Source organism: Pagrus pagrus (assembly GCF_965226575.1).
Source record: "Pagrus pagrus genome assembly, chromosome: 12".
NCBI classification, from domain to species: domain Eukaryota; kingdom Metazoa; phylum Chordata; class Actinopteri; order Spariformes; family Sparidae; genus Pagrus; species Pagrus pagrus.
In genome coordinates, this window is record NC_140196.1 from 20,435,116 (window position 1) to 20,579,294 (window position 144,179).

The 144,179-nt window shown below is 43.2% G+C and overlaps 6 protein-coding genes across 9 annotated transcripts; 2 read left to right on the forward strand and 4 right to left on the reverse strand.

Annotated features, from left to right (window-relative positions):
• Positions 1-37,731: 37,731 nt before the first annotated feature.
• LOC311266978 (protocadherin-8-like) lies at positions 37,732-41,913 on the forward strand. The gene is made up of 3 exons (XM_084369729.1): positions 37,732-40,638; positions 40,750-40,975; positions 41,071-41,913. Exons 1-3 carry the CDS (start codon positions 38,182-38,184, stop codon positions 41,421-41,423), a joined length of 3,036 nt encoding a protein of 1,011 aa, XP_084225855.1. The 5' UTR covers positions 37,732-38,181; the 3' UTR covers positions 41,424-41,913.
• A 1,320-nt stretch (positions 41,914-43,233) lies between these two features.
• Positions 43,234-51,641, forward strand: LOC311266391 (leukocyte cell-derived chemotaxin 1-like). Its single transcript, XM_084368741.1, has 7 exons — positions 43,234-43,330; positions 43,585-43,725; positions 44,967-45,107; positions 45,661-45,774; positions 49,066-49,216; positions 49,628-49,737; positions 50,418-51,641. The coding sequence occupies exons 1-7, from the start codon at positions 43,259-43,261 to the stop codon at positions 50,640-50,642; spliced, it is 954 nt and encodes a 317-aa protein (XP_084224867.1). The 5' UTR covers positions 43,234-43,258; the 3' UTR covers positions 50,643-51,641.
• A 958-nt stretch (positions 51,642-52,599) lies between these two features.
• On the reverse strand, positions 52,600-74,686 carry sugt1 (SGT1 homolog, MIS12 kinetochore complex assembly cochaperone). Of its 3 annotated transcripts, none has more exons than XM_084368332.1 (13): positions 74,548-74,686; positions 74,403-74,451; positions 73,591-73,681; positions 73,309-73,378; positions 73,021-73,091; positions 69,710-69,763; positions 68,421-68,449; positions 68,172-68,194; positions 67,841-67,937; positions 65,936-66,043; positions 56,454-56,544; positions 55,326-55,498; positions 52,600-53,429 (listed from the first exon to the last, which is right to left on the reverse strand). In XM_084368332.1, exons 1-13 carry the CDS (start codon positions 74,559-74,561, stop codon positions 53,328-53,330), a joined length of 972 nt encoding a protein of 323 aa, XP_084224458.1. In that variant the 5' UTR covers positions 74,562-74,686; the 3' UTR covers positions 52,600-53,327. The 3 variants fall into 3 exon arrangements, with proteins under 3 accessions (XP_084224458.1, XP_084224457.1, XP_084224459.1); XM_084368331.1 differs by having other exon boundaries at positions 68,172-68,197; XM_084368333.1 differs by having other exon boundaries at positions 68,172-68,197; positions 74,403-74,448; positions 74,548-74,684.
• Positions 74,687-75,973: 1,287 nt separating this feature from the next.
• Positions 75,974-84,248, reverse strand: LOC311266849 (ETS-related transcription factor Elf-1-like). Of its 2 annotated transcripts, XM_084369445.1 has the most exons (7): positions 84,065-84,248; positions 83,806-83,932; positions 80,799-80,906; positions 80,449-80,604; positions 80,274-80,348; positions 78,630-78,825; positions 75,974-78,081 (listed from the first exon to the last, which is right to left on the reverse strand). In XM_084369445.1, the coding sequence occupies exons 1-7, from the start codon at positions 84,122-84,124 to the stop codon at positions 77,472-77,474; spliced, it is 1,332 nt and encodes a 443-aa protein (XP_084225571.1). In that variant the 5' UTR covers positions 84,125-84,248; the 3' UTR covers positions 75,974-77,471. The 2 variants fall into 2 exon arrangements, with proteins under 2 accessions (XP_084225571.1, XP_084225572.1); XM_084369446.1 differs by lacking the exons at positions 83,806-83,932; positions 84,065-84,248 and adding an exon at positions 83,424-83,571.
• An 11,220-nt stretch (positions 84,249-95,468) lies between these two features.
• ednrba (endothelin receptor Ba) lies at positions 95,469-102,765 on the reverse strand. The gene is made up of 8 exons (XM_084369813.1): positions 102,526-102,765; positions 101,231-101,694; positions 100,168-100,280; positions 98,286-98,490; positions 97,513-97,662; positions 97,107-97,240; positions 96,882-96,990; positions 95,469-96,464 (listed from the first exon to the last, which is right to left on the reverse strand). Exons 2-8 carry the CDS (start codon positions 101,639-101,641, stop codon positions 96,330-96,332), a joined length of 1,257 nt encoding a protein of 418 aa, XP_084225939.1. The 5' UTR covers positions 101,642-101,694; positions 102,526-102,765; the 3' UTR covers positions 95,469-96,329.
• A 23,230-nt stretch (positions 102,766-125,995) lies between these two features.
• On the reverse strand, positions 125,996-132,196 carry LOC311267020 (kidney mitochondrial carrier protein 1). The gene is made up of 9 exons (XM_084369808.1): positions 131,983-132,196; positions 131,716-131,863; positions 131,260-131,354; positions 130,893-130,978; positions 129,926-130,021; positions 129,716-129,840; positions 129,353-129,476; positions 127,779-127,859; positions 125,996-127,241 (listed from the first exon to the last, which is right to left on the reverse strand). The coding sequence occupies exons 1-9, from the start codon at positions 132,044-132,046 to the stop codon at positions 127,200-127,202; spliced, it is 861 nt and encodes a 286-aa protein (XP_084225934.1). The 5' UTR covers positions 132,047-132,196; the 3' UTR covers positions 125,996-127,199.
• Positions 132,197-144,179: the final 11,983 nt, after the last annotated feature.

Consider the following 144,179-nt stretch of genomic DNA (forward strand, 5'->3'; position numbering starts at 1 on the left):
ACAAAGCTGTTGGATAGCCATTAAACTTTGAAATGACTCATCACAGAGAGCTTTTTGTTCACATTATGTTTAAATGAATCTGATTGAATAGAACAACAGTGAAGGTAATTAGCCACGCCAGCAGCAGACCCTGAGGGAGGGCACTGCCGGTCTGAAAAACAACTTTGGTCCAGACTGGAATGCAGTGCCCTCCAGAATTATTGGCACCCTTTAGTAGAAAATGAACAAAACGAGATCACAGTGTCTTTATTGTCTATCCCTTCATGATCTTTCATTTAAAATATTCACACAAGTCTCACCTTTTAATTGGAGTGACATAGATAATGCGTGATGAGGTTTGTGAACGTAAGGCATGCAATATGAACCATTCCTCCACACAGAATCTCTCCAGATTCAATCAAAACGATGCTAGAGGACTCTACTCTTCAGCTCATCCCACAGGGGATGGTATAGGTCGAGGGGCTATGATGGGCCCGGCTAAACCTTTTTTTTTTTTTGTGATTGATGAACCTGAAGCTTGATTTTGTGTAGAGTTTGAGGTGTACTTCAGATCCTAGTTCAACCACGCCACACTTTCAGCTTCCTGATATCATGTATCCTAAAAAGACTTTGAGGACCTTCGGAAGAAAAACAGCACTGCAACATCAAAGATCCACCACCTACTGACAGTTGGTTGCTTTTCTGTTTGGCCATCTTTCTGTCTGGACCAAAGTCACCTTTGATGCATGTTGCCAAAAAGATCTATTTTGGTCTCATCTGACCATAAGAGACCCAGTAATATAAATGTGATTTAAATAAGGTGACCGAGCTGTTCTGGCATTCAGGGAAGGTGCATTTGGGGGATAGTTAGCAAACTGTAGTGTGTTTAGTGTATTAACTAGAACTCAAGCAGGAGAATCTGATGCTAATGCGCTCTAGTGTTTATAACGTTATGGTAAATGGACTTGCATTTCTAGAGCGCTTTTCCAGGATACTGACAACACTTCACCCTACTACACATTCACCCATTCATACTTTCATATACTGATGGCAGAGGCTGCCATGTGAGGCGCCAACTGCTCATCAGGAGCAATTTGGGGCTCAGTATCTTGCTCAAGGACACTTCGACATGCAGGCGGGGGAGCCATACAGTGGCATGCAGTGTGTGTGTGAGCCATGATTTCACGCCTGCTTAAAAAAATCCTCAAAGGTGCAATATGTAAAAATTGTAGTTATAAACTAAAATAACCAATATAATGTGAATAAATAGCAGTGTTGACATTTTGAGGCGTGAAGTTAGCATGCTAATGTTAGCAGGCCCTTCCCGGTCCAAAGCTCCATGCTGCAGTATGAAGCACCGACGCTCCCCTAGTGCCCGAGCCAAGCCCCCAGGAAGAGCGCCAGGCTTTAAAGCCATCACTGTGTCTAGGATTTAGTGTTACATCCTTGGCCCAAGCTCCCAGTCCGAACTGCTAGCTGCACAGCTAACTAGGCTAACTAGCTAAGAGCAGCGACAGTTGGCAGCAGTTAGCAGTTATATGGTGATATGCTGCCCCCTATTTGTTTTGAGTATGAATTTGATAGGTGGCCAATTCTTACATATTGCAGCTTTAAATAAAGGAATAAAGTACGACGGTTTTAGGCCACATGACTGTATTACATCGTTTACAGTAGTTTCCTTTACACAGACTTAAAGTGGTGAAGAGACCTGCAGTGGAGGGTTGTAGTGTGTTAATATGTATGAACACAGATTGATGGGCGATGTCCTTGCCCGAATATTTGCAGCTGTGATTAAGTACAATTTTAGTCTTTTTAAATACATTTTTATATTATTTTCTGTCACACTATATCCTGCTATTAAACTATGTAGACTGTGCATTATATCTGATCCAATACAGAATAATGCAGTTTATTCTTTTTGTTCAGGGAGGGAAGAGACGAAGAAGACAAACAACCAGACTTAAAATACTCATAGCATTTGTTTGCCTGTGTTCTTTGATCGACTGTGCCTCTGCCCAGTGCATTCTGGGAAACGCTCTGGCCCCAGTGACCCTGACTTGGAATAATGATGGAATGATGAGAGAAAGGTAAATAGAGTATGTCACCGTCTTCTCTTTGTGACCGATTTCACCGCTGCGCAGGATAACAGGCGTAGAAAACGCAGCCGAAACAGGCAGGAGCAGTCACAGGAAGCCCAATTAAAACATTACATTACAATTATGAAAATGAAAAGACATTTGTGTTGTATCAAATAATTTCATCTTTACATGAAAATTTAATTAGTCTTTTAGGATGCACAGAGAAAAACAAATATCCCTCTATCTTTGTAATTGGATCTCTATGGATTTGGCGATAGTTAAAGTAGATTAGACGCCCTGGAGTATGTGAGTGTGTGTGCATAAATGAGCCGTGCTCAGCAGTCAGTCGAGGGGACACAACAATATTAATGTGGCTGTGTGCTCGCAGGTATGTATGGGTGCGAGCGTGTGTATAAATACATATATGCATTTGTGTGCATGTGATGGAGTGTGCGTATGTATGTGTGTGTGTGTGTGTGTGTGCGTGTGAGAGAGTGCCCACAATCCCAGCAGGGTGTTTCTTTTAAGCAGAGCAGATCAAAGAGACATTAGTATTCTGAAATAAATCACATGCTCAGGCCTCACTGTGTGGGTCCCCAAACACATACACAGGAGACACACACTCTCTCACACTGTGTCTCATTCTCTCCATCTCCTCCTTTCTCTTTCCCCTACCATCTCTCTCTTCAAAAGACACCACCAGCCCGCACCACCACCACCCCATCCCTCCACCCTTCCCCCTCCTCTCCCCGGCCCCTAGCGGCCTTCAGAGCTATCTGCTTACTGGCTCTGAATCCTTTGTTACATCCTTTCAGTTTCTCACGTTCCAACTTGAGCCCCGTCTCCTCCCTCCGTCTGCAAATAAGCAGGAAAATGCTTTGTCAGAGAAAACTGTTGTTCATCGCTGAAAAAGTCAGAAACGCAAAGTAGGGGGTTTTGACGAGTATATCCTTAGGGAGACACCTCCGTCTCCCTCCATCCTCTCTCCATCGCCCTCTCTTTCACACCTCCCGTTCACTCGGCCTCCCTTTTCTCCAACTCTCGCCTCGGCACAATGATCACTGGTGATGGTGATTTTTTTTTTTTATGTCTTTGGTGCATGAATATCTTTTTGGAGCGGCGTGAGAACTTCTAAGACTTCTGACAATGTTGCGACTCACTCACAAGTCCCGAAGTAATGAGAGCTGTTCTGCTGTGGGCGGCCAACATCAGCCGGACTTCGCTTTGCTCCGAAAGATGGTCTCTGCTTTCGCCAGCGGGGGAAAGAGGGGAAAAGAGGGAGAGAGGTGAACGGACAGGGAGAAAAATGATTGACATGGTGGTGCAAGAAGCGGAAGAAGCGCATATTATAGCCACAGAATTAGAATGAGTGGAACATAAATGCCCCCTGTGGCTCTCTGACAGTTGCAATATCCGTGAGATTCAGGGTTTTCTTTGTGCTTTGTTGTCTGTGTGTGTGTGTGTGTGTGTGTGTGCACACATTTGATTGTATGTGCGCATGTGGGCACGTGTGTGGGATGGACAAGTTTGGGCCAATGTGTACATGCATGTACTTATTTATGTGAGTGCATGTATCTGTGCGTGTCTACTTGTGTGTGTGTCACTTTGATAGCCACCCACATGAATATGCAGATCAGTTTTAGAGAGCGTATGTGCTCAGCATTAAAGCCCACTCTCCACTGCTGACCCAATTTCACACACTGCAGTGTGTGTGGATGTGTGTGTGTGTGTGTGTGTGGATGCACTTGCTTATCAATGCATTTTGCCAAGCTTGGAAGAACTGTGCGGTTAAGACGGAGGTGTGTGAGTAGGTGTGTGTGTGTGACTTGGCCTGTGAGTGTTTATAGTGTTTATGAGGCAGAAAAACACATGCGATAAGTCTCATCCAACACAAACACATTCACAGTTGGCTGTGAATAAAAACACATGCTGACCAAACCGCATGCCTCTACAAACTGAATCACATCCTTGCTCAGCCTTCGTATCTCTTTATTCTTCCTACACAGCGGTTTCTGTAGCGTTAGGGCCTGCTTTCCTTTGGTCCAACACTTTTAACCTCGATATATGATACTTAAAGCACCATAAAAGAAAATAAGGATTAAAGGAGCTCTATGTTGCAATTTATAGCCATTTCCATGTATTAATAATCACTTTTTTATTGGCCATATGTGAGTGGATTTATAAGAGACCTTCCCAGCTCTCTTGGTCGCCTATACAAGCCTGCGGACATTGGTTTTAGTCGTTTAATGCTGCTGGACAGTGGATTTCTTTGTGAAGGACTCAGGTCGGATTTTCCGTGATGGTCCAAAGGATGTGCCGTTTTGCCTCATCTCTGTGCCTCTCTCCACTCCGCTAACAGAGATCAACATCAGCTCACGGTAGTTTAGGAATAGAGTCCTCTGACATAAACTAATGAACGGCTTCCACCACAACACAGGAGTTCCCCAGAGTGCTTTTACAGGAATAATTTGATGAGAAGATTGACACCACTCTTATATCTGTATGCTAAATATTAACTACAGCCAGTGGCGGGTTAGCTTAGCATAAAGACTGAAAACAGGAAACAGCTAGCCTCGCTCTGTCCAAAGGTACTTATCTGATGTTATATCTTGTTTATTTGATGAGTACAAACAGTGTAAAAGCAGAGAGTTGTGGTTTATGTGCTTGACCATTTCCTGGCTGAGCGCACTGACTCCCCCCTGCTTCCAGTGTTTATGCTACGCTAAGCTAACCATCTCCTGGCTGTGGCTCCATAATTAAAGTAGCAATTTGTAAGATGTGACCATAATTTAAGTTTTAAACATTCAACACCTAACGTTATCAACATAATGTAAATAAAAGAACAACAGTGTTGACGTGATGTCAAAGATGGCATGCTAATCAGCTAGCCCTGGCCCGTCGAAAGCCTGATAACCCTTCGTAGTTTCATCCTGCTCCACAGCTAATTGAGCTACTTGCTAACAGCAGCTAGCCAAAGATAGCTACAGCAAAGAGAATACCGAGCAGCAGTAAGCGGTTATGCTGCCTCCTATTGTTTCCGAGCTACCTTTGAATTCTGACAATGGACGTTTAATTATATCTGGACAGCCGTGGAGATGGAGCCCTGTTCATTCCTATGAAAGCTGCTCAGCGGCGCATGAAGCCAAAATAGCTCGATAAAATATCCGGATCTTCCGTGTTGTGAGGCTAACTATGGTTTAGCTCCCGGCTAACTTGAATGGGGATAAAATAATTTAATTGTGCGGCTGTTTTAGACTTTGCTAATTGTATTGGCCCTAATGGCTCAACAGTCAAACGAGTCATTTCTCTGGGGTTGTGACACATCCACCGTTTTTACAGACGTTTATGTTAGCTTATGGAAAAAAGTATTTTAGGGCCCCAGTGCATCCACTATGAAAACTGGCATCAAAGCCTGGTGCTGTCCTGGGGGCTCGAATCTGGCCAATTCTTACAAATTAGACTTTGAGAGGAATGTTCTGGCATCTTGGTAGGGCCTATCTGCTTTCTTGTCGAGAGCTACAAGAGAAGTTTGATAATGTACCACTTTCATGTTCAATGCCACTATGAACTGCCAGCCGCCGGTTAGCTTAGCATACACACTGGAAGCAAGGGGATGCAGATAGTCTGGCTCTGTGCAAAAGCAAATTTGACCTCCCGGGAACAATTAAGCTAATGACAAACATGGTGTATCTCATTTATTTAAATTTACAAAATCCAAAGTGAGATGAGTTTTAAGGGGTGAACTAAGTGCAGTGACTTCCCCCTGCGTCCAGTCTCCATGCTAAGAGAGGGGTATCAATCTTACACATGGCAAGTAAGCCACGACATGCATTTTGAAAAAAGGATAACATTCAGATTCAGGACTAATAATTCTTCCAGCATCTGTGGATTAGGTGACCCGTGTATGACCCAGCAACTGCTCTGATTCTCCAGAAAAATGTGTTTACACAGGCTAAATATTTTGGCAAGTTTCATTAAATTCAGGTGTTTGTCGAGTTACAACAGACGTTATATTAACAGACCTCCATGTTGTCAACTCAGCAGTGCCAGTCAGCAGAACCGTCCAGGACGAGGCGGCAGTTCATGGAGCCACCGGTAGATGGAGACGTTGAGAGGAGGGAGGCCGAGTGGCAGAGCTGAGGTAATGGTTCTCTGCTCTATTGTTCCCTGAATTCATCCTCACCCTCCACCCTCTCCTTCTGCCTCCAGTCTAACTCCCCCCTCGTGGACTTCAAAGGAAAGGAAGGAACTAGAAAATAAGGTGAATTCATTTGCCCCCCTATCCCACGCCTACATGTTGCCTCGGATGTGCTTTTTAATTGCTTGTGCTAAATACATAACCTATTTTTGTATCCTTTACGAGAGCCTAAATGATGATCTGGGTAGAATATATGCAAATGCCAGAAGCTCTCATAAAACATTAACAATAGCTCATATAAGCAAAGCACCTTGAAAAACAAGTTGCAAGAAAAAAGGACACTGTAAAGCACGACTCGGCCAGAGTACGGCTTAATAAGATCTGGCACCCAGTGCTGCAAACTCTGACAGACATTCCTCGGCATCTTTAACCCTCAACCCAGAAGCCTCGGCGCAGACTGAACTCTGTGAAGTAGATCAATGGGAGGATTATCGCAGGACCAAGATGCCAGTTATAGAGCAGCTCTGTGCTGCCTCAGTGAGGGGAGAAGATTGAGAGGCTTTCCTTTGATCTTGTGCTGGCGCATCTGAGAGGGCCCGCTGCTGATGATAATGATGCTGAGGCCCATCGCAGAGAGCCAGGCTGGGGCTCGGCCCTGCTCATGCCCCCATTCCTATACTGCTGATATAAAAGGCTGGCCTGTGGAGGGTTGAACGGGACAAACGGATTTAGCCCGACGGATTGTGGATTGGTGTGAATTTATCCCAACAAATGTTTTTTTTTTCTTCCTGGAAAGAAATGTTATTGATGCAACAGTGTTGTGTGTTTGTGTGCCGAGTGTGTATATGCTCCAGTTGTTTCCTCCGTCACATTAGATCCAGCTGAACACCTCTGTCCTCTTTCAAGGACACCCCTCCCTCCCGCACGTCTCCGTCCCTCAGCCTCTGTCTCCATCTCTCTTTCTCTCTCTCTCACTCACTTACACACACACACACACACACACACACTTCACATATACACACACTCGCACTTCCTCTCTCTCACTCTGTGACAGGCCGCGGTGCTGGAGATGGCTGCTGACATTCTGGACAGTAAAAGGCTTAAGGTGGAATGTGTGCCTGAGTGTGTGTGTGTGTGTTTGTGTGTGTGTGTGTGTGTCAAAGGATGATAGAGGAACCTCACAATGCTTCCTTCACTGTATCTCTGCATCTTATCTGAGTGAGCGCCGTTGTCACACACAGAATCTCGAACAGTACACCGGCGCTGCTTCTGTTTTATTGACTCCTTTCTGTTTCAGTTTGACCATTTGTCAAAGCTCAATGATTATGATAATAGGATGTGAGGTCAATAATCTCTTAATTAGTGCTAAGTGGGAATTAGATTAGGCTTTTGTTCATTTCAGAAACAGCTCTAGTTAACCAGATTAGCGCAGTGTGGATTAGGCCCGGGATGAGGACGGAGCAGAGGAGGTTAGAGAGGGAAAGGTTGACACGGTCGGCCTCAGGTCACAGCCATGCTGACCAGGATATCTGATTGGCTGTCAGTCAGGTTCAGGGAAAGGTGTCAGGACGGCCAATTGGCCACTGAGCGTGGATAACAGTGACCAGGGGCAAGACGGTTCGACGATGCAGGGTGATACAAGACTAAATCTAAGTCACCTCACCAAGTCCACAGCAGCAGAGTCTATCTAAGTCCTCTCACACACAGCCATGCTCTCCTCTCTCCTCCACAGTTCTGTTATTTCTTTTCTCTCCTCTCTCCCTCATACTTTTGCTTCTAAAGAGCTTTTCTCTTCTACTGACCTCCTATCCACTTCATTTGATGGTCCCCCGCTAAGAGGACTCCATCCCCTCTCCCTTTTTCTCCCGCTCCCTCCTCTTCCTCCCTCTTTTCTCACCGTCTTTGCTCTCCCTCATCATCATCCTCCCCGCCTTCCTTCCCTCACTACCCCCGTCTATTCTGTGGCCCAGCGTGGGTGGCTGAGTTTAATGAATTCTCTTTTCTCTCTGTAGCCAGGCACTGATTTCTGATTGTGAAGAGGTGTGTGCGTGCGTTGTGAGTGTGTGTGTGTGTGTGTGTGTGCGCGTGTGTGCGTGCGTGAGTGAGTGACGCACACACCGATACATATTTTACCTACTCACTTTCACTGTGATCATTTTATCAGTCTAAATAAATCTCGGCCTTTATCCCGATCAAGGCTTCAGGTTGCGACTTCCTCCTTAAATAAAGAGGAAGTCGCTGACTGTCAGCTCTAAAATAGATTTGCCCCGGGATGTGTCTGTTGTTGTTGTGAACATTACCTGCTGTCTCCTGCAGCCAGAAACATGAGTCAAGAGTCTGTTTTGTCCTCTGCTTGTGATGTCTTATTAATGCACAGGGAAACAGAAAAACAGTCAATGACTGCAGAAAGGGTCTCAGATGAGACTTCAGGTGATGTTCAGCTGACCAGAGTCGGAGACAGAACTACGTGTAGAGGTGTTTTGGTTGACAGGATTTCATACAGACATCTTACATGTGCACAAAGTCAGTGTAAGCTGCCACTTTGTACCATTGAGGCATCCATAGCAGGCTTCATGTCAGTTTGAGTGTGATGGTGAAGTCTTTACAGACAATGGAGGATTTAGCGATGTTTGACCAGCCATACTTGTATTTACAACTATCTGTACTGCACTGGACGCACCTCATCTGTCTGCAGCAGGGCTTGATGCCAGTTTGGAGATGTTGATCTCCAGTGTGGATGTTAAAGGTGCAATATGTAGGAATTTTAGTTGAGAACATTCAACATGCATCTCATCCCCTTTCCTGTTTTCTCTCAAGCTGTCCTATCAAATAAAGCCATAAACATGCCAACTTAAGTAGAATTTAAGTAAAAATGAGTAGCCAGATAGAGACCATGTTGGGTTTAACTGCCCATGGTTAAATGATCTAACTGCTAGCAATTTTAAGCCATGCGGAAGGGCGCTGTCCGTCTGTTGGCCGGTCGGCCACTTTTGTTCAGGCTGAAATATCTCAACAACTACTGGATGGATTGGCATTAAGGTTTGTTAAGACTTTTTGGATATTTGGTAGACTAGTTCAGTGCCGTTCAAAACATGCTGTTTAAAAGGGGCAGATTGGTTGGTCTGTGATATTGCTGCTTGCAGCTTTCCGAAAAGCTCAATCAACCAAAATTGTACCTGACAGTAGTGTACTCCCTGAATACTGAGCAATACACCTGCCACACCTGACATGACTTCACATTAACAGGGCTTGAAGTTAAGGCCTCATGTAATGTTTATGGATAAGCCCTAGATTTTCCATTATGTCACCTCCACCAGGTGTGGCCATAAAACCAAAGCACAGCCTACTATTTGCATAGTATCATCAGGAAAAGAAGAAATGTGAATTGTCAACAATCAACACAAACTTTCTCCTCCTGAATCAGAGTCCTTGATCAGTAAAAGCACAGTTGGGCACAGATGATCTGGTAATGTGAGGGGTCTACAGATACAGTCTTAAGCCACCTGAACTGCTCACAGACTCATCAGTGCCACCCACATAATATCAAACATGTTTGATATTTGTCAAATTTATTTAAAATCTGATTGATTACTTGAGTACTTGCCCAGCTGGACCACAACAACCAATGAGAGAGGTGTCCCAGAGCAGCTGACAGTGCTGCCAAGCAACGCTAAACATTGTAGCCATTGAGGCTAACGTTAGCTAGCATGCTACTGTTGACAGAAGGTTAAAATCTAGAAAAGAAAACCTGTGTTGACCAGCAAGTTGTTGCACCACGCTTATCTCCATTTTGTTTATTTCTGCTTCCCCATGAGATCACATGAATGGGATCTATCGAACTGGAAACTTAATTGGTAGTGTGTGATGTGGCATTATTTTAAGCCCAGCATCAGCCTGCAGACCCATGAAGCCAGAGCAGAGTTCACTGTTTATTCAAAATGTTTTAATGTTGAATGTGTCACAAGTCCCATTTGTACCAAATTCGACACTGTACAGCAGTTCTGCCAAACCTGCCAAGTGTGAAGTAGATCGGATGGACGGTTCTTGAGATATGCGAAGGACATATAGACAGACAGGCAGAGATTCCTCGCATCAGAGTTAGCTCTGACTTTGGTTGGTTGACATTTTTGGCTTTTAGCAAAATGTCTCAACTATTTTGATGGATTGCCGTGAAATTTGGCACAGATATCCAGGGTGCTCAGAGCATGAATTGTATTGACTTTGGTGATCCTCTGACTCTACCTCCGCCATGAGGTTGACATTTTCAGTGAAATGTCTGAACAACATTCATGTTCCCCTCAGGATGTTTTGGTGTTCCACTGGATTTTCATCGAGCAGTGACAAACTAATTGAGATCTCTCCTGACCCCCTCCCACTTAATCTCCAGAGTCTTGCAACAGAAGAAGAAGATGAGGAAGATGAGGTTAAACATGCAAAAGGGTGATTGCATATCATTCAGATTATGGTTAATTTGGTCCCTATGTCCGTGATGAACCAAACCCAAATACGATAGGTCAGTGTGATGCTCAAGTTTTTATGTGATTTATTACCATGTTTTTATGTTCACCTTTATATGACTGCATATGAAAAAATTTTAAAATCATACAGCACCATCATCAGGTCAAAATTTCGATATGTCCAGTACTTTGGTTCATTCGGTTGGGATTTGTGATTAGTGTTAATAAGCAAATGTTAGCATGCTTACATGCTAAATCAAGATGGTGAACATGGTAAACACTACGCCTGCTTAGCATCACAATGTTAGCATTGTCAATGTGAGCATGTTAGCGTAGTAATGTTAGCATTTAGCTGAAAGCATCACTGTGCGTTCACGTGCTGTCAGAATTATTGGAATAACGTTTTTCCGATGGGGAAAATTCACATGAATGCCCTCTCAAGTCGGAACAACAACTCGGAAAGTTGGAGAAAACAAACAAGTTGACGTTGTGTGACGCTGAAACATGCCGGACAAAAAGTAGGTTGTTGAAGCGCTCTGAGCGATAACATTTCTTTTTGGTGTCCATGTTGCTCCAACATTCCGACATGAACACACCGAAGTTGGAAGAACGACTTCCCAACTCGCGAAATGGGACCTTCTGAGGAGCATGTGAATGCAGCACGAGTACACCCCCACAGAGCTGCTAGTTTGGCTTTAGACTCTTATTTAGACTCAAAAGTCTGACAGTTGGCCATATAGACAAAGGGTTGCTGATTCAATTCGCCGCCCTGGCCAAACAAATGTGGCTTGGGAAGCTTGAAAAAAAACTGTCCATCTTTTTGGCAACAGCAGGCAAAATACTCGAGTGACCCTCACTGTGGTTTCACTGCAGCACCAAAAAGTGAATCTACTTTATGAAAATAAGGCAGAAGTTTGTTTGGAAAGTGAGTGAAGCTCGATCAACTTTACAAATAAATGTGAAAAGTAGAATTTGTAAACTGGGTTGCATTCCCCTTTTCATGCCAGAACGCTGAGACTTCAAAAGGATGAAACAATCCTCCCACAAATCTGAGCAGCGACTGTGAAAGTGGTTCATCTCCACATCTCCACATCTGTCGGAGGTCACCGCAGGGGAGCAGGTGTTGCTGCCTCCGTCCTGCCTGCTGATTGGACGGATGGATTAGCTGCTTAACAAGGGGAATTTGTTTAATCTGATAATTGTTGCGGCGATGAAAACATATTCGGTAATTCTCTGTGGCCTCTGTTTTTCTGTCCTCCTGATTAAAGACACTTTCATTCTGGCACACACACACACACACAAATAATGGAACAGTTGTTGTTATGACCAGAAGACAATGCTCTGAGGTGCACTGGCACACACATGCACACACGGAAAAGTCCCCTGTGTGTAGCCCCCCTGTGGTATGGTAATGAGCTGCTAATCTCTCTGGTTTACACAGCCAGAATGTGTGTGTATGTGTGTGTGTGTGTGTGTGTGTGTCTGTGTGTGCGCATTAAGGTGCAGTGTGGAAAAGCCTGAGGAATTCTCTTAGGCCGTCAACCTTCTGCTCTCACTTGGGCGCAGGCTGTCAACACATTAAATAGTGGAATCTACTGTATGTGTGTGTGTGTGTGTGTGTGTGTGTGTGTGTGAGACAGAGGGAGAGAAATAGAAAGTGAAAACTCGACAATAAAACCCTGTTAAGGCGAAAAAGAGAGAAAAGGAAGAAATTAGGGTCGAGACAGAGCAGCAACAGTGTGGAACAGGCAGCATCAGCGCATTTGTTTACTTCCCTTGTAAATGTACGCTTTCTTCATCCGATCTGTAAATCCTGACTCTCCTCTAACTCGCTCCGCTCTGTTCTTTTTTTTGTGTTTTGATGCTGCATTGCTGTGTATGTGTGTGTGTGTGTGTGTGTGTGTGTGTGTGTGTGTTTGTGTGTTTATTTATTATGCCGAAGTCACATCACTAATTAGTCCCTGGGAGAAGCCCGAGGCCATTTGCAAAATCCCACTGATTAAAAACAAGTCCAAATCCAACCTTGTGTCGCACACACTCACGCACGCGCTCGGTCACACCGAGGCACATATAGAATTAGCACTCGCACACAGCCATGTATGTATGCTGAGGAAAGCTACTTACTGTCAAAGCTGGAACACGTGTGGGCGAGTGTTTTTTTGCGAATCGGAGCTCGCGCATGCATGTTGAACGGCTGTTGAACGGGTGTTAGAGAGCTGTCAGTCGTTGAGGCCAGTTTTAATATTTAAACTCGCCGTCTAAAGTTATCAGACCCCAGGGTGGCTCCTGTCACACGGGAAACACAAGAGCGCGCCGGCACACACCCTCGGACGCACACACGCTCGAAGCCTTCAGGAGCTTCAGCTTGTCACAAATCACACTCAAGATGTCAAGGGCATCGTGCATTAGCGAGTGTGACAGACACAGGCAGAGAGAGGGTGAGACACAGACACATACAAGACAGAGAGAGAGTCCTCACAATATTTTTTATCTTGTATTTGAATATTTACATTTTGCACCTCGTGCAACCTGCTTGAGCCAAAAACATTTAAGTCCTACCGATTAATCCTATTTGAATTTTAATTCAAGCGAGGAGAGGGAGAGAGCGGATGGATGTGATGGATGGAGACAGAGGAGTGAGACTGGAGGGAGGAGAAGAGAAGGAGGAGATAGTGACAGCATGGGGAGAAAGGGAGGAGGGAGTGAGGGATGATGGGAGACGTAGAGGGGGAGGAGGAGGAGGAGGAGGGAGATAGTGATAAATTGCTTTGAACTTTAATGGACGTCTCAGATGCTCCTCTAGTGATGTGTTCGGACAATACACAACATTACTGGCACACGTGAGGGCTGATTGTAGCTGACAGCCAAAGAGGCCTGTCCCCATCGACCTACAACGCACACACACACACACACACACACACACACACACATGCTGCACTATAGCTTTCCAAAAGTCAGCTAAAGGAAGACGGCGGGGAGGCAACTTTCTTCGCGGAAAGTGCAGACGAAAGGGGGCGAACAGATGAACTGTGGGTGAAGGAGAAGGAGGGAAGACGGAGAGAGGGAGGAGAAGAAGTGCAAAGTCCACAGGGAGAAGCGGAGAAGGAGGAGAGCTGGGAGGGAAGTGGAGGCGAGGAAGAAGAGCGAGCTGGGGAAGGTGTAGCCATATGGTCAGGGTTGGGTTCAGACAAATAAAATGTTGCCTTCTCTCCACAATGGTTAACTACACACAAATGAATCACTAATGGAGCTCTCATTCACAGTGACATGCACACACTCATGCGTGCATAAACACACTGACACACACACACTCACACATACACACACAATGGCAGACATGTGAATGAAACTCAGAGACATTCACACAGAAGGAGCAATAAATGTCGACAGAGGTGGGCGGGCTGGCTGGGAAGTATGGAGGGTTGTTTGTGAGGTTCGAGCTGTGTGTGTGTGCGTATGCGTGTTTGTGTGTGCGCAGCAGTGTATCGTTGGAACCGCCCCGCTTCCCTTCCACCCGGCTGCCTCTCTGTGAGTGTGTTGGTGTGTGTGTGCAGGCCTGTCTTTGTGTGTGCTTGAATGGGGGGTTTGTCCCTCAATCTGTGCCCCTCTACTTTGCCAGATTTCTAATGATTTTCCAATGATGATTTAGCTTGTGTGTGTGTGTGTGTGTTTGTGAGTGTGAGTGTGAGTGTGTGTCCAAGGGTTCACTCAACCTCTCTCCCTCGCTTTCCGCTCTCCGCCTAGCTTTTCTTCACGGTGCTGCTTTTGTGTTTCCTTTCTAAGAGTGTCTCTCTCTCTACAACACTGATACTAGTGTCATGTGACTTAGCAACAATGGATTCTATCTATCTATCTATCTATCTATCTATCTATCTATCTATCTATCTATCTATCTATCTATCCATCCATCCATCCATCCATCCATCCATCCATCCATCCATCCATCCATCCATCCATCCATCCATCCATCCATCCATCCATCCATCCATCCATCCATCCATCCATCCATCTATCTGTCTGAATAAAGCAAAATATTTCTCCGTTGTCACCCGTCTTGATAGATGGAAATCACGATTACATCTTAAATGCTAAAGCCCACTAACCACAAATTTGTGTGTCCAGCACTTTGTATTCCTGATGATCATTTCCCAAAGTTTACTGTAAGATTTGAGTTTAATTTCCTACCTTCCCGACAGCTGTTGTTTTCCCTCCGTTTCAAATGGAACTCAGCTTGCATTGGCTTACCAGCTTGAATTAGGTAAGTTAGCGCAGAGAACATTTTGTCACCCTTACTTTTTTGGGTAGTTTTGAAAACTTTCCTCAGCGGCTCTCTCAAGGTTGCGCCATCTTCTGACTCTTCTGACTCCTGACACCTGGCCTTGGACAGGTGAACCTGAGCCACTCTTGGATTAAAAAGTAGATAACAGTTATTGTAAAAGTTTTTCAGTGTTTAGGGTCTGTGGCATTGTTGGGCAGTCAGTCCACCAGACTTAAATGACTCAACATCTGCCAGATAGATCCCCATGTAATTTGATAAAAAAAAAAAAAAGAAAGATTCGTGGTCACCAGAGGATCGACCCTCGTGACTCTGGTGGCATTCTGACTTTCACTCTAAGGCCACCAGCACGTCAAACTTTCATGGTCTCCAGAGGATTTATTTATGGACTTCGGTGATTCCTCTAGCGTCCATGAGGTTGAAATTTGCAGCTTTGAGAGAAATATTGGATGTATTGTCACAAACATTTGTTACAGATATTCATATCCCCCCACAGCTGATGGATCATCATGTAACTTGATACAGATTCATAGTCCCCAGAGGATCATTCCTTGTGATTCTGGTGACCGTCTGACTTTTACTCGAAGGCCCCTAGCAGGTCAAAGTTTTATTTATTCTGTGAAATATGTCAACATCTACAACATCCACAGTTATACAGACTTTCATGGTTCCCAGAGGATGTATCTTATTGACTTTGGTGATCCCCCTAATTTGCAGTTTTGAGTGATACATTCCTTTACTCTTCATCATGCCCCATCATCAGGATTAAAGTTGACTTTGCTGTGCTTTGTGCTAAGTAGAAAATGTTAGCCTGCTAATGTTAAAATAAGATGGTGAAGAGGGTAAGCCTGCTATAAAGATTGTAACAAGCATTTTGCATTCACATTTAGCAAACATATAGCAGCTGATGAAGAGTGGTGAGGATTATGAATGTGTTTTATTGTATTTGTGCAGTATAACACATTGATGTGAGGGTCTCGTCCCCCCTTGTCCTCCCCTTGGATTTACCTATGCTAGTGGCCAATGCTTTGCGATGTTACAGTAACTTTCACAAAAGGTGAGAGAGAGAAATTTTTAATAGCAATGGATTATCTATGTCAGGGAAGTCTTAAAAATCAATCTGAAAAGCTCCATTTGGAAAATGGTCAGCAGTAATGAAATGTCTATGCCATAACAGACCAGAATAAAAGATGCAGAATCACTGGCACAGCCCATTATTGGAATGCATGAATTGACAGAGGACAACTCTGCGGCTCTGTAAAGTAGGTCAAAACTTTGAGGGTTTTTAACAGCAGAGAGTTTGGGAGTCAGCATGGGGGCAGAGGTGGCAGACCGGCCCCCTGCCACAAAGCGAATGTTTGGTCCATGAGAACATGTGCGCAGAGAGCGTGTATCAGTCTGAACAAGAGGCTGAATATTTCATAGAAAGACAATGGGGATATATCTGCGTTAATGTTTCATAACTGCACATTTATCAAGGCGTGAAGGCCCCCAAGTGTGTTTGTGTGCGCGCGTGCATGCAGGTGTGTGCACGCCCGCCCCAGTTTTAATGTTTGATGAAGGTTTGAGGAGGGAGGTGTTGTGTGGTTGTTTATGCCTCGATGCGTCCTCTTTGGGTTTATTCACAGGAGGATGACCTGTGAGCTCCAAAGTGTGGCAGGCATCTGTGTGTTTGTATGTGAGTGTGTCTTAAAGTGTGTGTGTGCAGGGGGGGGGGGGGGGGGGGGGGCTTTTGGGGGAGGGGGTCAGGGGAGCCATAAAAGATTTAGCTCCTCCGGCAGTATTGTTGTGGAGATAACAAATGTTTCCATTTAGTGATCATGCATGAGTTATAACTCACAGGACATAACTTATGCTGTTTGGGTGTGCGCTGGATTTGTGTGTCCTCACGCTTCCACAGCCTCCTTATAGCTAACGAGTGGTCCGACCCCGGTGAAATGAACAGCACAGTCAGAGCATTGTGTAGTCCGAGGACAAAAGAGCCCTGTGCGCCGTGATGAGCTTTTTTTTTTTATGCCTCAGGTGCGCACAAAGACAAATTTCTGCCAGGCGTATCAGAGAGTTCTGTCTGATTCTTCAAATTCAGCTCTATTCTTCATACACAGATGGACAGACACAAGCAGGCAGATAAAACACAGATGCACACATATCCACACACGCACACACACACACACACACACACATGGCTCTATTATGCAGTAGACCTCTCCATCCAATTGATCACAGGCATGAATTTCAGAACAAAAGGGAAATATTCCACCTCAAAGAGCAGAGAATTTCTAACAGAATGCATAAACGTGGCACACTGTCCTCACCGTATACTTCTAAAGCCTTTGTAACACTGAATGAGTTATAAAGACAGTGTGAAACAATGTGTGTGCATGCATGTGTGTGTGTGTGTGAGTGTGTGCACATCCACAAGGGTAAGCCTGTGAGCACTTCAAACCAAGGGCCTAATCAGCACCCCATAGCCCACCCACACAACCTCTCTCTGCATCGCTCTCTCTCCTGCTCATCTTATTTTCAGTCCCTCTCCCCCTCCCACGGACTTGCCTCTGCATTCTTCCACTCTCCCCTCCTTCTAGCCCTCGTCTTCTCCCATTCCCCTCTTCCTGCTCCTCCCTCGAGATGGCAGCGGCGGCGGTGGTGGTGGGGTTGACGGGAGAGTGTGGGACGGGGGGGGAGGCGAAGGACTGGGGTGGGGGGGACTCCTGGGAATGCTGGGCACAGCGCGAGCTCAGCTTCGAGGTCAGCTGAGTGCTTTCCCCCACCGTCCTGGTGGTGATGTTGGAGGGTGAGGACAAGCCGGGCTGATCTAGGATCTGCGTCCCTGGGGAGCAGGCGGTGACAAGGCCACTGGCGGATGCTATGACGCTGCTGAAATATTAAAGCTAATGGGATCGTGGCGCTGCGTGCCTGCATACCAGGGTGTGTGTGCGTGTGTGTGTGAGCGTGTGTTGCTCATAAGTTGTAGCTACTTGAAGTGAAGTGGAGTGAACAAAGTGGAATGGAGATGGATAATGCATTACACTAAACAATGGCATGGAAGAGGGAGTTTGTGCTGTAATAGGACAAAACCTACTTCTGAGTGTAAAAAATGAAGGAGGAGAAGAGGTATGGAGAGAGGTGAGGACAGGGGAGGAGAGGAGTTACTGTAGGAAGAGTGGAGAGGAGATAGGAAGAGAGGTGGGGAGATAGGAAAAGAGGAGAGGACGTAGGAAGAGGGGAGAGGAGGGGAGAAGAGAGTCAAGAGGAAGAGAGTGGAGGAGATAGTGAAAGGAGGAGAAAGGAGGTGAGGAACGGAGAGGAGACAAAAAGAGTCAGAAAGAGGGTAAAGGAGAGAGGGAGATAGAAGTTGGGGGGAAGTAGAGGTGAGGAGCGGAAACGAGAAGAGAGAAAATAGGAAGAGTAGCATATAAAATTTAGAAAAAATGAGAGGCTGTAAAGATCCCTCAGCTGCCAATAAGTAGGCACACGCGCGCACACACACTCGCTTTAACACGCGAACACACACACACACACGCAGCGGCTTCAAGCTATCATACACATCGCCTGGAGCACAATACAGCTCGTTAGTGGATACATGCTCAAAATGAGTCCTTCTCTCTCTCCCAGCCCCTCCATCTCTCAAGCAGTTGTCAATGTTATTATTTCCAAATGAATACACACAAATGCACGACATTGTCTGACAGAATATGCTATAAATACACTCTGTGTGCCGTATGACAAACACACAGAGTGAGAGAAAGGGAGAGAGCCATGCTGCAAAACACTGAACTCTGTGGTGCTTTATGTTTGGGGGAGGGAGAACATGAACAACAATTAAAAATACAGTAGGAGGCTGAGTGTGTGTGTGTGTGTGTGTGTGTGTGTGTGTGTGTGTGTGTGTGTGTGTGTGTGTGTGTGTGTGTGTGTGCGTTGTTCATGTGAGACCTAAGAGAAGCGTGTTGAAATCAGTGTTGCTCTGTGCAGCTTGTGGGCATTCGGTTAAATTATGGATTTCAGCTCACTGCCTCTGTCACTCCCTCACACACACTCACACAGAAGGCGGATGTGGGATCTCGTTGCTGTGAGATATAGACAGAGCGCTGCTTTATCACAACCACTGTGATGTTAATTAAAATCAGACAGACGTTCGCAAAGAAATAAGTTGAGCTCATTTCCATTCAGTGTGAGAGCAGGAAAAGTAGGCCACGCTTTGGAGGCGCGCCACCTTCGCTGTCCTACGGATGAGAAATGACTGACAAGCCGAGAGAGGAGAGGCAAGGAGAGGACGGGAGAGGAGAAGGAGACGGCCCCCCCACCCTTGTTTGTTATCCCCCTGACAATCCACACAAACAGCAGACTGCCATGCCAATGTGTCACACACTCTGCTTGTCACCTATCGAGTCTCCAAAGGCCAGAAGTGGGCCACAGACTTGACTGTTGCTAATTCTCCCCCCGTGCACCTCATCCTCAGGCGGAGCAGGCCCCTCTGTGTCGACTCACATAAGGCCCATTGACTTGTCTAATGGCTATGAACACTGCTGCTCAGCCCCGATGGCGCTCCGTGCCTTGTTGGTCTCGGCTGAAACACTGGTAGAGCTGCACATTAAAACTGCGTGAGGCGGCGCCGTCGTCCCTCCAGTTGGTCACACGAGCTCATTTACATAAGCTGCCTTTTATTTGAACGACACGCACACATGTAACCACCTACAGGAAGCACGCACGCACACACGCAAGCCTCCCATCAGCCCCCGGGGAGATATACACACAGACACACACACATACACCTAATTTCCCAAAACCCACCGCTACGTGCCCGCTGAGATGCAAGGATTTAAGGGAATTTGCCTGCCAAAGGGAATCGTGCTGGATTTCATCATTCAAATATGTTATTCCTGCGCCTTAGGACAATTTGCCGTGTATTAGTGAGCGCTCACTACTCGTTTCCATCGCCAGAAACAAGATAGAAAAGTTTTCCGCTCCCGTGCATCTGTGAATTCTCACTGAAAACAGGAATAAAGGTCACTCCGGCAATATGAAAGAGGATTTTTCTGCAGATAGCAGTGTATTTTCTGGTTCACAAGTGATAGATGATTTAAATTTCATTCAGATGAAAAGATATTCCATTATTCTGCCAAGGTAGTATCTCCTGTGCTTTATCAAGGAAGTGGCTCCAGGAGGTTTGCTGGTCTGTTATTTTGCACTTCCTGCACCTTCCTTTAGTGTCTGGATTTGGCAGAGAGCTTTTCATATTTACACAGTATTGATTGGAGCTGAAGGCCAGTGTGAATCTGGGATTTAGGTGAAATGTTCCTATTTGAGATGGATTTTATAAAAAGAACTGGTGGAAGAAAGTTTCTCTTTATTTACTGGGCTTAAAGGTCCAGTATGTAGGATTTAAGCGGATGTTTTGGCAGACATGGAACATAATATTCGTAATTATGTGTATAATCACCTGAAACTAAAAATCTTTTTTTTTTGTTACCTTGTAATGATTCCTTTATGTCTACAGATGAAGCGGGTCCTCTTCCACGCTGTCCGCCATGTTGCACCGCCATGTTTCCACAGTGGACCATACTAGCATAGGGGAGGACTATTCAGTTGGTTGCAATGTGCAACCTCACTGCTAGATGCCACTAATTCCTACACACTCGACCTTTAAGTACACGTTTAAAGAGGTCATTTTCTGCTTTTTGGGTTTTTGCCTTTCCTTTGTTGTGTTATATCTCATTTTGCAGCATGTAAAAGGTCTGCAAAGTGAAAAAGCCCAAAGTCCACGCCAAAGGGAGTTCCTCTCTCCCACAGAAAACAGTGCTCCTGCACTGCCTGAAACCCCTGGTTTGGACTCGAGCCTTTACTTCCGTAACTTACGTGCGTCACTCTGTAACAGGCGTTATATAAATATATATTTTTAAATATTTATTATAAATTATATACACTCCAGTCAGTCAGCAGACATACAGTTGCTACAGCTGTAGCAGCGTTATTTTAGATCTCACTACCTTGCTTGCATAACCCGCTCTACTTTGCCTCTGATTGTCTACATCCTGCCTGTTAAGTAATGCGCATGTGCAACTCTCAAGATTGAACAGAGGCGACCTGTCTCACTCTGTAGCTAAAACGGAGCGTTCAAGACACAGTGTGAAAAGGGACGCTGCAGCAACGTTACGTTATTACTTCCATTTCATGACACTTTATACTTCTACTGCCATTCAAAGGGAAATATTGCCCTTTTGACTCCACTACATTTATCTGACAGCTGTAGTTATTTGACAGATAAAGATGTTGCATACAAAACATATGATTAGCCTTGTAAATACAATGCATTACTGTAATTAAAGAACATTGAATATCCAAAGGATTGATGCTATATTTTGGAGAATATCTTTATTTCCTTTCTTGCAGAGAGTTCCGTGAGAAGACTGATACCAATCTTCATGAAGTATGAAGCTAAAGTAATGTCTGTAAAAATGTAAAAATAACTATTTGTACACGGGCTGTGTGCCTGACTGCTTCTTGGTTGGTCACTGGCAGTTGCCTGACAGATGGTCCTCGCCAAGTGATACCCCAGCACAGACGCGAGTAGTTAATTTTAAACTTAGGCATATAGTACAATGTGATAATCAGTCAGCTTAAGAGGTGAGAGAAGATTCTGTTACCTTTACACAGAACCATGCTAGATGTTTCCTAGTCTTTATGCTGAGATAACCTAACCAGCTTCATAGTTACTGTAGCCGACTGGTAATGGGATCTATCATTCTCCTCATTTAAACGAATAAATGAATTTTCCAAATTGTCTCAGCCTCCAGCAGTGATACACAGCAACGCATCAAAAATGGTAATCTGATGGTGGGTTACATCACTCACAGGGGGCCATTTAACAGCACTGAATACTTTTGATTCTGTGATTTTTTCAAATAATTTCTTGCATATTTTTACTCGAGTAACATTTTCAATATGAGACTTTTACTTGGGAATATTTTTGCAGTGTAGTATTGTAACTTTTACTGAAGGAAGTGTAGTAAATACTTCCTCCAACGATGACTGCAACATAATATGGGGTTGAGAGGGACTCTGTCATCCATCCTGCATACAAACAGAGATACTCTTCAGTTGGATTTTCAGTTAAAGATCTGCAGATGTCCCTTCGCTCAGAAATAATATGCATAGTATATCTGTGCATGGAGCTGCAGGCCACTGTTGGCGAGTAAAGCCTATTTCCATCACTTGTTAATGACATGACCACATCTTCTTTTTGCATCAGCTGTTTCTATATATATGACTTCATATTGGTATATGGTTATAATCGGGAAATAAGTAACTGTGACTCATACTCATGACTTGTGAATCTCATCAGATGTATATGTTCCCTGGATGGATCCCCACGTTGATCTCATGCAGACCATGCGTCTCACTCCGGCCAGAAGTCGACGATTCATCTGTCTCGTTAGAGTCTAAACTCAGAAGCCTTGGCTGGTTGGCCCGCTGCAGTCTGCGGGGGTCTGCGGCTACAATATAACTCCCGCTGCTCGGACCCATTCTGCACCGTTTAGCGAGGAAAACTCTCTGATGGCTTTTGTCTCGTTTGGACTAATGGTAGAAAGTCTCAGCACGACGCTCCTTTGATGCTTTTGATGCGCCTCATTAACAGTTTAAATTTACACCTGCCTCACGCATTCCTGCGGGATCCCTCCTCACATGTGAATGGGAATGTTTGTTCTGTATAACGAGCCTCGTGAACACTTCAAGCCTCTGATGTCTTAATGAAGTCGCAGTTTTATTGGATTTGAACCGTTTTGCATACATATACAGTGTATGTGTGGATCCTGGCTGTCCACTGTGTGCGCACACAGTTTAATATCCCCGCGGCGGCTGCGGGATGTGCGCACTTTCTGTTATATCACTTTCATACATGAGATGCTGAGAGTTTATTGGCGTTAATCAGACTTGATTGATCCGGATATAGACTGGCATGTGGCTTAAACGAGCCTAAGGTCATTTCAAACAGGCCTACACTTAAGAATTCAACCCAAAGGCAGGGCAGGCTGCGGGCTCGCTGCTGGGAGCTATTATTCTTGGTTAATAAATGCAAACATTTGTTCCTGATGGCTCACTTAACCTCTTAATTTATGTATGACCACCAGAGCCCCATTCAGGCGAGAGCCATCGGTCAAACAGGCCTCCACAGAAAGGCACCGCATGGCCTCTTTCCCTCTTTCATCTCCGCTGTAATCACCGCGTGTTTCACGCAGCAACGAGCGCCGCCGCGCAGCCGGAGCCGGCGCTCCAACGCGCCCAATTGTCCCCGCGCATTGACGAGTCGGTTCCGGCGTATTACCGATTTTCCACTGCTTCGTGACGGAGCTCTGCCTGGGTTTGGGGACATCTGTGGGGGGTCAGGGGTGAGGGCAGCCCCGGAGCTGCGTCCATCTGCCCAACAAATACCCACGTCTTCAGACACAAGCCTGCTAAACACCTCTAATAGGCTGTATTACATTTGCATTATCAGCCCCTAATGAGCCAGCCGACGTGAATAGAGAGTAAGCCTATTACGTTATCAATGAAAACCCGCCTATAATAAATGATTGCTACAGAGTGAGATGAAAATAATGACACAGAAAGCAAATTTCTCTCCATTATCTTGGCCCAGAGCGCCGCAGCCTGTGTTTCTTTGTGCAAATAAAGGATATCAAGCTGAATCTAGGACACAGACATGAAACAGCAACTTCGAGATGGTTCCCTAATCCTCTAATCTTTTTTAGGAGGACAACTCTGAGATGTGTCCTTAAACTCAGTCAGTGGATTTTAATTTTAAATATTCAGCGCCGCTGACTTATGGTATTAGTGCCACTCTTAAAAATATAAATGCATGAGAAGTAAACACGCTGGCTGCACTCTATATACACCATCTAAACCCAACTAATCACATTGTTACAGCTCTGAGCTGATACCAGTGACCTCGCAGACGTGATTTCAAAAGGATGAAAATAATTCAAATTCAAGTCATGATAACAGTGTGCTGTGTGGGGGGATGGCGTGTGGTTTATTTCTGTAAGTTGGAGTATAGCTGCAGCATCATGGAGCTTTTAAAGGGCGTTGACCTTTGGAAATAAAGAACATCACATATAATCCCAGATGACAGCCTACGGTGGCCTGTATGTGACAAAAACAGTATATCAGGTTCTCATCATCAAAACAAAAGTGTTCTGATGAATCGGAGCGGAGGTCTGACGGCAAACATTGAAAGCAGATGTTTTGTTGTTAGTGTTGCCGGAACAGCCGTGAGCTGTCGACAGGTGCCGGCACAGTGCAAGTGTTTTCCCACAGCACCGCACAGAGAGGTAAAGTTTAGTTAAACGTCAGGACATGTTGGAGGTGTGATCGTCAGACGCGTTGGCAATGTAAGTGTGAAATTGACTTTTAAGTTGCTCCAGGAATAATTTACAGGAAGATAGAAACAGACATGCAGCTATGAACCAAAACTGCTAAAGCTAAACTAAAGTATGTACATACAAGCAGGTCAAAATTACGGAAGCCCAGAAGGGTCATGATGGGACAAACATATTGTTTCCCATTATAGTTTAGTCGAGATCACAAGTTATTTATGTGTAATCAGGGAATAACAAACGATGTTTTCCCAACATAACAAGATAAATGAACCTGTTATCATGAGAAAATAAAGCTTGCCCCCTCTCAATAGTTTGTTTGACTCATGACTGTGTAGGGCTTCCGTAGAAAATGACCAACAACACGTTATGTCGACATACAAGTCAACTGTTTCTGCAATGTGTCCTCTCTGCTCACTGCGACTGTTTATACTAATCCTCCCTGCAGTATTTAAAACTGATACTGCTGACCGAATAGCACGGCATATGTCCACATCTGGTTGATTAGACTTGTTCTGAAAGAAAAATGCTGACAAACACTTTGTATTTCCTGTAACTTCTTCACAATGACTCAGAGCGTTGGTAGTGAAAACAGCTGCCTGCTGCTGCTGACAGCATGACAGTGAACCAAAACAGTAAAGTTGAGCTGAAAGACACTCTGAGAGGAACTTCAGAGTCATGTAATAATCTCAGTGTCAGTGCGTCAGTACGAGTAATGTCTGTCTGTCATGTGATCCGATGTTAATGAAAACAATATTGATTTTAGCAGCTTTAAAGGAAAATTCCGGTTTATTACTGTTCATTAATTTGACCATTAGTTGTCAGTCAGACGAGGCAAGAAGCGCACATGACTAACTCAGATGCCTAATTTATCTGAATGAAGGCAAACGTTGAACTGTCCTTTATAAACACAGCTGAGTCACCAGAATAGAAAAAGTTGATGTTGACCTTGATGTGCTGTAATTACTGTAGTTGTGGGTGCTCACAGTTTTCTTGTCCAGTGAGGATTGTAATCATAACTTTTAGATGTGTTTTACCTCTAAGTAATGAGGCGCAGGCTATCCGGCTGAACCATAAACTGCTTGTCGACAGCATGTCTCGCCATATGACGCCTTGCACTTTGGACTAACGCTGCTGTATTCCCAGATCTCAGCAAATAATTGAGTTCTATATTATCATGACCGACAGAAACGACAGCCAAGGCACCAAAAATACCCAAATTGAATAAACTGAAATTACATTTTGAGATATCACCGTGACAAATCTTGTGCTGGCAGTGAGTTGTGTGAAAATCGCAGCGCTTGACAAAGATGTCATTCAGTCACTGTTTTTGACTCCAGCTGAAGTATAATGGTTCCTCTGTGCACCAGTGTGGGAGACTGATACACCTGAAGTGCTTTTCCCTTCACGGCAGATATCAATCTGGGTCTCTGCAGTGATGTAACCAGCTGGATTAAATCATTTAAGGACAAGCTGTGGAACTTCAAATCCTACAGGGTTTCTTATGTAGTCCATTTCATACTAATATAGTCTGCTCAGCTGTGGTGAAATCCAGGTTTTGAAGGGCCCGCCTGGCCCCTGTAGCCCAGCCAACCCCACCCACCAAACACAAACAAAAGGGCTCTTGCTCTGGCGGAACGAACCGAGTTTGGCCCACTCATTGCGTTTGTTAGCCCCACAGAGACCCTGAATATAGAACAGCTATTCTATCTAATGAGGCAGAACTTCATGGCTGCCTCTATAAAACTTTGTCAGCCTTCTGTTCTCTGGCAACAAAGCCTGAATTTTTTAAAGTTTCACCCATTTTTTTCCCCAGTGACACACAAACTGTTAAGATGAATCGAACGCGGGCTTTTTTTCCTCTCGGTGACTCGAGACAAGTGTTGCAAACAAAGATGACTATGTGGAGAAATAGGGCGCTTAGACGGGAGGAGCGATCAAGAATAACGCCTCCGCAGGGAGCGCTTTGATGACACAGGGTTGTAGTTTTATGAAATAGCCTACATTTGGCTTTGTGTCGAAGGTCTGTGAGGAATTGTGAGTGAGGATGTTTTCCTCCACTTTTTATATTCTAATCTATGAAGATACTTCCGAGACCCAATACTAATTTGACTATTTCTCATTTATTGTGAGCAAAGATAATTGGGTGTTGCCTGCTGTGTGCCTGCAAGGATCTCCGTGTTTACATAGCTTGTTTTTTCTCTTTGATGGCAATGGAGATGCAAAATGTAGCGGGCTAACAGTGTATCATGACTTTATTACTTGAATTTATAGTCCTGCAACCATAACACTGTTTATTTCAGGACATCAAAAAACCAGTGTGAAGTCAAAAGGTTGTTTCGGGGTGAAGTGCAGATCTGGGTTTAAGGATTTAAAATCACATTTAGGGGCTGTTGTTAAAAATGTTTCTGATATAAATTCTGGTAGATAAATGTAAATAAATAAGTGTCAACTGATGCTGTGACACTGGTCAGTGTCAATAACTTTGAAAATGACTAAAAATCTTGGGGGGTGGAGTTAGAAAGATGTGAGCTACCAGATGTCTTACATAGCCTCTAGCAGACATGAGGCGCTCCTGATGTCTGCTAGAGGCTACATTAGCCGCTACTAGCATAACAAACCCGAAACTGTCTGCAGTTGAGTTGCATTGTGGGTAATGTATCACCTGACACACCGGATGTTTGGTTGCACAGAATCATGATGAAAATGTTTGGAAAAGAGGAGGCACTTTCAAAAAAAGACTTGGCATGTGATTGGACGAACTATCTGTCTGTCACCTTCTATCAACCTCATCCAAACAGATCAACAGAAGGGGAGCAGTTTGTTAGCAGCTGCTTTAGCGACAAGTAAAGTTATCTGTCCAGAGTTTCTCAAGGCAGTGTATCATCTTTTTATACATCCATGTTAGCATCAGAAAATAAAGGAAGTTCTTACTGGATGATGAATGAACGTACGCCCCTGAGTGCAGGATGAGTCATCAACATTTTTAATGACTTTCCAGGTAGTTACAAACTCCAAAATAGCATTAAAATACCTTTTTAGCCAAGCCAAGCTAACATTTTAAATGTACTTTGAAGCCATATGTTAACATTTGTATCTGTAACTGTGTGCCACCAGTGTGGACATTAATAAAATGCTGATACAGTGACAGAACTGTTCTCGTCTTCTCTACAAGTTAGAGATGTCTGATGGGATGTAACTATTTATATAATTTAATAAAGGACGGCAGAAATAAAAGAAACATCTAGAACTAGACAAAAACAAACGACCCTCAGCCCTTTTTTGTCTTTACCCCTCATCATTTTTGCACAGCCACTCAGCAACTATGGTTTGAGCATTTTGTCTGTACATATTCATCGCAACATTCAAAAATCTATTTGTGGTGAGCTAAACTTTGATTAAAAACCTCATAACTCCAGGCTGCCGATCTGGTGTCAATCCAATCAAGAGGCATTTAGTTGCCTGGCACGTTTCCCACATAAAGTGCGATTCAAAGTGCGCTGACAACAAACAGCATATGAAGCGTGGAGGGCTTTGACACAGCAGATCAGAGGGAACCACATCTGTGCTCTCCCAGACAGATATGCCTACTCATAAGCTGTCATCCAGCGAAAGGTCTCCAGTGGTTCACTTCAGTAGCCTCTTGTCCTGGGCCAAGCACGACTGATGCCGGGGATCTGAAAGATAATTTTGTCCTCTAGTAGATAGCCTACTTTGGTGAGCACATTGTCTTTGCAGCTTCGCCTCATTAGCCCTCTCATGGCCTGCATGAACAATCAAGGCTGGGCTGCTGAAATATTGATTAGCTCTATAGTGAGCGCAGAGATATTTCAGGGTTTTTTTTTGGTGTGGGGCGTTTTGGTGCATATAGACGATTTCTTGAATATAGTTATTTGTCTTCGGTGGCTGTTTACTCCCAAGGGATAACAATGCCTCCCCTTCAAAGTCTCTCTGGCAAATACAGAGAGGACACGCTGATCGCATAATGCTGTGGTTGTGTGTGCTGTAGCCTACCTTCTGTGTGTGTGTGTGTGTGTGTGTGTGTGTGTGTGTGTGTGTGTGGCTGTGCATGGTGTCCCCTCACTTTTCGCATGGTTTTATATGAGGCATGTGCTGTAACGTTCAAAGAGAATTATATAGTATTGTTTATGGAGGGTGACTCCATAAACAGGGGAGCTTTAATGCTCTGCGCGAGAGGAACCGCACCGCTGAGTTTACTGCCAGCTGGACCTGTGTTACCTGTACAATCCTCTTTAGTCACATTAATATAGCCCTGTGCCATGCTCTAAATAGCGCTGCGGGGACTTGAAACAGCAAGAAGAAGTCGAGAGATAGAGAGAGAAATAGGAAAAGGTAAGATGGAAGAGGAGTGGGAGAGGAGATAAGAGAGAGGAATTACAAAGTAAGTGAGAGTGGGAGTTCTGTTGCCTATCAAATAGGCAAGTTTAAGAAGCGTTTCCACCTTGGCTGCTAATGCACTCCGTGATTGTCTTGTGTGACTCATAGAGTCCATAAAGTAGGTTAGTGGGTTATTGCTTAAAGTTAAAGAGCTAATAAGCCTCAAAATGTTTTTATTCATGATGGGAATCATTCTGCAGCAAGAGGAGTCAGTCCCAAAGTTTATCTATGATAATGAACTGTATCATTAAAGATAAAATGCTTGAAGCCCACACATAAAAAAAAAAAAAGTTGTTTGTTAGGCTGCAGATGGAAATCTTTGATCTCATCAGGAGCGTTTTATGTCTCTGATCAGAATGAAGAAGACAGTTGAGCCAAGCAGTGCCTTGTATTTTAACAAATGTAGCAGTTCACAGCCTTTAAAATTAAGGATCAGACACAAGACCAGCGAGCTGTTCAGTAAGGAGTGAACATAAAACATGCAACATGTAACTCAAGTCAGACCACACTTCATGTGATGAATGAGGACAGTCAGAAGTGTTTGAGACACCCATCATTTAAACTGACTTTTGTTATGCTGTTGCCAAGGGTCAATAATACATTTTAAGGTGCAATTTTAGTTGAAAACATTCAAAAATTAACCAAAATTATTAACAGAACATGTTTGTAATCTGTGTAAGGTGTTGCAGAGATATCAATTGAGGCTAGCATGTTAACCAGCTAGCGCCAGACCATCCTGGTCCAAAGCTCCTGTGCTAGCTGTGTAAACAGCAACACTTCCCCCATGCGCCTCACTCCCAGTCTGGACAGCTGCACGGCTAACTGAGCTAGCTAGCTAATGGCAGTTACTCTAGTGACATACTGCCCCCTCTATGTTTTATATACAAATTTAACATTTTGACAATTCCTACATGCTGCACCTTTAATAAGCTCAAACACATGCTGTTTATTGAGAGAACTACAGTAATCACCCAACAAGACTGAGTCTAAGCCAAGCTAGCTGCTCTCAGAAGCTCCACTTTGGCGCAACTGTGCTGAGAGCTAAATGCTAACTTCAGCATGCCAACATGCGGATAATGAAAATGCTAACACGCTGATGCTAAATTGGTTTTATGTTTACTATGTGCGCTATCTTAGAGCAGCTCGTTAGCATGCTAACATTTGATAATTGGCACAAAACACAATGTTCAGCTGAGGCTGATGGGAATGCCAGTAGTTTCACTGATACTTACATATAAAAAGTTTGATTTGATGGTGCTAAATGAACATGTAGGGGGATTACCAACTGAAAGGGACATGAACATCATACCAAACTTCCTTCCTGACTCTCTGACATATCATCGGGTGTTCCCCCTGAAGTTATGGCAACAGCCAACCAAATGAAACGTAGGCTACCTTTACCCTGAGTAAAATCATGGATTCCTCTGGGTTTGAATATTGTTGGAACATGTAGAATGATGTAAGTACACAACTAAGCATGTTATATAGCGACGGTGTGTGTGCTTATAGACATTTTCAGGTGGAAATCTTACATATTGTATCTTTAACCACAAATATCAGTCTTGTGGTGGCACTGGAGGAAAAGTAAGAGGAAATATCCAGATATGCCTAAATCCCTAATGATTCATCCTTTGGGTAACATCTGTAGTTGTGGAGATATTTCATTGCAAAGGACCGAAGTGGTGAATGAGAGACTCACATCGCTGTCGTAGAGCGATGCTGCTAGAATGGATTTTAAATTAAAAAAAAAACAGCTACCAAAACTTCTTCAGAGTTCATTTTTCAGCGACTTTGTCACACTTGTCAACTCTAAATAACTACGTGTGATAGAGCTGATGTGTCTCTGGAGCAGCTGTTAAAAAGTCTAAAAGTCTTACTTTTTTAATGCTCTTTGATTGAATACCCACAATTAAGCTGCATATGAATCCTCCATGCAGTGATGCAGTGTGTTCTGCCTCTGTTACCGCTGTGACTTCAGCATTACTAATTCCTCATCTCATCTCAAACCAGTAAAAGTCTTCCCTGTAGATTCCTATAAGGGTCAGATTGTCAGTCCTATTGATTGATGAATTAACACCACCGACCTGTTTTTGGCTTCATCAACATCACACATAAAGAGCTCATCTGCCTGGTTTTTTATGCGCATGGATCATGCAGGGGGGGAGAAGAAGGGGAGACATAACTTCACATGAGTGATATGCAGACGTCTGCCATTCCCTCCCTCCATGCTTCTCTTAACTCATCCACCCCCATCTGTTCATCCGAAGCACGGCGCAATCTGGCGCGCTGCAACCATCAGGTGTGCGCGCACACACGGCCCCGCAGCCTTTCATCACCTCACGCGCGATAACTTTTTAGTTCCGGTTTGCCTTTGAAAACGAGGAAACGAGGCATTTGGATGAAACTTGTATTCGCACAGCATCAGACCCGACACAAGCCTCCAACTCTTTTACCAACCGATTCTCCCACTGCTAGACTGAGGCAAGGGGCCAAAAGTGGGCCCCGTGTGACTCCCTCCATATATCGTCCCTTTATTCAGGCCTGATGTGTGAATCTTTATGTGCGCTCCTCGTGACCTCCCCTGAATCCAGAATGCCAGTGATGGAAACAGCTCCGGACAAAGGCGAATGAGATGCAGAAGTGGTGAAAGGAAGAATGAGAGGGGAGGTGGGAGGAGTTCGGAGGGAAAAACGGGTCTGCGAGCCTTTAAATCATCATTGGAAAGTCATTAGAAAGCTGGCTGGGCCGGGCGGAGCCGGCCGCACAGATTGCGCGCTCCCGAGCACAATGCTGGTAATGAAGTGGAAGCTCGGAGGGAGTGTCCCAGGACAGATTTCTTTGCACTAGTTACTCCACTGGCCCTAAAGTTTCCCCACAATCTGTGTATGGGGTGTAAAAAGCTGCATTCATGAGGTGTTAACCGCTTTGTTTGTCGGGAGGAATTTATTCAAAGTGTTGCAGCTATCAGCGACAGATGGGATGGAAGGTGACGGATCGGAGCAGAAGTTAACTAAAAGAAAAGGCGATGGAGAAAAAGAGAATAAAGGTTTAATGTAACTGGACGTTATCAATCTGGTGGCATTCTGGTGCCAGTCCATGCCTGCTGCTTCATTCAGGGCTGGACCACTGAGGTCCACATGTAGACTGTCAGACTAGTACATGTAGACTGTCAGGCAAAATAGTGTACCAACATCTTCATCATCTGGTCCACCATTGTCAATTGTGTTGTTTTCCTTAAAGGGGCACTATGTAGTTTTTTAAGAAGAAATTCTAACTATTTACAATATTAATGAGGTAATAATACAAACTCAGAAATATTTATTTTTCACATAACTGAGTAAACAAACTGTTCTCAGAGGAAAATAAGGTCCCCAGAACACTGTTTGAAGCTGGAAAGGTGGCAGGGTCCGCCACATATAAACAAAGTAAAACAGTATTAAGTTGTGTTGTCCTTTAAGGTCAGTTTGTTTATTCAGTCATGAAAACAAACAGTTTGTTTATTTAGTTTGTTTGTAAAAAAAAAAATCAATCAATCAATCAATTGTCCGACAGTTAAAGCATTATAACAGTTTTGAATTGTTACAAACTTGTTTTTCAGTGTACCCCGATCTAAACCTTAAAGGAAAAGTTCACCCAAAAATGACAAATCAGTCTTTAACTACTCCACCTCATGCCGGTGGAAAGTTTTGCGTAGTCTGCAAAAAATCTCTGGAGCTTCACAGCGAAAACATTCTCCTAAATATCTGAAGTAGATGGGGACTTGTTTTAAATGTCAAAAAACAAACAAACAAAAACATAAAATGGCTCCAATGAGCTTGTACAACGTAATCCAAAATGGAACCCCAAGATCTCAAATTCATTGGAAGAAACAATATCTAAATCAATTTTAAAGCCAACATCTTGAACCCGTCTGGTGCACAAGGTCGACTGCACGTTGAAGGTGTTCATAGCATCTTTTCAAATCAGTTTGGGATCTCAGGGTTTCCAGAGACTTGGAGAGACAAGACCCCATCTGCTGCAGTTGTTTAGGAGAATGCTGCAACACTTGAAGAATGTTTTGTTTTGTTATGAAACTTCACTTGACCTTCCATCAGCATGAGGAATAATGACTGAATTTTCTTCTTTGGGTGAACATATCCTTTGATATCTTCATTTAAATTTGGATAAGAGAGAAATAAGACTCCCCTGCTCTCCTTGACCTCACACCTTGTGTAAAACTTTCTTAAAATGTCTACCCAGAGCAATTTTTCTGTCAAGTATCGTCCCAATTCATTGATTTGTCATATAAAATATCAGTAAATATTGAACAATGGACTTTGTGAGCAAGGTTATGTCTCCAAATGCTATGTTTAGTCACGTTTACCAACAGAACAAACATGTATAATTCACCGTCATCTAAGAAAAGCATCACACTGGAGAAACTAAAACCTGTAAATATTTGGCTTTTTGCTTGGACTGGATCAATCAATTAATGTTTCATACCTAGAAATGATAAACCCACCTTAATAACGCAGCCCCCTGAAGAAACTCTTACACCAGTCATTACTTTAAGCCTAAAAGAAATAACACTTTCTGCACCAAACAATTCATTTCCTCCACTGTGGAAGGTTGTGACCTCAACACAAGTGCCAGACGCAGAGTCTCAGCCCCAACCTCTGTTTTTTTTTTTTAATTTTACCTCGGGGTCAGACAAAAGGGCCTAATTAACCTGCACACCACTTTACCATGTATTCAATTTTCGATAAGAGCTGAGGAATAATACGGGCTGAATGGGCGCGTCAGGCCTGTAAGTGAAGAGCTGCTCCTCTCTTAAAGACCTCTGAACACGGGCCGTGACACCAGTTTCTCAAGTGTTGCACTCTGGCGCTGATGGGCGCATTCACTCCTAATCATTTCCATCAATAGTGTCGGAGGATGAGGCCATTACCCAGACGAGCCCTGGAGTGCGGTTCTCCGGTGGAGAGGCGATAATTGGATAATTAGTGCTGGGAACCAATTAGGACTCTGTGCTTGTGATGGCACGCGAGTTAAGCAAAGGTTAGCGAGAGAGGGTGGGGGTGGAGGTGGAGGTGGAGGGGGGGGGATGAGCGAGCTGATCGATTATCTCAGACACCCCGCACACACACTCACGCACACTCACGCACACAACGACAACCGTCCTTTCTCACCCTCCTGCTCCCTCTCCTCACTTTCTCCTTCCACCGCTTATCTGGCGGACAAAAGAGACCAAATCGCCTATTTCCATCTCAATGAGTTAAGCCCCAACAAGAGGCAGGGATCGGGCGACCGGCTTCAGACCCCGAATACCCGGCGATCAGCAGAGCAAATGGGACCACAATGCAGAAGAAAGGAAGAAAGGAGGGGAGGGAGGTGGAGGAGGGGGGGTTTGCACTAAAGATATATTTATATATGTTAAAGAAAATGCTAATATGTCCCGTGAAGAATAGAGGGGATTTTAGAGACTCTCTCTAATTCTGCTATTGTTGAACTCGCGTGCAGACGGGCGAGATTGACACGGTGATCACGTGAGAGAATGATTTTATTTTATTCTGGGGGGGTGTGTGTCCCCTCAGATGACAGCTTTACGTTGGGGGGGTGCAACAAAAAAAAACGGTCAAACATTGTAAGAAAGTCTCTCTGTCTTTCTAATGCACGCGCACACGCACGTGCAGGGAGTTTAATCCGCGAGGCGAGTCTGGTGTAATTTGCTTTTGATTGCTCTGTTTCTGTGTGTGTGTGTGTGTGTGTGTGTGTGTGTGTGTGTGTGTGTGTGAGAGAGAGAGAGAGAGAGAGAGAGAGAGAGCGCTGAATACCGTCGGAGGAGAGCTGTGTACTCCAAACACATAAAGAAATGAGAATAAACAGGAGGATTCTCACGCGGCCACACAGCGAGCACATTATCACCGAGCTTCAACAACGGGCTCGTCACAATGCTTTACAATCAGAGACAGAGCTGCTGCAACAAATCATTCATCCCAGTTCTCCTCATGCTATCAGTGATCTCAGCACACTCTGCGCCCTTTATGAAGCATTAGTATTTGGTTATGATCGTTAATATGAACACATTTGCTGGGTTGGTTGGTCAGGCTGGGGGGGAAAAAAGCCTTTGGCTGGTGTTTATCCTTTTTTTGGATTTGGTAATAAAGCAGTTATGAAGGCTGGCAATGCACTAACAAAAGCTTAATAAGCTGTTAATGAATAAATGTTTCTCCAGATGGTCTACAAAACAAAAAGCCTGTGAACAACTTATTGAGGGACTGTACAAAAATTATTAGGGTGTTTAAAGGGGGACTGTAGTTTTGGGGGAGAAATTCAAAATTAAAATTTGAATATTTTCAATATCAGTGAGGTAGTAATACAAACTCAGAAATATCTGTTTTTTCCATAACTCTTCTCAGAGGAAAATAAGGTCCTCAGAACACTGTTTGAAGCTAGAAAGGTGGCAGGGTCCGCCACATATAAACAAAGTAAAACAATATGAAACTCCTTAAAGGTCAGTTTGTTTATTCAGTTTTGGCATAAAAGAATCAGTCAATGAACATCTTTCTCCTCTGAATACATTTTCTGCCCCAAAAACTACATAGTGCACCTTTAAATTTGTAAAAACAAAATTGAAATAAAAAAAGTCGTGTAATGATGTACCGCATTCTATAACCTTAAAGGATAAGTTCACCCAAAAATGAAAATTCCATCATTACCTCCTCAGCCCCATGCAGATGAAGGGACGGGTAAAGTTTCGTAATCCACATAACATTTCTGGAGCTTCACAGCAGGACAGCGTTCTCCTTACCAACTGAAGTGGATGGGGACTTGTTTTAAAACATTAAAAAATAACCAAAAAATAAAACTATAAAATGGCTCCATACAGTCCATATGTTGTAAATCAAGTCTCTGGAAGCCCTCAGATCCCAAATCGATTTGAAAAGGCATTTTTTTCACCCTTGTTGCACGGTTCAGCCTGTGCACCTATTTCAGACGGAGTGGGCGCTAACACCTTTTAGCTTAGCCACCACAGTGAAGATTTTAGCTTTGAACTTTTCAACCGCATGTGGCCGAGAAGATAATGACGAAATTTTCAGTTTCAAGTGAACTTTTCCTTTAATATCTCAATTAACTTCTTAGGTTCGACACAAATTAACACATCAATAAAACCTGATACAGATTTATGCAACTATTGTAAAGGAGGCGATATGAAATGTAAACTTGGGACGAAAAGAAAATACAGACCAAAAATATACTTCTTCTCCCCCATAAACCCTCCCTAGGTCATACTGTCCTATAGTCAAAGGGATTTCCTACAACCTGGCAACCCAAAAGTTGTTCTCATTAAAGGATCATAACTGATCTATAATGCTGTGGCAGATGGTTTATGAATCATTAATAACTCAATTATAACTTATAAAGTCTTTATCAAGGAGCCGGGCTGTGAAGTGGCATCAATATTTCTATAAGGGGCAGGTAGTTTGGCTGTGGTGTCCTTAATTAACGGCAGGGTGATGTCTCCTTATCGTTTGGGACAGGCCTGACTGTGTCTAACTATGCAAGCTGCTTGACTAGATGTTGTCCATTCAGGTGTCTCCTATTTGACTTTCTGTGGCAGATGGGTTCTTTATAGAACATGCCAACTGATATTAGCTTCTACTGCAAGGCAAGAGTTGGAAAAAAGCTGTGTGTGCGTGTGTGTGTGTGTGTGTGTGTGTGTGTGAGTGGGGTGAAGAGGGAAAGAGAGGGAAAGAGAAAAAGAGACTGAGCCCAATGGGAAGAATGAGAAAATCTCTTAAAGAGCCGTGACGGGGCCCCGGCTGCTCTCTAAATGTATTTTAATAGGAGGGACCCTGATGTCCGGGCCAATTCATCTCCCATCTCCCTGTAATGAAAGGAGTCGTGGCCGGGACCCGGGCAGGTCTGGAGCAGGGTGGGGGGGAGTGAGGACTGAGGGATGGTACAAAGGCTGCATGTGGCTCTGCCTCATTATGCTGCAGTTAGGCGGAGGGCTGCGTGGAGGCAGCGGGGGTGAGGGTCCCCACAGACCAGCTCAGGGGCCACAATACCGGCGTGGACGGCTGCAGAGGGAGACCCTGCCATGCCATTATCCCGCCGCTACTAACGAGGGCTTCATACGCCTTTGATATAATCTCACTATTGAAATCCTGATAAATCCCCCCTGCGTTTACAGCCAAATCCCATTTGTAACGGGTTCATAGAAGGCTGTGTGAGTGCGTGCGTGACCGCCTGTGTGTGTGTGTGTGTGTAGTCTTCACCTGCGCCTCTCTGTTCTGGCAGGCGAGGCCACGGAGAGTCGCATGTTAAACCGGGCCGTTACACTGGCTTTAATTAAAAAATCCCCTCTCTCGCGCACAAGACATCTCGTGAGCCGATCTGATCTGAGACCGAATTAGAATAAAATCAATGTTTAAGTGGATATAGTCCTTTTTCCAGTCTCAGATATGATCTGATAGGCAAACAATTACTGGATTACGACACACTGGGGGGATGAATAATAGAAGACAGAGCAAATTTATGGAATTTATTAATGAGAATAAAAACGAGCAGTAAAATGATGCCATTACCACCAGTTACACCACATTCTTCTGGATGCTATTATTCAGCACGTTAAGCTGTCTCAGCATTATGGGTCTATCACAAGTCCATTATGTGAAATCTTATCTGTCTGGGTGAGTGGATCAGGGCGCTCTGAGGTTGGAGGAGAAGGACAGATCACGTCATATTCTTGCGTGCGTAAAGTTATTCTCCTATCGGAGGTGGAGAGGTCACTGGGACAGCTCCTCCTGCCATTGACTGCTTCTTGCTCCGGCGGGCTGCACGGGACACGCGCGTGGGGATCCAACCTGGCGGTGTTTTAAGCATAAATCTGTTCACAGTGAAAGTGCGCCCACAGAGCATCCTGAACAGATACTCCTATTCAAATGCTTTGTCCTCTAGCTCAGGGACACTGCGCATCTCTGTGCTTCCCCCCCATGTGCCGGTGCGCAGACTCATTTAACAGCCCGAGGAACATAAACAAGCAACGGAAACTATGGCTGTATTAAATCAAGCCTCGCGTTTAGCCCACATATTGGGTGCCAAGTTTCTCCGCACAGTCCAGGAATCTCTAAACAGGGTTTAGAGGTCTTTCAGAAGTCCCCCTTTTTTTCCCCTCTCAAAGCTCGGATTGGTCACAGTGCGGCTCATTTGCATGCCTCGCCGTATAAACCCTCCTGCAGACACTGCAGCCCTCTTGCGCTGAGAGAGCAGCACACCTCCAGTAGAGAGAGAGAGAGAGAGGGAGAGAGAGGAAGAGCGGAGCGCATCCAGTGCGCATTGAAAGACATATGGAATATTTATGAAAGGCTTTATACATTAAGATAAACAGACCCGGAGAGTCGACAAGAGCGGGGAAGGAACAGTTTTCTGGGCGTTTTGTTGAAACTTTAAATCGGACAGTTCGCTGAATCTCAGATTATTCTGGAGTGAAGGTGTCAAGATGGGAGGAATAGGGTGGAACGGGCTGTCGGTGCTACTGTGCGTCTCTCTGGCGAGCCTGGCTGCTGTCACACAAGGAAAGACTGTGAAATATCAGACATTCGAGGAAGACGCACCGGGGACAGTGATTGGAAACTTGGCCAAGGACATCTCCTCCAGCGCCTCTTCGTCGGGGGGCTCCAGGACCAATTTCAGGATGATGAAACAGTTCAACTCCTCTTTCATCCGTCTGAGGGAGAGCGACGGGCAGCTGACCATAGGAGAGAGGATAGACAGGGAGCGGATCTGCAAACACACCCTGCACTGCCTCATCGCTTTCGACGTGGTCAGCTTCTCCAAAGAGCAGTTCAAACTCATCCACGTCGAGGTGGAGGTCAAGGACATCAACGACAACTCCCCCGAGTTCCCCCGGAAAGAGTCGAGTCTGGAGATCTCCGAGAACACAGCGGTGGGCACGCGGATCCCGCTGGACTTTGCGGTGGATGATGATGTTGGGGTGAACTACATCCAAAGCTACCAGATCTCCGTGAACAGCCACTTTTCGATTGACGTGCTCAGCAGGGCCGACGGGGTTAAATATGCGGAGCTGGTGCTCATGAAGGAGCTGGACCGGGAGACGCAGGCGACTTACGCGCTGGAGCTGGTCGCCATGGACGGTGGCAACCCGTCCCGCACCGGAACAACGCGCATCAACGTCAAGGTGAAAGACTACAACGACAACAGTCCGGTGTTCGACAGGAACAGCTTCTCCGTGGACCTGCCCGAGGACGCGCCGGTGGGCTCCCTCCTGCTGGACCTGAACGCGGAGGACCCGGACGAGGGGCTGAACGGCGAGGTGGTGTACGGGTTCGGCAACCAGGTGCCCAATGAAATACGACAACTCTTCAGAGTGGACAGGAAGACCGGGCGGCTCACCTTGGAGAGCCCGATCGACTTTGAAAGTAAGACCACGTACGAGTTTGACGTCCAGGCCACCGACCTGGGTCCGAACCCGAGCCCGGCCATCTGCAAAATCGTAGTGCAGGTGCAGGACGTTAACGACAACGCGCCGGAGATCTCCATCACCCCCATGACATCCATCACGGCGGGGATAGCGTACATCACCGAGGCGGCGGCCAGGGAGAGTTTCGTGGCTCTGGTCAGCACCTCGGACAGAGACTCCGGCGCTAACGGACAGGTGCACTGCACTCTGTACGGACACGACCACTTCAGACTGCAGCAGGCGTACGAGGACAGCTTCATGATCGTGAGCACCAGCCCGTTAGACCGCGAGAAAATCCCCGAATATAACCTGACAGTGGTGGCGGAGGATCTGGGCTCCCCCCCCTTCAGGACCATCACTCAGTACACCATCAGACTGACGGACGAGAACGACAACGCTCCGGTGTTCAGTAAGCCGGTGTACGAGGTGGCCGTGGTGGAGAACAACGCACCTGGCGCGTACATCACCACGGTGGTGGCGCGGGACATGGACATGGGGTCAAACGGGAAGGTCAGCTACAAACTGGCGGACACGTACTTCATGGGCTCCCCCATCTCCACCTTCGTGTCTCTGGACCCCGCCAGCGGGTCGCTTTACGCGCTCCGCAGCTTCAACTATGAGGTGACGAAACAGCTGGAGCTCCGCATCACGGCCAGCGACGGCGGCTCCCCGCCCCTGTCCGGCAGCGCGAACGTCTACGTGAGGATCGTGGACCAGAACGACAACACGCCGGTCATCACTCAGCCGCCTCTCAACAACGGCTCCGCTGAAGTCCTCCTGCCCCGGGACGCGCCGAGCGGCTACGTCATCACCCGGGTGGAGGCGCGGGATGCGGATGAGGGCGTGAACGCAGAGCTGTCCTACGGGCTGGCCACCGGCGAGCCCTCCGTGTTCTCCGTGAACAAAGCCACCGGGGAGATCTACCTCAACCAGGTGCTCAGCCACGACGTGGACGAAACCCTGAGCGTGACCGTGACGGTGAGTGACAACGGGAGGCCCGCGCTCACCTCCACCGCCACGCTCCACTTCCTCATCATCGCGGGCGCCCCGCCGAGCGACAGGACCGTGTACCAGCCGGGCGGCGGGGACGAGGTGCACGCGCAGTGGGACCTGTCGGTGGTGATTATTGTTGTGCTCGCGGGGAGCTGCACGCTCCTGCTGCTCGCCATCATCCTCATCGCCACCACCTGCAACCGGCGCAAGCGGGACAAGAGCGGAGAAGACAGCGACTCGTACGGGGAGAAGGGCACGCTGGAGAGGGGCAGGAGCCACGTGGCGGACAACCCGCTCCTGCCTCTGCACGGGGCCGGGGGAGAAGCGGGCTTTGAGGGACACTCGTACAGCAGCCAGCCCGGCGGCTTCACCTCGGCTCACCCCGGGGGCAGCGACATGTGCTCGGCCTCAGAGGACGGCAGCGAGGTGCCCTGCGTGTACGACTCGGACAGCAACAGCAAGCTCCGAGGGACCAAACACGAGGTGAGACGCCCCTTTGGGACAGGTGGAGCAGGTGTGGGGCGGCGCAAAGCTATGAGAGCAATCTGCAGGCTGTACACTCAGCAGACACTAACCTTTGTTCTCTCCCCGCAGGGCTACTCCACTCTGCCCGGCTATGGGAACGGCAAAGAGGCGGTGAGGCCCATCACTATCTGGAAGGGGAACTCTTACACCACCATCTCTGCCAGGGACCCCGCCTTCAGTGGCAAAGACAGTGGCAAGGGAGACAGTGACTTCAATGACAGTGACAGCGATGTCAGTGGAGACACCGGCCTGAAGAAGGACGGGGCGGTGGTTCCTCCCATGGGCGGACAAAATGGTAAGAAGAAAGGCTGGATTCATGAAATGATCTCAACTGAGTGTTGTGTTTTGGTTCTGCATCTAACCCCACTCTCCTCCCTCCCTCTCTTCTAGCTCTGTGGGCGTGCACAAGCGAATGTAAGGTCCTGGGTCACTCAGACCGCTGCTGGAGCCCCTCGGCAGTGAGAGCCAACGCAGCGCCCTCCCCGGCCCCGACCCTCTCCTCCTTCAGCAGCCTCCCCAAGACAGCCTCCCTGCCCCGGGACCCCAACCGCAGGGACAACTACTACCAGGCCCACATCCCCAAAACAGTGGGGCTGCAGAGCGTGTACGAGAAGGTGCTGCACAAAGAGTACGACTACGTCCTGGTCACCCCACCCAGGCCCGTGAGGGTGCAGGAGATCAGCGACATCACCCTCCCCGTTTACACCCCCACCCCCACACACTGCCCCAACAATGACGTCTGAATCAGACATTGCACACACACAGAGCTCCCACTCAAAGAAATGTAAAGTGTATTCAGAAGTTTTAATTTATGATTCCTTGACAATGAGAATAATGTTTTGCAGATATCTGTTGCTGTGAATATCTAAGTTTATATCTTCATGTTTGTGTTTCCTTGTAAGAGCCACATTTGATGCCCACTCAATCACCTTTTGTTGGACATGAAGTGTATCATATGCAAGTTTTGTACATACAGAGATTTTTATTTTTATAAAAGTAATAATTAAGCAAAGAGATGTACATATGAATTGTAATTATTGATCTTTACGCACGCTGACTATTTAAAAATGGCCCCGGAAACTGTGCAGTTTGAGGGCCGGTGACCCACAATGTATCAAGTTGATAACGATGTATAAAATCATTTGAATGCAATAAGTGACTGTACAGATTTCTTTTTTTTAATCGTCACGATATTCTGAGAGGAAAAATAAACTTTGAAATACTGTTCTGAGACTGCGAGTGCCTCGTTCCTTCGCAGCGGGTGACGTGGAGGTGAGCGGGGTGTTTGTGCGTGCCTCGCAGGAGCATCAGTCACGACTGGAAGCCGACAGGCGTCGCTGTTATTGCAGCAGTGAGCCTCTGTCCTTGCAGCCCACCGAAGAAGGTCAGTTTAGTTTTTTCTTCTGTGAATTTGCTGGTGAGATGCCAGAACAGACGCCAAGGTTTTTTTTTTCTTCTTCTTCTCCTTCCAGCAAATCACTCTGTCGCCTCGCGCATATCAAGAGCGCTCATAGTTACTCTCTGGGCTTAATAACCTGCACGTGAACAGATTTACATCACATATAAATCATTACCACCTAATGACGCGCGCACAGGAGAGACATGATGAGATTGACTGTGCGTAAAGGCGCGCGTGCTTTGCGTCTGAAAACAAAAAAAAAAGGGCACGTGGGGAGAGGAAGTCTGAGGATAAGTTTGATACGCATCCAGGTGATTTTTGTCTAAGAACATGAAGTCCTTGTGAGCAAATCCTCCTGCAATCCTGTCAGGATGTTTTTTTTGTCTATCTGCCAAATGCGCACGCTGCGCCCCCTTACGTAATCCCCCCCACCCCCCACCCCCATTATTATTCATGGGTTCAGGGCATTTTTCATAACAGAAACGCAGCGCTGGACTCGCATATAGAAGATGTAAGGGGAGTAAGATGTGAGTCTATCCAGCAAAGTGCCTTTTTTGTGTAAATATACTGTGTCCAAGGTGGAGAAAACATGCGACATTCCACCGGAGTCACCTCTGACCTGCAACCGTCTGTGGAGGCATTGAGAGGGGGAGAGACGGGGGAGAGGGAGGGAGGGGTGTGTGTGTGTGTGTGTGTGTGTGTGTGTGTGCGCGCGCGCAAAGGTGATCTGAGGAGACAGCCTCACCCTTCCTTCATCCTTCATCATCTGCCTTAATTGCTGAATAGGTCTTCCCACCGAGGTTGTCATACAGCTTAATGATATGAAATCCTGAGGATCATAGCAGGAATCAGAGTCATGTAAGTTACATGAGCCGCCTATATGATCTTCAAAGAGAAAAAAAGATTAAGGCTCTTCTCAAATTCTCAAAGAAAGCAAGAAAGAAAAAAAGGAAAAAAAACTTTTGGCTTAAATTAGTGGTTGCTCACAATTACCACCGACTGGAGGTGGCTGTGTTTTACCTTTTTATTTGAAGAAGTTACAAAACTTTGGGGAGAGGCTGAGAGAGAGGGGGGGAGGGGGAGAGAGAGAGAGGGAGAGAGAGAGAGAGAGAGAGAGAGAGAGAGAGAGAGAGAGAGTAGTCAGTGGACTGGGCTCTCCTCAGGTGTTTGGCTCCAGTCATGGCCGGGAACTCAGAGAAAGTACCGATCGCCTCGGCGGGACCAGAGGACCTGCAGCAGTTCATGCCTCCGGTGAGTTTGACTTTGATATTCCAGACAGGCCGGCAGAGCTCAGTGTGTTCGGGATAAGCAGATCTATATGTTAGAAAAGTGTTTGGACGTGTGTGGGGGGCCAGTCAGAGTCCAAGGTGTTCGGTTATTGACCTCTCATATGCTGAAACCTGCTCTGAATCTCTCCAGTGTTTAGGCTGCTTGTTCTAAACACACGGTCATGATGTTATATATATATGAACATTTTTTTTCTCGGTCCTTGTGTTTTGCCGCAGGCCTACTCCGCCGTGGCCGTGAAGCCCGCCGCCACCGGCCGCCTCCTGAAGGCCGGGATCGCGGTGCTCATCGCAGGGGCCCTCCTGCTGCTACTGGGGGCTGTCGGTGCTTTCTACTTCTGGAACAACAATGAAAAACACGTAAGAGTCATATTTTATTTATCCTCTTACTTGCACGGCAAAGAATTTGTTTTTTTAAAAAGGGACTGTATGAAAATTATAAGGAGGGGTGGGGGTGGGGATTTTAATTGTCCTTCTGAAGTTACAGTAGTCTGGGGACTTTCACTTCTATTTTTTATGAATGTGCTCACTGGTGTAGCACATAGGAAGTTCCATGACCATATTAGGTATGCAAGTGGTGCCAATTTAAGACATTATTTGGGCGTTTTGTGGGGAGGGTGTTGCAGTTGTCAGTCAAGAGGAAGTTCAAAGAAAACATTAATAACCCTGGGAAAAGGGTTTTCTTTCCTACAAAGAGAAACATGAAGTTCGGCCGCCATCGCCATCCCAATCGCTTCTGTACAGTCCCTAAGGACTTTTAATCAAAAGTCAAATCAAATGCAGTCTGATCTGCTAGATTATTCCCTTTGTTCCATTGTAGTTTCTCTCCTCTTTCAAAAAGTTTTTCTAAAATAAGTGGAACTACCATCGACAAAAAAAAACCACAGCCCTCATACTCACACCCTATAAAAAATAATGCCGCTTGATTGAAGGAATTCTTGAAATGAGCTGCCTTTAATTGGAAACAAGTGAGATTAAGTCGTCAGAGGTCAAATTTGTAACTACTTTGAATTAGAAGGAGACTGAGAGGAAAGTCTTTTTTTTTTCTTTTTTCCACAAGATGGACTTTTTTGCAGCGTAGGCAAACAGTAAAATGTAAATGAAACACTCCAGTTCCACGGTGCAGTCTGCTGGGTGAATGGAGGCGTTGTGTGTGCTGGAGGATCCTGGCTGTGTGGAGAGGGGTGGGGTGGGGTGGGGTGTGGGGGGGCCTCTTTTTGGGTCCGGCTGATGCTCCAGGGGCAAGAGGTGGAAGAGATGAGGAGGAAAATGTAGCTTTCTGAGTGTTTTTTTTTTCCATTATGGAGTTAGAAAAAGGTATGAAGACATGATGAAAAGGCTCGGTAGAAGGGTCATCATCACCCACAGCTGCACAGATTGTATTCTCCTGACCGAGTCTGAAAGAAATTGTCGCCTGAAAGAGAAATCCAGAAAAGAGACGTGTGAGGAGAAGTCGCGGGGTAAGATTGGAGAAAGAGGGTGAGGAGGAGTGTTGAAAGAGAGAGGGCTGGGGGTGGGGTGACTCTCAGGGCTCTCATACCTTACATGCCAGTCTGAAACCTTGTGTGTGTGTGTGTGTGTGTGTGTGTGTGTGTGTGCAGGTCTACAATGTCCACTACAGCATGAGCATCAATGGCAAAGTGGAGGAGGGTACAATGGAGATCGACACGGCCAACAACATGGAGAGATTCAGCACCGGCAGCGGGGCGGACGAGGCCGTCGAGGTCCACGACTTTGAGATTGTGAGTTGGATCTCGAAATAATCCCAAAAAATCAGATAAAAAGCAGAGAACCAGACTCATCAACACGCTCATCACTGCTCTCCGGGCAATTTGGATCATCAGAGAAGAAGTCGATCAGATTTGCTGAAACTTTAATGACCCTTGTGAGATACTGGCTCAGCGTAGCAGCGGAGAAATTAAGAACAAGTAGACATGTTATCTCCCTTTGGGCACATCAGTGTCAAGAAGCATCGTCTCTCCAATTTTCATTAAATTCGGACTGGTGGTTTTTGACCTTTAATTAAAGTGCCCCAATCAGGCCAATCAGAGAAGTGAAGCAGCAGTTTTGGCCTTTTAACTATTTAAATTTTGACCTTTAAGCACAGTGTCCCCCGTGAGTGTGATTTCCTAATCTAGGACATACCGCCACACCGCAGCATCGCCCCGAAATGTGATCAAAATCGGTGATTACGTCTGATGTACAGATCTATAGTCCCTGCAGAGTGCAACACAACCACTGTAGAGGTAATGAGTTCTTACTTCCAGCGTTTTGTTTGTTCTCTGACCTCTCCAGGGCATCACAGGGATCCGGTTTTCAGGAGGAGAGAAGTGCTACATCAAGACCCAAGTGAAGGCTCGTCTGCCTGATGTGGAGGCGCTCAACAAGGAATCGATGACGTTCGATCTGGTGGGTTGGTCCCGTCTGTCCTTTATGTCCCGAGAAGACGTGTTTTCGTCACGCTGTAATGTGCTTTGTAGTCAGTAACCCCTTTCTACTGCAGGAACTCAACAAACTCTAACCCTAGGCGTCCTATTGCCGGAGCTTTTAAAGGAGTAGTTTGATATTTTGGGGGCTACTCTTGGTTGCTCTGTTGCTGAGCATCAGATGAGAAAATCGATGCCATTCAAGGTATGAAGGTATGGCAGCAGCCAGTTAGCTTAGCTTAGCATAAAGACTGAATATGGGGAAAACCGCTAGCTTGGTGCTTTTCAAAGGTAAAAAAATCCACCTATCAACACCTCTAAAGCTCTAAAAATGGCTATTTGTGGTATTACAGGGAGTAAATTTAACGGACACTGAGAGTTTATCAGCCCCTCATTCAACATGTATTAACATTAGCCACTGACCTTATGAATCTGGATGGATCTTGTGGGGCTGAAAAGTGAAGCCAGAGCAGAAGTGTCTTAAACCTGCATTCTTTCTAATAGCCAGGAGGGGGCAACTCCATTGGTTTCAAAAGGAAAATGATAAAGCTTGTGACTGGCAGGTCACTAACACTGCCATGTCCTTGGGCTCTCAGTCAGATCCAATCAGGATATCATCCCCAGGTCCAACCTCTAGTCCAAATATGGTCACTTCTGGCTCCAAAAAACAAGATGATGACGGCCATAGTGCCAAATTTCAAGGCCTAAACAGTAGCCCACAAACCAATGGGTGACGTAACTGTGGGTTTACCTTGTCAGGCTTTGGTACTAAGCTCTTCCTTGTGTTTCCAGTTTATTTTACAAACACTGACGTTGGCAGCCAGTACATAAGTCTTATCAGGGTAAACAGGCCAGTGTAACCATGGTAACAGCTGCATGGCAAAACAAACTCAGTGCTTAAGCTTACATTAAAGCTGCTGTAAGTGTTATCGTCGTTTTAGGAAACTTCCTGTCCCCTCACTCCTCTCTACGTCACCACATGAACGAGCAGCGCTAATCACCAGATATAGCAGCAAACAGGAGGATCCTGCTCTCTGTGCATTGACAGAAAGCCCCGTCGCTTTATGGAGTTCTCTGTCCTGATTGGATAAAGTGGGCAGGGATACCAGAAAGTGTATTTTCTCTGCATTTTACTGCATGAGCAGGAGGAGGAGAGACATGGGTTACTCACCAAACACCCGATAACAATGATAACTGTTGGAATACAGAGCAACACTTACAACAACTATAGAAATATATCACTCACTCGGACTTAAGTCGGGTTTGGAAGTAAAAACCAAGTGAGGCTCAGATACTTCTCTGGACTCGGTCGTGATTGGGCAGAAAAATGCGGCCTGACTTCATGCACGCTCTCACGTGCCTCTTCTCATACGAAACGTTGTTTAGCTCTTCAAATGCAACTTTTAACATTTACAGCTTCAGATACGATGGATTGTTTGAACCAGAGAAACTTTCATTAAGGGCTAACATTTGTGAGTGCAGTACTGACATTACAATACCGTAATGTCTTCTAACTCATCACCCTTTCCCTTACTTGCTAATGAGCCATGAAATCTGAAGGTACAGATGTCAGGCGGTCGCTGATAAAGGACCATTAGTTCGTCACGTTCTAATAACAAGACGGCTAAAAAGACAGTACAAGTTATAGAGGACCTGGTTAAACCTGGTCACCTGCTTAACATGACTTTTTAATGATTTATGGGGCAATTTTAAATATTTAATCAGCCCATTTATAAAGCCAGCGCTTACAAATGATAAACCCTTTGTAAAGTATTCTTTAGTCATACCAAAAGTTGCATTTTACTGCCGCTTACTGTGTTGTGTATGCTTTGCTGAGCTGTAGAGATATACTCACTGCTGATATGAAGCTATTAGCATGAATCACCAGAGCCGATGATCTACCAGGAACACATGGTTGATTTTATGTGTGGGTTCCCATCACTTAACAGCTTGGTGGACTCTATTAAGATCAATAAACACAACAGAGGACTACACAAAAATGTACCGTGTGTGTGTGCGTGTGTGTGTGTGTGTGTAATGCTATCACAACACACCAACACCACAGCCTGTGACTGTTCAATTGAGGCTGTCTGATAATTAAAATCATTTAGCTCTGCATAAGCCTCACATCCACATAAATCCACATCACCAGAATTGCCTTCACACGTGCCCATAAGCATGCACGCACACACACACACACACACACACACACACGAGGGCACACAATTAATTATCACGCAGGGCTGCTCTTATTGCCTCTCTCTGCCTCATAAAAGATCATTTATTTCACGTTTTGTGCTTTTGTGTGTGTTTGTGTTATTGCCTCTCTTTGCCTCATAAATGATCGTTTGGTTCACGTTTGTGGGTTTCGCCTGTGTGTGTGTGTGTGTGTGTGTGTGTGTGTGAGTGTGAGAGTGTGTGTGGAGACAGGGAGATGTTGTTATAATGGTTGCTGCAGGCTGGTCATTTGCTATAATTTAGAGTGATGGCAAATATGGGTTAGATAAGCGCGCACACAGACACACACAGACACACACAGACACACACACACACACACACACAGACACACACACAGACACACACACAGACACACACACACACACACACACACACGTGCGACGCCATCCGGAGAGAGTGGGTCAGATAAACTCTTATCAGTCGAGCAGCGGAGAAGGACCCCCGCTTTTATTTGTCCCTCCAGCAAATCATTTGAGCTGGAGAGAGAGAAAAAAAAAAACATTTCTGAGAGGTTGGAGGATAACATTCCCTAAACATGTCTGTGGCTAGTGCAGTGCAGCCCGCAGGAACAGATGCCTGTGGGCAAACTCATCCCCTCAGAATTCCTCTTTTACCTGCAGGCTGTGGATACAGAGTCAGTATGTTTACACAGTATCTCCTCTGAAAACCTCATTAGTTTATCTGCAGAAACCTGCAAATTTAGGCCATCCAATCTCTCCCTCCCCTCAGATCTTGATGAGTCCTGACACTGTGTATGCAGCTAAATGTTAGCACAGAGGGAATCTGTATACTAAAGCCTCCAGGGCTGCCTTTTTACTACTTGATTTTATGTTGTTATGAGGAGCATTAACAGCACAGCATTAAAGCAGATTAGACTCGGACAGGACGCAAAGACTGTGGGCTATTTAAAGGGGACAGCTAGTAACAAGATCCATAAACAAGTGTGATTTTACGCCTTCAGCAGCCAGAGACATCTCGAGATGCTTTGTTGTGATGTTTGTCTCACTTCTCCTCACCCTCTCCCCCCACCCTGAAGGAGGACGAGGTGATGCCAGCCAAATTTGAGGATGATCTGATCTGGGTGGCAGCTGACACTCCCCTCTCGGACTCTGCCTTCCTCAGCAACAAGATAAAGGACTTGTGCGGAGACCTGCCAATCTTCTGGCTCCGTCCCACCTACTCCACCAGTAAGCAATCGAGATAGCTCGTGGGTAAAGCTGTGATAAATGTAAATCCGAGGACGACTGAAAGCCAATTTTTCAAGGCTGTGTGAGTTTTGTCACAAAACAAAGAGGATCTGGGTCAAACGGTCTCCATAATATCCATTTAACACCGCGGCTGTTAAAGCCACAGAAAGAAAAAAACAGGCTAAAAAAGAAAAGCAGAAGTCCTTTTGAAGTTTCCCAGCTCCCGAGTGTACAATTTTCAGCATGCTGGGAGGTCAAAAGTTCCCAAAACACAATTTTATTCTACTTCATCTGAGGGCTTCAAAAATACTGCCAGAGAAACGGCTGCGCAATCAGGAGCTGAGCCACATTAGTGCCACTCCGCTCCTAAATTTGGTCTGCTGTCAGATACTGAGACTGTAATGTGTGCAGGCGGACAGAGGAAGAGGAGGGCCGCCCCCCGCCAGCGCCGCCAGGCAGCCGGGGCCGGGGAGGAGGAAGAGGACGTGGAGGCAGAGTTCAACCCGGAGAACCCCTACCAGGTGAGTCATGCAAACAAACTCACACGTTCCTCTTCCTCTGTCGTGTTTACGTCCCGCCGCGGCGTCTGCGACTGTCCGTTCACATCTGCGGGCTACCTGAGAAGGCTTTTGCCGAGGAGGGTTTCTCACAGCTGTGCGAGCGGGAGCAGATGCCGGGGTCACGGCGGAGGGGCCCGGATTGTCACTGCAGATCTGAGTGTATGCGTGGGTGTGTTTTCTGTGCATGCGTTCTCTATGCGAGGCTGTCTCAGCCTGTCCAAAGCTTTCCTTTCAGCGTTGAGGCTGTATGAATAATTCCACGACACCACCCCCTCCTCCGCCGTGGCCCCTTTGCCCTGCTGAGCACACACAGACTCCCATACATACACCCCCCCCCATGCCCTCCATCCTCACCCCTTCTGTTGGGCCCCACTTTTTCCTAAGCCCTCTGCAAGCATCCCCCAACCCCTGCTACGCACTCCTGACAGCCACAGACGGGGGGTAAACAGCAAGCACTGCGCTGAAGAAGAAAATATTTGACAACAAAAACCCACATCTGACAACACCCCCTCCTCCCCATCCCGCCTGTCGGAAATCCATTTTTAATTGGTTAGAAACGAGCACTATCCGCCGCCACTGAAGACGTACAGTATCACACTTTGCACACTCTGATGCCCGCTGTCCTGTCTGTCTCCTCTCAGAGAGGCCTCGAGGGCGAGCAGGGCACCATGAACATCGACCCCATGCTGGACCACCAGGGCGTGTGCTGCACCGAGTGCCGCCGCAGCTACACCCACTGCCAGAGGATCTGCGAGCCGCTGGGAGGGTACCACCCGTGGCCGTACCACTACCGAGGTTGCAGGGTGGTCTGCAGAGTCATCATGCCCTGCAACTGGTGGGTGGCACGCATCTTGGGTCTGGTGTAGACCAACGATTAATACCATTGTCGAGTTGATTATTTTCTCTTTTAATCAATTTGTTGTTTGGTTGTTTAAAATGTCAGAAAAGTCCAAGATGACATCTTGTTTTTTGTCCACAACTCAAAGATATTCAGTTAATTGTCACAGAGGGGTAAAGAAACCAGAAAACATTCACATTTAACAATCTGGAATCAGAATTTCTCAATTCGATTAATCGATAAGCAAAATAGTTGGCGGTCACTGTTGAATAACTGATTAACCGTTGCAGTGGTAGTGTAGAAACCCCCGCCAACGTAGGATGGTAGAGTAGAGGAGGGGAGAAACTAAAGGGTGGATGAAGAGGAAAGTTTAGGGAGGTGGTGGTTTCTTGTCGTCATCTACTGTAGTTACCTGATTCGTAGGAAATGATCAGCATCGGTCTCCGTGTTCACACATTATAAATCCACGGTACGGAATCTAGGACAGACATGTAAAGAAACGCAGCAGCTGCACTCTGCACAGCTTGTCTTATTAAATAAACATACCTGCTATCGATTCAGATCCTTCTGGACTACAGCACAACACGCTGTCAGGAGATAACACGAGTTGTGATACGAAACATCCAACAGACCTGTCATCAATTATTGATAAGAAAAAGCATCGACGCCTGCATTGATTTGAAATATGTTTAACGGCACCCATTTATGTAGAGGAAAAGCAGGCGAGCTTGTGTTTATAGAGCTGGTAATCACAACTTTGCTTTCATTCTTTTTGCTTTTTGATGTAAATAAATGTATAGGGTGCAAAGCATTTCAGCAGCAGTCAGCTGGCTTCAACAGCAGCGGATGTTTGTTGAGAAATCTTTTTGACTCCTGTGTTTTTAACTCTTTCCTCTTCCTGTTTCGTCTTCATGAGTAGCTCTCATTAAAACAAAGAACTGTACTCGCAAACTTTCATCCGCATGTGTTTTCATCTGCATTGAAGAAGCTCTACCAAAAGTGCAATATCACTGAATAAACTTTTTTAAGTAAACTCTGACGTGTCGCCGCTTATTTTTCCGTTATTGACCGAATGACTCAATATCCCATTTGTAAATACATATGGCTTCTAACTTGTGGTGAGGCTGATTTGGGAACACCCTCTCCCCCTCTCGTGCACACTCAAAGACACTTCACAGTTTGGAGACGTGTCACATCTGGTAGCTGCTCCAAAGGGATGAGCAGAAAGAAGTTTCCAGAGTTCTTTAATGTTGAGAGTTGCAGCTCTAGAACTCTTTAATGAGACTAAAGACTCTGTAGCCGTCACGCTCCCAGATCTTACCCACGATGCAAAGCGCTTAGCTCCTTTTGATGTCACAGAGCTGCCTCAGGCAGGGGTAGGGGGTAAGGATGGGGGCGGTGTGTTTGTGTGTGTGTGTCAGGGATAGTGTAGGAGTGTGTGTGTGAGAGTGTGTTATGAAGCTAAGAGTTCCAACCAGAGCCACAAACGGGCGTTTGATCGTCACGAGAGATGAAACGATGTGTGATGAATTTAACACTTAACTCAGTGTGAGAGGCTTGATGATGCGGTTAGGAGGCTGATCCATATTAATGCTCTCTTGCCGCGGCAGGACGCCTCCTCACAGTTACAGCTGCCGCATATATGTGGTTGGAGAGCAGGGGAGGTGCCCACTCTCCCGCATCTCCCACTGTAAATCAGCACTTCACCTCGGGGCTGAGTCCTCGCCTGCTGGCCAAACGACTCCGGGCTCTTGATACCGATCGAACCGCCATACGTAAAAACCACATCCTCGAGCCGTCAACCATATCTGAGGCGCCTGCGCTGCTATCAGTGATGCCACATTTCATTCCTCCCAGCACATAATCACACAGCATGGCTCACTGTCATAATATATTGCTGCTTTTGCATCTGATGAATCCCTTCAGAGAGGTTTCAAACCTGTCCAAAACGGTTTCCAGGGACAAACGCACCATAAAACACGAGATAAAGTTTGTGAGCCAAACAACAAATCTTTTATTTACACCGAAGCTTGAATCACACTGAGGGAGCGACATGGTGCTACGCCACTGGCTCACATGTCACACAGATTCCAGAGTATTGCTGTTGACTTTTAACCGGGTGTACAGAAAAACTGCATGAAACAAGAAAATGCAATCATAGGTGTTTAGTTGTTATTTAAACATCAACTCAATCGGTTCTTATCTTTAACAACTTTACATTTTTATACAAGTGTTGATAACAGGAAGTCACAAAAGGCTCCCAAATAGAAAGGCTGCAGGCGTTTTGAGAAAAACCAGGAGAGGCAGAGGAGAGAAAAGAAGTTTCTTAAAACCAGATCTGAAAGTTAAATTGGAGGATTTCAGGTCCATCAGTCACATCTGAATCCCTTTTGAATCCACGAGCCTTTAAAAATCAGATTCTCAATCCGTTCAACAGATTATTCAAATTAATTGACCCCATCTGGTCCTAAGTTATTGCAGAGAGTAGGCCATGAGTGGGAACGCCGAGGCTCCCTGCACTTAGTGAGAAAACCAGAGCAACAGCACAACTGAGGGGTCGGGAGGAGGAGGAGGACGAGGACGGCTGCTGAGACTGCAGAGAGACGAGGACTCCTGCTGGAGTTCAGATGGACAAATGTGAAGACAGATGATGTCAAACAGAAAGCGAGAGCGAGAGAGGGAGAGAGAGAGGGAGAGGGAGAGAGGGAGGTGCTCAGAACTTCTTGAACTCTACGTCTTCCGGTGGGCTCATCTCCACTTTTCTCTTGCCCACATCTTTCCAGTTGGTGCTCAGGACTGTACCACCTGACTCCATCTGCACAGGGAGGAGAGACAGAGGAGAAATCACTTCAGTGGAATGATCCCTCATTTCATTAGTGCTGGAGTTATGCAACACCTTCTCTCTGCTTCAGAATGCTTAGGGCTTAGATAAGTCCACTGCAGCATCATTGAGTTCACAAGTGCTGATGAACGAGGTGGATTTTTTAAACCAGCAACTCCCTTTTTTAATTTTAATTTTCTTCTGATTTCATAACAAGCTAAAAAGTCAAATAATTCAAAATGCTGATTTCCATATAAGCTGACCTTTACTCTCCTAAAGGTCTTCTGCTCCAAATGCATAAGTGAAGAAGTGGGTACTCCACATGAATATTAAAACACCATCAGCTTTAGGTTGCATGTTAGAACTGACGAGGAAATCACTGCTTCAGAGTCATGGCATCATACTGTTCACAACACAGAATGCTGATTCATCCCAATCACCAATCAACAGTTATCTCCAATCACACACACATCCTTCTGCATACATAACTGCACCCTTACGGATGCTCGTTAACTAGACAATCTGCTATTGCTGCATCAGTCAACAGTGTGTGTGTTGTTCTGCTCTCACTTACAATTATGTTCGTGCAAGTAAAAACTTTTTGGCTTGTTTACATTATTAGTTTTTAATGAAATTCAGAGAAACTAAGAGCGGTGTCTGGTTATCCAGTGGACTGTAATGAGTTATTTTGATGGTAGGCTGTATGTATTTGAACGCGAGAACACATTAACAAGGAAGAGAAACGACAAAAAATGGAGGCAGAAAGGAGGAAAGATGACCATAACACTAGCAGCTCGTGGCAGCATGGCTGTATGTCAGTGGCGCAGGATGATGTCTACTGACTTTGGTGATTTCCTGACTTTTCCTCTAGCGCCACCATGAGATTGGTAATTTTAAGTTTGGTGCGAAATGTAGCAATTGGATGGATTGCCATGAAATATGGTTCACCAATCATGATCCCACTCAGGATGAACTCAGGTCAAGATATACTGTACTTTGTTTAGTGCTAATTAGCAAATGTAAGCATGCTAAGATGCTGAGCTAACATGTTTGCACTCAAAGACACTGTGTTTTGCTGTGGCTTCCTGAATCTCTATAATGGAGGGGGAGGGGCGTAACCCAGTCAGAGCGTCCACAATTATGAAATTCCTTTAAGAATTAATTTCATTCACCTAAAGGACACGCTGTTGCACTGAAAGTCATAACAGTACCTGACAATTAATCTCACGAGTCTTTGTGTACAGTATATCATTAACTACTATGGCACTGATGTTTAAGCAACTACTAGCAAAAAGACCCATGTCACTTAAAGCAGCTACAAAGAATTTTCCTTTTGTGTTGATTCTGGACGCCCCCGTGGACAAAAGTAGAACGAGCACCAGCATACTGTACTACCCTAACGCTAGCTAGCTAGTGTTAGCAACGTTAACGTTTTCTAGCTAGAGTTAGCAATGCTAACACATTTAGTGGCTGAATGTAATCAATAACACCTTTAAGTTAAAGATTAAGATATCAAGTCAATGTAATATCTTCATAATAATAATAAGCCAACAGTAAGATCTATCTCAGTAGCAAGTTCAGTATTAAATGTTACGTTAAAAGCCAGTTGTTCTGCAGCAATCTGGCAGTACAGAAGTTTCAGCTCCCGTACCACCAGATTACTACAGAGCAGCTTCTTCCTCAGGCTGAGAGACGATTCATCGTCAGCACTCGACCGCCATTTTTTTTTTAAAAACCTGGTGATAATATAATAACTACATAAAATTAGCATATATTTAAGCTGATGGCCTTGTTTGCTTATGTAAGTCATACAAAGGCGTCAGTGCTAAACTGAGACCGTTTCCTAGTCAGTTTCAGGTTCCTTGTAGTACGTTTAAGTATAATACTTACAAAAGACTTGTTCATGGCTCGCTTGACTTCGTCCGAGCCATCGCAGTAGATCTGCTGGAAGAGCTTGTTGAGCGCTGCATCTCCCTCCAGATTCTCACTTTTCTCCTCCTCGCTGATGTCCACCACCATCTTGTCCCATTTGCGGTTGAATTGGGACGATGTCGGGTAATCATCTGATGGTGAAGGGAAACAGTGTTAAAAATGTTCATATAGTTTCAGTTAGTCAGTGAGATTTTAAAGCATCCGAGAGGCGTCTGATAAGATGGCAGAGAGAGCTCTGTAGCTAGAACATGCAGCTTACTGGTTTTGTGAAACAGTGCAAATGTTTTTCATTGACATTTTAGCTGAATGCAGTTGACTGAATGCAGTTGACGTTTATCATCTCATCACACCGAGATGTATGAACTGAAATCATTTTGCTTTGCAACCGAATCATCCTACTCAGACGCTGAAGGATCACATTGTGATTTGATTTCTATATCTCCTGGATGAAATACGCCCACTGTAATCCTAACAAGAGACGGAGAAGGAGAGCGGGAAATGTAATCCAGACACAGATTTACATAAATACAACGCCAGACGCACAGTAGACATATTCAGGCCAAGTGTGGACATTCGGCAATGTGATCCCATAAAATCAGATGTCAAATATCATGTTTAAATGGAACAGCAGTCCGAGTTATAAGCAGGCACTTATAAACAGGGCGTCCTGGAGGCTGAGCTGGTTGCATGGAAAAGATGGTTTTGGCTGCCCACTTAACTTTTACTCCCCCTTACACACACACACACACACACACACTTACATAAGTAATTAATCCTGTCAGTAATAGGAATGTGTGGGCTAAAATACTGAGTCATATTTTGCTGTCATACCTTTCCCTCTCCCTGCCTACTTTCACCGTCAGACTAATGAAAGACTCTAGCAGGGCTTGACTGCCCACTCTCATTTTAGTGCAGAACAGACAAACACAGAAGCTTATATTGATCTTTGCAGAGAGAGAGGGAGAGAGAGAGAGAGAGAGAGGAATAAGAAGAGGGTAAGGGAGAAAGGGAGAGATGGACAGATGAGAGCAGAGACAGGAGGACGGCTGGGTGAAAAGAGTGTAAATGCAGAAGCTGTGGACTGACTTGGATTGAAGTGTTTGATGTTGGACTCCTGTCCCTCTCCCTCCAGCTTCTCCCATCTGATGGCATCTGTCTTCTTCATCTTGAACTCCACCTGACAGAAGAGAGGGGCGATAAGGAGAGACGGGGGAGAAGAAGAGGGAACGCGGGAGAGAACAATGTTTAGCAAAATGCTCTTCTTTGTCGCGCGGGGCAAAAAGTAACGCTGCCATTAGAGTGACATCTTAAAAGTACAGGACATCAGATCATTATTGAGGCCAGAGAGAATGTCTGTTCTGAGCTGTCGTCAAATCAGCCTGCAAGTGTGTGTTTGTGTGTGTGTGTGTGCGTGTGAGAGAGACATCAGGGATATGCGGGGGCACAGCTCAATCTCGAACCTCACTGACAGACATACTGCACTAACGAGATGCCTGTCAGCCACAGGGCCAGTGTGAGAGACGGAGCGAGCGGGAGGGAGAGGGGGAGAGTGGGGGAGAGATCCTAATTCCACACAGCAGCATCTGATCCAAATCATTACACCAGGAGAACATGGGAGAAAACAGTGAGGGGAGAGAGGACATGGACACATGCTTTTAACACTGAGCTGCATTGACAGGGCACATACCAGCGAGACACGCGAGCTGCAGTGCTAACCCCCCCCTCCCCGGCACACACCCCCTACCAGCCATTAACGGTGCATGTGTTTGATATGTGTGCACGTGAAAGACAGCGCCGGTTATGTCGGTGCAATTAAGGAACATTTCTGCTCTGCTGGGCGATGTGATGATTCATTTATGAGGGTGCCAGAGGAGGAGAGCGAACCAAGAGGTAGACAAGGTTAGCGATGAGGAGGCAGAGCGGCTGACTTGCACTGAGTGAAGCGTGAGTGAGGAGAGCAGATTGAGGGAAATGAGACCGTATGATCGCTGCTACCTTCTCCGCCGAGGAGACGAGCTAGTGCGAGTAGCAGCGCGCTGATAGATCGCTTTGGTGTGTGTCAGCACTTTCGGACCCACAGAGCGCCTCGTGCACGGGGAGGCATCTGTTCAGTGTCCGAAATTAACTTTTCAGCTCACCTGCAAAGGGCCGAGAGACTAAAAAAAGAAAAGACGTCTGCTGAGAATGCAGGCTACTTCCCAAATAATTCAAAAGAATACGTCACCCTTTTTTGCAGGTTTGCACGTACAAACGTACATTGTTATGAGACTATAAATAATCCTAGATATTATTATATTGTTATATCACAATATGACAAAAGTGTTGTCTATTCCTGGTTTGACTGGCTGCATTACTGTAAAGTGATGTCATGCCACAATCTTCTACTTATTCTCATACTTGCCTTTACCCACCTAGTCATTATATTCATATTGCTGATGATTATTAATCAAAAATCACATTGTGATAATATTTTGTGAAAGTACCAATAGTTGTCCCTATAATAAAATATTGTGATATTTGAGTTTTGTCCCCACCTACTTTTAAGCAGATTTCAATACAGAGATGTATATTGTGTACGGTGATATAGCCCAAAATATCACCTAGCTCTAGTGTAGAATCAGCTTTCTGGCATTAGATTTGGGTCTGTGTCCCAAAATTCATGCCTGAACCCAGAAATAAAAAAATGCACTACCCCAAACTGAACTGGAGCCATCTATGATTTCAAAGCTTGGCGCCAAGAAATACCGACCCGTACCCGACTGGGAGACACAGACACGATCGAAACCGATTTCACAGCTGATTGCTATTACAAGTTCACGTGAAATTACAAGTTGTCAAAACAAAACTTTGTGCCCTCCCTAATGCAACGTTAGTGCCTTCTCCCCTGATGCGTATAGTCCATCCTCCTTGCCAGGTCTTCTGTGACTTATCCATGAGTTATTTCAGCTTAAAAGTCCGCTTGCTGTCATGTTGATGGGTGACAAACGCGACCTGTTTAGAATCAGCCTTGCTGTTTTGGCGCATATTGCATAATAAAGATAACCTCGACGGGTTGCCCTGTTGAACCATAATAACGACTGCTCGTTTGTTGCCACCGCTGCTGACACTAGCACTCGCTAATTTTTTATCATCTGTGCTCTCCGAGACGAGTCTGCTGTTTGAACCTCCACCTCCTGATCATGGCTGGCACTTCTTACATCCACCAGGGCTATTAAACATACTGTTAAACCCGGGACCGGACCTGGACAAGACTGACTGTATAAAACATGGATCCAAACCTGAACGGGACCCAAGTCAGGTCCCAGGTTCCCCACGATGACCCGTAGTCTGTGCCAGAGAATTTCTGTTACTCTCCGGAAACAGCAATTCACACTCACTTGACATGATCAGCCCGGTGTGAAGAGTTGAGAAAGAGTTCAGCAGTACAAATGCTTTCCAGGAGGGACGGCCTGAAAATGTGTGTTGTTATATGCAATTCAGCCCGCCTTCAAATATAGCCATTTGGAGAAGTTCTAAAGGCAAAAGCTCTCTGATGAACATGCACGACCTAATTTTTCCAGCATAACCCAGCTGTCACAATAAGCACACTGTACATAGAGGGAGGAAAACGATGTACCATCTGTATCAGCTGCAACAATTAGCCAATCAACAAAACATTAATCTGCAACTAGTTTAATTAGCAATTAATCGGTTCTGTTACCATTCATGGAAAAAATGCTAAACATCCTCTTGTTTCAGCATAAAACGAGCATCGGACTACATCATCTCGGACTGTTAGGTATTATAACGGACATTAGATAGAGAAAACCCATAATCGAAAAAACCACCATGTTAAATCACAGTATGACAGATCACACCTGACAATCTCAGCCCTGATGTTCAACATATTTATACTTTTCAAACCATAGAGGCCTGTGTTTTAACTCTAGTGTAGGAAGTTAAAAAAATATGAAGCCCATAACAAACTTGAAGTTAGTTGTTAAGTTGTTTAATTATTCAGGATGCATCAGAGTTTCTAAGTTGATTTATTCATCCGTGTTCGTCAGTTGTGACCGTTTGTGTTTGATAAACGGATTTCAATCGATTTTTGAGACAGCTCCTCGTGGTATATTAAATAATTTTTGTTTTTTTTGACAGATGCACCTGCAATCTGAGCTTTGAGCTCTGTGAGGGGTCTCATGGTGCTTTGAAGACTTCAGTACGAATCAAAATGCTGATTTCCCAGACCAACTCTAATGGCTGACAAATACCGCTAACTGGCGTTCAAACGAATATGGCCTTTGTAGCAGCGCTTGCAATTCTGAATAGTTACTGTGGAGCTTTTAGATCTTATGTGTTTTTTATTATCGTTCAGATTTAGTGTTTTTACCCATGTGGGTGAACAGATGCATATTCTGATATTAAGTCCACAATAAATCTAGTCCAGTTATCTACACGGTTGAGTTTTCAGTTTCAACAAGGCAGAAACTCATCAGCATTTCTGACTGTTATGTTTTAAACAAACTGCTTATGATTATGAAAGTCTAAAGTCTAAGAACAGATAAAGGACCAAAGATTATAAACCAATCAAATTAAATGTTATTTAAACTTTAAATTACCAGCAACAGTTTGCAGGTGCCATTAATTGTCTTAAATGTGTGTGTAGCGTGAAGTGCAGCAGAACTCGAGCCGACGCTGTGTGTGTGTCAAAGTTTGTGTGCTTCTCTGCGTGCTCTTGGGCCATACAACATTAATCTGCTGCCACATCTGTGTTTCCTGGCTTTTAAGGGATATGGCAGGCCAGGCGCCGTGTGTGTGTCTCTCTGTGTGCGTTTCTGTGTGTGTGACAGGCGAAGCAATGGCTCGTAAAGGGATGTGACAGCAGAGCCACATACAGGGGCCACCACCCACGGGACCCCAGGGGCCGGACTATACAATCCTGCACTACACACATACAGACACACATGTGGGCACACACACATGCTATTTACAGAGGGGCACTGGGGTCCCGTGTCGCTTGTCACATGTGTTTGTAACCATCGCCCCCCGCCTCCTCCCTGCCACAACGCCTCACCCAGCATCTTCTCCCTCTTTCTCCAGATCCCAGCGGATTTCAAAACAAACTCGGCTAGAAAGATGCATAAATGAAATAAATATAAACATTCTTAGACGTTGACAGGCATGCAAATTAAAGAGCGGAGACGCCACTTTAGCTATTTTCCAAAAAGAGATGAGTTTGGAGCTGAATGAAGGGGCGCGTGTGGATTCGAAACTGCACCGAGTGTGTTTGCGCGCATGCCTCTGAGTGCGTGTGCGTCAACCGTCTGTTCTGATCAAACACACTGGTGTGTAATTGGCTCCCCGTTGTCGCGGTGAACCCTGCGGTTGGAATGTCTGTCGTGGTGGAGGACAGGAGGAGGTCGCACTGACGATAATGTGCTACAGAAGACACGCGCACACACACACTGCAAATACTTTGTGTAAATGGCACAAGTGTGCTGAAAGATTACTGTTCGGCCTCTGTATTTGTGTGTGTGTGTGTGCGTGCTTGCACACTCACGCCCAGCTTAGCCTCCCCCTGCTAAGTTGTCTTTAAAGACAGCGAGGAGATGAAGCGTAAACATTGTGGAGCGCCGGGTGCAGGGCAGCCTATTACAGAGACAGACAGACCGACATTGGTTTGGAATCAACAGCTCCGAGGGCAATGCAGTCTTTTTTTTTAAACGCTCATTAGGGATGCATGCCAATCTGGAGAAACTTGATTTGCTGATGCTGTTGTTCATTTGAATGTTTTTTCCCCCCAGTGGCTCCTTGGCTTCAGAAAAATGAAACAGCTCCAAAATATTTAAATGAGACGGCGTTGAGAAAGCTGCTCAGTTTGTCGGGGTCTCTTAAACTGTCGTGCACAAACACATTTCACCTGTAGAGTTTTAGAAGAGTTAGGTGCTTTTATGCTGCCTTGACCTACGGATACCAATGAGGGCTTATGAGCTTGGTGGGCTGTGTGTGTGTGTGTGTGTGTGTGTTTGTGTAGGTGCCATGTGTACCGGAGGAGCCTACTGGACCAGGGAACAGTCGGGGCTTTGTGGGAGAGGAGGAGGGCTTGCACACTCTCTCTCGTTATCCTAGATGTAGGTGTGTGTGTTTTTATGAGCGTTAGACAGAAAGAAAGACATCGGTATGTGTGTGTGCTTGTGTGTGTGTGTGTGTCATGTAGAGATGGACAACACAAAGACAAACAAAGTAAACGAGGTAGAAAGAGGAAAAAGGATAAACTGTAGAGCGATAAGAGAGAGTTGAAGACCATCTTCAGCTGTGGTCTCTCTAAGACTGAGCCCTTGTTTAAGCTGCAACCCACGTGCACCTCTGGTATGCAGTGTCTGCTGTTGCCATGGAAAAGTGAGAAAGTGAGTGCTTTTTTGAGAGGGGGCAGTTTCTGTGCAGGTCAGCCTCTACTCGGCACTGTGTAGCCAGTGGATATACTGCAACACAATATAGATGTCAGGTTATATAACGCTACTAATCAAATTTCCCAACATGGTTTTGCTGCTGTGGCACCACACAGAGTGTAATTCCAGCACCTGTGATCGTACACTGCCCTTTCATTCCCCCTGTGGCATTGCTGTGAAATAAACTAAGAATAAATATCATCATTGCTTTCAGAGGCTCTGTGGCTTAGCTTCTTTGGGGATTTTCAATGTTAATACTGTAGCACGTCTATTTAGACACTTGGTGTTAACCTTTTGGTTGTTGTTTATACGTATTTTTTAAAGCTACACAGATATAGGTCTAATAGAAACACATATAAGGCTGGGGATTGTTTGTGGAAAATGTCAAGTCCAGAGTTTTACCCATCCAAAAATGTTTTTTTTAATATAACACACAAATACAAAGATTTGTTTTTTTTAACAAAAACATTTTTTTCATTTCACAAAAGAAGCCAAACAGTTGGTATGATCAATATCCTTAACCACTGTACACTACCTGCTCAGTAGACAGACACAGTTTGCGACTAACTGCTGAACACGGTGGAGAATTTAGCAGGTTAAGAGCCAGAAATTTATCTCTGTGTTGGTGGAGACCAAAAACAGAGCTCAAAGAAAGTGAATATTGGTCTTATATTGGACAGAAAAACAACTCCAAATTAATGTAAATGTTGCCCCGATATCGCTTAATATTTAAAAAAAGGAACCGTTTGCTAACAAGGTCTCCATACAGACTTGGCATAGATGTGGATTTGAGTCAATATGACTTGGACTACATGTGACTCTCGTCACTGGTTTGATGATTGCAACGTGACTCAACAAAACAAAACAAAAAGACTTGACTCAGACTTGGAAGTTAAAGACTTGTGACTTGACTGTGGTCATTTTTTGTTTTCAGTTAAGTAGCCTGGCTGTCAGAGTTTCACTCTTTAAAACCGATGGGAGGGAATTACGAAAGATTTTATGAAGTTGTTTTTTGTTTGATTACATTTATTTCACTGAATCTTAATAAGCAAATTCAATTTGTTGTCATACTTTTCAAACAGGTTGGATGTTAGCCTATGTGGGATTTATTTTTTGTGGCTGCTTAAAATCACTACAGGCTGCACTGTTCTGTCTTTTCATAAGACATTTATATTATAAGGCTTTTATTATATAAAGCATTTGACAGCATTTACCTCAGTATCCTATTGAAACATCAGCTTTATTAATATCATCTTCTCTCCATAATTGCGTAGGTAGCTTGTGTATATTTTGTATGTCTTATTCAACTCTTTTTCATTTCCCATAAAGGTCGTCTGTCTTGTAATGGCTTATTAAGAGACAAGACTATACTTTATAATTTTATGAGTAATAAACTTTTCTTCTCTCGTGAAGTTTAACTTTGGTCAAAGTAAATGTTGTGGAGTCAAGATCAGCACATTAATATTCATTTTCTAGACTTGGTGCTCTCCAGATGGCTGAACTGCATCTGGAGGGCATTCCTAAGATCAGGCCAGGAACAGAATGCGTAATGAGCTGCTGCTTCAGTAAATAAGGAGTTAAATATGCAGATGCAACAACTAATCCAATGAAAACTGCAGTCCACATTTGTACTTGCTGAGTAAAACATGGACTGATATTGCTAGAAAGAATCTGATCAAAAAACGAGTAAACCTGATTACCTCATGACATTCAATATTCCCGGGTTGGTACCAAAAAGTGCTGAGGTTCAAATGCAGCCATAAAAAGTGTATTAGTTATATGTGGACCACCTGTGTGGAGGGACAATAAGTAGTTAACATGACAATTTTCCTTTTACTAACCAGAAATTACAATGTAAGAGTTTTTGTTTAGTACTTTTAATAGGACACAGCCAAGTGTAAACCCACCATGATGTCACCCATAGGTTTGTGGACTGTGGTTTTGAAGGCGGATATCCTGATTGGATCTGACTGAGATCCCCGAGCACACATTGTGGTAGCAACTTGTCCATCACAAGGTAGCCACGCCCTAAAGCACACCCTGCTTTATTGTCTATTTTATTCTAAATGGGACAATTATTTATAAAATGAACACCATGCTGTGTTGAAGTAGACTTGAAGCTTATGATTAAGACCATAAACTGCTCACTGAGGTAATAAATTATAAAAGTGAGAAGTAGCGTAATTTCTCATAGGCTTATACAAGCAGACTTCTTTTTGCAAGCAGTGGAGTCACCCCCCTTTTTCTGGCCATGAGAAAGAATGCAGGTTTAAGGCAATTTTGCTTCAACTTCACTTTTCAGACCCAGAAGCCCTGTCCATCTCTTATATAATCAATGGACACAACTAAAGCTGCTTTGGAAAGATGACGTGTCCAAACACTGTGGAGATCCATCCACCATACACAAGATCCCAAGAGAAACAGCAGAGCTTTACGTTATACTCTATTGGCAAGACCGGATTGATCAATGTCCTAAATAAAACAAATTCCTCCCTCCTTAACGATTAAAAAAAAAACCAATCAAATCAACTCACACAAAAACCTGCCTTTTGATCCTCAGGCTACAACCTGACAGTGGTTTAAAGCCTGAATCAGCACACACTCAGCCAGCTCGCTCATTAGCCCACATCCTCTAGAATACACACTAATTAGTCTATAGTAAAAAGTGCCCTTCCTACTCATTAGGCCCATAATCACCTTAAACAGTGCTGAGGAACTCACCGCAAGTAGTGTGTAGGAGTGAGGATTTGTGCATATGCGTGAATCTCCTGTTAGCTGCTCAGATGAACTAATGTCTCCACGAGAGCCGCACTGTATACAGCGAGAGTGGATTTTCTCATTTCAACTCGAGCCACAGTGAGCTTTACCAGCTTTAAGGAATTATAGGTAGTGACATCCTACTTTATACTGCTTTAAATTATTGAGGAGATTATGATGTTAATCTCAGAGTGGTAACCCCCAGTATTAATGATCAGTCACAATTTCAGAGAGCTGCTCAAACTCACATCGGCATGATTTTTTTCTTCTTCTTCTTTTTTTTTTTTACTGTTACTTGAATTCCTTCACATTTTTAAAAAAGACACAAAAATGATCAATGATCAGCTATTAAGACAATAAAAGCCTGAACACAGAGAAAACATTTGATCTGATTCTTTCTAGCTAAAGTACACTTCAGAGATTTGAAGCACAGGCGGAGGAGTGCCTGCATTTCTCCAGCGTGTGACGTTACTGCATCATATTTCCTTTACAGCGACATAAAAGATGTTCCCTGACATGTTTAATAGCCTGCTCCTTTATTGTTGAGAGTAACTGCTCGGGCGGCAAGGCTACACACAGGGTTCCCACTGATTCTGAGTGAAATTCAATGACTTTTCACTGACTTTCAAAAACTTAGCTGGAGTGTTTCCGTGACCTAAAAATTCTTCCTTGTTTGTTTATGTTTTTCAGCTCAGAAAAGTGGTAAAGTGGTAAACAGTTTTATTTTCCACCACTGCTGAGCCCGCTGTGGAGAAAAACATCTGAAAAACACCACCAAACACTACTGTATGTGAGAAAACAGGTTCATACAGTGAAGACTGTAAAATAAACCATTTGTGAAATTCCTTGTTATTTCATGATTCCCAACAGAGGCGGTATTTTGTTTCCCGACTTTCCCTTGACCTGGCTGCACCTCTGAGAGCTCACAGATCAGATCAGAAACATCACAACCACTTAGAATCACAACCATGACCAACTGTATCCTGGCAGCTACGACATCTGCTTAGTTCGATGCCATTTTATCACCTCAGATTATTGAGCGCCCATCAGTCGTGGTCATTGTGACCCTAGGAGGGACAAAAGCTGTACGTTTTTTGTCCTCTGTGCTCCGACATCAGAGAATGCACAATGCTTTGATGTGCCTTTTAGTGCGTAATGGACCATTTAACACAACTGGTGTTAAAAGCATGCAGTTTGTTTCAGCTTCATGAGCATGTCATCTGTCAACAGTAAAGTGTCTGTTAAACCTGTCAAAAACATGTCAAATCATCATAAATGTATGCAAGAATGTAAAGCATACATTTTGGTGTTGGACTCCCTGTTCATTTGGAAGCTTTAACCACACACTAGCAGCACTAGCTGAACAATGACTGACTGTGATACCTTGGTGCTGAGGATCTTGAAGTTGCTCTGTTGGGGGACGATGGGGTGCAGCAGGTCGAGGTGGAGGTTGAAGTTGTCCCCTGATGCCAGCTGTATTGTCGCAGAGAGCTGCAGACACACAGACACCATCAGATTGTGTAACTCCACATTGGCTGCCTTTAATTTTAGCAGTCGGCCACTAAGAAAACAAATGCAGCTTTTGGCTGACACGCCCAAAGAGGAATAATGGATCAGCATCATGTTATAACGTGAAAGGTTTATTGTTATAACAAGATGTTTTTCAAGTTACAACAAGATATTCTCAAATACTACAAGATACAGAAACTTTTCTTAAATAGATTAAAATAAATAAAAAATAAATATAATTAATCTGGGTCTGTATGTGAAACCTTAGATGTTATAACATGATTACTTATTGTTACAGCATTAAACATTTCATGTCGTAACAATAATCACATTACAATGTGAAATGATTCATGTTACATGACATGTAACAATGTAAAGAGTATATTTTTATACCCACGGAAGTTTCTTTTTATAACGTGATGTTTGTATTTCATAATAACGTGAAAGTGTCTGGTTGTACAATAAACTTTTCACATTGTAACATGTAACTGATCCATTTTCTGGCGTGGCAGCAAAACATGTGTGTAAAAATGTAAAATTCCTGTGTTAAACTGTGGTATCACTAATTTCAATCTTATTAACTGCAGTCTGTAGAAAACACACAACCAAAAAGAAAGATTAAGAGTGAGGGGGATGAGGGTGTCAAGCTTGTCCACGAGAATAATCATCTGATGTGGCTGGTGTGACGGCCAGGAGTATCCTCGCCCTGTCCCCTTCAGCCACTGAGTGACCAGTGTTGAGGGGGGGTCAGACAGCTCCTAACAGCCTGTCACTCTCTGGGTGGGTGGCTTGTTGGTTTAGAGGGACATGGCCTCGGCTGTGGCCCAAATCCTCACACTCCTTACGGACTCACCACTTGGCAAATGCTCCCCTCGTATAGAAAAGCACTAAAATCTGCCCACTCGTGGACTAACTCGCCTGTACAGTGCATCACTTCAACTTGTAATTCACCACCTACCACTTCTCTAAAAGTGGACTTTTCTGATTTGGGACCAAATGTATGTTAGAAGTAGTTCATCGGGGATAAAAGCTTAGAAAGTTAGCTAAAGTAGCTTTTGGGCAATTCGACAAAACTATCAAAGCCTTAATATTCATTTCCAGTTGGAGTCCTACGCTGTCTGTAGGTATACAGCTGCTGCACACAGTCACCAGGGAAAATAACTGGAACCACTGCCTTTCATCTTTAATTTCTTTTGTATATACTGACCTAGTAAAAAATATATGAACTTATCTGTGCTTCGCACCACAGAGGGAGCTTAACAAGTGACTGTGATTCGGAGCGAGTGAACTATTTCTTTTGAAATGGGGTAAACTCAGTTTGTTATTCTATTAGGAAAGACAAAGCCGTTCCCTGGGGTGCCCTGCAGTTACCCCTCTGAGAGGAGGGAAGAGGGGTGGAAAGAGACAAAGGAAAAGAGAAAAAGAGAAAGAAAGAGGATCGTCCCTTGAGGGCTCTGCTGCTGATCCTAGATCAGTTAGGCCTTCTATCTACAGACAATTAGGAGGTTGGAGAAGCTGGGGAGGGTAAATTGTTCTTAGATCTGTACTTTGGGAGCAATGTTAACAAGGCACCACTGGAGGCATAGTTGGGTCCGTGGGGAGAGTGTGTGAGTGTGTCAGAGTGTATGTGTCTATGAGACCCATCTAATGGGCCCCCCTGAGGAAACACCCGAGAGCTAACCCATCTTTGCTCCACACACACACACACACACACGCCCAAATACAGAGAAAACACAGAGTCTCTTCCCTTCAAGACTGCATTTAAGTGTGTGCTTATACCTCTTTTTCCATGAAGTTGGCACACACACCATCTTTGGGTACATTTTTTGCCATGACTGTGACAATGACTTGAGATTCTGTTTGGTACCAGTCATGCCTGCAAGAAAGAAGAAGAATAAACTTCATTAAACCAGAACTTCAAATGATAGAAGCAGCTCATCATTAACATATATTGTCTATGTACACTGTTTTCACCCAGTTATAGAGAATGGGGCTGCTTTGAAGCAGTAAGGCTTGTTCAATTATTATACAATAAAAAAATAAATAAAAATCAACATTAAAAACACTAAGCAGATGCCTAGATGAGACATATTTACATTAATGCACTTACTTCACAGGCGGAGCTGCCGGTGTCTGCTGGGTCATTCAGCCCCCGAGATGGGACGACAATTACAGAGGAGGATGTGGTGATGAGGCAGAGGGATGAAACAAAAGGGACAAAAATGAGAAAAACACAACAATAACAAAAGAAGCTTGGTAAGGCTTCCTTCTTTGAAGCAGGAACATACACACATCTTGCTGCTGCTCTCCTAATGGTGAGAGCAACAGTGCCCCCAGGTGGCCGTTCAGAGAGACTCACCCTGTTGCTGCTGCCGATCTCTGTCTGCTCTGCAAAGAGAGAGAGAGGAAAAATGTAGGTGTGTGGCAGCAGGAAACATTTGAAACACCCTTTAAGCTACATCCAACTCTAAAATTTGATGATGAGGCTCTAAGAACACAACTTTTAAGCTAACGCACACTTGTCCTGAGATAGCAGACAGATAGATATACCCCCCACATAGACAGACACAGACACACACTGACGCTCCCATCCGTGCCACCAGTTTGTTTACTGGTCCATCCACGCCCATTAAAAGCCCTGTGAGCTCAAGCAAAGCTGATCACCGTTTACCAGCATGCTATCATACATTATTCACTGACTTCATTACAGAGAGAGGGAGAGAGAGTGAGCACAGAGAGGGAAGAGAGACATGAGATGATAGGAGGCGTGGTAATGTTGTCTTAATGAGGTCGCGTTTGAAATGAGGAGGGGGACTGTTTGGGGAAAAAGACTGAGTATGTGTGTATGTGTGTGTGGTTGTGTGTGTGTGTGTGTGTGTGGTTTTTTAAACAAGCAGGGTGCCACATAAGATGGAATAACCAGGTGTCATGTGGGTGTTGGTTGGTGGTAAACACACTGTCACCAGAAGACACAGCGACTGCTCCTGGTGTGAACGCGAGCAAGCGCAACTAGGGTACTTTCAAGTTTCAGGGTGGTGGGGGGGGGTGATGTACACCCTGGTGTGCATTTGTTTGTGTGTGTGCACACACTGTCTGTGAGCAGGCCTATGAAGGGGCTGGGTCTCATCGGGGGCTTTCAAACATCAGTAGCGTTAACTCCGATGAATCATACTGCTCCTGGGAGTATGTGTGCATGCGGGTGTGAAGCGTGTTTGTCAAAACTCGTGCTCTTGTTTACTTGAGATGATCCAGAGGGCCCAGTCATCACCAGAAAACAGAAACACACCACTCAGACATGGCATGCATCTTTTATTGGATTAAGCAGCTCTGCCTGTGCACTCCACCACTGCGAACACACTGTACTGTGGATTCACGGATGTGTGCGGGCTCATTTGTTTGATCAAATGAGCTGATGAGCTCCCTCACTGTGCCATTTAGCTTAGTGTTTGATAGCACAGGCTATATAGTATAAAGAAGTTGGAGTGCAACTGGGATTTTGAAGTGTTAAAAACAACTACTGGCATTATTGTGTACTAATGTTTGATACCTTTGAGAAATTTGCTAATAAACATAAAATTAAAGATCATTATGAGCTCTAATAATGCTCTAACCTTACACAAAAAATGACGTCTCAGTTCAGCTACTTACCTCCCATCACCTCCTCACACCGCTTTATCCAGATCTCAAATGATTGGTCAGTAACTGTGGAAGCCACAAAAAAAAAAAGATTAGAAATTAACTGTCGTGCTCTGCTTCAAGGTAATATATTTATGCTGATTAAAATAACTCAATTTGAGAATTTAATGAAAACATTTGAGGGCATCGGTGAGGTGTTAATGACGTCTAAAGTGGTTTGACTAAGTGCTGGAGAAGGCTAAATGCATTTATTTCATAAAGGAAGAATTTGGAAGAAAATGGGCACACATATTGTTTAATACGTTATGGTGGGTTAATCAGCAGTGCAGAGGAGAGACACATTTTAACAGCTATTTTTTATTTAACTCTAACAATGGATTCACCAAACAGCAATGGTCACGACCGCATTCATGCATGTGTGACTGTACCCCAACAGTTTGTTCTATAATGATGTGTCTAGAAAAATACACCCATTAAAAAGGGATTCATGCTGTAGTCCTTGTCCACATGTATACAGGTATTTTTGTAAAAAGAGTATCTCTGTCCAGATGAGCGTTTTTAGCACTGTATCAGAAATCCTCTTCATCCATACTAACGCATGCGAAAACGCATATCCCACTTTGCTTTGCCGTGCCTTGTGAACAGGAAGCAGATTGTATACTCTTGCCGGTTTTGTCGCTCTTTTCTAACAACGTATAACTAATGCCCATTTGTGTCTTTCTAAATATGACGTTAAACATTATAACTAACATCCATTTTGTCACCGTACAAACTCAAGTACTCAAATATCATACTCCCAAGTTCACATTTGCTAATGATACCACATACACTGGTAATCGTGTGTCATCGTTTCCAAAACATTTCTGTTTCTGCCCGTCCAGACATTTAAACTGAAATGGTGTTCATGAATATCTTCATCTAGAAGGAGTTTTCTGACCTTAAACACTGCTTACGTCTGTACCAAAGGCCAAACGTATAGAAAAAGCTTTGTTTTGAGAAATACCTGTGTACGTGTGGACAGGGCCTTAATGCCAGCGATTCTGTTTTTGCCACCGCTTTTGCATTTTTTTTGTTCACCCTCTGCTGGCCAGCTTCAGCTGCCTTTTTAAATGAAAAGCTGCTTAAATTATCACAAATGTAGTGCAAGTTTCTAGGTCAGGGATAAATAGAAAATAAAGTTCAAACCCAACCCAGATTCTAAAAAAGTAGTGAGGCTGTAAAACATAAAGAAAACAGTATGTGATAATTGCTGCTGAACTGAAAACAGTTTCAAAGACAAAGTATAATTTTCTTTTTTATCTAAACAGCTTAATTGATTGTTGTAAATATGTACTTATTTTGAGTTTGATGCCAGCAACATGTTTCAACACGTTGGACCAGATAAAGGCCGGGAAAGTTTGGAACGCTCCAAAAACAGCTGTTTGGAACATTTCACAGCTAAACAGGTACGTTGGTAACAGGAAATATCATCATGATCGGGTATGAGAGGGACATCCTTGAAAGGCTCAGTCGTTCACAAGCAAGGATGGAGCGAGGTTCAACACTTTGTGATTGTATGAAGGATGTTACTACATGGGCTCAGGAACACTTTGTAAAAATGTTCTCAGCAAATGGGTGCATCCAAACTTCCTGAAATGACGGTTGTATAATGAAGCGGGAATCCATGTGTGACCTTCAGTTTGACAAACAGAGTTAGAGACACTCTGGGCTCTACAGTAGAGACTGGTTTAAGATTTTGGTCACCACAGTATGTACAGATGGGTGACAAACTAAAGGAAAAACCAACATAAAGCATCTTTGTAAGGCGTTGGACCCACTTGTGCAGCAAGAACAGCAACAATGCACCTTGTTATTGATTCTACAAGTCACTGAACTCTACTGGAGGGATGAACACCATCCGCCAAAAAAATATTGTCTCACATGGTGTTTTGATGATGGTGGGGGAGAGCACTGTCCAACACATGAGTCCAAAATCCACTCGTGTTTATGTGGGTTTAGTTCTGGTTCTGTTTAAGGCCATAGCATATGATTCATATCAATTTCATACTCAAACCTTTACTGACCCCTTCATCATAATACAAATGTTTTATCAAAGGATAAAGTTGATCACTTAGACCAACGAACCCTAACCCTTCGACAAGTGAATACAAACTATGTTAGCAAAAAGCCCCCCACAGCATAACAGAGCCACTGTTTGCCAAGTTTCTCCACTCACTGATTTGGATTTTTCCTTTGAAGTTTATATAATTAAAATGGTGACCAGAGTGTCTTGGTGCCAGTGGCTATTTTGAACAATGTGGACAGACACTGTCTCCACTAGTTTGTGTGATCTCTTACACTCTATTGATTTAAAATCTTTCAGTCCTTATCCAACATCTTGAACAGATTTCTTCTGTCAAACCCAATTATGGCTATTTTTGATCTTAAAGCTAAAAATAAAAAACTGCTCTTTTGTTGAATTATTAACATGTGAACTGATATTGACAAAAAAAGCCATCAAACTGTTAACCCCCAATGAAGGATCAGGCGCAATGGAAAAAAGGAAACAGACAAAAAAGCAACCTTTAATAGCTTTTCAACGAGAACTTATCCTAGAAGACATCTGCAATCAAATTATTTTCTTACAGTCTCACTTGTCCATATATTGTTATCATGCTTTTATAAAAAGTTGTGTACATTTTTACAAAACCTCAATAAACAACTCCAAAATGTATAATTTAAATCCAAAGTTTTTATTGATTAGTTGATCAACATAAACTAATCTGCAACCAATTTGGAAATTAACTGATCAAATTACTTAAAATTAAATAAAAGGAATTATTCAATCCAAAATGCCAAATATTCTCTAAAATGCTCTCTGTCGTAACGGTAAGCTGAACACCTTTTGGTTTTGGACTGTGTTCAGATAAACAAGGGTTTGAAGATGTCTCACATGTTGGGCTTTATAGAGGGGGGCATGTTTCACCATTCAACATGATTTAACATTTAAAAAAAACTCTTTCATGTTCATAACTGCCTTTACTTGAAACTGCACTTTTTGCCTTTTATCTATGCTTTTAGACCTTCTAATTTGTCTTCTTATTTCTCTTATTTGTGTCTTTATAAACTTAATGACGTAGAGCACCTTGACTTGTTTCTCTGTACTAAACGTGTGATATAAATAAAGTTGCCTTGTCTGCTTTGTCCCAAAAGTTATAGGACACAGGGTTAGCTCTTTGCATTCAATGAGGGGACTGAAGCAGACAGGGTCCTGCTGCGAACGGTGGTTGGTAGAGTGGGATGGTGGAAAGTGTGTACTGGAGGCCAAAATAAGCTGTACTCACCATCCAGTTGATGTCCCTGAGCGAACGCAGCATGTGCTGACTCATAGTGGTTAAGGTGGTACTCTGCTATTCTGCAATTTGGAGAGAAAAACATGCCACATACACTTAGATCGGATAATCTTGGAGAACTTAAAGTGGCCTATCTTGACACAAAGTTTTGATCCGTGCCTTGTTAAATAAGTCAAATGACTAAAGCAATTCTAGTACATTAGGAGCTGAACTTCTCATACAAAGTCTAAGTTGAAAGGTATCAGTTAGTAGGTCATAAACTCATATTATAGTACACACCCTGTTCGCATGAAAGCAAGGGGAAGGCTGGGTTGGAGCTGCAGTGCTTTTTTGGCATCATCAACAGCACCTGCAGACAGAAGGCATCACTATATTTATCATACATATACATTCATCCAGGCTGTTTCAATCAGAAAACAGATATTAATGACACCACACTGGTACCACATGATTAATTAGTTTGAGTCACTACACCAAATTACACTCATATCCAAGCAAGTCTTTAAAACAAAAAAAAGTGTGATGATCAACATGTCTGTCAATACATATATGTGGACTTACAGCTGTAGTTTGTAAGAAGTGTGTGGGCATAGGCACGCTGGCAAAACCACTCAGCGTTGTCAGAGTCTCCTTGCAAGGCCTCATTTAGTGCCTACAAAGAAAAGAGAGAGAGCTTACAGTACTGCGCAGGGCCAGAAATAGTTGAGATAAAGAAGGAAAAGTCACACTAAACAGCTCACTTGTACGTCTCATCTGATTGCTACACTGTCACCACCAACCATTTTTGAAGGCAATTTATAATTCTGGGGTCTATTTGGCAACTACAGTTGTTGAAGGTCTGTCTCTCAGCTCTGTAATGGTAGCTGTGATAGTTTTCACAGAGCCTAAAAGTCTAAAATTGACACAAAGGAAGAACAAATAACGGTGTGTTTAAATGCTGCTGGTCAATAGACTAGTTAAGAAGCAGTCGTTACTGTCTTCTACTTGAATCAGTTGCAGATGACACGTTGTGCTCGTCATGCTGACAGCCTGACATGTCTTAAACATGGCTGTTTATCACAACGTCACCCAGAAACAACTATTAATGACTGACCTTGTCGTAATTTATAGAGGTTAAAGTACATTAAAAGGGAAATGTTACTGTTACTTAAAGTTATAATGACGCCCTGCTCTTCATGCAAAGTGATGCTAACAGGAAGCGTTAGTTAGCGAAACTGGCTAGCAAGTTACAGTGTCATAATCACTGCTAAGTGCTAACAACAAGAACATTATCACCACCAACAACAAACTCAATTTCCTTTATGAAACAGCAACTTAAAGTTAATGTGATAACCCGTGCCGTGTGTTTATGGCCAGCTAACGCTAATTTTTACCTCCAGAGCTTTCTGTGGATCTTCGTCAATGAAGCTATCGGGGAAGCTGCTAAAGAGACAGGAGAGACCAATGGTTAACCAGCTGCGTAGAAGAAAATGTATGAAAATATAATAAAAGTTAATTCATATGTTAAGTTTCACTTGCCGTTCGGTTGCCATTGGGGGTTGTTGTGGATGTGGGCAGTGTTTCCAGAGTGACAGGAAAGTTCTAGCAAGATGAGGAGACTACTGAAACGTGATAGCAGCAGCAGCCACAGCTCGAGCCCAGCAACAGGCCTGTCAACATCCGCCCGCACAGCGCTCACACTGCCGCTCCTCCACCTGCCGGCCGGGAGGACTCATGACATGCAGGCTGCAGAGCATTTCTTAACCCTGGCAGGAAAATACTGTCACAGAGGGAGTGCCATTCCTCTCTCTTATTTAATTATATCACTATTAACACTAATAATATAATATTATATCATTACATATACAGTATGAGCTCTCTACTATTGTCTAAACATCATTTTAATGTAGCTTTGATAAGAGAATGCTAATTCAACCTACTTTGTATCCAACATCTATTACAAAACGTCATATTTTAAAGGCTGAATGTTGATCATGTATGTGCGAAGTTTGACACTAGAAGGCTGTTCTCATATTAATTGCTGGATGTGTACATTTTCTTTGTGCTCAGTGAAAATCTGATTTTAAGAGGCGGGCCTACGAGCATGATTTGTGACATCACAAATAGGATGGAAGCCAATCCTGGTCAATATTCAGCAAACGAGTGTGATGTGGAAACTTAAAGCTTCCAGTGTTCACACATTGAGAAAGGACTTCTTATGCAGCTAATATTGTAAAATCAAAAAATATTTGAATAGTCACATATACTGGAATTTACTCTTAAATACATGTGTGAAGGGGATCCTTAAGTAAGAGTACAAATGTATTAGAATCAAAATAAACTTAAAGTACCAAAAGTAACTTCCTCATTTTGCAAATGAATCATTTCAGAATATATATTATACTGTATAATTGTAATTTAATTATGAATACATTAAAGGTGCCGTATGCAACTTTTGTTCAGGCCTATCAACAGAGACGTAGCTCTTGATTCAAGGAGTAGCTGTTTGCATGAGCTAACATGGGTGCTAGATTAATTTTAAGCCATGTTTATATTCTGTGTACGCATATAGGACTATATAACACAAAATGTGTTCCAAAAGTTACATAATGCAACTTTAATCAATCACTTTTATGTTGCAGCTGGTAAAGTTGACACTAATTTCAATTAATTAGTATACTGCTGGGTAACATGTAGACTTCCTACAGGGAACAATAGTCTTTTTATAGTTAATCTGAAGCTGCAAAGTAACTAAAGCTATAAAAAATAAATGTAATTCAGTAAAAAGTACAACATTTTCATCTGATTTGTAGTGGAGTAGAAGTATTAAGTAGTGCAAAATGGAAATAGTCAGTACTCAACAACTACCTTAAATTTTTTTACTGAAGTACAGAATGTACATTTATTTTAAACCTCTGGTGCTGGTGAACTAAATGTAGGTGAATAAATGAGTAAGGATAAAGGACAATGATAAAATTACGTTTATTTCGTATAATAGACCATTATCTTTTCAACACCTCCGGACTGCACAGAAGCAAACGCACCAAAAAAATAAAGCAACAGAAAATCCACCTCTCCCTCTGCTACAAGCTTACAAATCCACACCAGTAAAACTTACAGTATCAAGAGACCTCGATATAAAGCAAAGTGAGGGGATTCCAAATAAAATGGTTCACTCTGTAATAAAGTGAAAACAGTTTTGCATAGGCTTCCCTGGGGACAAAGGCACAGTAATAGGCATTTCCTAAACCAAGCTAGCCTAAATCTTACAAGCACAGTTTTCATTTGGAGTGAGGGGAACTTTATGGTCTGGCTTTGAGAGGCTAAACTAAGATCAACTGAATAGAAAACACTGAACTTAGCATTACTTTATCATAAAGGCCAGCTGTTTTAGTCCTTGCATGGAGTATACGGTCTGTGCAGTAAAAGTAATTTTCATGAACCTGAGGGAGAAAATGGCAACAAGGCACAAAGTCAAGCATATTCACAGACATACAGTATATAACTCACAACACATACAGATATCAAGGCTTTAGAGGTCCATATATGCATTTATATAGTATGTGTAACAACTAAAACGAATGTGTGCAGAGAAGAAAGACTAAATAGTAGCAGTATGACTCTACAGGAGGAAATGTAGCGAAATAAAAGGCTACTAGACCATTTCATTGGTGATTGTCAACATCAGGAAGGTCCGCTGTGTAGATACATCAACTAAACAGCAGCAGTGCTAAATTACTATTCTACAAATAACAGTGATCCCTTGTTTTCAACATTTCACAATATAAACAAAACTCAGTTATCTTAAAAAATAATAATAATATGGAATGTTTTCCCTCAATAACCTCATGATTACCAGGAGCAGAGGACGCAGAGACAGGCGGAACAGGAGGCACTTAAGAGAAGAAACACACAGCAGAGGTAAACATTAGTGCAAAGCCATTTTTAAGGCAGAGGAATGATTCAGCATGTGAGAGTATAAAAAAAAAAAAGGTAAAGCGCGAGAGTAAAGGCAGAGAAAGAGGGCACAGTGTACTGATCAGTTCATTAGCTCCATGATGCTGGAGGTGAAGTGCAGGCAGAGGGTGTGTCTGCAGAAGTTGCAGAGAGGCCGTAGATTCCAGTGCATGTCTGTCTTTGGTGTCTTGTGTCGTTAACGCTACAGAGGATGACAGAAGGCTGAGATAAAGGACACAAGCTTTGTAAAGTCTGTCTCACCTAAGAAAGTAACCTGCTGAGTGCTGTGAGATTTTGGTTCCTGACAACTCAGACATCAGGGGAGGAAGTACTGGTCTAGAATTACTTTTGCTGACAATTTAAAACAATCCTAGAACAATACTCCCGCTCTTACACATGTGAGAAATATAGACCTGGTGTGTAATGCCACAACAAAGTGCAGCTCTGTAACTGGTCCTGAGTCAGTGGAGTGTGTGTGCATGTGTGTGTTTGAGCCTTGGTCGTTTCTATTGGTCAGAGCTAGTTAAGGACACCAGCTGTGGAGTCTCCACTTGTGAAGTTTTCTGTCCTGACTTTTCTTCAGGTGTCTCCCGGGCACCGTTACTGTCTACAGCAACGTCAGCAGCAGCAGCCTGTCGCTCACACAGACTCCCCAGCAGCTGAGCCGTTTTGAAGACCGAGGCATGACCTGCCGGCTGCAGGGACTGGACCTTCGGCAGGTTCTGTAAGGTCCGCAGCATCTCGGCAGACACGATAGGCAAATGCTGCTCCTGGATCAAGCTGGTGCTGGGAAGTCGCAGGACGGTGTCACGCTGGCTTGAGGGCCTGGGAGCGGGCCTGGTCCTCTGGGGAGCCGAGGATCGGACTGAGCTCGATGAGAATTTCTTCTGTGGTGGGTGTAAATCTTCCTCATCCACCGACTGGTCACTAGAGGGTATTGTGCTGTCATCAGAGTCATCGCTCACAGCATCATTGCCACTGTTGTCGTCATAATCGTCTTCCTCTTTGGTGCCATCTCCGTCTGTGATATATATCATGTCTTCAGGCAGAGAGGTGAACTGGTAGACGAGACGCTGCCCTTCAACCTTATTCAGGATGCCTCTCTGGTAGTAGTACCTACATACATATAAAGGTTCAGCATTAACAATGCAAAACATGGCATACACATATATTTTCCTGTAAGTAAGGGTGTCACAATTTCAATTCTAAATTGAAAATCGATGGAACGACATTTCATTTCATTGACTGAAATCAAAAGCAGGATCAACTAGTCTTTCAGGATTGTTTTTCCTCTCCTGTTGCCTTCTTCTGTGAAAAACAGCTGAAATTGACCAGTGACTCTTTTATTGTTCGTTCTAAGAGTTTGTTCCCAATTGACTGGTGAAATATTGATATTCTTAAATGTAACCATATGGCCTTACTATGGTACATTCCTGAAGAAAACATGACGGCTATGTTACACTTCATATGTAGCCTATCTTTGTAAAGATTTTTTTTTCCCCTGTTGATTTCTGCAAATCAAGACTCAACTGCCTAACAATGCCATAACCTTGTCACTTTAAAATTAAAGGCCAATTCGAATGATAGATTTGGAGAATTGTGACACCCCTACCTCAAAGTAAAGATATGAACAATGAAGTTGTAAACATTTTCTCTTTTTGTACCTGAGTGCTCTGCCCATCGTCTCATAATTCATATCTGGCTTGTTCTTGTGTTTGCCCCAGAGTCTGGCCACAGCTTTTGAGTTGACTAACTTGAAGATTCCTGCTTGGGCATTGGTCCATTTAATGTATCGGGGGCAGACCTGTCGGTCCTGCAACAACTCCATCAGGAACTGCCACAGGTACAGCGTGTTTCCTCCTGAAGCACAAACACAGGAAACGTGATGGAAAGGGAAAGACAAAGAAACGTCATGGAAAGACTTTTGCAAAAGTGACTCATCCCTGTGATTTATCCATCCAAGGCCCAGAACATATTTCGGACGTGGAATATGTAAACATTGCTGTCTTCGTCTATCTGTTAAAGAAATGGCTTTTTAGTTTCTTATGTTTTTATTCAGACAGAAAGAGCCACGTGCTTATTCTGTATTTGGCTAGAGCTCACTGATACTAAGATAAAATAAAAAGTAATGATAAAAGGAGGAAGAGAAGGGTGCTCTCTGTTCTCTCACAGGCTGCATTAGTGACTTATTAACTTATACATTCTGACATAAACAAGTGTTTTTGGTGGATATTCATTCACTATCGATAAATAATTTTTCACCTCCTTTTTTCCCACACAATGCAAGGAAAAAAAATGTTTCAGAATATCTCTTACTTTGGCTCATTCACCGTGTTTCATGGATTTTGGATACACTTTGTCAGGTATTAGATTACCTGGGGCCTCATTACGGAAACTTCCTATGTCTGAAGTCTTATCTTAATCCAGTTAAAGATGACATTTAACTGCATTTAGGAAAATAATCCTATTGTATCATTTATAGAAATTTGGCTGCAGAACCGTCCTAACTAAAGAATTGTCTGAGTAAGGAATTTTAAGTTTGGATGGCATTGACTCGGCCCTAAATTCAAAATAAGTGCAAAAATGGCAGCACCGCTGTTGGAGAAGCTAGCATGGATGTTAGCCTGTTGGAGAGATTAGCACTGATGTTAGTCTGTTGGAGAAACTATTGCCGATGTTAGCCTGTTGGAGACGCTGGCATGGATGTTGGACTGTTAGAGAACACAGATATTAGCTTGTTAGCTTTAAATTTCTAGGAGCATGTATTATCAGTATATCCTCCGCCGACACAAAAAATCAAAGATAAAACTCAATGCCTGTCTTTTCTAGGCCATTAGAATAAGCTAGCTAGCCAGAGACAGGTGAAGTGAGACAACTGTCTTCGGACTTCGTACATTCTGGACACGGACGGGCATGACAGGACACAGTCATGAGTTCAGGAATTGCTTCATTGAAATTGAATTGAAGATATGACAAGCAGTTGGGAATATTTCTGTAATGAGGCCAATGATTTTGAGTTAGTGATTAGTTACAGCTGCTTCAGATGGCGAACAAGACACATATTTAATTTGTGTCTGAGCACCACTGCAGCCTTAACGTCACTATGACAGATTTCATTCAGCTGCTCAGCTGTTCTGAAAGTCTTATGGGAATGTTACAGGTCGGACATAGCGAGACTGCTGTTGTGACTTTTATGTCAGGGTGCTTTTATTTAGGTGAGAGACCAACACATAAAATTAACATCACATTTAAGTAATCAGAGGTACATCTGAAGGGGTCTAAATTAATGTTGTTATGTGTGGAAATACCTTTGTTGTATTTGTCCTTCTTCACTATAATATTCGGTGTGGGAGACTCTGCCCTTCTGTGTCGAGGTTTTCTCCCTGAGTATTTGGAGAATAAGGCAATTTATGAGATATTTAATTTAATCACATGAGCCATAATTAAGTTTCATATCAGCTGATAACCCGGAGAGTGACTGACCTCTCTTCTTGGACTGCAGCTGTGCTGCAGGCTTCTCTGTGTGCAACGAGTGCCACTGTGGCTGGTCAACTGCTCCCACAATCCCCTCTGCCGACACAGTCACCTGGGTGACAGGAGTAGTGATGACATCACCCAGTGATGGTAAGAAGGTCTGGGCTGCAGGGGGGCATAAACAGATTTGATGAAAGAGAACAGCAGTGTGACCACCAGGTCTAAAAATAACATCTCGCAGTCAGACATGTCCTATATCAAAACAGAGAGGCGGCGAGGTTTTACTGTGGCATCTTCACTCAGTTACTGTGCATGTGAGTAGTGTTAACTCAGGTGTCTGTGTGTGTGTGTGCGCTCACAGTAGTGTTGCTCCAGAGACAGGGTGTCAGGGCAGTCCATGCTGAGAAGCGAGTCAGCAGCAACAAGTGTCTCCATGGTCTCCTCCTCTCCACTCTCGCATGGCTCCACTACAGACCACAGAGACGGGATTAACATACAAAAAAATGTTTGCGGCTGGAGGAGTGCGTCAATGTGACCAAGCATCTTGATGTATTTGCTGGATTAGCCTACCCAAGAGCAGACATTCCTGTCTGGTTTCTTAATCCATAACATTTTTTTTGATTGCTTTCTAGCCAATGTGTTATATCATGATGTATACTTATGTGATATAAAATTACAGATGTTGGTGAAAACCACAAAACAGATCACCCGTCTCTGAAATGGCATGTAGATTTAAGAAAACATGGGGCAGTGGTTCTGCTGCTGTCGGATACGTTCAAGTACCCCTTCATTGTCTCATCGCCTTGATAAATGGGATGGGCTTTCCTGGAATTGTTAAGTAGTATTTCACCACAGAGAGATCTGCAGCTGAGACGGGCCTGCGGCTGCACATGGAGATTTATACAAGATACAGTAACCCAGTAACTGTTGTTACTGTTTAGGGTTAGGCTTTTCAACATCTTGTTTTCCAGATTATCATCTCCACTGATCATGAATCGCATCATAAACGAATAATTGCAGTATCATTTTTTTTTGCCATACGATGCAGCCCTAATCTATTGCAACTTTCTGCCTGCTTGTTGTTTTCACACACTCTGAACTGCAAAATGTGAGGTTGCAGATTAGAGCTGCAAATGTTTAACTGATAAATTGTCAACCATTAAATTCAATCAATTAATCAGTTAGGGAGTTATTCTTGTTTTTTCCCAGCATATTTAATGTGAATATCTTTGTTTTTCTTTACTCCTTTATGACACTAAACTGAATTTCTTTGGGTTGTGGACAAAACAAGACATTTGAGGACATCACTTTGTGCTTCTGGAAACACTGATCAACAATTCTCACAATTTCTGACATTTTATAGGTTAACTGATTGATTGATTGATTGATTGACATAATAATCAACAGATTACTCGACAATGAAAATACAAATGCAAATAACAAACGGCCCTGGCAAGGCAGTTCGGCCTATTGAAGCTGACACATTACTGACAATAAATATACAAGATAACTCAATCTAGCTACTCCACAATCACTGCACAAGACATAGCCACATACCCCTTTTCCACTGGTCAAAAATCCCACTTAAACCCGCTAAGATCGGGCTTTTGTGTGCAATGGTAATGTGTAAACTCTGCACTGACAACTGACTCTGCAGCAGACACAGGTTTTTTTCACCTCGGCTCGGCTTTGATCTAAACGTAAGACCCAGGTGAACACGCTAAATGCCGCCGCGCAAATTGATGACGTGTTATGAACATCTGGTGGCGGCGCGTAAATAAAGAGAGAATTTGGGGTGCATCTATCCAAGGACGTTTTATTACTGGACAGTGTTGGAGTTGGAGCCCCGTTCATTCCTATGAAAGCTGCTCAGTGGTGTTTTGAAACCAAAAAAGCTCTGTGAAAATAGCTGGATCACCAACCAAGCCGGCTAACTTCTGGTGTAGCACCTGGCTAACTTAAAGGGGGATAAAATAATTTAATCGTGCATCTCATTTATCAGTTAGCTTAGAAGTCAAATTGTGATAGTGACAAGAATCATTTTGCAGGGGTTGTGACGCTCATTAATCAATTAATATCCACTGTCTTACAGACGGCTCTTTCACAATGGGTCTATTGTTGTTTTCTCTTCTGTTACCACTGTTTCTGGCGCATTGGTGACGTGAGACATGACGTCAGTGATGTACAACGTGACGCTTCAGGGATGCGGGAAGTAGGAATGGGGTCAATAGGTGATTCTTAGCGGGTTGACCCGCGTTTACAAAACCTGTGTAGACCTGCTAATTTTGGTGGAAAAGCGGTTTAATAGAGAAAATGTTCTTTCATATTTCAGGTGAACTGACCCTTTAATGACACAAACTGATGACTGAGCAGCAGTTTTAATAATCATTTGTCTCCAACAGCAGAGAGCAACCTATTTTTTAATACTGCACCCACAAAACTTCAGTAACAGTGCACAATTAAATAAATACACTAACACCCGATGCTGATGGTGTAGTGCTCACAGTGCTGCTACCTGCTCACACACAATAATGGCAGTCTGTGGGCTTGTGTAATGCATCACGTCAGCATACATCTTGCCACATGCAGGTCTACTCACTTAAGGCACATCACCATCAGAAGGGACTCTATTGTTTTGCGCGCATTTATTTATGTGACGTAAACAGGCTGTGAAGTGAAGCAGTGAGCTGCTACACAACATCTGCTAGCTAACAGCTGTTTGTCATGGGCTCCAACACTCTCTGCCGCCGAGAAAACCACCGAAACACCCCCCAAAACAAGGCGCCATGTTTAAAGAAACACAGCAGGTAAGTCACTGTCCCTGAAAGCTGGTACTTCTGAAACAAACAGTCCAAAAACTATCCGCGAGTGTTGCTGCAGGCACCGTTAGCTAAGTTACCCGAGCCTCGCCGTGCCCTCCTTCAGCTGCTCGCTCCAACCAGAGTAATGTCGGAAAAACAACCCGGTACAGTGATATAACTTACTTTTAATTCCCAGCACTGGTGAGGAACAAGCTATAGCATATGTGCTGTAGCCCGAATGGACCACGTCTACATCCTAATATGATTCATTAACTGTCTTTCCCAGGCACGAGCCAGGAATGTTTTGTTTCACTTCCTGAATTTTGGCGGAGGGAGGTCCATGTGCGAGGGTCGCGACTGCGCATGTGCAGGTCGAGGTTTTCTTTTAATACCTGGTATGACTTTTAATTTGGTAAAAGACTGTACCATAGGTGAGCTTTAGTCATGAAATGTGAATGTGTCAGGTGAAGACAGGCAGCTGTGTGTGTGTGTGTGTGTGTGTGTGTGTGTGTGTCTCTCTCTCTCTCTCTCTGTGTGTGTGTGTGTATGTGTTGTACGCACTGACCTTTGAGCAGCTGCTGGTGATCCTCCTCTGTGTGTGTCTGTTCACATGCCAGACCTGTATATGAGAGCAGGTGTGGATGGGGAACCTGCTCCACAATCACTGCAGGGTAATCCGAGTAAACCCCCAACTGCAACACACACACACACACACACACAGAAAATAAGATTAGATTACAATTTGTCAGATTCCTGGGAATTGTGTGTTGCTTCACGCGCCGGCTCAACACAAAGAAAGTCATCGCTGTCTGACGTTTACTTACCTGTGACATGTTGACATGGTCACTGGCAAAGTCGAAGATGAGCTCCGACTGCTGAAGCATGGCTGAATATCTCAAACCCACGCACGACTTTAACTGCGTGAAAACAGCATCACAGCTTTTCCTCTGAAGACTAGTAATAACCCCACAGGTCCAATGTGTTTTTGTGTCCACACAGATGTTTTGGAGTGAATCTTCAGACGGAAGATCTGTCAGTGTCGATCTACCAGAGAGCTTCCCCCAGGATACGATGAGGGTCGGTCTCGTTCCATGCAGCACAGCTCAACAGAGTGATGTGAGTATACTAATTGACCAGAGACACAGAGGCGTCACAGGAAACTCATGCTCGCTCGCTCTGCCTCGACTCTCGATGAGGAAGTGGGGGCTGCTAAACTGTCCTGTGGTCTGGCTCAACCTGCCAGAGAAGAACAGAGAGAAACAAGAACAAATGTGTGTGTTGGTGCTGGCGGTGTTGGGGGTTGGAGAGAGCCGTTACAAGCCAAGCACACAAGCTAGAGCACCACACCTGCCGTGAATATCAGGTGGTAACCGGTTAGACATTTCTAATAAAATGTCCAAATAGAAAAAATGCGGTCACTGTGATCTGAGAGGCTGAGGAAACAACACAGTTTGCTTGTCTCTCTCACATATCTCATTCTGTTGGTCTTATCTTGCTTCTAAAAGAGGCTAAACCAGCAACAGGAAGGAAGCGTTTGCACTGCAATGTGTGCCTGGGCTGTGTGTGTGTGTGTGTGTGTGTGTGTGTGTGTGTGTGTGTGTGTGTGTGTGTGTGTGGTACGAGCGGGGGGGAGGCGGCTGGTGTTGAACTTGAAACATCATGTCTTTGCACAATGTTCAAGGTTTCAGGGGCGTTGCGTGCACATTCCTTACAACATGAAGTGAGGGGGACATTCAGAACAAAACCGACTCCTCTCCTCGACTCCCCCGTAAACGCACGGCCCCTACACTGCTCCCCCCCGTTCCTCTGCCCTTCATTTTTCAAAGTTTACTGCGATTGAATTCAGTCTGTATAGCGGCCTCCCCCTCACATGTGTCTCAAACACTGCTGGCACACCTGCACTCACCTTCAGCTCCTCTCTGTTGAAGATCACGCCAGCGTTTAGGATTTGCGCACAATACATCTCCCACTGTGAACAAAAAAACGCTCCCGAGGAATTAAATATAATCACAGCGCTCCTACGTTTTAATCCCATTAATCCTCAGTTTGGTTGAGACCGTCTTGATGGTCTCACAGTTCCTGAGTTTTTTTAATACCCCAGCTCCCACAGAGAGGGGGAATGTGAGTGCGCTTCTTTGTCTTTTTGTGTGCGAGTGTTTGATAGAGGCAAAACATGTTTGGGTCAGTTATCACACAGGAAGCACAGCTCAGTTAGGAGTTAGGAGGCACCGCTTCCTGAGTTCCTGTGCCAGACCGCTGCCAACATCTCTGCCAGCAATTGCGCTCTCATTTTCGACTTCCTCTGATGTGTGCAGTTGTTTGTTGCTCGATGACTTACGGCGGTGAAGACATGAGGGAAAATGGAGGATAGCTTAATTTTCGAAACGGTGTAGGATTTTCACAGTTAAGGAGTGTAAGGACAAATAGTCCTTTTTAAAGGGACAGTTCAACTCAAAACCAAAAACACATATTTTTCCTCTCAGGAGTTTTGGAGATATCAGCTTGATAACTAAGCTGAGGTTACAGCTCACCCGAGGAGGACGCTGTCAATGTATACATCCAATGTGTCTCGAGCACGAGCGTCTCGTCCAGGAGTAGATGCACTCTCTCTTTGTGCAGTGACACGGTTGGTGAGTGTGATAGTTCCTGCGTGAAACTGCTCACAACAACTGTGGATTATCTTGAGTAACCAGCTCATGGTTTCTAGAAAGAGACATTGCTGTTGAGTTCTTCAAATGTATTTTCAGCTACTCTGAGCACCACAAACCAAGGCAGACATCTCTATAGACTGAATACACTTAAAAAACACAGTCACTTCAGGGTAGACAACTGGCAGCTAATCAGCAAACTTATTTATTTGTGTTGCCATTTTCAGCCGTAACCATAACGTGTAAAGATATTTAATAAAACACAGCGGTCCGACCTATATGACGTGTCTGCTCTGCTTATTTCAAGCGATACATTGCTTTGCAGGCATCTTTGACATCTACACGACAGTGACATGCTAACTGCTAGCTTGGCTAAATTCAAGATGTCATTTCCTTTAATCTGTGGCCCAACAGGTTTAATTAGGTCTCCAAGCTAATGTCAGTGAAAATATTATTATTGAGATATAAAAGCACAAACATGCATTTTAGATGAATCAGATGTAAACACTTTGAACATCATGAAAAACAACAGTCAAATGTTCTACCTGTAAGTTATTGTAAACAAACATTGTGATTCGGTCGATGGCCGATATCTCCAAAACTTGGCAAATCACACCAAAACAAGCTAGATGGATAAATGGCACAACAGGAAGGAGGCAAAATATTATTTTTTTTGAAGGGGTGAACTGTTCCTTTTAATAATGCTCTGTATACAAAGCTTGATTGCAGGAGATATTAGAGATGAAAATTAAAGGTGCACAATCTTCACTGGCTGTTTTTTTTTAATGCCTAAACAAACTAAATAAACAAACTCTTTGTTTTCATGACTGAATAAACTGAAAAAACAAACTGACCTTAAAGGACAACACAACTTCATACTGTTTCACTTTGTTTATATGTGGCGGACCCTGCCACCTTTCCAGCTTCGGACAGTGTTCTGGGACCTTATTTTCCTCTGAGAACAGCTTGTTTATTAAGTTATGGAAAAAATAAATATTTCTGAGTTTGTATTGTTACCTCATTAATACTGTAAATATTAAAATTCTGAGTTTGAATTCCTTCTTCAAAACTACATGTTGCCCCTTTAACAGCATCTGTTATAGTTATAATTAATTGAATAATTTTAAGGCAAAAATATCATGAATTCTCTGCCTCCAGCAGAATGAATGAATATTTGCTGTTTTTTCTAGTCTTCTGTGACAGTAAGTTGAATATTTTATGTATTTTAGATGGTCGGGCAGACAAGGCAAGACATTTCAAGACATCAGCTTGAACTCTGGGGAAATGTGATGGGTATATTTTTTTGCAGTTTTAGGAAAAAATAATCAGTAGAGAGATATATTTGATCTGAATCACATACTGTATGTTTTTAAATGAAGTGACATGACCTGATTTTTTTTCACACACTAACTTTGACTGTCTTGAAGTTGTTGTGCCGGTTGAACATAACTAACTAACAGCCACCTTCCACTTCCTAACCTGAAAATCAGGCTCTGGATGTGCATAATGGCAAGCTGCCACGCATCCTTTAGTATCAATGAACGTAGTGGAAACATGACAAATGCAGACAGCCTTTTGTGTTTTCGTAAAATAAGAGTTCACTGACAAAAACATCTGTATTTGGGGTTGTCTTTCTTGCTCTTGCTTGCTCTGCCTGCCATTGTGCCATGTGTGTATGTTCATTGTCAGCGTGGCCCGCGGCCTGCCACTTCTATACAGAGTGTCTCTTAACAGTACAGAGCCTGTGTTCATCTGTACTCTGGTCACATAGGTTTGTCTCTGTGGCCTCGGCACTAGGATCTGAGTCTGTGAAGTGGCTGCCAGGCCCCTAAGGACACTGATAAGCCCCCATAACATTCATTCCCCAGTTTGCGTGCGTGTGTGTGTGTGTGTGTGTGTGTGTGTGTGTGAGAGACTCAAAGACCGAGATAGAGAGAGTGCGGGTGTGTTTGACAGAAAGTGGCAGAGAGTGTGTATGTGTGAACTAGGCCAGGCTGATAACAGTATGGCAAGTGAGGGAGCAGCTGATAAGCCCCTCTTGTTGCTTGGGGTAACCGGGCCTTGTTAAATGAACACAGTGAAAAATGGTGTGTCTCTGTGTGCGCGTCTGTGTGGATGCGTGTGTGTGTGTGTTTGGAGAGGAGGCGATTGGGAAGCTGGGAATGGTGGAGGTGGTCACAACACACCTCTGTTTTGACGACCTTGTGTGTGTGGTTTCGCCGTCATTTAAAGTAAATCATTAAACTTCAAACTTTGAGTTTTTACCAAAAATCCCCGGCAGGGAGTTGAAACTGCGTCAAACAGCCGCGCTCAGAAACTCACACACACTCTCTGAAAAACACTTTCACTTTCCCTTCAGCACATGTCATGCAACATCCAGTCACCCAAAGAGCTACTAGCATGATTTTCTTTTTCTGTATGAAGTATTTGTCATGATAGGAAGTTGTAGGCCTGTTGTATGGAATAAGAAGCGGTGAGCTTACCTTGTATTTATAGCTTGTGTCTGTATGTATCAGAGCAGCAGCTGCCCGGAGGGTCCAGAAGAGAAACGGAAATTGTTCTCATCCCTTTTGGCAAACACAGACCCTTCTTCTTCTTCTTCTTCTTCTTCTTCTTCTGCTTACAGACCTGCGATCAGTTGTGCGAATATCAACTCACCAAGGAAAGTACCACACTGACTTTAGATCACTGTCGATCGTGTTGATCTTTTTTTTCTTCTTCCCTTCAGCACTTCTCAGTTATTGCTTCCTCTTTTTTCCAGGGAACTGCCCCCCCTGTGAGCTCTGATTGGTTACCTGTGTTGTGAGTCAAGGTAACCCATAGTGACCATTGTCAGTGTGGAGCAAATGTAAACACGGGCGTATTTGCAATGTAAAGCAGCTGACAGCCAAGCAACTGATCTGCAAACAGCCGAGTGGTTTATATGAGGGTGAACAGCCAGTGGATGATGTGATGATCTCACTGAATGTCATATTAAAAATCATTAAGTCGGATTCAACCACATGAATATGGCTTTACAATATGAAAGCTCTGTATGATGCCGCCTCGTATGGTTAATGTTAACATCAGAGGCAAATCTAGGCTGAACTATGTGAGCACATAAAAGGCAGACAGACGTGTAAAGTAAAAGAGACGCCTGTCTTTATCCAGTCCCTGATGCTCCCTAGTGGCAAAACTCTGCACCAACACCCTGTGATCAATGTGTGTGAGATATCCTTGTATTTTTTCCTTCCTGTCTTTTTTCTTTTTTTGATAAAACAACAAATTGAGCTTATATGGCCATCCATCCCAGAGTGTGGCTCAATGATACCCAGGGGTCTTGTACAGGCTACTTGAACGCTGACACGACTGTTTCTTGGAAATCTTCAGCACTCTCATGAGAACGTGTCCCTCTGCAGCCGGACATACTGTCTCTGTATACTGTCACTGCTGATACGGTTGCATAACTCCCCTTTCTGGGAACTTCACGTAAGAGATGCTCGCTTCTTGTGTATAACCCGTCATATGTTCACAAAGACAGCTAAAAATGCCACATGAAGCATGTGTTCTTTGACGAAAGTCACTCTTAAAGATGTTCTTTGCCGCCGCAAGAGTTTTATTTTCAGCAACACTGAAGAGCGTGAGACGAGCTATGACTATAAACGAAGGCGGATTTTTGCAAAAAAGATGAGGACAAAAGAACAGAATTGCTTTATTTATACATTTTATGGTCACTTATTCATTACAAAATTAGTTTTTGATGATTTTAACATTTGCAAGCAAGTGTGCAGCCTTTTTAAATTATTCTTCCTTTCATCTGATCCGTATTCATCCCCTAACAGCGGGTGGTGTTGGACTGATAAGGCTGAATAAATCAAGCTTCCCCTTCATTCCTTCATTTCTTTTTGTCATTTTTTCCCCTCTACTTCTGCAACAGCAGGCAGCTTCAAGAATGTGCTGGTTTGGCTCAAAATAAGGTTAACTCCCATAATGTTCTGATAAAGTAACAGGAGGCAGGGTATTTATTATAACAATATGTGTCTGGTTGTGTGAGGAGGGCGATGGGGGTCGGGGCGGTGGTGGTGGTGGTGGTGGGGGCGGTGTTGTTACTGAGAAACTGATGCAGTTATCCAGTGGACCCCAAAAAGAACAAGAACAATAATTATTTTCAGATCACGTAGCAATCACAAACAAGTCATAAGTCAGATGAGCTTGCGCACATGTATGATTGTAAAGCTGAAACGATGAGGGACTGTATGGAAATGATTAGAAGTAGAGAAGAGCTGAGAAAAGGGGGAGGATATCATCAATTTTTCTTCTGGGTGAAGGTGGGGTCGTCTGATTTATTATTTTTTTCTCATCCAAAATGTTTCATCCTACTTTTTGCAAGAAAGTTCACGGTTACATCAAAAAGACAACTTTCACTTGTGTCATGGTTAATTAATGTGTTCATTGGTTTCATTAAGATATCAAGGTTTAAAGATGTAACATCTAACATTCCTGCATTAAAAAGTGAAAACGACTAGGTTATATATATTTTGTTGAGTTACGCACATTGGACAATGAAGACAACAACAGCTCCCATGATCCCACACTGTTTTGTTTTGACTGAGAAACCACTAGTGGCAGAAATTAAACATTGTGTGTACGAATTTAACTCTGTTGTATTGTTCAGGCTAAAATGAAGCAATAATTGTGTAGGGCGTTGACTTAAAACAAACAAAACAAAGGTACAGGTAAAGTTCAGCTCCCTTTCACCACCCAATTTATTTTCATACAGTCCCTAAGTTGATTAATTGGTTGACAGAAAATGCGTTGTAAATGACAAGTGATTAATTGCCGTGATGTATGAGCTGAATCCAGCTTATCAAACGTAAATATGCGGTTGTTTTCTTATGATAGTAAAATAAATACCAAATTTCAGTCAGATGAAACAAGCAATTCTAAAACATAGTTTTGGACTACGACAGACATTTTTTCTGTCTTTTTATAGATAGCAATATTAATAGTGACAATTATTGACAGATCAATTGATACTTAAAATAATGGTTAGTTGCAACCCTGTCATACAGGCAATGACAAACTGCAAACATCTGCACATTTACCTGATGAAAGCTTCATGTTGACAGTTGTTCTGACTGACCTGAACAGCGTGTGTGTGTCTGTGGCTGATAAATCATTCTTTATCCTTCTTTATACTCCGGCTCCATAGATCTGTCATCACAAAGTCAGACAAGCAATAAAATGGGGAGGTACATTAACAGTGTGGGACTGTGACACGGAGTTTGAGCGTCCCCTGATGTAGAGCTGAGGGGGAAACAGATGAAAGAAATGCGATCATGTCCGTGGTACGTCAGTCTGATGAATGCCTTCTGCTGGCCACGTCTGTTCACCTTATGCTGCATCTACTGCTGCCACGTGTGTGTGTGTGTGTTGTTTATGCATGTGTTCAAGTGTGTGACATTTGTACATCTGTGAAAGTGAGTGATGAGTTGCGTTTATGTGTCATTCATCAAACATTTCTTGAAGTGTGAAATCAGTGACGTGCGACCAAAAACAGCAAACAAGGAAGAAATCTGCAGAAAGAGACCTCTGATACAGACTCTTCAGCTCACATACCTTTGTTTTATGTTCTCATAGGTTGCATGAGGATCTGAGTTTGAGCTTGGTTCAACATTTTTCCCTTGAAGTACTTCCATTGCTGAACTACTCTCTCTCTCTCTCTCTCTCTCTCTCTCTCACACACACATATTCACACTCATAAGGAAAGCATGTTTTCTTTGTTCTTTCCAAATGTTGGTAGAAGCTGCAGGCCGGACTGAAAGCTCTCCTCCTTGTGCTATTGATCCAGAATAAATATTCTAATACTTAAGGAAACCACCATGTCTTATACATCAAGACCTGTGCAAAAGCAAAAGCTTTTAAATTATTACATTTCTGTCAGACACAGTGTATCCAGGTGAGATCAAAAGACAGGAGTGAGTGCCGAAGAAGGCAGAAGAAGAGACCTATACAGTTTGTGTTGAAGGTTTGTGTTTGCGTACTTCAAGGGCAAAACATATTCAAATCGGCTAGATCTAGATTTTTATTTGGATCCGCCTCCAATTGTTCTCACCCAAAAATATGCCTGATGTTTTTCATCAAGATCCATGCATTACATCTTAAAAAGATTGCAATGTGAACAAAATTAAGAAAAAATGCCAGCATCCGTCCCTTTATGCAGATCTGCACCAGATGTTGTTGGGGTCTGTTTTGGGCTGAGACCCATCCTCTATCCAAGTTTCATGTAAATCTGTTCTGTAGTTTTTATGTAATCCTGCTGACAAACCAACTGACCAACCAACAAATGGACATGGGTGAAAAACATAACCTCCTTGGCGTTGGTAATGAACTATCATTATCAACAGATTGTGAATAAACAACAGTGTTGGCGTTATATCAAAGTACTGTGTTGCAGGAGCCCTTTTGCCCAAGGTGACTTCCCTCATGATCCAAGGTCGTACTGCAGGTTGACTTCTGTCAGCTAACAGGCCACCTAGCTCCACAGCTAACTGAGCGACTTGCTAACGGCAGCTGTGAGTGCCACAGGAATAAAGAATGTGAGAAGAAAGCTGCCTCACAAATATTTGAAAGTTAAATCAAACATCATGGTCATGCAATCGCTGCTATGTCTTTCTGGATGCAGTTTGCTGACACACATCTGCAGTACGTGCAAGTAAATTTGCAAAATGGTGGATGGTTTGGGCAGAACAACATAAAAGAATGTCTGTTCACACCCCAACCCCTGAGACCCAGAACCCAGAACTATCAACCCTCCAATCCACTTTATCCTAAAACTGTGGGGAGGAGAAAACAAACTGTGCACATTGGTATGTCTGGGTCTGCTTGTGCATGTGTGGTGCCAAAATGTACTGAACGTATGTGTGTGTTTGTGTTCGGAGAGACAGTGTGTGTCCGTATGCACTGAGAAGGACTTACTGTAGCCTCAGTATACCACTCAATGCATCTAATAAAGAAAGTCCGCTGTGTTTGTAGAGTGTTAAAAAGCTCTCAGCCAAGCCACCATGATAAGTCTATTACAAATTTACAGTAGTTGTTATTGTTTAATGAGGCATTTTCTCTCATTAACCTTCTGGCATCAATCTGCTGCAGGTTTAAATCTCTATTTTCTGGCTCGTAATAGCAATAAAAGTGATATTAACTCTCTACATCAGACTGCAGTTGTGGATGAGTTAGTGTCTTCCTGCTTTAAGTTGTCCTCCATTAACTGTGTTGAAGTTTAGATGGAATGTTACAGCTACACAAAAAAGATAAGGAGACATGACTAAAAATGTAATCTTGTCTATATATAACATCTCATATATATGAGAGTAGAGTAGGTTTTAGGTAGGTTTTTTCAATCCATTTTATTAATTTATTGTAAACAATTAGATACGAAGATTGATACCACTCAAGATAGCTTAGCTTAGCCATAGAGACGGAGAGCAGTGGGAAATAGCCAAGATATCGAGTGAATTTTCAGTGCTGGTTTGCTGATTTTTCAAACCTTCTGACCGAGTCAGGCTAATTGTTTCCCTGTTTCTAGTCGGTTTCTCGAGTCCGTACAGTATTCACAGCTCCTTAGCTTAGCTTAGCACAGGAAGTTCCTGCGCCCGTCCAAGAAATGGTCATATAACCCACAACCTGTTGGTTTTCCAGTCTATCGTGAGCACAGTTACGAACATTATACACAGCTTGGGAAATTTATTTTGTTGCCCTAAATGTTGGTTGAAATAGTTTGAAATTGAAAAATGTTCTTTTTGCTTTCTTGCTAAGCGCTCGGAGCTGGAGACAGCAGTCAGTTAGCTTAGCCAAGTACAAGAAGTTACTGCACTTGGCCAAAACATAACTTCCCTTAAAAACTGTGATTTGTTGTCTTCAGTTTTTTTCATGTAGATTATACAGATGAAACATAACATGGTAATTTGCTATGTTGGTAATAATTTATTAGCCTTAAGACAAATTACTTGAGTAACGCATAACTTGATTGCTAAAAATCATCCCTTCGTTCAATCCGTTATATATACTATATACAGCACACAGTGTTTCGCATTGGAGGATTTTAGCTGATGCAAAATGTGCTCACGCTGTGAACACGACATAAAGAAGAAGTGATTGGATGGTGCAGATTGTAAAATGGAGGGAGAGAGAAAGTAGCGAGTGGCAAAGAGGAGACGCAGGCCAGAAATAATGACAGAAACTGTACAAAGTTTGTGATCTCTTTAAGCCGAAGCAAAATGAAAAAGTCTTTAGAAAGAGTCTTTTGTAAAACTGAACACGCCTCCCACAACAGCACAATGTCAATGCTCCAGCACATCTGCTTTCGACAAAGCTAGGGTAGCTGTAACCTCCTTTATCCAGTCTTAATGCTAAGCTAGGCTAACCATCCTCTGGTTGTACATACACGAGAATGGTATCAATCTTCTCATGTAAATCTTGGCTAGACAATGACTGTATTTCTCACAGTGTCAACCCATGCTTTTAATGTGAATCTGTTATGCGTTAGCATAAACGCTGTAGATTACAACAGTTCTTACTGCTTCTTAATCACCATAAATCAAAGCTGCCTGGGTCAATAAACTATTTTAATTTCATACACAAGTTTTGTTGAGCAAAATATGAAATTTTAAATTGACTCTGAGCTAATTACACTTTGATTTATAGACTGTTCAGTAATTAGCTCTCTGAAATACATTAACTTTCTTTGCAACTTTTTTTTCTTGTAGCAGGGATCATAGAGGACAATCCATCACATCGGGAGAGAGTCAGTATCCAAAAGCAGATACATCAGTGTGTTGGGAGAGGAGAGTCACGGGAGGAATGCACTGAATGTGATTTCTTTCACTTAAGGCTGCTTTCAGCACCGATGGGTTTGATTTAATGTCAAACCACACTGAATTGTTTGAAACCATATTGGAGGCACAGAGGCAGAGGCCTTATGGAGAAGGGTGGAGACAGGAATGCAAGGAGAAAGGGAAGGGAAACAAGGGTAAAGGACACGAAAGAGGTGATAAGCAAGGAAAAACAGGCGGAAAAAGAGAGTGAAGCCATGGAGAGGGGATGAAGAGATGAGCCGGAGAGGGATGGTGAGGGATCAGAGGACAGAGAGCTTCTTTGACAGCTAATATGACATGCGTGACACTGGTTTAGCCTGAAGGAACATTGCCAGGTCAGAGCTGTGTGTGTGTGTGTGTGTGTGTGTGTGTGTGTGTGTGTGTGTGTGTGTGTGTGTGTGTGTGTGTGTGTGTGTGTGTGTGTGTGTGTGTGTGTGTGTGTGTGTGTGTGTTTGGAGTGAAGAAGTGTGGAGAAAAATAAAAAGATCACAGTAATGTTCTGTGTTAGCATCCACCATCACATGACGCCGCCTGCTGTCACACTTAAATCAAACCCACACACACGTACACAAACACTCTCACACACACAACAACACACAGTCGGGCCACAGTAACGGCCAAAGCTTAAACATTTACAGCCTTAAATGATTTTGACCGCGTGTCTGTACAGATAACGGCTAGAAAATTGATGCTTTTCTTAAAAAAAAAAGTACACAACTGACTTTTTATTCTCATATTTCTCATTTTATTTATAGAAAAAAAAGAAACCCAGTCCGCTTTTCAAACCAGCTAAGGAAAGGAGTTAGATTGAGATAATGTAGAGCGAGTAAAGCCTTAAGAACAGGCCTAAAATTGAACAGTATAATACAATAGCTTGAAGGCCATCAGCTGAAATCATATGTCAGTAGTTCAATATCTATTGGGGAAACACAACACACGGACAATACATTTAAAGGCACTAATGTAACAAGTGATAAAGTATGCAAAAATGCTCAATACATATATACACATTATGAAAATACATGACAAAATGAATGAATATCTTCCAAGCTTCTGCAGTGTCTGCTAGCACCACCAAACACTGTGTCACACTCTAATGTAGTCCGTACAATGCAGAACATATTGCAAGAATCATACCGTCAAAAAACACATTCACTATCCAGGCTGCGAGCCCGATGAGCTGTCTTTGCTTATCAACCCACGACACCCAATTTTTTTACGTAACACTTGCTGAACTCCGCCCCTGCTCAGTTCTCCATATTTGATATTAGTTTGCCTGCTTCACAAATCTCACGCTTGTTATCCAAGAATACAGCTTATGGACAGCACGGATGCTCATTTCTTCTTGGACACGGAGCGTGTTTAGCGGTCCATGATAGCATGTGTTCAGAGTTTTAGGATAAAAGGAATTCCGCCTCAGTTGGGGCTGGTTTCCAAAGGCACATCTGTTAAAAGTTGATGGATCCTTCATATAATGTTGTTGATGTGGCAAGACTGAACACTTTTTCCTCATTCAGGCACCCATACTTCAATATTTTCATGTTTTTTTTGTCCTCATATCTCCACCTTTCTCACAGTTAGGCCCCTCTTCAGGCTGTAGTGGACTTGTTGGTCATGCGGGAGTTGCTCTGGTCGGAGGCTCGTTCGGTGACCTTCAGCTTCATGCAAGACTGTTTCTCATCCATCAGCATCTCCGCCGGTAGGCACCAGCAGCACAGGCAGGACTACAGGATGAAGAAACGTAGTGAGTGAGATTGTGAGGCAGGTTCCCTCTTTTTCTTTCTTTCTTTCTTTTCTCTCTTTTTTTTGTTGCCTTAAAAGTAAGTCGAAATATTTGAAAATCGAAATATACACTGTTTTCTTGCCTGTGCATTCAATATGAAGCTAGAACCAGCAACTCTCCGTGCAATTTGTCCAACAACTGTTATTCCAACCCTCAGAAGGTCTGTTGTTCATAAAATACTCACTCTTGTATTACCAATTTATATACAGAATGTAACTGACATAACTAAAATACTTATTTTAGCTCAAACCAGCTGCTAGAGTGGTATCAAACCGCTCATCTAACCACATTTTTCAAAATGTTTCTTTCACATTTTCATTCTCCATGTGCATATGTTCATGACTAAGTTGCACCTTACCCTGAAGCAGCTCTTGAAGCGCTTGCTGACCATGTAGAGGGCGATTGGGTTGATGCAGGAGTTGACAGATGCCATGTTGATGCCAATGTAGTCCAACACCAGAAAGAAACTAAAGGGGTCACAGAGACACATTAGTCTTCTACCGTTCCCTTTCTGGAGGGTGATTAATTTTTCTACTAGATTATCTAGTCTACTCTCTGTTTTGACATGTGTTTTCTCCGATACCTGAGCAGTTCGCAGCGGTTTGGATCTTTCTCATCGTAGATGGTGAGCTTCAGGATACGGCTGAGGTGGAGAGGCAGCCAGCACAGAGCGAACACCAGAACCAGGCAGAACACAGTCTTCGCCACCTCCCTTCGCTGAACACATACACACAAACACACATAAATCACAGCGTAGCAGTAACAGATTGCACTGACAGTTTTGGCCCAGAAAGGACATTTGTGAAATTTATATCGCTCGAAACTTTTTTTGAAAGGATTTGTTTTCATAAATCAAAACAAATTCAAATGAACTTTCAAATTCAGCTGGATTAAGTTTGGTGGTAAAAAGTCATGACGTTGTTATTTATAGCTTTAATGGAGCACACTTGTGAACATATGACCCATGAAGATTAACACCATCATCAGACCTGTTTGAGGTGGTCACTGAGAGCGATCTGGACGCCGTTCTTCTTCCTCAGCATCTCACAGGTCATCAGGGTGTAGAAAATAGCGGTGCAGATCAACGGCAGGCAGAAATATACACCGAACAGCCACCAGTCCTTCGCTGATTTATAAAACTACACAGAGAAGAATGAGGGAACAGCACTGGATCATGCACAACATCTGTAGATAGAGCTTAAAGTGAAAGGTGAAACATGTCGGACTTAAAGTTAATGGTGCGTATCCCCAGTCTGGCCAGGACCGGGATGAGGGGCATCAGGGTGTTTCTCAAATTCGGACTTGTAGACTTCCATTTGAAAATCAATTTATCAAACTACCTCAGGGGAATTAAATCTGTTCATAGTTGTCAATTTAACGTTGATCGAAGACACGTGAACACACACACACACACACAGACGCTGCGGTGTTTTCTGTTAGCCAAGAGCTTAATAAATCCTGCGATATACCCTGTTTCTCTTTTAAACAACACTCCATTATCTGTAAACTCCGTCTAACCCTGATCCACCCTGGAAGCTTCCGCAGTATGACAGAGAGAGTATGCCTTTATGATAAGCATGCACATATATTCATGCACGAGTCAGCATGCCTGCCAACATCTGCATCTCCATGGGCCTGTATGTGTCAGTGTGTATTTTATGTGCATTTGCAGGTCTGTAGTGTTCACAGCTGTGTCAACACACGCACTGTTTTTCTCCACACTCAGTTATATACCTACGAAGGTCTGTGTGTCACAACTCACCCTCATAAAGCTCGTTTTCTGCATGGGGTGCAGCAAACAGATCCTCAAGTGTTCACCTTTGTAGTCCATGGTGATCATGTCGAAGGCTATTGCCTCTGGCACAGCCAAGATGATGGATAATATCCAGATGAGTGCTATCTCGATAGCCATCCATTTTGGCACTCCGATCCCTTTGATACGGCTCCACGAGGCCACGGCACGATACCTGAAAGATCCAACATGTGCAGTCAGTTATCCAATAAATGAATAAGAGTTTGACATTTATGGAAAAATGCAGTTATTCACTTTCTTGCTAAAACGAGCTGACAAAATCAATACCACTCAAATATTTGTATTTAATGCTTAACCTAGCGAACCAGCCCCACTACAAGGTGCTGTTTTTATTCTGTGGTTTTGTTCTGATTAACCAAACAAGATATAATGTATGATTTAATAAGCTTTAGAAGAGCTTTTAGGCAGATTTTGTACTTGAGACAGTGCCTGGCTAGCTGTTTTCACCCTGCTTCCTGTCTTTGTGGTAAGCTAAGCTAAGCTAAGCTAACCGTCTCCTGGGTGTTATTATGGATCCCACTGCCTTTCTTAGCCTATCCTACCGTGCCTTGGATTCATTGTTGTGAATGTGTTTATTTTCCAAAAGAGTACACTATTTTTTAAATAATTTAATCTTTTAGTGTAAGGTTACTATCAAAAGCTTTAACAGGGTCTAAGTATACTGGTGCCATCCCAACTGACAAAACTCAAACATACATTACAGGATTCAACATTAATGTTTAGTTTTTTTTCACCTGTGGGTCAGAATTGTACTTGCCTCTATACAAGTTGTTTGATTTCTTAACGGTTATAAAATAACAAAGAATCAAGTTCATTGTCATAGGTAATCCTCAATAAAGGTGCAATATGTAAGAATCGGGCAACTGTTGACTTCATACATACATTACAGTACATTACAGCGTATTACCAGGTTAACTGCTAACTGCTGCAAACTGTAGCTGCCGTTAGTTCTTTTTTGCCTCAAAGCTAGCAGTCCAGACTGGGAGCTCGGAGCACCGGGGAAGTCTTGGTGTTTACCCTTCTGGCAGAGGAGCTTTGGACCTGGCCGGATGTTTGGATGTTTTTACCTCCTGCCAAGTGCTGGATCGATACTGCACATGAGCAACTCTCACAGACTGGAGAAGAAAGCAAGATGGCTCACTCCTTAGCTGCTTCCATCATCATCACCGGTAGAAAAATATATACTTAAAGGTGCAATATGTAAGAATTTTAGCCTCAAACATTCAAACGATAACTAAAAATATAAAAAGTTTAGACGTTGAAGACATATCTATTGAAGGTAGCATGCTAACCAGCTAGCCGCAGGCCTGAAAATGTCCTTCCCGCAGCAGTCCAAAGCTCCTGCGCTAGCCATGTAAACACCAGCGCTCTCCTGGTAGTCGGACTAGCTGGACGGCTGACTGAGCTAACAAGCTAACAGTAGCTACAGTCATAAATGTATACATCAGGATACTGTTGGCAGAAGTTAGCAGTTATTGTGGTGATAGGCTGCCCCATTTGTTGAAAGTATGAATTCAAGGCACCTACCAGTGAGTTGCAAGATTTTGTAGCCTGATGTGGCATTTTACTTGCCCCCGTGCAATTGGGGCAATACCGATTGTTGATTTTTTTTAAACACCATGCAGGCATAACATCTGAAGATTCTGACTATGAAAAAACTAATTCTTGTTAAGACTCCTTATCTCAAGCTCACACTATAATTGAGGTCAAAAGTCATTGAAATGTTTCTGTAATCCCTGACCGGTTACGTGGCATTGGGAAATGACGATAACAAGCTAACATGAGTGGTAGCGTGAGTTTTGGGCTGTGCATTGCTTGTGGCTGGGTTTACCTGTCAATACTTAAAGCACACAGACTCAGCACTGTGATCCCCACTGAGGCTTTCTGGACAAACGGCACCATCTTGCACAGGGTCACCCCAAAAGGCCAGTCCTCCGCCAGGAGCTGGAGAGAGAGACGGACAGAAAGAGTTGTTGAGAGAGTTAAACCATGGAAGTTAGTGAAGCAAATTGTTTGGCCCCGCGTTGTTTTCCCCAGCCTCTGGCATCCAGGGTCAATCAGATATGCATGAACCTGAGCAGTCAACATTTTTTTCTCCTAGTCAGGTTTATTGTTTTTGGTCTCTTTTTGAAAACAAGAAGGCCTCTCTTTGACCTCAAGACACCGTAATCCAGAGAGGTACGGTAGCTCTTGGAGAACAACAACACTCTGCCAATCCTGTACAATATGTCTGCTTTAGATGAGCGACTGGAATGTGAGTGTACATCAATTGGAGTCATATGTGGTCCTCGTTTCTCCCCATACCACCCCGTCTCTCCTGTCTCTGCTCTGGTATGCAACTGCGTCCAGTTGTTTTAACATGCTTGCCCCCTTACCCAAATATACAGATACTTTGGCCTTCTCTGTCTTTCACACATACACACACTCTCTCTCTCTCTCTCTCTCTCTCTCTCTTTCTCGTTCTCTCTCTCACACATACACACAATGAGCTGAACAGATAATAACATGCCAGAGACACAAGGGGATATGGAGGGGCTCAGAATCCAGTAAAGTAATAACACGTACAAAGAATACTTGGAAGCCCCTTTTCAAGAGTGCGTATGTGTGCGCTCACATGTGCGTGTGTGCTATGAAAGGGTGTGTGAGGGGTTTTAAGTCCAATATGCAACAAAATATTTGCATATGACCTTAAAAAGCTATTGGAATAAACTCTAAGGGGACATAACAAGAGCGCAAGTAGAATTCGTTGAAAAGCTGAGGGAGTTTTGAATGGACGGGAAACAAAAACATACTTTTAAGCAGAAAATCATCTAAAAAACCTGTTGCCAGGCCTACATGTACCTACAGTACATGGTATAGACGTTTTTGTCAGCCATATTCTGCACTAGACTCACCTTGTAAACATTAATTGGAATGCCGATGATGATGTGTAGCAGGTCTCCGAGTGCCAGGCTGGCGATCAGGATGTTGGGCCCGTTCCGCATGCACTTATTCTTATAGATGATTCTCAGCAGAGTGGAATTACCAATAATGCCCACAACAAACACCAGGCAGGACACCACCGTATTAATGTACTTGAAGGTGTCTCGGATTTCCGTGGGCCCGGTGCACATGGGAGGTAGCCGGTGGCGGGGAAAGCTGATGTTGGGCCTCACCGGACCCTGCACGTCTCTCTCTACCAGCCCGAGTCTCTGGGTAACAGTAAGAGAGTCCCTGGACATGTCACCCTTGTCCTGCTGCCCACTGGCCACAAGGATGTGACCGGCCAAGAGGAGTAACTCCAAGCGGAGGAGATGAGTCTTCATCCTGCAGTTTGGTTGTGAATATAGCTTTTATCCAATTGATCCTCTTTGAGAGCCTGGAACAAAAGAAAGTACTGTATTCACGCCTGTTATCTGAGTATAGGAGTATTATTATGCCATAGGACAACAACCTCACTGTCTAGTAGGCTCTGGTAACATTTCTTACTTTGACTCACTCAACCGTCATATCCATATAAACTCAGTAATAAACTCGGGATTAAGATTGGCAGACACAACCCGCAAAAACAATATTTTCATATATTTTAATAAATCCATTTTTAATTAAGGGACCGTAACAAACTTGTAAGGTCGAGATAGAGGGTCAGAAAAGGGGTAAAGTATTGTAATCTTTATTTTGGCTGGAAGGTGAGTGGGATTTGTTGGGGTGAGCAGGGAAGGATATTTTATTTCCATCAGATCAGCTGTTGTTGGCAATAAAATAGTTACATAAATAGTTACATCAAAAAGACAACTCTTACTTTCAGGTTTTATCAATGTGTTAAATGGTGACACACAGTTTAAGTTTGATGAAGATATTAAAGGGGCGCTATGTAGTTTCTGAAAATAAATTCAAACTCAGAATTTTAGTACTTACAACACTAATGAGGTAATTATACAAACTTAGAAATATTAATCTTTCCCGGAACTAAAAAAAAAGCTGTTCTCAGAGGAAAATTAGGTCTCCAGAACAAGCTAGAAAAGGTGGCAGGGTCCGCCACATATGAACAAAGTAAAACAGTATGAAATTGTGTTGTCCTTTAAGGTCAGTTTGTTTATTTAGTCGTGAAAATGAAGAGAATTGATTGAAATGTCTTCCCTAAGGGGTTTCAGTCCTTTAGTCACTCAGTTCTTCTTTTCCAGCCACTGTTATTGTAGTTCTTACTTACCTAACTCCTAAGGGAGCTACAAATCCTCCAGTATTTACGCGTCCAAGATCAAACTCCCCTAGTCACCCTCAAGCCCTCAGGTTAAGACAGAGGAAAGTTCCCAAAGTGGATGGTTTGTGTTCCAGCAGTGACAGTCCAGTCATCTCCAACAGCAGCTGTCCACTCTGGTGTCAAAGTGAAAAAGCTCCAGATCTGTGATCCAGAGGCTCCAGTCAGCTCCTCTGGTGGTTCCCCCCTCTCCAGTACTGGCTGCTGAGTCTCAGTGTACACAGTCTCAAGAGTCTGCTGAGTTGATCCCTGCCCTCCAACCCCTCCTCTTCTTATGCAGAGGAGGGGTTATGTAGTGTTCATCAAAGTGCCCTCATCTTAACAGAGGAAGCTTGGTAAAATCAGTTCATAAGGAGTTATAGTGTGTGGTACTCAGTGGTGAGTCTATAGTGTCTATAGATGGGTTGCTGCTCTTTTATTTGTCCTGTTAAAATGTTCCAGTTTTATACCATTGTTCTCTTTCACAAGACAAACAGTGGAAAAAAGAACTGTATTTGATATTGAGCCGTCTCATTCAATCTGCATGCACAGCAGTCCTATCACTTTGACCTTATCAGGCTGCCAATGTGCAGTCAAATTGTAGATAAGTGCACCCTGTTTGCTATGCTGTAACTCATTGTAATGAGAAATCACATGTAGAAAGATGCAGAAGAGACATGAGTCCCTGCTACAGATTAAGTAAGTATTGACTTGTTCTTGTTATCAGCATTTACTTAACCTGCAGTACAATGTGCTAACAGGATCTGTACCAAAAGTTGATGGGGTCTATTCTTGGTTGAGTCCCATCCTCTATCCAAGTTTCCTGGAAATCTGTTTGGTAGTTTTTGTGTAATCTTGATCACAAACCAACCAACCAACAAACAAACGGATACAGGTTAAAGCACAACTACATTGGCAGAAGTAACGAAGCCTCAGATGCAAGATCTTATCGTTGGTGCATATTGTTGGATGACCAAAGTGAGTAAAATATGTCCTCTGAAGACCACGAATGTCTGAACAAACTTTCCTGGCAATCCAAAATATTTTTGTACCGGCCAACATTACCATCTCTGGAACCAAGCTGATATATCTGCCAGTATTTATTCTGTGAATCACAAAATTCACAAAAATACTTAATAAAAAATTGAACACACTTGAAACATTTAGTACTCAGAACATGTCACATTTAATTACTTTGGTACAATTCACAACCTGGACAGTCATCAAGGTGACACCAGACTTATAGCCTATTTCAAACCAGTGGTGTTGTGTACTTCTTAAAATAAAACCATGAGAACTTCTAATTCCCGTAACACATGGGGTGTTTCTTGTTCTTCTGTCCTCGTCTTCAGCCCGGTGTCACCCTACATGCTTTACTGACAAGGATAAACATCCTTGAATGAATTTTCTGGTCACACATGACGACACACTGTAAAATGCAGTTTACATGACAGTAAGCACTGACAGTCTTTTGGTGAGTCTTGGAACAATATGTCTCTTTGGCTTTTTAGCCAATTTACACATCTAGTTATTTTTATATCTCAATATGTTCAACATTTCACATGGATGAAAATCCACCGCAATTATGACACATCATCAGGTAGAGACCAGGTAGAGACCAGTGACAAGTGTTTTGCATTGTTGTCTAGCTTACGACACAAAATGGATCGGGACTTGGGAGACAAACCTGCGCCCGGGAAAGATTCAAAATGTTTGGTTAGGAAATGTGAAATGTGCAGGCCATCCTCATCAGACAAACAACCATACTGGTTGACTGTGAAAGCAGCTTATTACGACCCATTTATTACATTTCTTGTTAGCCGGAGACCTCTAGTGGTTGTTATTATTGCATCAGTAAAGGAGAAAGTCAGGCAAAGTACATGTTGGGAGGAGGTCAGGATGGACAGTGGGTCGAACAAGCAGGGGCAATAATAATCGAACAATAATGGCCTTGAAGATACATATGTAGTGTAGGTACATTTATAACTAAAATTACGTAACTAACAGTTATTTTAACCAAAACCACAATGTTTTTTTAAACCTAACTAAGTAGTTTTAATGCCTAAACCTAACCAAAATGTGACAGAGCATTGAAGGTCCGTCTGACCTGTTCCTAATATATTTGTCATGTTGTTTTGGGAGTCACTGACCTTTGACCTATTTAGTTGTTTAGGTATGAAGAAATGTTGCAAATGTGACCCTGTATATATTCAATTTCAATTCATAATGGTAGGCAGTGATGCCGAGCTGAAGGCACAGTGTGTTGTATATGGTGAAGTCCTGTCACATGACATTATTTTTTCTCCTTTTCTGTAACGTTGCATGATGATGTTCAGTATGTTTTTCATCAGTATGGTTTTTCAAAAAAAAAAGAAGTTGGCCTTAAGCCATGGTCTAGACCGCACCTGTATACTGGCCCAGTCCTGATCCTTCCTGTGAGATTTTCTGAGAAGAGTTAGACTCGAGCCAGACAACCGTCAGCACCAGATGTGTGTCTCTGCTGAGATTAACATCTCAGTGGAGCCGTAGGAACTTCTATTACGTCGACTCTGTGTGGTTTTCTACTGTTTGTCTGCTGCCTGTGTACCTCAGCAAGAGAGTTCAGAGAAAGAGATGCTTATCTTTGCTGAGGTAGTGCCCTGCTCACTAAAACAACCTTGTGTGCTTTACTATTACATCATTAAGCATCATGAGTGTGTGGTCAGAAAAGTGGACCATGTGCCTTGTTCTTTTAGGTATAACTATTTACGCGTTACATGTTCGAGTTTGTTTGTGTGACTTAATTCTGTCTTGTCCTTGTTACTACTTCAGCTAATGTGATACACTTAGGGAGTACATGGAAATTATTTGGGGGCTGGAGGGCGACAGAAAACAGGAGGGGTATTATAATATCATATCAAATCATCAAAGTGCAATCACAGGGAAAGATGACGAATCTAGTTACAAGAAATCTCATTTTCATCTCTACTTATCCTCACTGTCACACCCCGGTGGCATGGAACTAAGTACATTTACTGAAGTGCTGTACAAATCTGAGGTACTTGTAATTTACTCAAGTATATGATGCCACTTTATAAAACCTTACACCTCTGCTCCACTACAATTCAGAGAGAAATTTTGTACTTTTTACTTCAACAACATTTATTTGCCAGCTAGGCCTATATTTAGTAGTTGTTTGATTTTGTTATTTCCTTTTTTATTTTGAAGTTCTGTCCTCACAAATCATGTTTTGCTTTTCATTTCCTCCCTTTGGCTGTTTTCCCGCCTTTTTCACTCCTCATCCGCGTTCTATTATTTAAACATCCCCTTGTGAATTTAAGTCTTTGTCTTCCCCTCTGTCTTTATCAGTTTGGCTGCATCCAAATGAAGTTACAGTGAAGGTATTTGACGACCTGGGATCGAGAGGAATGTGATTAATATGTATTAAAATATACTATAAGATATACAGTATATAGCTGTAACACTTGCAGGGGCAAGGCTGTATGTCATTTTGATGTATTGTTTTTGTTGTTGCTATTGGAAACTCCACACACTGATGAAGGCCAAGTGAAGTGATTGAAAGCTGGTGCTAACAATTTTTTTCTCTCTGTTAGCTACGGTTTCCAAGGTAAATTTTGGATTTTTGTTTGGATAAGGGATTATGTTGGATGCCAAAATATTCCGACGTTTCAAAGAGCTGAGTGATAAGCTGTTGCTGGAGTCATCGGAGATTCACTTGTTAGTTTTTTGTGCCATGTAAGCGTCACACGTGAATGATGTTGTTTTTCTAAACTTGGCCTCTTGGATGTGGATTTATCATTCACACTCCAGCACTTATTCATTATATTGTCAGACAATTTATCCTTCAAGTTCACCACAAACTCAGCTTATCACAAACTTCCCCCTCATGCCCGTTCATCCATCAGCAACATTATCACCATTTTGACATGTATCCCCCCTTTTGCCATTTGGCGCAGCTTGCAGCCATGTTCATGTTTGAAACGCTCTACATGCCATGTGACGGCGACGCTATCGCAACATCGCGCCTCGGATGTTAGAAGCAGTAGGCGAGCCTTGTGAGAGGGGAGACAGTCCTCTGGCACAGGTTCAAGCCCCCGAGGCAACGAGCATCAAACACTGAAACCCTACATGACCCAGTAACTGCAATGAAGAAAGAAATGTTCTCTCTTGGGACTCATTAGCTTGGATGAAAGTAAACACAACCGATTCCTCATTACAAAAGTAACATTTTCAATACTGCAAGTGAGCAGACAGTGTTCCTGCCCCCAGTGTTTCCGAGGGGTGGTATTATTGGTGGTGTGGCTGTCGTGAAGACAACTGGATCGTTTCCAAGTAACAACAACACAGGACACAACACGAGTGATTTACACCACATGAGACTCAAGAATGAGAAAGAATTTCAGCAATTACCGTCCTCAGTTCCAAAACACTGACTTAAAGCCTTTTCACACCAGGCAAAAGATTCATATGGAAATTTATAAAATCTAATTTTAAGGGTTTTTACTAACATGTGTACGTGGCTCCAGACATACCTCGATGTCATCAGATTTCCACCTGCAGAAGAATATGTTTGACCAAATCCTGTTCAGGTCAAAATGGGAGAAAACCTTATCATCAATGACTACCGCAACAAATAAGGCCTGAGATCACCCAGCAGCTGGGATACAAAGAAGGTAATGTAGCTGATGTTGACTTGATTACGTTACATGTTGGTCACGGAAAGGGGCTTTTGGAGACCAGAGGGAACTTACAGGGCGTCTTTCACGAAACGCAAATGCCACGTTAACGTTTCTGCAAACGGGGACGGGGGCAAAAATGGAACACGACACCACGGATCATTCGCACGGGAACCGGTGTGCATAGTTTCTGTGCGGAAAAATGGTACGTGGATTTTCCCTATTGCTGCACCACATTTTCACATCGCACTGGTGGGAAATGGCTTTAAGTGCTGTTCAAAGAAAATGAATAACGTAGTGATGTAACTAAATACTTTTGCTGTAGAGTAACTGGTAAAGAAATTAAATCACGTTTTAAAGGAGTAATGTAATTTCGTTGATTTTATTACTCAACATATTACTGCTCAGGAGTCTATTGAGTGCTGAAATACCACTAAAATGTAGCCGTCACTCAGACTCATGTTTTACTATCTCCCATATTAGTAACAGATCTTACTGCAATTGTCTGACAGTGACTAATGTGCCAATAAACAGGTTTAAATGGTTAATGTGTAGAGAGCCCCCCCATCTCCTAAAGCTTGTTTCTTTATAAGCAGAAAATCATCTTCAGATATACCAGATCTGACAAGGACAAAGGACTGACTTGTTTTGAACAAGCTGGGATTCATTGCCCTCAGTGTCAACAGGAGGGCATCTTACCCGACACACAATACCCCCTCAGAGTTCACTCTGTTAGAAGAAGGACATACTGACTTTACGGCTGGATTATGCCCACCGGTGTGTTGTTAATACATACATCTTGTGTGTTTCCTTGTCCCCAAGAGTCAGGACAGGCTGACTGGCCTTTGCCCTGCATTGTTGTGAACTGGGTGGTGGGTGAATGGAGAGTAATTAGCTGCCACTTTTATTAGATCTATAAAAGAAGCATCTTCTCGAGTTAGTCAATCAATGCTTTGTACTCTCTGTACGATTGCCTTTGTCCTTTCATTCCCGCTGGATGCTATCCAACAAATTCAATTATATCTGCATATTGTTTTTCCACTAAGACAGAAGCTTCTGTTTCTGAAAAAAACATATTTTTTAACATTTTAAAAAAAAAGAACCAGTTTCCCTCTGATGGACTTTGGGGAGAATCAAAACATCACAGGGTGTTTTACAGCTTGTTTCACTCTCTCACTGAATCACTAAGTGACTTCATTTGCTATCATCTTCATCTGTAAAATCCAAAAGGCCGTTTAGTCATTCTGACAAAAAAAAAAGAAGAATTCTTTCTTTGAAAAATATCAAGGACAATTTTTTCACTCAATGTCCTCAAGGTGTTTCCAACTGGGATGTTGAATCAGAGACAGAGTAGTACACCAGCAGTTTTCTCTGTGTGATCAACTGCTGATTTATCATTTAAAATGAGTAGTTAAATAGTCAGTACTAACCCATTATTTGCAACTACTTTTGTGTCAGCAGTCTATATGGAACGCTAAATGGATATGGAAAAGGAAAAGTAATTTTGTACATTTGTCTACAGCCATAAAATAAGTTCTACCTGATCTAAATGAACCGCACGTGTATTTATGCTCATGCATAAAGTGGGCAAATCAACTCTGAACTACATTAATGTGGCTACATAAGATCAAACACTTGACTTCTGAAAGTTGATGTTCCACTGATGCCTTGACATCATATCCAGGAGATAATATCAGTAAATACGAGTAAAATACAGACTTTGCCTATCCCTCGAGAATGCGTCACATGAAACACAAACGTGGCGTGATTAATTTCTAAATCACATGAGAACTCCTGGTAATATTCGTACCGTGTGAATAGGGTCTAAGTAAGAAGACAAGAAACATACATAATCACACAACCAGCATGCAAAACCACCAATAAGGCCAGAATACATTAATCGACTACAACAATTATAGGAGTCATAAAACCATCCCATAATAAAGCTTAAGGAATTAAGAAAATCTAATTTATGTGCAGTTTGCAGTTCAGTTAAAAGGTGCAAGGGATGTGAAGCTGATTCAGATAAGATCTGTCTGTACATATGGGATATCTCAGCCTATATTGATGGTGTAGTTGTGTGGTAGCCTTTCAGCTTTAACATTAGAACTTTATAGATAAACATCAGGAGATAATTATTTCCTCATGTCAGTAACGAAGTCCAGACAACTTACAGACAGACAGCAATGATGAAATTTGTCACGAGTGATAAAGTGTAACACTGTGATAAACATGATTTAGCTATGCTATGCTAGTCAGTCATGTCCTCCACATGTTCATGGCTGTGTAAAGCTGTAAGTCACTAAATAGCGGCGTTTGGTAGCTTTGGCCAAATTGCTTTATTGGCTGGCAAGGAGAGAACTTACTACTTATTACTGAAGCATACAAGAAAGTTATCTAATGCGTGTCTCACATGGTTTTTGCAGGAAATAACCAAATTTCAAATCCTTAATATGACACCTGTTCCTTCTTCCTAATTACCAATTCCATAATACATGAATATGCAAATACTTTTCGTTTCACAAGTTTAACTGCTGGACTCAAGATGTTTTCTTCTTCAATGTAAAGTCCATTCATTCAGTCCTTGTGCACTGGAGGCTTCAGGTTCCCACACCTCACTTGCTGAATAATAGACTTATAATGGGCTTGGATTCCAAACTATTTGTGATGTCACAAATCATGCTCATAGCTTAAATATCACCATCAACGAAATCTCAAGGAAGAACACTATTTTTAATGTTCGACTAAAAACTGCTCCACAAAAGAGCAGTCACTTCTTAGACAGTTATGAGACAGGAGTCGATGGTACAAATTAAATAAAACCATTCCAAACAAGTTGGGACGCTGTGTAAAACATAAATAAAACTGAATGTGGTCATTTGCTAATCCTTCATGACAATAACTCAAGTGAAAACAGTACAAAGACAATATATTTAATCCAATTCATACCTAATTAACTTTAACAGCTGCATTCTGTTTTTACTTTACACAGCAATACAACTTGTCGGAATCAGGTTGTACATATTTTGAATAAACCCTGTGAAATTATTGTTTTGTTGTCAACCTAGCTAACCTAACAAGCTTGCTAATCAGCATTTATGTCGCACTCGGATATAAGTAGGTAAGTGATAAATTGTTGTATAACGAAGGAAAAATGAGAGCTTGAGAGCAAACTTAAGACCCTGCCTAGTTTCTCACCACCGTGAAGTGGGTGTGAATAGTTAGATTTCTCTCTTACTTTTAGGAAAAAGTTGCAGTAATTCCAGAAAAGACAAACTTCCCCAGTACTCAACTGACTTTTTGCACATTTTGCCATGTGTATTGACATATGCATCACAGTCACAGTGGGAGCTTGTGCATTCATCTAACTGACAAATGATTTAATTTGAAAGGGTAGCAGACATACTGTAATTGCATGGTTCTTCCACAATGATAGGACTAATTGTTGCTACAGTGTCGTTACAGAAAAGCCTTGTTTCACAGGTAGAAGCCTGTTGTTAAATCTCTGTTTTCTCCGTCTGTTCCTCCTCTCTCACTCCCCTTTAATCTTTGCACTCTTTCTCTCCCTGTTCTTCCCTCCTGTGTCTCCTCTACTGGCCTCATCTGTGTCGTTTAGCCCCTCTAACCATCTCCGAGGTTTGACTTCCCCCTCTGTTCAGAGACTAAAAGGAGAGTTTGTACCCCTCAACATTAGGCACCGATGAAATGACTAAACTGCAGCCCTCAGGCTACCCCTGCACCCAGGATGCAGTGCTGTATGCGCTCGTATGTTATTGTATCTGCGTGTGTGTGTGTGTGTGTGTTCACTCCCCCTCAGGCCAGTTTCTTCTCTCTCTTTCTTTCCATCTCTGGCTGGTTGTCCTCCTGTGATAATGGTCCATTAACACTGAGCCCTTCTTGACATCAACACAATACACTCTTATGTCTCTCTCTCGCTGTGTGTGTGTGTGTGTGTGTGTGTGTGTGTGTGTGTGTGTGTGTGTACTTTCTGAAGGTCCTCCACAATTTTTCTAAAGCGCAAATATGCATCAGTAACAGACACACAGGGAGAAAACCTGCTGTTTTGTTTTGTTTTTTACAAGCACCACACATAGAGAAGAAAAGACTTGACATAAGTTTCTCTGGTACTGTATCTGATAGATTGTGCTGTTGCTTGGATACATATCATTTTTCCCAAGCTGAAGAAGTTCCACATATGGCACAAAGGAGGCGGCTGGTTGGCATCCACAGCTGCTGCAAAGGCTGCACAGAAGCAGCAAAACACACAAATCGAACGTGTTCAGACTCACTTCAGAAAAGACAGAGAGCTCTGACAACACGTTATCTCGCTCTCACATGACGTGTGTTGTGTATGCTTGCGTATGCTGTATGTGCTCTGACAGATGTCCATGTGACCGTACGAACAGAACCTGACTGCAGTCATTAAAACTTTTCTCCACAGTGATTCTCCTTCTGTCGCTGTTTGACGTCTCCTCCGCACATGAACTCCTGCACTCCTTCGCATTTCTTCCACCGTCCTTTGGACTCTCTCGCCGTAAACACATCACACCGCCTGCCTCCCTTATGCGTACATTATTTCTTCTTCACTCCCTCCCTTGTGAAAGGAAAGATTAATCTTTACTGTCTCTGTGCTCTCCTTCCTCCTCCCCGGAACACTGCTGCGTTTATTTGACATGTGGCCTCACACATACACACACACACACACACACACACACACACACACACACACACACACACACACACACACACACACACACACACACACACACAGCAACAACAACAGCACCACCAGCGTGTGAATCGATTTAAGACACACTTTCACCTTGGCCGGGGTCACCGGAGCCGTGCTTATCTTTGGGAAAGACAATAATGTAGCCTCATCCGTTGGGAGAAAACAGTGGAACAGCAGTTTTGTTCAGCGTCAACATGTCCTCTGGACTTGAGCTTGTGTAAGGAAGAGACTTACAAAGGATTCACTGTGAGGGAATGAGACTAATTCAATTTCTCCCTCTCTGTCTCTTCTTCTTTAGTAATTAAACCGGGTCTAAAATAATTATTACACTATTCATCCCCCTAGCAGTGTCACTTAACGCATGATAGTCTTCACATGGTGTAAGCAGTGATGGAGCAGCTTAGCTCATGTAATACGCCACAAAGGAGGCACTCTCTGTCTATCTCTCTCTGTGTCTCTCTGTCACTTTCCCTTTCATACATTCTGCAGTCTGTCATCAGCCTATCGCCTTCCTTTGCATAACTTTCCCTCTATCTCATGACTGACCCGTTCTCCTGATCTTTCAAATGTTTCTAGTGTTTTCAGTCACCCAAAGGGAACACAAGCAAATTTATCCAATAATAAAAAATTCGACTCAAGCCTGGCTGTGCTCGAAATGGGTAGTCAGAATCTGGTAAATTTTAAGACAGTTACCTCGGTTACCTGGAAAAGTGCACGCAGTAGAGTGCAGATGTCTGCCAGGTGTTGGCCATGTTGGTGGGGAACAGCGATTACATGAGCAGGCTGTGTCCAGCGGGAGTGCGTGAGAGTAGTGGAAGACAGTAGAGGGTAGAGATGATGGCCTTTTAAATAGGAGACTGTATGCAAGCTCCAAACATTGGCAAATGTAAAATGTCAATTTCAGCGTGAGAATACCAACAAAAGAATCAACCAACAGGGATGTGACTGCCACGTACATTGTGGAGAAAAGATTTCCACTGAAGCTGTTGCTGATCATTCGCCCCATCATGGCCCCTATTGGTTAGAGGGGTGAGGAGTCAGCAGTCAATGGTGGTATAAAACAGAACAGACAACTGTATAGGTTTATCAAAAACTGTGAATCACCGCAAACAACTAAGCAAGACCAAGACTGAGCCATGCTTGCATCTCTGTGAGGCTTCAGCACAGGTGTGCTTTGGGCTAAATGCTAATGCCTGCATGGCTTTGATAATCTGCCAGGCTGATAATCGGTCTGCCTCAACCATGTTCACTATATTTTAGCATGTTAGCATGCTTACATTGACTAACTAGCAATAAACACAAAGTTCACCTGAGGCTAATGAGAATGAAAGTTATTTAGTTTTCCGTATTTTTAAAATCTGTTCAGTGTTTGGTTTTGGCCATAGTGGTGAACAAATAAAAAAAATGACCCCACCATGCCACTGCTTCTCTATAAGTGAAGGGGTATGATAAATGTTATTACAGTTCATCCTCAGGGGAACACGAATGTCTACTCAATTTCATTGCAATCCAGCCATAGTTGTCTGGATAATACCCTCAAAACCACAAATGTCAACCTCACAGTGGTGCTAGGGGGAAAGTCAGGGCATCACAAATGTCATTAGGTTTCATCCTCTGGTGACCATGAATCTCTTTACAAAGTGGTGGACCAACCGGTAAAAATGTGTTTGCATTTGTTGGCATTCTTTGCTCTTAATCCCAAACGAAACCCACCTTAAGCTGTACCAAGCACATTATTAAATATGTGCTTATGCTCAGAGATGTGCCAGAAATACAGCAGATTGCCAGATTGTGTTTGTATTTTAACAAATAACTTAAGCCAATAAGCAAGACTAAGACTCTACACACATGCTAGTGGCTGCACTTTGGCACAATGCTGCTTGATGATATTAGGCAGGTTCAATTGTTACCTTGTATAATGTGAGTCCAGCATATAAGCGTGATAACATTCGCTTATTCACTTCCAGAGACGCACAGCTGAGGCTGATGGGAATGCCATTAGTTTTTTATGTGTTTGATCATAAACCAAAATATAGACAGATTTACATTTTGTTTCAGTGTGTGAATGTGAGTAAGTGGATCGTCTAGTATTCATCCTCTGAGGACCATGAATGTCTGCACAACATTTAATGGCATTTGATCCCCTGGCTGTAGTAGGGGACGGGGCGAGTGTCTTGACAGCGACGATGACATCCTTAGGTTCTTGCCGCTAGAAAGTAGTTATATTGTTTTGTGTGCATGTATGTTTATATGTACACACACACACACACACACACACACACACACACACAAATATATGCCGTTATTGTCCTGGTTTCAACTTCAAGCTTTGAATGAAGAGAAGAGATATTGAGACAGATAAACCCACAGACGGTAATCTTGTGGGACTAAAGAAATACAAACCAAATGTTGGTACACTTTCTGCATTCCTTTTGGGGAGTTTAATAAGACAAACGCATAAAGTATCAGGAACATCCTTCTGATATTGATTTGCTCGTGCGAGAGCAGATGCATTTCAGTTGTTTTGCAAATCCTTCTTTTTCTGCCTCTCCTCCCACGGGACTGACTTAATTTTAAGCGGTGGAATTAGCACAGGAAAATTGCTTTTATCTTTGTTGATCTAAACCGATTTGTGATTTCATTATTTCGTCGGCTCAGTGTAAGTCAATAACAGAGTGAGCGTTACAGCTGGAAACATTTGGTTATGTGGTGGATGTACTCAACTGGCTGACAATTCATGGAAATGACTACAAGTGTAATATGTTTCAGATGACACTGAAATGACTGGAGTTGTTTTGCCACCATGATGCGGTTTACATGTCAATCCAAGTCAAACAGGTTGTAGCAGGATGGCTACATTCAGTCAGCATCACGCCCACCGTTCTGGGATTAAAATGGTTAGAAGAACTGATACTCAATGTAAACCCTGTAACATTGTAATCTCATACACTTTATTAAGATAAACAGGAGTAGACAGTTGCTTTAGGAAAATAGATTATTTAGTTTTTCAGTTCAAGCATGCTGTAGAGGCTACAATATACATTTTATATTGTATTTTTATGGTAAATCCACCACTTTGGTCACGTATCACAACAGCTATTGGATGAGTTCACTTTTCATTAATTACAACCAGGTCGAAAAACAAAGTTTTCACTAATCCAGTGGTCATCCAGCGAAATATCTTGACATCCCGTAGATGTAATGGCAGTATTATGTACAGACAGTTGTGGCTCCAAGAAAATGAAGCCTAATGACTTATCCTCAACATGAGGATGACATTTGTGGTTAAAATGTCTCAACAACAATCAGATGTATTGCCAGGGAATTCTGCATAGACATTTATGTCCCCCTCAGGATGAACTGTAGTAACTTTGAAGAGCCCGCAACTTTGCATGTGTTGCCATCATCAGGTTAAAACCTCTCTTTGTTCAACACTTTATGACTAATTGTCTGCAAAAACCAATGACATTCCCGTTAACCTCAGCTATTCTTTGTGTTCTGTGCTAATTACCAATTGTTTCAATACACTGAGCACATCTAAAGCATTTGTGCCTACTCTTAGTGAATATTACAGGCACTCGATGCTGCTCAGGCTTATCATTTTCTGTCGGTTCAGACAAAACTCTTCAAGTTCAGTGTCATTCTGATCTGGTCAGGCTGGAAAGAGAGAGTGATGGACAAGAGAGAGACAGCCAGACACACTGTAAGTAGGTTAACGCTGGAATGAGATCTTAATACCAGGAATGGTGATGCATGCCTCCCCGTTATAGCCTTTCTCCACGACGAGAGTGTGTGTGTGTGTGTGTGTGTGTGTGCGTGTTTTGATTCCAGGATATAAAAAAATGGTGAGTATATATTCATGTGTACACTGCAAGGGAGGAAGTATTCATCAGTATTAGCTACAGATCTATGTTTGTTTGTATCTGTGCGTGCTGACGGCAAACCAGGAGCAGGAGGAGAAAAACAAAATAAATGCTGACCGTGCCCTAAAGGACTTTCTGTCTGAACTCAATAAAGTCCCCTAACCTCTGTTCCCTTCATGTTTGCATTCCTTCCTGTACATTACGGCTATTGGCACAGATTTTAGGGGACCGTTATTTTAAAAACAAACACATGTGAACATGCACGCACATTACATATTATCCAGGATTCATACACATATGCCAAAGAACACAGGACAATATCCACGTTGTTGTATCATTCCATATTATTGTCTCTTTCTGTATTCATAATATCATGTAGTTGATTTATGATTGTAAACCCGCTAAGTATATTGCTAAAATTCTGTAGCTGCTGTACTAAATATTTTCATATAATGTGTTTAACGCGTAATGTGAAAAAGGTCACTTGTGTGAAAATTGTTTTGATTCAGTCTTGTGGCTCTCATTAGCGTTATTTTTAGCAGTTGCTAAAAATTGGGGTGTACAATTCCAGTACTCCCCTTGCCCCTACTGCTTAGTGCTACCCATTTGTTCTGCCCATTCACATCTAGTGGTAGGGTGTCCTGATTCTTGTTGGGATAAAGCGGTAAGACGAAGTGTTGGGGCTGCATGGCCCTCCAAAGGCACACTTCAAACTGAGGGTCATGAGAACTAGTTTCAGTGTATTACACAATTTTCTTTATAACATAAACAATCACTACTAGTTTGCTGATGTCTTGGTGGCTAATTAACATTACATTGTTGATACTGATTTGTGCATGACAGTCCCACAGTTTGACGCATTTCAATGTTTTATCCCCCCTTTTAACTGAAGTCCAACAGCAAAGTTGCTGCACTTTGTATCGGTCCTCTTCCGGTAATGTGTATCTGGTCCTTCTTCTGTTACTGTGTCTGGATTGACACAGTAACAGAAGAGAAATCACCGAAGCTGAAGACGCCATATTGGAAATTTCTGGTGGGTCTGTTTACATAAACGCTATCGTCCAAGGGTCTTGAAGGGTTGTCCCCACTTCATAGGAGGGATCTGAACCACTACCCCTTGTAGCTCTGTTCAGAGGGGCAAGATGATTGTTTCTGTGACACCCTGCATCCAAAACAAGTTCATGCTAAGTCAGATAATTCAATTCAGACTGATAGTAATAATTATTTTGTACAGAAAGCGCCAGCTAATCAAAAATTGACCAAGTCAAGCAATTTAAGATTTGAAATGGAGAATCTGTCAAACACACACACTCAAACTCACACTCACAAACACACAAGTAGGGGATTAACTGTTTACCTAATAGCAGAGATAGATTTCATTTGGCTTCAGTAGCCCACTTAAATATTAACATATCACACATAGCGTGCATGACAGATTGATCTTTGTGTAAAGACCGTAAAGGAGAAAGCACCCGATGTCTCGACACACTGGCCCCTCTGTGTGTGCAGAGGTCAAACGGCTAAGCCCGGTAAGGACATAATTGTGTGACTTTAACTGGTGTTGTGACCTTAATGGAAAGGAGTGTCAATAAAATGAGATTGTTGTCAGAGTTTGTGTGCGCCTGAATGAATAAAGCCTTTCAGAGCTGCACAGTCCTGAGGGAAGAGGCTCACAGTCTTTTGTCTTACCAGCCCTTATAGATCCCCATTTTAAAAAGGCAGGAAAGGATCAGGTCTTGATGCTTCCTTTCAATCAACACAAATTTGATCTTTTCTTCTATTGTCGCAATTTAACACTCGCAATGTTTCTCCAGTTTCTCGGAGATGTCTCCATTTTGCGCGACGTCCGGGTGGAATAAGTAGGTTATCTGGGACGGGATCAGAAGACGGTTTGCCGGTGATCACCCTTCGGCGTGTTCTTTGAAATGTGAGTTTCCTGCCACACTGCCAATGATTGTGTCAGACTGCACCTGTGGAGCAGAGTGTGTCTTTTAAGACTTAGAGGAGAGAGTAAGGGAGAGATGTGATAGGCTTCTCACCTCTGACAGTCTGCAGCAACAGTGGTACGATTGTTCCCTCAGCAGATTACTGTGTGATATGAAGCCTCATGCCTTCAGAAGACATGTGACTCTAATTTGGTTGAGATAGGAGAAGAGTTACACTGTGCCTATCTCTCTTTCTCCATTAGTGTGTGTACACAGTGTGTGTGTGTCCTATTATCGATTTGTGAACCCCTACCGTGCCTGGCCTACTTGGCTAATTTATCACGGTGAGCTGAACTCATGGTCGAACCTATGAAGCCACTCAGTGTGAAAATTTCTCCTCGGCTGCAGGAAAATTGAGAAAGTGGCACAAATGCACTCCTGAGTTTAGCAGTAAGACTGAGACTTCTGCATAAAATGTTACTTGAGTATATGCTCTCCACTTCTACATTATTAAAGAGTGTTTTCCAGAGGCACACTAACTCGACTGGCAGCAGGCAGGTGGCTGCTTAGGCACACAGAGGCAGTGAGTCCTCAGAATTTGTGACATGGAGCTCAGAGATTCACCGAGACGTTCTTAAACGCAGCGAGCACTGTGCCGAATCTGACTCACTGCAGATATCACGGCTGCTCGAGCCTTTGCAATCAGCAGCAGACTTAGATCAGTAAACGTTTGGTTAATTTTCCTTCCAGTCATCAGTTTATCTGAGACAGTTAAAGGGAAACTAAAGATAAAGACTTACGAGTGTCTACCAGAGGAATGAACACCATTCTCGCAAAAGACATTCCTAATTTGGTGTTTCCGATGAAGGTGGTGGTGAGCGCTTGTCCCAAACCACTCAGGGTTGTTCAATTGGGTTAGGATCTGGCAACTGCAAAGGCCGAACCATGTGGTTCACATTATTTTTATAATCGTATTCATTTTTTTTCTTGTTTTATGACATTCAGGTAATAGTGACAGTCCCGCTTTGGCAACACAATCCCAGCACAAGGCTCACTTCCTGGCTTTTCCAATAATTTTCGACTGTGTGATTCTGGTTCTGTCCTAAAAACGCTTCCATCTGCATGATGCCTGCACCGTTGCTGTTCATTGATGAGGACCGTGTGACAGTTGAAAGTTCTGGATGAAGCTTGCAAGTGGCCCTTGAGTCGGGATTATTTCGGCAAACTACTATGTCCACGGTCAAGAATTAACTCGGTGGAGATATCCAGACTTTTAGAGTCAGTGGTTGATCCTACGCTTCCCATCATGCAATAACAACTGTTCTTTGTTAGATGTGGAAACCCCCGTGTCTTAAACTCTAAAGCCCCAGTTTATATCAGAGTCTGTGATCTTTGGCAAAATTGCTTAAACCTGCACACAAATAATACCAATCCTTCCTTTTAAACTGGAGATCAGATACGTCTAAATACCATGAATAAAAAATGTCAGGTGACGTCGTATGAAGAGCGAGAAAGAGGGTGGAGGTTGGGGGAAGAACAAACATGATGGGGTCAAACAAACAAACACAGGACTTTCACCCAGAAGACCATTGTTCTTGCATAAAGGGAAGTCAATCCAATTGCAAGTAGGTTTCTGAAAAACAACAGATAAGTTCAAATTGAATATTTCTTTATGAGGCAACTTGACGCTTCAGAAAAACTTCATGGTTTGGCTTAAAATACCTGTAATGACTCAAACTGCAGTCAACTGCCAGAACACCACTTCCTTCCCCTCCACCTCTGCATGTGAAGGACAGCTAATAAGCAAATAATGTGAATGTGACATGCAATGTTTGGATGTATCTAAAATGATATCTGGGTGATTGGGCCAGTGAGGGATCCGTGTCTGTTCCACAAGTGTTGGACCTGCACTGTACGCAATTTAGTGTAAAGTCACCTTATTTGTATGCAGGTTCATGAGACCGGCTTAATCCAAGATAATCCTGATGATATCACTAGAACATAATTGGGGTTATTGTTTCATACTTGACAAAACTCAACCCGGGCAGTTTTCAAATGTTTTCATAGGCACGAGGAGTAAAATAAGGGACAGTTTATCTGTTTTCAATTTACTTTACTTCGTTTTAACGAATTAGTTTGGAGTTTAATAAATCAGCATATAAGCGAAACTCACAGAGATAATTATAGAAGTATTTCATACTTTCATGGTTTTATTTTCAGATTTGGTCTGAGTATTGCGCTGGCTAGAATTTGCTGGCATCTGGCATCACAAAAATAAAATTCTTTCCAGTTTTACCAAGATCTTAGACAGTCCTCAAGCCAGATAATGTCAGGACCAGTAACCCTTTGTCTCGCAGCCCATTTGTGTCTTGAGTCCTTGGCAGAGCGGTTGACAACGACTGTCTTAGAGGCTTCGTATGGATGCTAATTGGAGCGCAGCAGAGAGTCAGGACATGTGTTGCATGCGCTCCTCTCTCCTACCGATCCCTTCTCGTCTTGTCATCTTCTATTCTCTTTCTTCGGGCACTCATGCTCGACTTCCACATCAGCCGAGCTCCAATAAAGTTTCCTCCATATTTCCGCGTTGACTCCACCTAACATCTCATTCCATCGGTTCATTTTTATCCCCGCTCCATCCCTCAGTCTTTCACCTCTCTTTGCCACCTCCTCCTACTTTATCCCCCATCACTCTCCCTCTTTTTAAAAGAACGGGTGAGAGCTGGAGATAAACAGAAGTGGAGTACAGCAGCTACACACTGTAGTGTGTATGTGGGAGGGCTCCGGTGTCAGTGAGCAATCCCACTAACGCCACCAACACACATCAGAGGGCCCAGTGTGTGTGTGTGTGCGTGTTTGTATGGATTGTGCATGCTGTGCCTGAGGGCAGGGAATTTTAAATCAGGCGTCCAAGGAAACTGATACAGCTGAATATTTGAATATTTATTCCTTATCAGAAGCCGGGATATTAATGAGGGAGCCGTGACTGAGCGGGTTATCGAGAGTGAGACAGAGTCTGATGGGGGACAGGCAGATGGTGTGTTTATGCCTCTGTTTTTATGTCTTAGCTGGAGGAAAGCACATGAGCTCTGCCTAGTGTTTATCCTCTGGAATTACATAAGACTGAACACGTTTAACAAGGATACGGTGATGTTGTGATGGCTGTATTCCCTGCTCATCTGCAGTCAACTCTTTTTTTTCTTCTTGACCCAGTTTGTGGATGTTGTCTCTAGAAATACGGAGGCAAACATGAAAACAAGAAGAGCAAATCTGCCATGGAGTCCTGTGACAGTTTTTAGAAAGAGCTATCAAAATATTGCTTTGTTACCAAGATAGGCCAAGGACCCCCAAACTGACTGTAGAGATGGAGCAGGGACCCCCTACTCTATATATTGTATAACCCCCTGTTGAAGACCTCTGCTCCAGAGATACAGTAAAGAGGCAAACATGAAGGACAAGAAGGGAAAACCTGCTATGGAGAAGAAATTGTTGCCATAAAATACAATTAAGTTAGCTTACTAAAAAGTCAATGCTGATCACCAGAGACAAGTATGAATCCCTGTAGCATATAACCAAGTTTTGGGAAACATGCTTAGGTCGGAAGATTGACACAATGCTCATTTTTGCCTATTAAATATGAAGCGACAGCCAGGAGACAATTAGCTTAACTGAGCTTAGCTTAGTAAAAACCGCAAGTTGTCGTTTTTACAGTTGTGTTTTTTATACAAATTAAACAAATTAGTCATAATTTAGGATTTTTCCTGTAGTATTACTGTTGACGCTGCTGTCACAAACACAGCGTTAGCAACATGGCTACCAATAGCAGCCTGGCGACTGTCCAAAGCAAAAACCAACCATAAGAATCAGGCCGAATAGCAAAGTGAAAGCGTGGCTTGTAGGGAGGCAATCTTTATGCGGAAAATTTCATTTTTCTACAGCCATAAACACTGCAATCAGTATTTACTTCAGGCTGTTTCCCCTTGTTTCCAGTCCGTCTGCTATGCTAAACTAACTAGCTGCTGTCTCTAGCTAACAATATACACAAACAGAGACGCCTCACTCTTCTCTGCTCTTCGGTGTTGAATAATTTTGGTTAATTTTCCCATCAGTCCACAGCTGCTACATTTAGCTAGGACTGACTTGCTCAGGTGTCACAGGAGCATTAAAGCGCCTTCGTAAGTGACACAACTTAACTTTCCCCGACTCTTGGAGTCACGGAGTCAAAGAAGCCAACATGTGGAACAAATCTCCCCTCGCTTTATCTCCTTTAACATTCACTCTGTTGGCCTGTTCCCGTCTTAATGGAACAATGGAGCAGCATTACCAGCGGCTCATCCTTGTGATCCTGTCTCCCTGGGGTCCCGGTCCCCTTCCAGTGGTGTGTAAATGTAGGTCGACTGCGCTGTGATTTAGCGGGCCTGTTGTTTGTTTGGATGAGGAGTTTCAGTCGAGATGAATTATCGACTCAGGCGCTTGAGCGTGTTCACGGGTGTAACAGAGGCACCTTTCTCGAGATGTCTCTTATTAATGATGCCAGACAGCCAGCTGACAAAATTCAGTGTAAAGATGCTAAAACGGAGCAGTGTAGTTATTAAGTGTTTTCATCCACCTGTTTTTATGCACATTTTTGACAAGCACGTAATTTAAATGCCACTAGAGAGACAAAAACATGAGATCTGTGTGAATGAGGAAGCCGACCTTCCTCAAATTAACACAGTAAACAAATAAATGTCATTTTTCCATCATGTTTTTTACGTTGTTTTCTACCTGGCGCTCTTAATTTCATCAATTTGTTATGTCGTCTCTTTCTACAACGACCTGTTTGCACCCAACTGGAGAATCAGCCCCAAGTGTTTATCTTGATGTAGCCAAATCCTCATATTCACATTTTTCTTCTAACATACACTTGGATGGAAATGTGTCTGTGGTTTCCCTACAGTGACGGGAGTAGTTAATAAATTGACACTACTCACCTGACTGTAGTCTACATATGAAGCTATGTCCAGCAGCTGGTTAGCTTAGCTATGCCGGCTGGAAACAGGAATAAGCAGCCGACCTGGTTTGGTCCAAAGTTAACAAAATCCATATCTAAAGGTCACAAGTTGTTTGTTTGATCATTAAAACTTGTGTAAATGAAAATCTGCTGTTTTTTGCAGTGAGTTATGGACTGGAATATTTCCTGGCCAAAAATAGTCTGCCACATAATTCCCCATAAAACATTAAAGTGTTGTTTTTCCACTCCGGGTTTTGTGCATATTAAAATGTTTCCAATCAGGGCCGCTCAAAGTTTTGCCCCTGGGCCAAAGTCGGCTCATCATAAGGTTTGATTTGGCTTGCCAGATGTTTCCAGCAAAAAAGTTTAAATTCATTTTTTTAAAAACATTACAATAAGAATCGCTGCTTATACTGTTTTATTTTTTGCACGGCTAATTGAACGCTAGTCGCTTCGGCAAAGTTACGTGTTTCCTTTAAAAACAGGCAGCAGCCTCTTATACGCTACACCCCACCACCTCACCGCTGAGTCACTGATGCTGACTATCCACGGACTGGCAGCTAAAAACATGTAACTGCAGTAAAGCATTTGCTTTAGCAGCAAAGCTACTGGTATCTGCCAGGGAACTCCATAAATCACCTACTTCCTTAGTACTCCAACTGGCCTCCGTCGTCGTTCTCGGAGGCGGCCCACGGCCCCAGTCGGCAGTTGTCCAGCAGTTGCTTTAGCAACAAGTAAAGCTATGAGTCCAGAGTTTCTCAAAGCAGAGCAGCTGAGGGAAAACCAGACAATATTTACTCCATAAAACATGACCCACTTTCATCCAAATCACTGAATAAAGTTGTGTTTTTTACAGTAATCTGTGAGGTGTGGTCCCGAGCAACACACTCCTCTGACAACATTGTTTTCAAACATCCATGGCGGCTTCATAAAATAAAGAAATCATTATTGGATGAAAAATTAACACAACACCGCCGAGTGCAGGATGAGTCATCAACATTTGAATGATTTCCCAGGAAATTAAGTTGGGCCTGTTACTGGTGTATAGGTGAGATATGGAGCAAGACATAAACTTCCACAGCAAGTTTGACTTCATGGGAACTAAATATAGAGGATTCCTAATTATTAATTATTTTTCATAATCTGAGCAGAGCAGACAGTGTGACACTTGCAGAAGTCAGTCAGTTTTTAATCCTATTAATACAGAAGCCCTGAGTGGCAGAAACTTAAAAATTATCCTGGAAAATATTTGTTAACTTGTTGACCAAGTCATAAACACAGGAGAGAACAAACGATTTAGATCAGACTTTAAAAAATGGATCACCAGGATTTTTTCTCATTTTGCCTGTCAGGGCTTCCGTACAGTTCACTTTAGCATCTTAACAACACAATACAGTACAATGGGGGCTTGCTCTTAGCCTGTGGTCCACCATTAAGTTTCAGTTTTGGAAAACAACTGACTGAAGCTGACTGGCTGCTTATTTATCATACAGACATGAAGTTGTATCAATCTTCTCATCCATAAGAGCATTTCTCTTAATTTCAAACTATTTCTTTAATATGAATCCCATGGTACTTAATGTTTCTTATAGTCGTCTCTACCTCCTTTATATTTCTGAGGGGATGTTCTGTGATAATTGTCTCTTTCTCAGATTTACTACAGAAGTACCTCTGATGTTTCTCAGGGTTCCTAAAGCATCATTTGACATTTGTGGAGGATCTATCGCCTCCCCTTGCTTGAAATCCTCACTTTGTCAGCTTGTTGTTCACAGACCAGACATTGCTGTACAATTTATCACAATATTTACTACAGGCACAATTTCATATTGCAGAAGGCTGCACTTTTTTTCTGTGGGAAAGACGTTTCGGACGGCTTCCTAAGCACAGTATTTTGATGTTATGCAGAATCCATGGCCTGTAAACAATGTATGTTCAGGAGGGAGGAATCACTCATTTTACTCAAACTAAGCACCCGGGCATTTTCTGAGCATCTTTCAAAGGCTGAGAAAGAAAAAACTGTTCTGTTGTATTTCAGCCCATATCTCAACTGCAATATAGAGCGAAAAGAAATGGCAATAGGCCTGTGATTTTTTTTCTTTGTCAGCACTGTGCAGCCCAGAAGCAGCACGCTCGTCCTTCCAAATGGATCAACAGACGACGATACATTTGTCTCCTTGTCTACATTTCCATCCGCTCGTCCATTTATCAATCCATTTATTCACCCGTGTGTTGCAGCGAGCAGCGTTTTCATCTGAGGAACGACTGAAAGAACAAAAAAAAGATGGAGTGAAAAGGGGCAGGGGTGTTTGAAGCAGAGCAGAGCCTTATCCCTCTGACACAAAAGCTCACTCTGATCCCTGGAACACAATAGAGCCAGCCCCCTGCACCCTTGGGCCAGGCAGCAAATAATACCCATAATGCAGCATGTCTGTGACTGCGGGAATCCCCCGTGGCCGCAGTTGTCCAGCTTGTGGAGGCCTCTGCCAGAGACGTGATGCCAGGCAGCAGCCTATAATGCCAACTTATAGATGCCAAATCCTGGCACACACATTGTTCTTATTCTGATTCAACTCGCCTTATGGACAGTATGGGATGGTTTGTGCCTAGATTTGACAGAGATGTCAGCTGTTGTTGTGCAGCAAAGTGCCCTTCAGGTCTGTGATGTGTACACTGCGCACAAGACAGACAGACCCTCGTCTCCTCCATCACGCTCTGTGGCAGAATTGAGTTATTCAGTGCAGCCATGCTTGTCACAGCTGCAATAACGTGGCGGTGCAACTCCTGGTGGCTGAGATGAAGCAGATACAACAATAACAGTTCTCACGCAAAGTAATAATTCCCACGGTGACGCTCCCTAAATAAAAGAACAAGGCACGCACGTACACAGAAGCTGTGAGTTCACTGCAAAGTTTCCCTCTGCTCTCCCTCGAGCTCCCATCATCTCCTCAACACAACTCTGATGAGGGAAAACTGGGAATTTACCCACAGAAATAAAGGAGCAATCACATATTAGGTTCCTGTGAATAATTCATAAGTCATTGTTTGAGGGATGCTGCGTGAACACGTGTGTTTGAAAGGAACCGGGCAATCCCTCAGAAACAACACAACTGTGCTACATTTGTGGCCTCAAAGTTGAAGGTTGGGGATTTAAGAAGACTCATAAACAGCTATTGGCTTCAACTGGGTCGAGCGGCGGTGGGCCGGAGTGTGGCTCCACAGCGCCACTCGGTGGCGACAACAAAGCACAACGCTCACGGTGGATTTTTCTCTTTTATTTGAAATATACAAGCAGCATTTACATCAACATCAAAAGTATGACAAATTTCCACTGGCTTACACTTTGGCAGCTCACACACAACAGCCAGCAACATATTCATTCCTTACAATGAAAGATCACAGAGAAGCATACAGCGTGCAAATACAGTACATGAAAATATACCTGGGGTTTAATGTGCAGTGGTTTAAGTGTCTTCAAGCAACACATGTCATCGAATGACGCACCTTGGATTAACTAATCTGACCAAGTGGTCTAAATGTAAAGCAGTGTGGAATACAATACGCGGGCTTATACAACGTCTGTGTCTATAATGAGTCTTTACAGCAACGTAAATATAACGCAAGAACCCAAGGAGAGTCAACTCCCAGCTGCCCCAGGTTATATTTACTGTTTGCACTCGCTGGCATGAGGGACCACTAGTCTCGCCACATATGGGCACGCGATGTGTGTGTGTCCTGTCTGAGAGCCACACTGGTCTCCAGTCATATAAACAATATGAGTTATTTATTACAGTACACAGTGATGTATTCTTGGCTCATGACTCTGTAAATACTCAAACTCCCAATTTAGAAATATAGAAACAGAAAAAACACCTGATCCGAGTCCAGGTTTGTTGACGCATGCGCACAAACGTTTTCAAAAGGGAATGATCACTGCGATTGTCAGCAGCTATCTGACATTCTCAGTCCTCACAAACTCAGGCGCAGAAGGCCTGTATCTCAAACTGAAGGCACTCAATTTGTAGACCACTATATGAGTGGAGAAGTGAAAACCCTGTGTTTTCTTTCTGACATTAGAGACATTATTAAAGCAGCAAATTGCTTCATACACAAGAGTCTGACACTGGTTTTGCATCTTACATTTTTCCCCCAATTTACCAGTCAGTGAATATAAGGGGCCATTATCACATCTAAACAAGCGGTTAAGCTTAACATAGCATTTGGATGAGCGAAAAACATCAGGCACGAATGTCTTCCACACTTGCCACAGGCTTTAGGCGACATGTAGCCCAAACAGGAATCAGGCCAACTCTCATGCCGCCCCCAATACGCGGGTCTACATCCACACTGTTCCCCCGTTCGGTGGCTCCATCAAGGATCCACCCCCAGCCAGCCATTCCTGATTTTTGGTCCTCTCAGCTCGTTGGAGCGCGCTCATACTTCTTCTCAATCTCATTATGTCAGTCACACATTGATCTTCTTCAGCTGCTCGTATGTGAGGAAGAACTGGAGACAGAGTAAAGGAACACAGGCGGGAGGAGTGGATATTTCTGTTGTGTGGGAGTTCTGGTTCTTTCTGTACTTCAGCTCAAAGCCTCCCTTGTTACCGTTTCCTTGTTACCGCAGTCGGCTGTGCTGTAACAACTCAATAATCTCATTACATTTTTCAGGGCTGGTTGGAGCCCGGTGAGGACCTGCCAGCCCCTCTCTCTTCTCCATGTCACTCTTTGGCCTTTCATAAAGTTCACTCCCCACCCTTCCCCTCTTAGTCTTACCCCCAGTTGAGGCCCCCCCCCCCCAATGCCTTCGCTAACCAGGGGCAGTGGGCTACTGAGGCAGTAGTTTCACAAACTTACATAAGGGAGTTAGATTGCATTACACTAAGCTCTCCTCCACTGAGGTGTAGCTTGGAATCCCGTACGTAACTGAACACATAACAGAATTTACAACTTTTCCCCGCTGATTTCTCCAGCTCAAAAGCTATTGCATCACAGACGATATATGTAAACAGAGCGGTGCACTAATGAGATGATTAAAGGATACAATGATGTTCCAGGGTCCCAGGCGGAGCCAGTTGGGAAAGAAACCCTTGTAGAGGGCCATGAAGCCCTCGGAGCGCCACGTCTGAAAAAGAAAACAAACATGGTAAAAACCCATTTTATCTTTTTATCCTCTGATGAGCGATCTCAAGTCTTCTTTGGGCGATTTTTAACTGGGATTCGGAAATCGTGGCATTAAGGTTTGATCTAGATACTTAACATAACTCCATTATTTGAAATATTCATCATCACAGGAGGCAACAAGCACTTGTACTTCGACTACTAAACTTGTATGGCCATTTAAAGATTAAGTCATGAAGATGCCTTTACTTGAAAATACTACAAGGAACTTTCATTTCTTGTTGATTCTGGCAGCATCTTTCGACAAAAGATGACGATGGTGATACACAATGAGCACATTTTGTTTTAGTGCTGTACCACCAGACAACAGAGCAGCTTTTACCTCAGGCTGTGAGCCTGCTCAATTCACCCCAAGCACTCCACAATAAAAATGACTTTTATGACTTATCCAACACAGAGACAGGTATTAAGTATATAGAAATGGCCAGACCTCTCACTGATTCTCACATGCTCACGCAAGTCATAACGAGACATCTGTATTAAATTTAGGCCGTTTCATAATCAGTTAAAGGTCTCTTGTAGCACATTTAAAGTTGTGGATATAGCTGCACACAATCAAATTGTGATAATTTTGACAGATAGTACAATTGAGAAATGATTCATGATTACCAAGAATAATCGTTTTTGCACCTTGATTTTTCATTTTCAATATATAACAAAAAAACCTTTAAATCGTGATGATTTGACATTTGTTGGGGTCTGTGCCAAATCTTAAATCTGGAGAACAAAACATTGGACCTTCTGCAATTTGGATATCGCACTGAGCCATCTTGTGATTTCAAAACCATTTTGAATAACTGTTCAGCCCTCGCTGTGGCGTTCAGAAGAGACGAAAAAGAACAGTCGCTTTTGAGGCAGCAGGAGGTGAGGTATCTGGATGATTAGTCCCTAGCGTGGGAGTTAGTTTCTCAGACTTCAAAAGTTCCCTACAGAGCCACAGAACATATTGCACGGGCTGACAGTAGCGCCCATGACCAGTAAACTGGTCTTCACTTGCAAAATCAGAGAGCTCTTATAACTTAGTCCCAAGTGCATGATTAGTCAATTGCATGTTCCTACTCTCACTAGTCGGCACCAGAACTACTTCATCGGTTAAACGTATTAATATTTTACTTATGTACACATTTCAATTACATATTGACATAATTTGCACCGAAATGTCAAATGTTTCTTTGTAAAAACAATCATCTGTTACTAATGTACACCTGTCATGTTCAAGATGTGATATATGCACCATTTTTCAGACAATGTGAAACCTTGTAAATTAAATTGTGCTCGATTTTCACTGTTTTCTAGTCAACTCGCAGTTCACTAGTCTAAATTTGACTAGTCTGAAGTTTAAACTTCCAAGCGAAAACAGTCTGTAAATCCCTACTAGAAACCCAATCTGAGCAGGTGTGAGATGTTTATTTTCTCCATTCGTGGACTGTTACAGACCTGCAGTATACAGTCCAGTGTTCCCTGGTAAAGAGCTCCTCCTCTCTGGTTCATCATGCGCGTCCGGACTACGTCCACGGGGTTGGAGGCCAAAGCCCCCGCCAGACCACACGCAAAACTGGACCTGGGGTGCAATGAGACATATGTTCAAATGATAATCGATAATAGATTCTTTACAATCACTACCCGTGATTGAATCTTTGTCACTAAACAGTTATTGCTGGGGTGTTTGTGCTGCTGTGTGTAATTTCTTAGTTCCACTTTAAGATATTTAAATCTGTCTTGCCCTGTTACATAATCTCCTCCCAGTAATAACCATTACAGGAGAGATGAGAGGATGTCCATGTGAGATGGCAAACTTACAAGAAGTGTGTGTACACGTTGTCCCCCATGTGACCTGACAGGATCAGATGTTTCTTGGTGATGTCATAGACCGGCAGCTCGACCCCGACCACGATGGCTGCCCGTTGTGCTGTTAGAGAGACGCCCTGAAGCAGAAAGAGAGGGGAACGTCAAAACAGCTATGTCCGTGCTACCTGAAACCCCTGCAAAGTTGCGTCAGGCTTTCTGTACCTTCCACAGTCCTCTTGTTCCCTCCTGCTGGTAGATGTTGATGAAGTTGCCCATCATACTGCCCTGGATCACATTTCCCTGAGCCTGCATTCGGATCTGGAAGGACAGATAGAGGAAATGTCCATAAACTTGAACTTGAGACAATGAAAGCATACACAACCAGTGTGGAATGCTGCTGGGTCACCAAGCCAAGTCCGAGGGTGTATTAATCGGGCTCCCATTGGAATACAAAGGCAAAAAGTTGGTAGAGAATTTTTGGCAAGCGCAATGTCCTAAAGTATTTTCTCTTTCCTCATTTCCAGGAATTCTCCAGCCCCCTGCTTGACTTGTTTTCATTTATAATGGCCGTTGTTTACAGATCGGCCTGTCTGGCTCTGTGATGAGTTGGCGGGCTCAGCAAGAACATACCGTGATGAAAATGCAATGTTCCAAACCTGCAGCCACATCTATTACTGTTAACTCTTAAAACACACACTGTGGACAGGAGGGCATTACAGCCAACAGTGCGTGGCCAGAAGAAGCCGGGCAAAACATTATGAGTGCAGATAAGCATATACACACACGCACACACACACATCATATTCATGCACCCATATCATTTACAGAACACTATGTTAAGCTTTAGAGGCTTCCATCTATAAATAATCAACAAGTGGGGTCTTGATGGCACCGAGATGCCCTTCACTCCACTCGGCATGCTATCAAAAGACCACACCTACAGCCTGGAGTTGTGACTTTTCTTAGAAAAAGCAGACTAAGATCAGTCCCACTCACGGCTGCATTATAAGTACAGCTGTATGCATGTGTAAAAAAAATTAAAGGAGAGTGCTTTTGTTTTTCAGGTTACTCAACACCTTGCTGTGGTTCCAAGAACCTGTCAAACCTGCTCTGCTGCTTTAGAAAATAACTGTCGGCCATTTCATTTAGACAACAACAAGGAGATCCAACACAATCTTCAAAAAGCTACCTTCAGCACATCAGTAGGGTTGGCGATGGAGGAGGAGATGACTCCAGAGAGAACACCACACATCACATTAGTCAGCAGTGTCTCATCTGTAAGAAGAGAAGAGTGGGAGGCAGACTGTAACTGTGAACAAGCAGCATTTGATACCACGCAGGAGGCAGTCAGTTGCATTTTTATCATTACAGTGTTTGAAAGAAACAGACAGTCACAATGAGCCCTTAGTATAACACATTGATGGGACATGTTTAAATAGGTCAACAGGCACATCTGCACCTCCCCTTAAAGAGGAATGTGCATGTGTCGATGGGGGCGGGTCGCAGCCTGCTTAAATGTGTGTGTGTTGGAGAGACAGTTAGAAACTGGGACTCACCCTCTGGTCTGTCAACCAGCAGTCGCTTAAAGGTCTGGTATGTGCCAATTTTTATGGTCCCATAGGAGGCCTGGCGCAGCATGGCAGGAGCTATTCTGTAAAAGTAAGGTTTATTTTCATCACACATTAAAACATCTCAGAGGGCTTTACAGACCCACAGCTTTGGTTCTTGCCAAAGCTCTTTAAGAAAACAAGGAAAATAAATCCCCCCCCCCCTAAAAAACTCAGCAAAACTCGTTGAGACAGGCAAATCTAAGACAGCCCCCTCTTTGGAGAGATGGGGTAACAACACGGTCGAGGTAAAGGTATGTGGGACAACGGCTGCTACAAAAACAGGAAGTGTACCATGAGGAAGTAAACGTTTAGAAGTAGTGTGTAGTCAACACAAGGTCTGGAAGACAAAGATTTAGAGACAATTTCACACAAACATGCATATTGTAATCCACACATACTGACCCTGAATACAGTGCCCGGAGCCCCTCCTCTCTTACTACCCTCACTATAGCATGGAGCATGCCTCTGTAGCGGATCTCTCGGTATTTGCTGTCGCCCACTTGGCCTTGAACTTGAAGACGAGTCTTGGCTAGGTCGATGGGGAAGGTCCCTGCAACACAAATTCGTGAGATTACAACCTTTGTAAGACTGAAAAATCACCACGGATGATTAAATAATGAACATTAATCCACGCAGCTGGGCCTCCCCGCCTCTCCCCTCATCACTCACCGCACTCCGCCGTCACGGAAGCGAGCCCGCCGAAAACAAAGGGCTTCCAGTTGGCGTTGGACATTTTCTCCAGCCGTGTACCGAGTCACAGTGAAAAACCTCCCGGCGAAGCGGCAGGGGGGACGATATTACAGTGTGCAGCTAATACCTCAAGCAGCAGCTGCGTTTCAATCCCTGCCGGCGTTTGAGCAGCGCAGCTTCGCGTGCCCCTCCTCCTTCTGCCGGCTTTAGACGAGGCCCCGCCCACCACTCCCTCCACCGGCCAACTGTCCTCACTGGCCCCGCCCACCTGCCTGTTGCTAAGCGACCGTGCCAGACAGCGGACAGGAGAGGAGGCAGGAGACGATGAAGCAGGCGACATGGCTGCTCACTCTGATTGCAGTCTCCCTCACAAAAACACTTTAATTACAGTCTTTGTCAAATTCCACAAACTTCAAACAAAAAGTCACATTTTAGAGCTTTTTTTTTTGGATGGTAGCATCGCATTACAAGGAATACATGAAAGCAGTAACCACTAACTAAACGGTCTCAAGTGTTGTAAGTCATGGAAATGAACTCAATGGGGGTTTGGTAATACAGATGCAAAACCTATGATTTATTTTCATAAAGAAAAAATTAAATATAGGCTAGCATCTATTTTAAAGCCCCACATGATGCATGATGTGCCCATGTGTGCCTTCTTCATGCACGTCCCCTATAGGAAATGTCACTGTTTGTACCTGTTTCTGTGTTGGTATCAACTCTCTCCAATGTTGCTAACAGAAAGGCTACAGAGGGCTAATGTGAACTCATATTTACAGTAAATACGATATGACGTCAAGTGTGGCCTATGGTATAGACTGCACCCATGTAAAATCCTGGAGACAAAACTGCAAACATTTGCATTTGTCATTGTTATCATCTAAAACTATGAACCTGTGCAAACGCTATTGTCCCACTGCACATACACTACATATCAACATGCCAGTTTGACAAAGGCAGGCAAAACTATTGGCTTTGTCATACCACTTTCTTATTTTGAAATGTTTGCTGCAAGCTTAATTAAAGTAATCCATCTGATGCCTGACACAAAGTCTACACAGCTGTACATTTGAGCTGTCTTGGTTTAAATTGACATGATGTGTTAAAGATTTTAAATCAGTTTACCTGTCTGACTATGGCACATCACAACACAGCATAAACGTGGCACACACAACCAAACAACAAGACACGTCAAGCTTTGTTTAATCAGTTTACCCCATGTTATATAAAGGTGATTTACTGATGTATGTCCAGAGTGAGCGCTCCTGTTTTTCCCTCTTTCTTTTTCATTCATCAGAAATTAAAGATGTAGTTTTTAAGAATTTTGGCAGAAAAAAGTCAAAACTTTACTAAAAATATCGACAGAATGTGAAGAAATAGCAGTTTTAACGTTACGCTGTCTATGTATTAAGTTAACCAGTTAGCCACAGCCTGTCCCAGTCCAAACATCCTGTGTGTGGTGTAAACACCTACCAATTCTTATAAACTGCACCTTTAAGCTTTGGTGTAGGCTTGTGTTTTTACTAGGTCTCTTAAATTCAACTAGACGTTTAGAGAAACACATAAAGATCAGTCTATACATATATCTGTAGGTCATAGATTATACTGTATCTTGTACAGTATAGTATAGTATAGCATAGTATAGCATCTTTGCAAGTGAGCTTTTAGCTTTTAAGGACTCTGTGCTTCCATAATTTGACATGTGATCCCACTCTGCAGACAGGTCAGAGTCACATAACATCTGGAGCACACATGTGATTGTGAGTGCATCAGGCGTGTACCATGTTCAGAGCATATTACGCTTCAGTCATCAGCAGCCGTCTCCACAATAGGCATGAGGAGTAAGAGGGAGGATGTGGAGGCCATTGACCCTTAACGCCATTTGTCTTGTGCTGTGAATGTTCAACACATTCAGGCCAGAAGGAGGTCAGCATTTTATTTATGACCGCCAGGGGTCCACGTGAACAACAAGCTGAATTGTCCTAACAACTGAGAGGCACGCAGATGTCTGTGTGTGCGTGCATGATCAGTGTCATGTTGTCATGTTTCATGCTGCTGTGTGCTGAAGAGGCAGAGGAAATCAGGTCAAGCAGAGAGCTCTGTGTTTAGGATGAACCTGGGCTCCAGGAAGGCAGCATAGATTAAAGGAATGGGTAAAACAAATTACTGTTTTATCATGGATGACGACTTCCAACCAGCCCTTAAAGGACTGAGGAACCCGGAAACTCTTTAACAAGTACAAGTGACCGTTTTCATGTTTGACCCATTTGATTAAAGGTCACTAATGAACACCTGTTGACAAGCACTTAAAATAGTGCCCTCATTCCACCATGTGTTGGAGGAGCAGCCTAGATTGTCTTCAGTCACCACTATATGATTACAAAGATCCCAAACTCTGTTACAGGTCTTCCTAAAGGGTAACTCCACCAATTTCTAAAGTGTGTTTGCAGGTCTTGGGGAGTATTGCTGTGAAAAAAAGTAGTAAAAAGTCACTGTGGCTCCAGAGCAGCTGCATGTAATTCGATAAATGCCAAAAGTGATGTCACTCAGTGGCTAAGTTGCATTGTGGGTACTGTAGTTGCCAGGTTTTGAATAACGGTCCACTAGCTCAGCATTGCACTCCTATAACACTGTTAGACTCATTATGGACAGTTTAAAAACAAATGATCAAAATCAGTAGAACCAAAGATATCACCTTTTTATTCCAAACATTTTTCTTCCTTTCCAAAATCTTCTGGCCTACATTACCCACAATGCAACGTAGCCACTAACTGATATAACTGGAAACAATTTATCAGATTACATGCAGCTTCCTCTGGAGCCACAATAGGCTTTATACTACTTGTTACACATACAGTATGCAGGAGTCCTCCTCGAGACCTGTAAACACACTTTGCTGTGTAAAATTACACCTCAGAAAGAAAACTATACATCCCCCTTATAGTAACTACACTCAGTTAGCAACAAACCACTTGTTTCTTCAGTCAGCCAATACAAATCTTTACTCTGTCACTGAATCAATATGTCATTATGTGGTAATGGCAACATCATGTGCCAATAGTTCATTATGTTGAAGTCATGACAGCCATCATGTCAGTGTATTATATTGGCAGTTTGTCCTCATGCAACTGTAACATGATACATGATGATGATATGTCACTGTGTGCAAATTTATATCAGTACATGCAACACATTTCCATGTCGCCATACCTTTGATCAAGGTGTGATGGGGACTGTAATGTCACAGTTGTGTGATTGTACATAGAACTTTTTTTTGTGTCATAAAGTCTTTATGTATTTAAATGCATCTCAAGGTTGCTGTGCATCTCCATACAGAGTACCTGTCTTTCTGAATCGAATCAAACTGATAAACTACACAGATAAATAACATTATAATGCATTCAAACAAAAATATGCATAAGATTATGTGGCTTTACAGATTACTGAAACAGTAATATCACTTGTACTTTGTGATACCTTGTAGAGAAACAAGTATCAATACCTTAAAGAAACATTGAGGTCATTCATCAGTGCCTAGGAAGACAGTTACCAGTATACAGTATACACAAGATTCATATTTACAAGAACCTGCTCAGGCCATGCCACCACCGTAAATACAGCAAACACAGAACAGTAGTCATCACCTGCAGGATGTAAAAGACGCGAAAGCAACAGTCATCTTGGAACATTTCAGTAAAAAACAGAATGAATCTGAGTGTTCTCTATATTTTGCAGAGGACACCTTTCTAAAATGCTCCCTCAAACATCTTATCTTTTTGGTCCTTACACTCTTTGACCTTTGGCCCTAAACTGATTATCAAACACAAAGCAAATACCAAGGTAACAGATAGATAAACCAAATAGAAGAAACATAATCCAAAGTGTGTAATACCAAGAAAAAAATAGATGTGTCAAATATGTGATAAAATCACCTTTAGCACGTTAATGACAAATTACTATATTTAGCGTGTTATGGGAAACCTCTACTATTTTTCTTTCGGTGAGAGGTGGAGCTACACATGGCGAAAAGTAAAAATTTGGGATTTCACATACACTGTAAAATCTGAAAATGTGATTTTACTTTAAAAAAAAAAGAGGAAACTGATTACTTCAATTAAAGTAGACTGATAATACTAAGTTGTTAAAACTTTTAAACTCGTACAACTTAAATGTAATAGTCTACTTTACTTGGTAATTCTGAGGTCATCTGTTTCCTGACATTTTTTTTAAGTAAAGTCATTTTTTAAAAAACTTTTCTGTGTATTCATCATGCCTTAACTGGTAGACAAAGTTGATTTTCTTTTAATGGTATTTGTTAATGGTACAAAGAATTTGATACGACTCCTTGTAGTTTTAGTGATACAGCCATTTCTACATCATAATATATATTTATTCGATAGTCACATGGGGTTACTCACATTATCATTTTTCAATATGAACACATAACAAAAACACAGGTTCTTATGATCCCTCGTGACCAATTGAATGATGGATGGTGAGAAAAACTTGCACAGTAGCCTCGTATTCTGACCAATTCTGAAAATAAAACCAAACGGATTTGTGCTTTGCTCAGCTAGTACTTTAAGCTCTATAAATGAAATTATAGCATCCCAGTGTGGACACTAATGGGACAGAATCTAAACTGTTTTATTGAAGACATGGGATGTTTTTTGGTCTTCTGGGAGGCCGTTCTTAAGCTTCAGGCACAGAACTAAAGAGCATGATTGAAGACGGTGAGGTGTTAAAGTGTAATTTGATCAAATAAATGAAAAAAAAAATCTTGAAATTCTGAATATAAGGACAACCCACAGACACTGTAATTCTAACCTGCTGCCACTAGAGGTCAGAACAACACCACTTTAATATTCATTCAACTGAGACCTACTTATTACTGACAGCACTAACTAGCAGCTCAGTCTCCTGTGATGGTGACCCAACCACTTACATATTACAAATAGGCCAATCAATCTCTCGTTGATGAGAGGACACTATCTGTACAGCTAATTAGAAGACACAGATGTGTTTGAATGATAATATGCATACACAACAGATAGTGAGGACTGTAATTTAGTATGGATGACACGCTTGTCTGAGTGTTCTCTGCTTATCAAAACAGATTTTCACAGGAAGAATATATAATGCTGGTGTAAATACCGCACCTTCATCCTATCTGTTTTCTATCACATTCGTCCTTCTGGGAAACATTGGGTCTATTCTTCTGACTGCAAGACATTCATCTGCAGCATATTTATTATGATCAGATGCTAGTTGTATTGTTTGATTAATGGCTTGGCTATGGGTCAGTAACCCCAGTATTGCCATCAGTACATTATTAACGACCCAGGAGAGAGAGGAGGTGTGTGTGCGACCGTGCACGTTCCTGTGCGCACGTGTGAGTGTGTGTGAATCGACAAACGGAAATAGATGAATGGAAATATTGCAGTTTTATCTGAAACCAATAAGCAGAGGGAAGTCTGGAGCGCCTAAAAATGGCCCCATTTAATGTGGTGATTTGTCACAAGGAGCCGGAGAACAGACCTGGGGTAGAAGAGGAGGGGATATATCTGTGTTTGGTGGTGTACAAAGGAAGGAAGGAAAATACAGTTGTGTGGAAAGAGTGAGCGTGCATGGCATGATTTGTCATTCGTTTGTCCTGTATGCACAGTCACTCTTGAGATGTACAGGCCCGGAGACACACAGTTCACAGAAATGTTTGTTTTATTGTTGTGGGAAAAAGCAGTGGTGCCTACTAAAGGGAGGCCTTCATGGAAACATTTGCATCACTGCTGCAAAAATCAGCATCTTGTGTGTTCACAGCATGTAAAAACACACCCACACACTCTGGTTTTCAGCACTGATTGCTTCATCCTCACTGGTACAAAGTGCATTGTGCCGCTATTGTGTCACTTAAATAGGGAGCTCTTGTTTTGCGCACGCCATGAGTGACTGCGGGAACATCGTACTAATGTCACTGAGCATCACTTGACTGGTGCTTTACACCAGCAAATCTCTCTGAGGAAAAAAACGTGTGTGGGTGTATGTGATACTGTCAGACATGACAGTAAGTAAAGGTGACTGACGGTCACACTGGCAGTTTTAATCAGAGAGAACATTTCGTTACACCTAAAATTAATGTGCTTTACATTAAAAGACGCATGATGAAATATAAGCATAAACATGAGAACATACAGTACGTACCAAACTGAATCAATGAAGCATACAACATACATTAAACATACCACACAGTAAAAAAACCCAGAAACATCTACACAATGAAATAGTATCCCCAGCCCTATCACATTATATATGTAACCAACTGTACAAGTAACAAGTGCCACACACACACACACACACACACACACACACACACACACACCAATTAACCATTAACCACCAGCCTGTGAAAATAGGAAGGACAACACAGTACAATGTGTAACGGAGGATGTATGCAGTTATATAACCCTGAACTTAATGTAGGAAACACCCCTATAGCCAACATATACATATGCAAAACTGGACCTGTATGAACCCTGAAGGACAAGTTTGACATTTTGAGAAATATTCACTTTCTTGCTGAGAGTAACAGGAGGACATTTGTTTTCTTATGCTGAATATGAAGCTACAGTGTTCAGGCAGCAGCTGGCTAATTCGGTTTAGCACAAAGACTGGAAACAAGGAAACAGCTATCAGCAATCTGCGTACCAGCAGATATTAAGCAAACAGCCAATGTTTTGTAAAGATTGAATAAAGATATAAAGTGCTGTAGGGATGACGTATGTTTGTGAGCTAACCCAGAAGTTAGCATCACCCTGGTGCCCTCATCAAAAAGCCAATGGGATTTAGCCAATTCATTATTGCAGAACATCGTCTCTGTGGCAAAAACAAGTTTATGATACTCACACATTTTCCTCAGAAAGTTAGTCTTTACAAACAAACGGCACTTTAAGGATTTCTGAAGCATAAAAGCGATCACCAGAAGTAAAAAGCTAACCGACCTACATTACGGTCACGTGACTTCCACATCACCAACACTACGCTTCTTACTCCACTGTACTGTACAAGCTTTACTATATATGGATCAATCTATGAGTTGAAAGGTTAGTGTTAGAATAGTTTGCACCCTTAAAGACGGACTGGTGAGTAGATGAGTCCCCGTGTTCAGAGTTATGATGTTGAATGTCCCTGACAACTTCTGTCGTCTCATTTAGCCACTTATTTAAGACATGTGGACCCTTTATAATTCAAATGTTGAGTATTAACTGACATTTTATGTCATAGAAAAAACATGAAAATATCTGTTATATATATCTATACCCTGTATAACATGTTAATAAGTTGCATGGTCGGTAGATTTTGTCACCTTCGGATCGAGACAGGCTAGCTGTATTCTCCTGCTTCCAGTCCTTATGCTTAGGTAAACTAAGCTAAGCTAACATACAAACATAATCTGATTGAAAGTTAAAAAGCTGAAATATCTCAAAATGTAAATCTATTCCTTTAAGCTCACGAGCAGGAATACACTGGCAGTATGACGTTTGTGGAAGTCAACGGGGGGTGTTGTTAAGTCACGAGCTGCCTTTTCATGCTGAGGGGTTTAAACACCCACACGTGTCCTAGATAGAGGAAACCACCGTCTCTTCTTTTCTTCTTTCTCCCATTTTCCTCTCAGAAATATATACACTTAACTCCATTTTAGGGGAGAAACCTAATTACATGCAGTAACTGTTGATGTACTGTAAGGAGATTACGTGACTAAAGCGCTGTGCTTTCATAGGTTTCCCACCAATCACACTGGTAACAGTTTTAATTGCAGTTTTTGTGGATTTATTTTTAATTTCTTGGTTAAATTAGTCTTTTTTATATAGATTTTTATTGGAACTATCAGCATCACAGTGATTATGTTTCGCAATCAAAATAATTATTTGAAGAGGATAATCAGTGCAAGGTGAGAGAGTACACTGATGAACACTGCCACACACACACACACACACACACACACACACACACACACACACTGTTGTTGTTTTGGTCCCTCTCTTTGTGGTGAAGTATTTTTACCCCATCCTCAGGGCAGCACTGAACTTAATGGGAAGCGAAGGCTTGTCCACTATGGTTAGTGTGTGTGTGTGTGTGTGTGTGTGTGTGTGTGTGTGTGTGTGTGTGTGTGCGTGTGTGTGTGTGTGTCTGTCCTAGTTGTTTACCATGCCCCCTCTCACTCCTCCTCACACCCTCCAGCTCCAAGAGCGCGGACTCATCCCTACGACAATGAATGCGACATGCTGCGTTCTGATTGGCGCGACGCCAGCTGTGCTCCTCCAATCTGCATCCAGGCTGGATGAAGAGGTGAGGCTCAGTATAGAGAACCCTCACATCACAGTGACGCAAAATTAACAGTGTTTTTCCAGACCTAAATTTTTACACTCACGTTCATCCCCCTTAAATCCAAGCTTTGAATTTTGGTTCTGACACCATATAAGGAATTTTCAGAGGACGTCATCACAAATCCTCATGATTCACACACACTCCACTTGTTAAGCTCCCTGCTGTGAGATAAGAGTGTTACGTAGCCATTATACAGCTATACACCTGCAGAAATATGCAACTTTATTTGTGTGTGTGTGTGTGTGTGTGTGTGTGTGTGTGTGTGTGTGTGTGTGTGTGTGTGTGATTACCTTGGTTTGAGCTTCCTGGTTGTCCACGAAGCAACCTCCTCAGGGTTACTGCCCTGTCAGCAGGATTCTCTTATCAAGGCCTCCAAAGAGCTGAAGGTTGTTCAGTGATAGAAAATTCTCTTAAAGTGGTCAAATTGGAGAAATTGTTAAAAATGGATGAAAGCTTAACTTTTCCAAGGCCTTTGACATTGACCTTCAACCAACCTCAACTAATAGCTGACTTACTGCACCTTGGACTGCTCTTAACAAAGAGAGGGAGTGTGCATGTGACAGTGAGGTCGGCGTTATGAGTCTGTGGACTGGATTTGAAATGTGGATGCACATAAAGAAGGCACCCAGAAAGCTTTCGACAGTTAAAAAACATACAAAAAGAGTTTGTTTTATTCTTAGGTTATCACTGGGAAATATCTTACATACACACCTGTATGAAATATTCTGTGAAAGAACCGAAATCATCCCCCGATTTAAATCAATTGAATCTTACCCATGCAGGTCTGAGGAATGAAACATTTTAAATAAAGGTTCAAGGTTAAATTATTTGTCACTCTACAACGCAGGGTTGTACAATGAAATGTAAGTTGTAGTTTGTTAATGCTACACAAGAAAAACTATTCTTTACGGGGAGGGGTTGAGGATGAGTTCAAGAATCTTTGAAGCTGCTCTGTAGTCTGGTGGTGCCGCAGCGGACACTTCTGTATCTTTTGTCAGACGGCAGGTGGTCAGGTGGCTGTTGTCTGCTAGTATCGTATGAGCTCTGTGCAGACACCTCACCTCACCGATATCACCGATGCTTAGTAGATGGGCGGTTTTAATGCACAATTAGCTGAAAGTGTGCATAAATATCATTGGGGAAAAAACAGAAGAACAATAAGGTCTAACCTAAGGAGGATGACCCCTAAAAGTTGAGACAAAGATACAATTACATCTGTTAAATTTAATGCAGCCCCCCAAGAGTATTCTTTACTAATGCCAGGGTTGTTTTAACATTCATCTAGTGAGTCATAGTTAAATATATATTATACAGTATCTACATATATTTATGTCCCGAGTGTTTCCCATTGATGGTGATTTTGTGGCACGCCTGACCCAGCACCACTAACAACAACAGAGCAGCTGTGCTAAATCAATTCCTACGTGCCAAATTAGCCACTCGACATAAATAACGCAAATGTGTGACTCAGTGATGTAGTGTGATGTCACAAAGGCACTGAATTAAAGGCAGGACAACTGACGAGGCGTTTCAGGAGCATAGTTTGCTGTGGGAGAGAGGAGCTTTTGTTGGTGTGGACTTTGACCACCATCATTTTAACTTTCAAAATCTTTTACATGCACAAGAACATACAGTGCAGAAAACACTGAAGTAAGGAACAAAAAGAAAAAGCAGGTCTCCTTTAAAATAGCTGCCAATTATAGTTGAACACAAAGAAAACATTTTATTCATCAGGAGGATCTCCAGGCTGTTTACTAGGAGCATCATGCAGCCAAAAGCCCGGAGATACAAGAGATGTTTCTAGATAGCCTATGGATTGACAAGGCTGCGCAGATAAACAGACACACAACTCCCAATAAACCTCAAGAGAAGGCCACAGGCTGCGACTCAAATATTTCACTATAGTCCATTTAGTATATCTAATAAACACATTTTTGATAGACCCTGATTTATCTGTAAGCTGTTCTCAATAAAATGTGGACATTTTCATAGAGGCAATAAAATGCAGTGATGGTAAGGCAAAGGTGAGAAAATCTGTGGTTTTAACACTCGTAAAATACATTTCATTTTAGATGTTAAAGGGGCACTATGTGTTTTTGGAGAAGAAATTCAACCCCAGAATTCTAATATTTACAATATTAATGAGGTCATAATACAAACTCAGAAAAAAAGAAATTGTGTGTGAAGCTGTTTTCGGGTTGTCATGTGTAAGACTCTGCCATACGTACGGTAGCTCGTAACAGAGAGGAACATGTTGGATTCAATCTTGAGTGCAGAAGGCCCATAATTCCTAGCGACACCCCTGGGCACATTTATAATAATCTCAGAGTCCTCTTCTGCGTTTAGGTCTGTATTTAGAGCCATTAACCCAACGTATGTATCCTCTTCTCCCACACTCCTCCACTCTGCTTCCTAATAGCCTGGATTAGCCTCTGCTTTAATAGACTCATCCATCTCGTCTGTTTATTCACTAGTTTTCCCTTCACACACACTTTCTCTCGCCCTCCTTCTCCTTCCCTCTCTCTCTGCTCATGGGCAATTACACAAACAAATGCAGTTTGTTTTCCACTCGCTCCGACCGGAAGGCAAATGAATGGATTTAGCAGGCAATTACTTTTTTGGTTTAAGGTCAGTTGTTGTATTATATTATCTCTGAGAAAAGGTGAAGTCACAGTGTCACTCCTTCAATTTGCACAGTACATTAGCCATGCAGATTTATGTAAATTCCTGCCACAGAGGTTCGCCTCTGATTGGCGCGAGCTCTACGCCCCTGACGGAGGCAGACTCGGAGCTTAAATCCAAATTTGCATCGATGGACAGGAAGCGTGGAGGGGAGGCTGAGAGGAATGGCGTTTTGTCAGATGACGTTGCCGGGCTGGCGGTCGTCAGACATACGTAAGAAACCCACGAATGATTCAGATAAAGACACGAATGGGCAGCACGAGCTTTGAGTCGCCGTCATGGCTTCTGAAGGGCAAATCAAGGACAAGCTTCCTGAATATTGTTAGTTTTGTTCCCACGGACAATAAAAACTGTCTGAAGTGCTCCCCCAAAATTAAATTGTTAACTTAAGTGCAAGTTTCTGTACATTTTTGTCTATTTGATCCTTACACAACCCTTTCAAAATAAGACTCACTGCTCTGAGAAGAAGTGTTTTCATTGTAGATAAGTGTAGCGTTGCAGCTCCTCAACAAACTGACCAGCTGTAGGTGCAGTAATGTGTGTGTGTGAGTGCATGTGCGTGTATACATCCTGTTTATTGACTAGCTGCCATTTCCCTAAACCAGCCTGTAAAGCATGGCAGCACCCTGAAGCAGCGGGGCTCACACACACACACACACACACACACACACTGACACACTCATGGGTGTTTTAAACTAAACATGTTTGACCTAGTGTAGGCAGTGACGGGGACACCACTCACGTGCACGCTTCAACTTTCAATTGTCACCCACCCACTGCTCCCCTCCTCCTCCTCATCCTCCTCCTCCTCCTCCACGTGACAACCCCTCACTCCACATCTCCTTCCGTTGTGTTTTCCTCTTGCTTGATTCCCTGAAGGGAGGAAAATTCCTCTTATCAGCCCCAACCAGATGCAGCGCAGCGTGTGTGCATGTGCGTGTGTGTGAGGATAATCCCCCTGCCTTGCTTTTATTGGCTCAGCAGTAACCCATTTTTTTTTTTTTTGTTGGTGGAGCTGATGACTTGGGGTTTATTTTAGAAATGGCTGTGTTTCATTTTTGCGTTTTAGAGGTTGTGCCTCACGAGCGACACAGCAGTGATTACAACGGGAA

Coding starts and splice junctions, on each gene's coding strand:
- LOC311267020 (XM_084369808.1), bottom strand. CDS start 132,046: ATGTCCAACGCCAACTGGAAGCCCTTTGTTTTCGGCGGGCTCGCTTCC. Junction 130,022..130,892: donor ACCCTACTGATGTGCTGAAG/GTAGCTTTTTGA, acceptor CTGTCCTTCCAG/ATCCGAATGCAGGCTCAGGG. Junction 127,860..129,352: donor CACTGGACTGTATACTGCAG/GTCTGTAACAGT, acceptor TTTCTTTTTCAG/ACGTGGCGCTCCGAGGGCTT.
- LOC311266849 (XM_084369445.1), bottom strand. CDS start 84,124: ATGCTTCAGCAGTCGGAGCTCATCTTCGACTTTGCCAGTGACCATGTC. Junction 80,349..80,448: donor GCTGCAGTCCAAGAAGAGAG/GTCAGTCACTCT, acceptor CCAAATACTCAG/GGAGAAAACCTCGACACAGA. Junction 78,826..80,273: donor GAAGGACAAATACAACAAAG/GTATTTCCACAC, acceptor TTTGTGCTTCAG/GAGGAAACACGCTGTACCTG.
- LOC311266391 (XM_084368741.1), top strand. CDS start 43,259: ATGGCCGGGAACTCAGAGAAAGTACCGATCGCCTCGGCGGGACCAGAG. Junction 45,775..49,065: donor AATCGATGACGTTCGATCTG/GTGGGTTGGTCC, acceptor CCCACCCTGAAG/GAGGACGAGGTGATGCCAGC. Junction 49,738..50,417: donor ACCCGGAGAACCCCTACCAG/GTGAGTCATGCA, acceptor GTCTCCTCTCAG/AGAGGCCTCGAGGGCGAGCA.
- sugt1 (XM_084368331.1), bottom strand. Junction 55,499..56,453: donor CATCAAACACTTCAATCCAA/GTCAGTCCACAG, acceptor CTTCACCATCAG/ATGATTACCCGACATCGTCC. Junction 53,430..55,325: donor GAGCCATGAACAAGTCTTTT/GTAAGTATTATA, acceptor CTCCCTGTGCAG/ATGGAGTCAGGTGGTACAGT.
- ednrba (XM_084369813.1), bottom strand. CDS start 101,641: ATGAAGACTCATCTCCTCCGCTTGGAGTTACTCCTCTTGGCCGGTCAC. Junction 97,663..98,285: donor AGAAAACGAGCTTTATGAGG/GTGAGTTGTGAC, acceptor TTCTCTGTGTAG/TTTTATAAATCAGCGAAGGA. Junction 96,991..97,106: donor AACCGCTGCGAACTGCTCAG/GTATCGGAGAAA, acceptor TGACCCCTTTAG/TTTCTTTCTGGTGTTGGACT.
- LOC311266978 (XM_084369729.1), top strand. CDS start 38,182: ATGGGAGGAATAGGGTGGAACGGGCTGTCGGTGCTACTGTGCGTCTCT. Junction 40,639..40,749: donor TCCGAGGGACCAAACACGAG/GTGAGACGCCCC, acceptor CTCTCCCCGCAG/GGCTACTCCACTCTGCCCGG. Junction 40,976..41,070: donor TCCCATGGGCGGACAAAATG/GTAAGAAGAAAG, acceptor CCTCTCTTCTAG/CTCTGTGGGCGTGCACAAGC.